The sequence below is a fragment of the Lynx rufus genome, unplaced genomic scaffold (assembly GCF_022079265.1).
Source record: "Lynx rufus isolate CCGP_SWC_20201006 ecotype Redwood Valley unplaced genomic scaffold, mLynRuf1.p SCAF_30, whole genome shotgun sequence".
NCBI classification, from domain to species: domain Eukaryota; kingdom Metazoa; phylum Chordata; class Mammalia; order Carnivora; family Felidae; genus Lynx; species Lynx rufus.
In genome coordinates, this window is record NW_025814846.1 from 6,148,277 (window position 1) to 6,292,455 (window position 144,179).

Below are 144,179 nucleotides of genomic sequence, written 5' to 3' on the forward strand. Positions count from 1 at the left end.
CAAAACTTTTGGGATGTAACAAAAGTGGTCCTAAGAGGGTAGTATATATAGGCATACCACAACATTCATGAAAAATCGCAAAAAAACAACATAACCTTACACCTAAAGGAGATAGATAAATAACAAGAAATGAAGCCTAAATCCAGAAGAAGGAAGGAAATAATAATGATTAAAACAGAAATAAATGATACAGAAAGTAAAAAAAAACAGTCAATGAAATAAAAAGCTGGCTGTTTGAAAAAATTAATAGTGATTAACCTCTAGCCGGACTTATCAAAAAGAAGGATAAAGGACTCAAATAAATAAAATCACAGATGAGAAAGGAGAAATAACAACCAATGCCACATATATACAATCATAAAAAATTAGATGCCAACAAATTGGACAATCTGGAAAAAAAGAATAAATTTCTAGAAACATGCAAACTACCAGAACTGAAACAGGAAAAAATAGAATGCTTGAACATACCAATAACCAGAAAAGAAATTGAATCAGAAATCAAAAAACTCCCAACGAACAAAAGTCGAGGGCCAAATGGTTTCATACGTGAGTTCTACCAAACATTTAAAGAAAAGATAATACCTATTCTTTTCAAACTATTCCAAAAAATAGAAGAGGAAATAGAATTTCTAAACTCATGCTATGAAGCCAGCACTACCCTGATAGCACAACCATGTAAGACTCCACTAAAAAACAGAACTACAGGACAATATCTCTGATGTACATGCACACAAAAATTCTCAATAAAATACTAGAAAACCAAATCCAACAATACATTAAAAAATAAAAAAAATTGAACTACCCTATGAACCAGCAATTTCACCACTAGGAATTTATCCAAATGATAAAAAACTGCTGATTTGAAGGGGCACATGCACCCCAATGTTTATAACAGGGCTATCAACAATAGCCAAATTATGGAAAGAGCCCAAATGTCCATCGGCTGATAAATAAAGAAGATGTGGTGTGTGTATACACACACACACACACACACACACACACACACACACACTGGAATACTACTCAGCGATGAAAAAGAATGAAACCTTGCCATTTTGCAACAACGTGGATGGAACTGGAGGGTATTAAACTAAGTGAAATAAGTCAGTCAGAGAAAGACAGAGATCATATGATTTCACTCATATGTGGCATTTGAGAGACTCAACAGATGAACATAGGGGAAGACAAGGAAAAATAAAATAAAAACATAAAGGGAGGCAAACCTATATTTGAGGAACTCAAATACAGAGAAAAAACAGGGTTGGGTGTCATATGTAAGAGATAAATCACTGGGTTCTATTCTTGAAGCCAAAACTATACATTCACCACAATCAAGCAGGATTTATTCCTGGGTTGCAAGTATAGTTCAATATTTGCAAATCAATAAATGTTATACACCATATTAATAAAAGAAAGGATAAGAACCATATGATCATTTTAATAGATCCACTTGTTTTTCAGGAGGATGTGCTTTTTAAAAAATGTTTTCATAGTCCTGAAATTTCTTTGTATAGACCTGAGAAAAGGTAGAAATATGTCAACAATAGCTTAAAAAGTCTTTGAGGAGTACCTCTGTGCAGTAATTCCATTTCTTTCTGAGAAGCCCAGGAGCATTGTTTGGAATAGTGATAGGGACTTGGAAATTCAAGTCTTTAGCTAATAACTCCCAAATCTAGCTAACAGGTAGCATAGTTTTATGCTATATTTATGGTTTTACAGTTTAATATTTAATCTACATTCACGTCAAAAAATTTACCAGACAACATTTTTTATTAAATTTTTAAAAATGTTTATTTGTATTTGAGAGACAGAGAGAGAGAGAGCACAAGCAGGGGAGGGGCAGAGAGAGGGAGACACAGAATCCAAAGCAGGCTCCAGACTCCGAGCTGTCAGCACAGAGCCCGAAGCTGGGTTTGAACTCATGAACCGCAAGATCAGGACCTGAGCTGAAGTCGGATGCTCAACCAACTGAGACATCCAGGCGCCCCTACCAGAATTTTTTTTTATGGAAAAACTAAACTGTGTTCCACATCTTATACTAGGACTTAGCTCTGATGTATGGTTTATGTTTCTGAGGTAGTCTGTATGTTGATTTTTCAGATATGTATTTTTCTGGGGTTAGAAAATCACCTTGTAGTTCAAAGAGTAATATTATAATGATGGGAGTGAGATGTGATTAAGGAAGCATTTTCCTTGTATCTCTACTCTGAAATATTATCATTGTTTCTCATATACCAGAGATACACTCTTTTTCTCCCTCTGTAGTCTTCTGAGAATGAGACCCAGACATCCATAAGTTCACCCTCCATCTTACATCTAAAAGTACACTTTTTAAGTAGGGTGAAACCTCCTGCTTGGCAAGGAACTGTAGGAGGGAAAAAAAAGATGTCTTCATTTCCCGAAACCAGGAGGTTGTGTTTGCTTCAGCATAAATACAACTAAATTAGAGCCATGAAGGCACTATCATCAGCAAATCTCTACCCATAAAATCCCTGAGTGGCATGTGGAGGAGGCGTGTCTGCCTAAGTTTCACCATCATCAGCAATGCTTACAATCATCTGTTTATATGTTTTATCATTTTATATTTTTACTATTACCTACTACTGATCTTTTATTGCCCAACCCCAAGGAGAAAAAGATCAGGTGTGGGCCTTGATATATCTTTTCACATAAATAACTTCCTGAGAAACACTCAAAAAGGAGCCCTATGAACTTTCTTAGTCTTATCCCAAACTTTACTGCAGATAATGTACCCTTGGACCTGTACCAAAGGGAACTAATCTAGATAATGGAATAATCTTTGTTTTTCTGGGCACTGAAGCTCCTTAGAACTTAGCTGATCATAGAAGCTCTGTCAATTGATGATTATTTTAGACAGCTTTAACACTAATGTCTGCGTTAGCCACGAAAGCTCAGTTGAAATTCTGCTTGATTGAGAATACTATAGAGAACACTCTTCCTGTGTTAGTGGGCCTTAAGAATCTAGTGGCACCTGGGCCTCTTGAAATCAGATTAAACATTAATAGTTGACAGTAATATCATAAATGGTTTTCAGAGAACATGATTTCTTAATGAATGGCACCATAAAATGAAGTCAATATCTGTGCCACAGGCTAAAGTCAAAATATGCAATGTTTTTTCCCTCACTGGCAACTGATGTGTCTCCCTCCCTTCAAGTCTGAGGCGCTTATGTATTGATGAAATTCAGGTTGAATGTTTTTCACTGGGAATAATATAGTCATTTCAAAGCCTAAATTATCTGTGTGTAGATTCTCATAGGCAGGCAGACCCTAGAGGTCATTTGGGTTAGCCACCTACATTGTTGTAGTACCTCACACCTCACTCTGTTCTGATTTATTGTCTACCTGACACCACATGAGCAAAACGGCATCCTTTGAAGTGAGAGCTTTCTTTCCTATTTAGGATTCCTAAAATCTTATCTAGACTAAAATAGTCTTATGTCTTCTTTCTTCGATTCTTTTCTGAGTTTCTTCAGGTTACAAACTCTGGCACATTACTTGGAAGAGGGCCACTGTGATTGAATTATAACCAATAAATTATGTACTAAGATCTCATCAATGGGGTACCTGTGTGGCTCAGTCGGTTGAGTCCAAATTTGACTCAGGTCATGATCTCACAGTGTGTTAGTTTGAACCTCGTATCAGACTCTGTACTGACAGTGCAGAGCCTGCTTGGAATTCTCTCCCTCTCCTCTCTCCCACCCCCAAGCATGCTTTCTTTCTCTCTAAAAAAAAACTTAAAAAGATATTTTGAAAACAATAGATTTTACTGTCTGGAACTGAAATATCTATGAGTGAAAAATGCCATATGGTTTGTAGTTTCTTTATTGAAAACCTGCCAATCTGTGAAATTTATTACCTTTGGGACGATTTCTGAAAGACTGATTCTGGTAGTAGTCTCAGGGTTGTGTGTCCTTTGAAAGTCAGATTGTCATTTTCCCATCCTGCTTGGAGATGAAATTTATTGATTCCCCAACCCTCCATTTGTCATTTAAGGGATGAGATGTGCAAGCAATGCACTGAAGCTAATTTGGTGGAGAAAAAGTCATTGCTGTCTGGGAAGAAAGTGTATGTGACTGATCATGTCAGTGAAGTAAGTCTGTCAATTCATTCTTTTTTTTTAATTTACTGGCCCCAAAACCGACACATAGATCAATAGAACAGAATAGAAAACCCAGATATGTACCCACAAATGTATGGTCAACTAATCTTCGACAAAGCAGGAAAGAATATCCAATGGGAAAAAGACAGTCTCTTCAACAAATGTTGGGAAAACTGGAGAGCAACATGCAGAAGAATGAAACTGGACCACTTTATTACACTATACACAAAAATAAATTCACAATGGAAGAAAAACCTAAATTTAAGACAGGAGTCCATCACAAACGCCAAAAACAGGTGTTGGTGAAGATGTGGACAAAGGGGAACACTCTTGCACTGTTGTTTGAAATGCAAGCTGGTGCAGCCACTCAGGAAAACAGTGTGGAAGTTTTTCAAAAAGTTAAAAATAAAACTACCCTATGAGCCAGCAATTACATTACTAGGTATTTAGTCAATGGATACATAAAATACTGTTTTGAAGGGGTATGTGCACCCTGATGTTTATAGCAACATTATCAACAATAGCCAAATTATGGAAAGAGCCAAAATGTCCATCGACTAACAATTGGATAAATAAGAGTTGGTATACTCCCCCCCACACACACAGTAGAATATTACTCAGCTATCGAAAAGAATGAAATTTTGCCTTTGGATGGAGCTAGAGTGTATAATGCTAAGTGTAATAAGTCACTCAGAGAAAGACAAATACCATATGATTTCACTCACATGGAATTTAAGAAAGAAAACAGATTAACATAGGGGAAGGGAAAAAAGAGAGGGAAGCAAACCATAGGAGACTCTTAAATATAAAGAAAAAAACTGAGGGTTGATGGGTATTAAGGAGGGCACTTGTGATGAGCGCTGAGTGTTATATGTAAGTGATGTTACCTTATATGTTAACTAATTGGAATCTAAATAAAAACTTGATTCAAAAAGAAGAGAGTTTATTGCAAATACTTGTGTTATGCAACAAAGAAAATGATATGTGAAAACAGATACTGAGGATAAAAGGCCTGGCATTGAAGAATATTTGAATTCCTACCTTAGTTTTTCCACCACTTTAATGTATATGATATTTATTATTGGTGTTCTGAACTGGAAAATGAAGAGGTTATTATAGCCTATATTCCCCATAGTAATACCACATTTATTTTTGCTATTATGTGTTTTGTTTTGTTTTGTTTTTTTACTTGCTCCAATAACATACAGCCAATATAAAAGTAGCCATAGAGGAGTGCCTGGGTGGCTCAGTCGGCTTAACTTTTCAGTTAAGTCTCTTGATTTTGGCTCAGGCCATGATCTCATGGTTCATGGGTTTGAGCCCCACATCAGGCTCCACACCGACAGTGCAGAGCCTGCTTGGGATTCTCTCTCCCTCTCTCTCTCTCTCTCTGTCTCTCTCTCACTCACGTTCTCTCTCTCTCTCTCAAAATAAATTAATTAAAAAAAGAAAATAGCCATTGAGTAGAATTGTGATGCTTTAATAATAGTTTTTCATGTATTCAAAGTTCCTTTTCTTGTCACATTATCCTTCATCACTGTGTAAAATCTTTTTATTTCCCTATGATAAATGAAGTCCTAGAATTTAAGTTATTGTATTTAAAGGACTTTATTCATAATTATTTCTTTTTTTTCTTTTGTAACTGAGGTTTTATTTGTTGTTCTGAAGATCACAGACACTTCAATTTGTTCACATTCTTATATACTGAAAATATAAAGAATCATGTAGTTGTGATTCTTTTCTAAAAGTTATCCCAGTGAGTTTCCAGCTTAAAATTTGGAGGCAAATTATTCCTTAACAGTATATCAAGTACCAGTATCTTCAAATGTTGATACACTGTTACATTGTTAAGTCCTATTAATTCACAATTTAATATCATATACACTACATACTCAAATTTTTAATCTTGCACGGCACATTAACAAAGTTACTAGAAAAACTGGACTACCACACAATCAATATTTTACAAAGTGCACAAAATTCTGACAGGGAGAGCCAACATCAAGGAGTGGTTTCTGTTAGGAAATAATTCTACCAAAAACAACATGAGAATAGAAGTAATTTAAAATGCTCATGACATATTAAATGAACGAGGGACTCCAAACTGCCAGTTATTATGCTTGGTATTATAGGATATAAAAACTATCCTTTCCATGGAATTTTAAACTAAGAGAATCAAACCCTCCCATATTCAATATCCCCCTATTTTCTGGTTGTACCAAAAAGTAAACAACCAGCAAATAATTTCACCTCTTTGAAAAAAACATTTACATTTTAAAAATGGGATAAGGTGGAATTCCCTCCTTGTAGTTTACTAACTATAAAATAGTTAATAAAAACATTCCTCTGGATCATACAAGTAGGGATACAGGGACCACTGATAAGACATGGTATATGATACTAATCAGACTTGGCTTCTTTCTCCCCTGCTTCATCAGAAGATGGACTTTCCTCATTTTATGCAAATCAGTACAGCCATTGGGAAAAGAGTATGGAGGTAATTTCATTATTGGTTATTTATTGAAAGAAAATGAAAACACTAATTCAAAAAGATGTATGCATCCCTGTGTTTATTGCAATCATTTTTTTTCTTTTTAACAAAACAGTTCTAAACTTCCTACTTTGATAACAAGTAAAACTGAAACTTTACTCAATATAGACATTATGGCAGAAATAAATGTGAGATTTATTTCTCTACTCTTCTATATTGTTGTTATATACTACCCAGCTGTAAGGAGCTGTATTGTACCTACACTAAGGAAGATCACATTGTAGTTATTTTAAGCAGGAAAACTTTTCAGTTAAGTGAATAAAGCAGGGGGCTTAAAGTATGTCGTCTATATCCTTCCACTGTCTTGCACATGCTTTTTCTCCTCTGCTTTAATATTGACTAATTATACAAAATTCCAGTCTAAATTAGTAATTTTTCGATAGGAACTGGAAGATGGCGGCTGAGGAGGATGCTGGGCTCACCGCGCATCCTGATGATCACTTATATTCCACCTACACCTGCCTAAATAACCCAGAAAACCACGAGAAACTAGCAGAACGGAGTCTCTGGAGCCAAGCACAGACGAGAGGCCCACGGAAGAGGGGAGAAAAGAGGAGAGGTGGTGCGCACTCCACGGACTGGCGGGAGGGAGCCAGGGCGAGGGGCGGCCCGCCGGCCAAACAGAGCCCCCGAGTCTGGCTCGCAAAAGCTGAGGGGCCAGACAAAGTGTATTCCCACAGCAAGCAGGACTTGCTTAGCATCTGGGAGGTTATAAGTTAACAGTTCTGCTCGGAAAGCGGGAAGCCTGGGGGACAAAGGGAGGGAGAGTTGCTGAGCCCCGGGAGGACAGAGCTCAGTTTGGCGGGGAACAAAGGCGCTCGCCAGCGCCATCTCCCTTGCCCATCCCCCTGCCAAAATCCCAAAGGGAACCAGTCCCTGCCAGGGAAATTGCTTGTTCCTCACAAACACCCAACGCTGTGCTTCTGCAGAGCCACCCCTCCAGCAGCGGGTATGACTCCCTCCCACTGCCACAGGGCCCCTCCTGAAGTGGATCACCTAAGAGCAGCCAGCTAAGCCTGCCCCTCTGCCACCATGCACCTTGCCTACCCACCCCAGCTAATACGACAGATCCCCAGCACCACAAGCCTGCCAGTGTATAAGTAGCCCAGACGGGCCACAGCACCCCACAGTGAATCCCGCACCTAGGAGAGAGGAAGAGAAGGCACACACCAGTCAGATTGTGGCCCCAGCCGTAGGCCTGAGGCAGATATCATGTCTGACTGCGATTCGCCCACCAGCGCCAGTTATACACCACAGCACAGGGGAAGTGCCCTGCAGGTCCGCACCACTCCAGGGACTATCCAAAATGACCAAAGGGAAGAATTCCCCTCAGAAGAATATCCAGGAAATAACAACAGCTAATGAGCTGATCAAAAAGATTTAAATAATATAACAGAAAGTGAATTTAGAATAATAGTCATAAAATTAATCGCTGGGCTTGAAAACAGTATAGAGGACAGCAGAGAATCTCTTGCTACAGACATCAAGGGACTAAGAAACAGTCAGGAGGAGCTGAAAAACGCTTTAAACGAAATGCAAAACAAAATGGAAACGACGACAGCTCGGATTGAAGAGGCAGAGGAGAGAATAGGTGAACTAGAAGATAAAGTTATGGAAAAAGAGGAAGCTGAGAAAAAGAGAGATAAAAAATCCAGGAGTATGAGGGGAAAATTAGAGAACTAAGTGATATACTAAAAAGAAATAATATACGCATAATTGGTATCCCAGGGGAGGAAGAGAGAGGGAAAGGTGCTGAAGGGGTACTTGAGGAAATAATAGCTGAGAACTTACCTGAACTGGGGAAGGAAAAAGGCATTGAAATCCAAGAGGCACAGAGAACTCCCTTCAGACGTAACTTGAATCGATCTTCTGCACGACATATCATAGTCAAACTGGCAAAATACAAGGATAAAGAGAAAATTCTGAAAGCAGCAAGGGATAAACGTGCCCTAACTTATAAAGGGAGACCTATAAGACTCGTGGCTGATCTCTCTTTTGAAACTTAGCAGCCAGAAAGGATTGCCACGAGATCTTCAATGTATTGAACAGAAAAAATATGCAGCTGAGAACCCTTTATCCAGCAAGTCTGTCATTTAGAATAGAAGGAGAGATAAAGGTCTTCCCAAACAAACAAAAACTGAAGGAATTCGTCACCACTAAACCAGCCCTACAAGAGATCCTAAGGGGGATCCTGTGAGACAAAGTACCAGAGACATCGCTACAAGCATAAAACATACAGACATCACAATAACTCTAAACCCGTATCTTTCTATAATAACACTGAATGTAAATGGATTAAATGCGCCAACCAAAAGACAAAGGGCATCAGAATGGATAAAAACACAAGACCCATCTATGTGCTGTCTACAAGAGACTCATTTTAGACCTGAGGACACCTTTAGATTGAGAGTGAGGGGATGGAGAACTATTTATCATGCCACTGGAAGCCAAAAGAAAGCTGGAGTAGCCATACTTATATCAGACAAACTAGACTTTAAATTAAAGGCTGTAACAAGAGATGAAGAAGGGCATTATATAATAATTACAGGGTCTATCCATCAGGAAGAGCTAACAATTATAAATGAATATGCGCAAAATACTGGAGCCCCCAAATATATAAAACAATTACTCATAAACATAAGCAACCTTATTGATAAGAATGTGGTAATTGCAGGGGACTTTAACACCCCACTTACAGAAATGGATAGATCATCTAGACACACGGTCAATAAAGAAACAAGGGCCCTGAATGAGACATTGGATCAGATGGACTTGACAGATATATTTAGAACTCTGCATCCCAAAGCAACAGAATATACTTTCTTCTCGAGTGCACATGGAACATTCTCCAAGATAGATCATATACTGGGTCACAAAACAGCCCTTCATAAGTTCACAAGAATTGAAATCATACCATGCATACTTTCAGACCACAATGCTAAGAAGCTTGAAATCAATCACAGGAAAAAGTCTGGAAAACCTCCAAAAGCATGGAGGTTAAAGAACACCCTACTAACGAATGAGTGGGTCAACCAGGCAATTAGAGAAGAAATTAAAAAAATATATGGAAACAAACGAAAATGAAAATACAACAATCCAGACACTTTGGGATGCAGCGAAGGCAGTCCTGAGAGGAAAACACATTGCAATCCAGGCCTATCTCCAGAAACAAGAAAAATCCCAAATACAAAATCTAACAGCACACCTAAAGGAACAAGAAGCAGAACAGCAAAGGCAGCCTAAACCCAATAGAAGAAGAGAAATCATAAAGATCAGAGCAGAAATAAACAATATAGAATCTAAACAATCTGTAGAGCAGATCAATGAAACCAAGAGTTGTTTTTTTGAAAAAATAAACAAAATTGACAAACCTCTAGCCAGGCTTCTCAAAAAGAAAAGGGAGAGGACCCAAATAGATAAAATCATGAATGAAAATGGAATGATTAGAACCAATCCCTCAGAGATACAAGCAATTACAGGGAATACTATGAAAAATTATATGCCAACAAATTGGACAACTTGGAAGAAATGGGCAAATTCCTAAACACCCATATGCTTCCAACTCAATCAGGAGGAAATAGAAAGCTTGAACAGACCCATAACCAGCGAAGAAATTGAATCGGTCCTCAAAAATCTCCCAACATAATAAGAGTCCAGGACCAGATGGCTTCCCAGGGGAGTTCTACCAGACGTTTAAAGCAGAGATAATACCTATCCTTCAAGCTATTCCAAGAAATAGAAAGGGAAGGAAAACTTCCAGACTCATTCTATGAAGCCAGTATTACTTTGATTCCTAAACCAGACAGAGACCCAGTAAAAAAAGAGAACTACAGGCCAATATCCCTGATGAATATGGATGCAAAACTTCTCAATAAGATACTAGTAAATTGAATTCAACAGCTAATATAAAAAGAATTATACACCATGATCAAGTGGGATTAATTCCTGGGATGCAGGGCTGGGTTCAACATTCACAAATAAATCAGTGTGCTACATCACATTAATAAAAGAAAAGATAAGAACCATATGATCCTGTCAATAGATGCAGAAAAGGCATTTGACAAAATTCAACATCCTTTCTTAATAAATACCCTGGAGAAAGTCGGGATAGAAGGAACATACTTAAACATCATAAAAGCCATTTATGAAAAGCCCACAGCTAACATCATCCTCAATGGGGAAGAACTGAGAGCTTTCTCCCTGAGATCAGGAACACGACAGAGATGCCCACTCTCACCGCTGTTGTTTAACATAGGGTTGGAAGTTCTAGCATCAGCAATAAGACAACAAAAGGAAATCAAAGGCATCAAAATTGGCAAAAATGAAGTCAAGATTTCGCTTTTTGCAGATGACATGATATTATACATGGAAAATCCGATAGACTCCACCAAAAGTCTGCTAGAACTGATACATGAATTCAGCAAAGTTGCAGGATACAAAATCAATGTACAGAAATCAGTTGCATTCTTATACACTAACAATGAAGCAACAGAAAGACAAATAAAGAAACTGATCCCGTTCACAACTGCACCAAGAAGCATAAAATACCTAGGAATAAATCTAACCAAAGATGTACAAGATCTGTATGCTGAAAACTATAGAAAGCTGATGAGGGAAATTGAAGAAGATATAAAGAAATGGAAAGACATTCCCTGCTCATGGATTGGAAGAATAAATATTGTCAAAATGTCAATACTACCCAAAGCTATCTACACATTCAATGCAATCCCAATCAAAATTGCACCAGCATTCTTCTCGAAACTAGAACAAGAAATTCTAAAATTCATATGGAACCACAAAAGGCCCCGAATAGCCAAATTAATTTTGAAGAAGAAGACCAAAGCAGGAGGCATCACAATCCCAGACTTTAGCCTCTACTACAAAGCTGTCATCATCAAGACAGCATGGTATTGGCACAAAGACGGACACACACACCAATGGAATAGAATAGAAACCCCAGAACTAGACCCACAAACGTATGGCCAACTCATCTTTGACAAAGCAGGAAAGAACATCCAATGGAGAAAAGACAGTCTCTTTAACAAATGGTGCTGGGAGAACTGGACAGCAACATGCAGAAGGTTGAAACTAGACCACTTTCTTACACCATTCACAAAAATAAACTCAAAATGGACAAAGGACCTGAATGTGAGACAGGGAACCATCAAAACCCTAGAGGAGAAAGCAGGAAAAGACCTCTCTGACCTCAGCCGTAGCAATTTCTTACTTGACACATCCCCAAAGGCAAGGGAATTAAAAGCAAAAATGAATTACTGGGACCTTATGAAGGTAAAAAGCTTCTGCACAGCAAAGGAAACAACCAACAAAACTGAAAGGCAACCAACGGAATGGGAAAAGATATTTGCAAATGACATATTGGACAAAGGGCTAGTATCCAAAATCTATAAAGAGCTCACCAAACTCCACACCCAAAAAACAAATAACCCAGTGAAGAAATGGGCAGAAAACATGAATAGACACTTCTCTAAAGAAGACATCCAGATGGCCAACAGGCACATGAAAAGATGCTCAACGTCGCTCCTCATCAGGGAAATACAAATCCAAACCACACTCAGATATCACCTCATGCCAGTCAGAGTGGCCAAAATGAACAAATCAGGAGACTATAGATGCTGGAGAGGATGTGGAGAAACGGGAACCCTCTTGCACTGTTGGTGGGAATGCAAACTGGTGCAGTCACTCTGGAAAACAGTATGGAGGTTCCTCAGAAAATTAAATATAGACCTACCCTATGACTCAGCAATAGCACTGCTAGGAATTTACCGAAGGGATACAGGAGTACTGATGCATAGGGGCACTTGTACCCCAATGTTTATAGCAGCACTCTCAACAATAGCCAAATTGTGGAAAGAACCTAAATGTCCATCAACTGATGAATGGATTAAGAAATTGTGGTTTATATACATAATGGAATACTACATGGCAATGAGAAAGAACGAAATATGGCCCTTTGTAGCAACGTGGATGGAACTGGAGAGTGTTATGCTAAGTGAAATAAGCCATACAGAGAAAGACAGATACCATATGTTTTCACTCTTATGTGGATCCTGAGAAACTTAACAGAAACCCATGGGGGAAGGGAAGGGGAAAAAAAAAAAAAGAGGTTAGAGTGGGAGAGAGTCAAAGCATAAGAGACTCTTAAAAACTGAGAACAAACTGAGGGTTGATGGGGGGTGGGAAGGCTGGGTGGGTGGGTGATGGGTATTGAGGAGGGCACCTTTTGGGATGAGCACTGGGTGTTGTATGGAAACCAATTTGACAATAAATTTCATATATTGAAAAAAAAAGTAATTTTTCAATAATGTATTACTTTGATGTACATATAAGATACTTCAGAGACCAGCTTAGTAAAATACAAATTATTTTTTCACACATTTGCAAATGGCTAGTGATGAAAATAATTGACAAGCACTTCTCTTAAGTAAACTGTCACTTTTCCTGGCAGTTTATTTATTTATAAATTATACAAATAAATTCTATTCTATACTCGTCTATATGACCACAAACTGAAAATATGTCTATTTTTAGTTGGCTTTTACTCTAGTTACCATGTTAAATAACAGAACTTTTTGGAGTACTTCTCATTTGTTGCCAATGAAACTGTGGAGTGTATTTAAGGGGGAATTTTTTTTTTAACGGAATAGTTATTTTTTTATTTTTGACAATGATTTCTTTTATATATATATATATATATATATATATATATATATATATATATGAAATTTATTGACAAATTGGTTTCCATACAACACCCAGTGCTCATCCCAAAAGGTGCCCTCCTCAATACCCATCACCCACCCTCCCCTCCCTCCCACCCCCCATCAACCCTCAGTTTGTTCTCAGTTTTTAACAGTCTCTTATGCTTTGGCTCTCTCCCACTCTAACCTCTTTTTTTTTTTTTTTCCTTCCCCTCCCCCATGGGTTCCTGTTGAGTTTCTCAGGATCCACATAAGAGTGAAACCATATGGTATCTGTCTTTCTCTGTATGGCTTATTTCACTTAGCATCACACTCTCCAGTTCCATCCACGTTGCTACAAAAGGCCATATTTCATTTTTTCTCATTGCTACGTAGTATTCCATTGTGTATATAAACCACAATTTCTTTATCCATTCATCAGTTGATGGACATTTAGGCTCTTTCCATAATTTGGCTATTGTTGAGAGTGCTGCTATGAACATTGGGGTACAAGTGCCCCTATGCATCAGTCCTCCTGTATCCCTTGGGTAGATTCCCAGCAGTGCTATTGCTGGGTCATAGGGTAGGTCTATTTTTAATTTTCTGAGGAACCTCCACACTGCTTTCCAGAGTGGCTGCACCAATTTGCATTCCCACCAACAGTGCAAGAGGGGTCCCGTTTCTCCACATCCTCTCCAGCATCTATAGTCTCCTGATTGGTTCATTTTGGCCACTCTGACTGGTGTGAGGTGATACCTGAGTGTGGTTTTGATTTGTATTTCCCTGATAAGGAGCGACGCTGAACATCTTTTCATGTGCCTGTTGGCCATCTGGATGTCTTCTTTCGAGAAGTGTCTATTCATGTTTTCTGCCCATTTCTTCACTGGGTTGTTTTTCGGGTGTGGATTTTGGTGAGCTCTTTATAGATTTTAGATACTAGCCCTTTGTCCGATATGTCATTTGCAAATATCTTTTCCCATTCCGTAAGGGGGAATTTTTTTTTTATATATGAAATTTATTGACAAATTGGTTTCCATACAACACCCAGTGCTCATCCCAAAAGGTGCCCTCCTCAATACCCATCACCCACCCTCCCCTCCCTCCCACCCCCCATCAACCCTCAGTTTGTTCTCAGTTTTTAACAGTCTCTTATGCTTTGCCTCTCTCCCACTCTAACCTCTCTTTTTTTTTTTTTCCTTCCCCTCCGTAAGGGGGAATTTTTAAAAAAAATACTTCATCAGTCAGAAAAAAATAAACATATGGGCAGTTTAAACACTAGCATTACCACATTACCTCTCTGATTTATTTTAACATTACTTTATGCCCTAGGATACGCACTTCACTTTTTACACCATAAGTTTGTGTTCATGGGTGACATTTTAATGAGAATATTTGATAAAGAGATAATCTATACATTTTGGACTGTGATGTGGTTAAATGTACTCCTGTGAAAATATGAGGTAGGTAACAAAATTATTTTATAAAAAGAAACCATACATTTTTACTGGACTGATTCAGGTGGTAAATGGCCACGATTATAACTGGAAATTGTATGAGGACCAAAAAGACCAGAGCATCTGCTTTCTTAAATTGCCTTCGTTAAGCTTTTCGTCAACTTTCTGTGAACAGCAAAGAAACGTAATTCCTGGCAGATAATTGTCTTTAATACTGTTCTTACAGGTGTCTTTCTCTTAGTTAATAAAGTCTTATTATTTTCATTGTTATTTTAAAACCAAAAAAATTAAAAATAATTTAGTTTTTCTTCTCTTCCATAATTGTTTTCTCCAGCAAGAGAAGATCTATAGGTGGAACTTTTTTTGTTAATTTGTTTTGTCATTGACCAATAAGTAATGAGGGTAAATCCTGACACAAATCAGTTCTTGCTATATTAGTAAGGATAAATTGAAAGAAGTGTTCTTTCCTGTATGCCAGACAGATTAGGTATGTTTTATTAGTGCCATCTTTCAGGTTAAAATCAAACATTTACTATCGTTGTTCTGTCTTGGCAGATAAATATTGGTCAATATTTGTTCAAGCTACATGAAAACTGGACCTACATTGTACAGTTGGTTCTCACAGCACCATCTATTGATTTTCTCTTTCCTGTATAAAGGACAGTTAGTAAAGAAAACTACAGTCTTTAGAAAATTAAGTAAATGAAAATATTTTTCTGTCTGTTTTGTTAATCTCTCAAGAGATAGGCTTGCTACCCAAAGTATTTAACGAATCTCTAAAAATGATAGGCTGATAAAATACTAGTGCTTTCTAGACTCTAAATTTAATTTAAAAACGAATAAGGAGAGATAAGTCCACTTGAAACTGATGGGAAAGAAAAAGTATGAAGGCATATTTGCAACAGGATCAGTAAACTTATGTCTTAGTCTTATCCCTGCCTCTTTCTTTCTACCTAGGTGACTGGGAAAGTCACTTAACCTCTTTGAATCTGAGTTTACTTTTATGTAGACTGAGGATAATAACAATTGTTTTTCTTGCTTTATAAGGTATTGTAAATATCAAATGAGACAAATATATATGAAAGAGTCCTGAAAAATATTATGTAAACGTCAGACAATATATTATGATGTCTCTGATTTTAAGAAAAAAATATGAAAAAAACCCAAAAGTGATATACTATAATAAGTTTGGGTTTGCATATGGTATTCAAATAAGTTCTTTCTTGGAAAGGGCTTCTTTGCTGCTTACTGGGCCTAGTCCTCCACAGTCTGCCTTAGATTTTATGGAACATCTCTGTATCGATGTTCTAGTGTTTAGCACTATTCCAAAATCAATGGATATTGATGTGACTACATGAATGATCTTTTTTTTTAATTTTGTTTTTCACATGAAAGACCTTTCTTCTGCTGTAGAAGCAATAAATTGAAATAGTGTATATACTAAAGAAGCTTTTAAGACTGGAGATTAAAGTATATTATTCATGGTTGAGATACCCTTCCAATAGCCAATTTGGAGAATGTGCTCAGAAGAGTGAGAGAATAACCCAAATCTTGTGCTGTGATGTATTTAGAAGTATAAGATGTGAATTATACTTTCTCTTGGACCCCCCCCCTTCTTCCACATTATGTATAAAAAGCATAGTCTCTTGGGTGTCTGGTTGGCTCAGTTGGTTAAGCATCCAACTATTGATTTTGGCTCAGGTTGTAATCTCACAGCTCATGAGTTCCAGACTCACACTGGGCTCTGTGCTGATAGGTTAAATTGTTACTTCCTGATACCTAAGCAAGATTTAATATCTAGGATGCAATTAAAGACCACACAGAACACATCAAAATTCTATTCTTTGATAGGGAATACATCAAAGCTGGAGGGAATTAAAAAGTTTTATTAAAAAAAACCTCTAAGCATTCTTCTAATACCTTATTGATATTTTAGAAAAGGAATTTGTGTTAAACAGCACAAAGTTTGGCATTTAGCTAAATAATTTGCAAATCCATGTAGCTTGATTCTACTTACAAAAAATGACTTCTATCATTCCAGGTTTTTCTGAGACATATCTGATTTTAAAAAGCAGGATTTTCTGTTAATATTGAAAATATGGGACTAAAGTTTTTCCTAGATTTTTCAGGCATATTTATTTTACAATTTTTAATAATTAATCTATAATTAAAGCTAGTTTTATTATTTATACAATTTGTAATTCTTGTGAAATTTAATTTTCAACATAAAATGTTCTTTTTATAGGGGAACCTGAGCATCTGACTTTGGCTCAGGTCACGATCTCACGGTTCATGAGTTCAAGCCCCATGTCAGGCTTTTTGCTGACATTGCGGATCCTGCTTTGGATTATCTATATCCCTCTCTCTCTGACGCTCCTCCATTCACACACACTCACTCTCTCTCAAAAATAAACATTAAAAATGTTATTTTTATATACCAGTGGCCATCTGTCGCTCCAGTCAAAGTTTTCTCTTTACTCAATGCCTTAAATCCAACCTAAAGCCTTGGGCAAAATCATCAAGAGTCATAATCTAGGTAAATTCTTCCCTAAAATATTAGGAAATCCCAGAACAAGTGGATTACTAGAAAGAGAAATGACACATACACAGTCAATCATTTCTCATATCTCCCTTCTCCAAGATCTTTCTGGTTGCTTCAAGTACACTCTGACATATATGCAATTCTTTTCAAATTAATTATGTTTCAGAAACATTATGATGTTTATCAACCTGAAAAAGTTTTTATATAAACTTTTCTTGCAACAACATTCATATTTGCCCATTAAATGGGCACTACCACTCTTAGAATTTAGATCATCTATTTGGTAAAGGGAGCATTTAAAACATTTTAGGTTTACAACATGAATATGAAAACTTCAAGCTAAAATTTTAAAAAGATATGTTAGTACCACTTTCTTACTCTTTTACTCCCATCATTTATATTCCCCTTCTATAGCTACTTATTTTGTGCTTCTTCAATTTTATAGTTCTATGTGTGCTTTCGTAGCCTCTCAAATGAAGTCAATTAAAAAAAAGCAATTTTGTCACATTTTTTCAGTCAGTATAACTTAGAGCATTTTCATTTAATTTAAATATAATGGTTTGCACAATCTTTAAATTTTTTTAACATTTATTTATTTTTGAGAAAGAGAGAGCAAGGGAGAGAGAGAGCAGGAGAGGACCAGAAAGTGGGGTGGAACAGAAGAGCCACAGCAGGATCCACATAGTGAGCACAGAGCCCTACATGGGGATTGAACTCATGAACCATTGAGATCATGACCTGAGCCGAAATCAAGAGTCAGACACCTAACCAACTGAGTTACTGACTGACCCCCTCAGGCGCCACTGCACAATCTTTAAAATTTGTAATGGAACTTAGGATGTATTTCCCACTATCCTCTTCTTTAGGGTAGATTGGGGCCTATAATAAGAAGCAATAAAACTTCTAGACATGTGTGCATGTAGATATAAAATATTGTGTAAAATATGTATATATATGAATTTGTGTTTGAAGCATTTTTTATGATACCAAAAAAATCCGGACTGAGTGCCTTCTCATTATGTGGCTCTATGCAAGGTAAAAACATCACAGAGTCATATGTATCACAAAGCAGCATGAACAAAAATAAGTTAGATTTATAGGTACTTCTATGTTTACCAGATAAGCAGACTTCAAGCTACTGTTAAAGATTGTTGAAAACAGTTAAAGACTGTTAAAAAAAATAAAAGAGGGAGTATTAGAGGTGAAGATGACATAGTTGGAGCAGGGACTACAAATAAGAACAAAAAAATGAGTAAGAAAGGCAAAGTAAGGCAGTATTTCCGAGTCCATAGTTCAGGAGTTATATATATATATATATATATATATATATATATATATACATATATATATATATTTATATAGAGAGAGAGGGAGAGAAGGAATCCCAAGCAGTCTCCAGGCTGCCAGCTCAGAGCCTAATGCAGGGCTTGAACTCATGAAACCACTAGATCATGACCTGAGCTGAAACCAAGAGTTAGACACTTAATAGACTGAGCCATCCAGGTGCCCCAAAAGTTTATATTTTAAAGTGATAAGCAATGAGAAGCAACTGAGAATATCTGAGATGTGTGATGAGATTAAATTGGTGTGCTGTATAAATAATCTGGCTGTAGTTCTGCTAGTTTTAAGAATCAAACATTTATAAGTCTAGCAAATATTTTCCCAAAGTCCACAGCTCACCCTAAATAGGTAATAAAATAGTCAACATACTTAGCTATTAGCCTCAAACAAAAGACCAAATGATCAAGAGGTCTTAATGTTTACCAAGTGAATATTGAACTTGGGCTTTTTGTTTTGGTAAGATTTTTTTTTCTAATCCTATCATTGCATTGCTTTGCACAGCCTACAGAAGAAAGGAAATGACTGTGCTGAGTGGTATGACCACCTCAAAGTAATCTGTAAAAAATTTCCTCATATCATATCACTAAGTAAATTCTAAGAATGTGGGATTTACTTTTCTTCTTCCTTTTCAGGGAAGTCATGGTCTCTTTACCAGGCCAGGCAAGTGTCGAACTGCTTTTATGGACACTCCTTCAAGGGAAAATGCCTGAAAAAGCTTAAAATCCTTTATTATAACAAATGTTTACTATGCAGAGGGTGGGAACTTTCCCTCAAAGTAGAAACATCGTGTATTATGAAATGTATAATGAAATATATTTTGGTATTAACTTGCTTGCTTCATGAAGACTTAGAAGCTACTAACAGTTGACCCAGCAATTTGAAAATATGAAAATCTTCAGGTCATACAATGAAAAGTTTTCAGTAAAATGCCTTAGCTCATTTTATTTTACCTGTGCTCAGGGCATTATCCTTCAGCAATCAGAACTAGTACATCTGAGTTTAGAACAATGGAGGGAGATCTCAGTTCCCATTTCTCAAGTGCCTTTTCAAGACACAAGGTCTTTAAGCAAAGATAAATCTTTGCTATTTAACTATTGTGCTTTGACAAAGATAGAGTAGAATAAACAAAGTAGTGAAACTCATGAATTAAAAAGGTGATAAACAACACCCTGATTTTCTATTGCTATGAGTCCTTTCATTTAACAAATATTTATTGACTGCTTACTTTTTGCCAAGAACTGGAAGTTAGAGGTCATCAAGAAAGGGTCCCTGCCCTCCCCTTAGTCTATTAGGGGAGTCATATTAATCACAAAACTATGTAATTGTGTTAAATGCAAAGAGTAAAAGTGGAAAAGAGACTTTGTTTATGTATTTTTGTTCATTCCTCGTAACTAGTCTATAAATTTCAAGAGCAGGGATTTTATCTTTTATTTCTCCCTATATTCCTAGAACCTGGAAAATAATAGCCTCTCAGTATGTGTTTGTTGAGTGACTAAATATATAAAGAATCGAACAAGCTCTCTGTTGATTAGAGGGAGTGGTTTCATGGTGCTTGAACAGAACCACAAGATCTTAGGACAATGAACTGTCTCTACACCCAGTGAAATTCCTAAAGGGGATACTCAATCTGGATCATTTCACTTACAGCAGAGAAATATGCCTGGGAGAGCACTTCAAATAAAGCTAAAGGATATTCCACCTTTTATGGAGAGCCTGCACCTATCCTGTTTCATTGTGGAACCCATCCATAGACTGGAAAAAAAGTCTACTTTTTTTTTTCTGATTGAAATGCTAGTAACTATTTCCTTTTGTCTGCCTCCCAGTATTCATTTATTTCTTTTTAAAAATCTATTTAAATTTTAGTTAGTTAACATATAATGCAATATTGGTTTCAGAGTAGAATTTAGTGATTCATCACTTACATACAACCCCCAATGCTCATCACAAGTGTTCTTCCATCATCCATGTAGCCCATCTCCCATCCACTTCCCTCCATCAATCCTCAGTTTGTTCTCTATCATTAAGAGTCTCTTGTGGTTTGTTTCCTTCTCTTCTTTTTTTTTCTCCCCCTTCCCATGTGTTCATCTGTCATAGACTCTGGATCTGGAGTTCTCTTTTGTCCATCAAGAGAGCGGACACAGGCTTGAAATGCAAGAGAGACTAATGTCCTGGAGGAGAAAAGAGTCCTGAGTAAGGGTTCTTGCTCCATTTTTATTAGGATCAGAGGGCTTACAAGTGTGATGGACATGCACAAAGAGACAATAGGACCACCATGAACATTAACTCATGTGTGTCAGGGAAAGGGGGCTTTGAAGAAATGCGGTGTTAGGGGTTTGGGTCAATACAAAAATAAAGTCCTGGTGCTGGGCAGATGGTTGTTTATGGCAGGCATGAAGGGACATGCCTGCTTATCTTAGCTAGCCTAGGGGACAAGACAGAGCATGCTACCTCAGGGTCAGCAAGGCACCTTTCTTTTGTTAATTAGCTCAACTTTGGGCAACTTTGCCCTGCTGCAGTCTATAGCCCTGTTTACTTATTTTAGTCCTTCCTTCCTGTGAAAGCAGCTTTCTGCTATTGTACTAAATTGGGAGGCATTTCTGCCCTGAATACCTAATCTTGTTTACCTAATTTTGGATGCTTCCATCCTGAGATTTCCTATTCCTATACTTTTGTCCTATACTGGGGACCTTTGCCCTGTTTACCTAATCTTGTTTAACTAATCATGGATGCATTCATCCTGTTACTTTATATTTCTTTACTGTTTGTTAACCCATTGGTGCAAGCACAGGGAATTCCTAAGCTTATTCCCCACAGTCATCCATTTTGTTTCTTAAATTCCACATACTCATTTATTTCTTTAAATATATATATATATATTTCTTTAAATATATATATATATATATATATTTATCCCACACCGTGGTGATGATCTGTAAAAGTGAGAGCTTAATCTGAGTACAATAGGAGCCCAAAAGATTCCTATTCTAATTTTATCTTAGCATAATGAGCACAGTTATTGCATATATTATGATATAGATATAGATAGAGATATAGATAGATATAGATACCAACAAAGTTGACTAGGAAATGAATTTCTTAAAATAAAATTTTAAGTAGCATTGGTTTCCATTAAAGAAATAAATCACAGAAGGAAATAATAGAGTAGGAAATTTACCAAAGAATTGATTAATGTGGTTGTGTACCTTTACATACAGGAAAGTGTTAAATAATAGCAATGCTAGAGCCTCATAGGATGGGAGGGTATTTGGCTTCTGTTATCTAATTCCAAGATCTCCCCTTCCCTTTAATCTATTTATGCACTTTCTCAAATCATAAGAATTCTTCCCATACCTGGGAGCCACTGACTATACACTTTAATCACATGCCCATTAAGAGTAGCAGTTAGTTTGATTTCCCAGGATAGTATTTCTTATGTATGTTCATACCAAAAAGGAGAAAGAAAGAAGTTGTAATTCCTGGAAATCTTGCTAATTATATCTGTCATCACAGTAATTTAAATGACACTTGGGTTTACACAATGATTACTCTAATGCAGTGGTTTTCAAACTTGGCTGCATATTGGAATCCACTGGGGAGTTTACAAAGCACTGATGTCTGGGAATACTTCTAAAGACTCCAATTTAATTTGTTTGAAGTACTATCTGGGCATTGAGACTTTAAACATTCCACTAGATGATTCTAAAATTTAAGCAATACTGAGAAATACTGCTTTACATATTTGATTGATTTTACACCATTCATCAGATGTGATAATAGTGACTTTCTGAATCCATAAAGTTGAGAACTTACCCTGAAGTAATTGGAACAAAACCAACTTTTGAAGCACCTTCCAACCAGCAATATGAATATATGTGGCCCAAAATAATATGAGGAGTATACATTTCTTCTGAGTACCAACTATCAGGCCTTTGGAAAAATAAAGCACTTTTGAAAGTGCTTTTTTTATTTCTTGTTTTTTTACATTTTCATTAATGTATAACTCTCACTTAGAGACCATAAGACTTAAAGGGAGACAGAAAAAAAGAAGTAGCTTTAACTACAAAACTCTGAGATACTTCCTTGCAATGGCTTCCAAAGTGGAGATGGGCAACAGCTGTGTTTGAGTTGTTATATGGTCTGTGTATGTTGGAAACAAAGCAGCATTCACTGTTTAACACTTTGTATCCCTTCATATGATACAGCACCAGTGCAGTTCCATTAAGCTACTTTTCCCATAGGTAGCTGGGTCTATAGATCTTTGTCTTCCTGACTTATCTTAAATAGTGCCAGCAAGGAGCAGTTTTACAAAGTAACACAGTAATAAATTTAATATCACCACTCTTCATCTAGGTGAAAGTGATCAAAACAATCAAAGAAGTACAAGTGGTAGTGACTTAAACTTTAAGAATTCTGGTGACTCCTTTTAATTCTGTTTTGGTTGTTTCTCTTACCTTCTCTCTCATTCCCAAATTTGCCCTATTGCTACATCATCCTAGTTGCTCCATAATCTGGGGAAGTGGAGAGATGATTATACTATTAGGTCACCAACAGCATTTTTCCATCTCTGTCAGCACACCCTCTGAGAATCCTTTAATTTCCCAACTTCCCAGTCATGGGGTTGATTATCATGGCTTACTAGAATAGCCACTAGGAAGAAAACTTAATAAAGGCTCTCAGAAACTGCTCAAGGTAATGAGATCATGACCTGTGAATCAAGGTTAATGGAACTGGAATTATATATTATAGAGAAGAAAAGGCCTGGAGAAGGACTATTAAGAGAAGGAGGCATCCTTGCTAAGTGAAGCTATGCTTCACTTTCCCCACCCTTTCCACGTCTGGATTATTGGGTATGTATAACATGACACTTATTGTATGCATCCTAGAAGTCTAATTAGTTTTGTATCTATGCCTCGCTCTGAATTTTGGGTTTTCTGAAAGCAAGAATATTTTGTACTCATTTTTGTACTCTGACACCAGTTCAGGTTAAGACACATAGTAGGCACTCAACAACTGAATGAATGAGTACATGAAGAAAAGAACAAACTCTAGCAGTAAGTAACTTTACAAACTGGATTTTTTAGAAACATTGTATTCTTATTTAGGATATATGACTTCTAAGCTTTAAGGGCATGTTTAATTTCCTATTTGATCACTAGAAAGGAAGATAATAAAATATCATATCTTAAAGTGTTCATCTATTAATTAATTCATTCCTTCAACAAATATTTACTGAGCCCTCAATAGTTTTCAAGCATTGAAACATATCAGCAAACATAATACATGAAATCCCTCCTCATGCAGCTCACATTCTAGCAGATAATAATTAGAAGGAAGTTATATTTGTTTCATCCACTTCTACTTGTCTTCCATAAGACTATCTGGGATATTTAAGTTCAGAGGAGGAGTTCGTGAAGTTTTGAGAACTAAGAAAAGATTGCCAACATGGAGTTTTCGGTGTAAATTTAAAGCTAAATTTAATATAGCTAGGTCCATGAGGAAAAGCTTGTAACAATCCAGCTATGAGCCACAAAGAAATTTACGGAGATATTTGACTATAAGGATAAAAAGGAGAGAGCAGCACAATGAAGCACCTAAAAGAAGGGAGAAAAGGGAAGGGAAGAGTACTTAGTACTTCTAAAATTAGGGATACGTTAGTAAAATATATAAGCATAAGGAGCAGAATTAAGTTTAGAACATTTATATTGATTATGTTCATAATAGCATGTTATTGTGTCAATTTCAACATTTCTGCTTCAGCTAGGCCTTGTCAGCTTTTGCCACTTCTGCTTTGCTCCCAGACCAACAAGATAGAAAAATTTAGTTTGCTCAAGGGTTCTCAACCTCTGTGGTCAGTGAAAGCCCATGACCTAGCAGGACACATAGCTACTCTTGAGTCAGTCCGGAAATATCCCAGAACAGAACATGAAGGGTTCCACTTCCGCTTTCTAGTCCCTAAAGCAAAGAAACAGTCTGGGTGTGAAAGGTAATGGCTGTGTAAGGGACAAAGGGGATGTACCAGGGAAAGTCTCACTCTTTACTTGAACTGGTCTTGACAGTGTTGCACAATATGAAAAAGCACAAACTTGGAATCACACAGAACAGGGTAAGATTTCTGGTTCCACTATGTGTGACCCTGAGCAAGTTACTTAACTTCAGAGCCTCTATTTCATCTATAGAGTGATGATAACTGATAGGGTTTGATTAATGTGTGTGTGTGTGTGTGTGTGTGTGTATAAAACTAGTTTTCAATAATCTTTAAGATCAGAGATTTGAGTCTTTTCCCATCCAGAGAGATCTTTTTCAGGTTACAATTTTCTGCTCCCCATAGGAAAGTTTTGGACAATTTCTGCTGACTTTGCTTGCCACTCTGACAGTTGTCAAACCATTATCTAAATGTAGGTTTTTAGGTATCTAAATGTAGGTCGTCAAACCATAAAGAATGCATGAAAATTATTAAAAATTAGAACTCTACAAAGCAGAATAACTGATATTTATTGAGCATTTACACTCACTTTCCATTTTATCTTCAAGTCAGTCTTATGAAATATATACAGTTTTTAGGTTTCTATTACATATGAGAAAACTGAGTTTAGAGAGATGATGTAACTTACATAAGTTTCTATGCCTTAGTAAGTAGCAGGTCTAAAATTAAAATTCAATCCTCCTCCTTTGTAGAAAGTGAAAGTCCCCTATAAATCCACCCCATAGATTACAGTTTGTCATTTTCTCTGCACATAATTGTCCTATATTATCCTATAATATTGTATATTTTAACCTATTATTTAAATAAATTCATTACATATTCTTTTAAATTTTCTTTCTTCAAGTAAGAATATGTTGTAGACATCTTTTGTATCTGAACATACAATATATATTTATCCCATTATTTTTATGGAATTCTTTATTATATTGATAAATTTTGCAAATCATCAAGTTAACCTATTTACAGTGTACAATTCAATGGTTTTTAGTGTATTCACAGAGTAGCACAGCCATTATCATAATTGATTTTAGATTCTGTTAATAATATCCAAAAGAAACTTTGTACCTATTAGCAGTCACTCCTCAGTACCCCCTGTCTCCCAGCCCTAGGAAACAGCTAATCATTATTCTATAAATTTGCTTTTTTTAAAAAGAAGTTTTAATGCTGGCTTGTTTCTACCTACCAATATGGACCCAGACACCTTCTTGAAATCTCTCAGATTATATGTGTCAGGTAATGTAACCTTATATTTAATACAGTATAAATTTTATTTCATGGTATGCAATTACACAGTTTTGGGTATGCCTTAGGTCAAATCTTTTCTTGAGGCAAAACAGCTGCTCAAGTTTGGGTGCTGAAGTCTAGCATATTAGTGAAAGGGTGGAGGTGCTGAAGAGAAAGTCATCCATCCACTCAAAAGTGGTCCTGCTTCACCCTGAACTTCACTTTATTTATTTTCCTTTAAGACCAAGCAAGTCTTCAAAATCCATTTCAAATACCACCTCGAACCCTTTCCCAACTCTTTGGGGGATTTAATTCTTCATTCCTCTATGGTTTTATAATACTTTAAGGTACTAGTTATACCATCTTTCACATTCAATTTGGTTAAACGTAACAGACACTAAGCACCTGGTATATACCAGGCCCTTGGCTGGGCCCAGAATTACAGAGATGAAACTCATACTCTAAGACACAATATTGGATAATGGTAGCCAAAACATGAATTCTGGCTACAAACTGTATAACTTGTAAGGGTTAAATAAGGGACACAATCCCTGTAAGAAACCTAACACAAGCCTGACAAAAAGTTAGTGGTGAAATAGATTGGAATTAAAATGAAAGTCCACTCAGAAGTGGTCTAAGGGAAAGACTGGCAGGCACAGCCTGTCAGTGATCTTCCTAGGCATTGGGATATCAGTGTCGTTTGCTTAACTCTCCAAGTCAGTGGGTAGAGTGGGTGAGAGTAGGAAACTCATGAAATGTGGGCAGTGTGTATATATCACATCCATGCACTCACATTCACCACAACTGTTTTGCTTACTTTTTTTCTGTCACCTTAAGAAGCAGAGCTCAAAAAATTTTGGGTTCTATTGTTCAATCATAAAGGAGCTGGTGGCATATGCTTGTTTCATTTTTTTTTTGTTTCCCATTATGTGTACATGCATGTAACCAATGGATCCAGTCTTAATTTTCAAGTGCATTCTTGGTTGTTCCAGGAGATTGATCAATCCTATTAGCTTTATACTTTAGAGAGAGAAACTGGAACACAATAAGGACAAAGTAACTCTACTCTGAACAGTATAGAAGAGGCATCTCCCAAATACATTACAGGGAGTTATTTAGCAAAACCTTCAGAATTAGGGGATGTAGCAGCCAGAGTGGCAGTGTGAGGTAGTTAAAAGCAGTCTGAGTTCTAATCCAACCTCTGACACTGATTTTTACCGTGTAGCGTTGAACAAATTCCATTTGCTTTCTAGGCTTCAATTTTTCCCATCTGTGCAGTTGAGGCAAAATAGGACCCATGGTGATCTCACAGGGTCTCTAGGCTCTGACTTTCTGTGATTCTAAGTATGGGTCTGGAATTGGTGGCAAACGAGGGAGTTGGATATACTTGAACTGGTTTACCATTCATAGGTCTCTGCTCCTTTTTCTACTCTCCTCTTCTCAAAGGTATGACAAACTCCTGTGGCTTCACTATCTCTAAAGGATTGTCAAAGATCTCCCTCTAGCCATGACTTCTCTTCTCAGCTCCAGTCCTGCCATATTTCTTTATGAAGACATCTCAGTGCAAGAGTTGCATCACTCTATTTTCACGTGACTAGTCTCAAACTATCTTCTGTTAAAAATAACAGAATTCGTTGTTGCCTAGGTCATCCAGATCTACCACATAAGCAGTGTCTGTGTTTTCCATTTAACCATGATTCACTCTGACACAGCCAAATCCTAGCCACTCTTCTTTCTCCAGTCTCTGGCATCTACTTCTATTCTGATTTCTCTGCCACCATCCTACATTTACTCATTTTCTGTATAATCATCCAGACCGGTGTCACTGTTTTTACCTTTGCCTCTCTAGAGTCTACCATGGAGAAGCCAGGGAACTCCTTTTAAAACACAAATCAGGCCATGTCATTTCCATGTTCAGATCCCTCCAATCATTCCTTATCCCAGAACAGAAACTAAGGTCCTTTAAAAGACCTACAAGACCCTGCATGATTTGTTCCTCCTCAATCATCCCTTTTCCCACACATTCTCTACAAGTTTTCCCCTTCACTCACTCTGCTCTAACCACACCTACTTGCACATACCAGGCTTGTTTTCTCCTTAGAACCTTTCCATTTACAGTCTTCCAAACTTGGAATTATTTTTCCCCAGATATCTGCCAAGCCTGTTCCCTCACTGTATCAAATCTTTGTTCAAATGTCACTTTCTCATACATGCCACCTTATTAATCTATTAGTTTTATATTACTGCCATAACAAATTACCAAAAACTCAGTCACAGAAAACAACACAAATTTACTATCTCACAGTTCTAGAGGACAGAATTCTGCCATGGATATTATTGAGCTAAAATCAAGATGTCAACAGGGCACCATTTTTTCCTGGAGACTCTAGGGGGTAACCTATTTCCTTCTCAGCTTTTAGAGGCCACCCACATTCTTTGGCAAATGCCTTCCTTCCTCTATCTTCAAAGCCAGCACTGTTATACCTTTTATGATTTTTTTTCCATAGTAACATTTTCCTCTAACTCTGACTCTTCTGCCTCCCTCTTCCACTTTCAAAGGCCCTAGTGATTGCATTGACACTACATGGATAATCCAAAATAATCTCAATGTTGAAGGAAGCTGATTAACAACCTTAACTCTATCTATAAATATAAGTCTCTCTTGCCAAGTATTCTAGCATATATGTACAGATTCTGGGAATTAATGGACATTGGGGGGGCCAGTATTCTGCCTACCACACTCTCTGCCCCATGACACTTAATTTTAACAGCATGGTACTCATCACCACTTCTCACATTATATCTAATACTCTTATTTTCTAGTTAAAAATGCATGTAATCAAAACAATCAGATAATTTTATGATGGTTGTTAAAGCATTTCCGTTCTTCAGAGACAATTATTTTCAAACATTTTAACTGATTTTGGGGGGGATTTTCACTTCATAACTCTAAATAACATCCTTATATTGCTACCCCTCCTTTCATCTTTTATAAAAGATGAGATTCTAGCTCCCATTTTGCTCCCTTTATTCCATTCACCCCAATCCTGCACATACACACTCATGCATATTTCCTGTTTTCCCATTCTTCTAATAAATTCATAAATAATTTTGGTGATGAAAGCAAGATTTGGCATTTATTTTGCTGAGACTTCATAGCTAAGCTATATTATGTATTTTACTTTTATTTTCCATATTTTGAGTTGTTTGTTTAATATCTATCTCTTCCCATTAGAGACTAAGCTCTATGTCTGTTTGGTTTTATATTCCCAGGACCTGGTACAGTATCAGAAATATTGAAGGTACATAATAAGCATTTGTTCAGTACCTACTCTGTGTCTAGTCTCATGTGTGGGCTTTTGTACCCAAACCTTGTAAAGCCAGATCTAGCAGGGCCTTTAATGACAAACTATGTCTGTGGTTTTCAAACTATTTAAGTTATAGACCCCTTTCAGACAAAAGACATGTTAGAACACTAATAGATCTAGCAGATAAAATCAGAGTTATAGTGGTTAATGTGGGTTTAGAGAATTGAAACTGGTAGTATATGGGTAAATGTTTAAAAACAAGCTCTCTGAAGAAAAAAAAAGAAGCCCTTGCTTATGGCATTTGCTGATCTTTTTGATGTAAATTTTCTACCATGGCTGATTTCAAACTATCAACATGATGTTACTGAGCATTGATTTGGGATGAAATATGCACAATTAGTTCTTCAGATTTGATTTGCCTCCAGTACCCATTGGTTGAAATAGTCACATAAACCCCCCAATTCTCCCTATAGTGACACTTTTACAGGACTTCTGGGGATCCCCAGAATGTAGATTCAAAATCCAGGTGAATATGACATTGTTAGGATACATATTGGAACACTGAGGCCCAGAGAAGGTGATAAATACAGGCCTCCCCATTCCCATTCCGATGTTTTTTACATTATTATGCTGTCAATAGCCTAATAGTCTCCCATCACCCCACCTCCCATTTTTCCATCTTATTCCATTGGTTTTCTGCCAACAGATTTGGCCCTGAAATACCTCCTTGAAAAGCAGCGGCAGCAAGTGCTGGCTACACTCTAAAACCTTCTATAGCTACCATAGAAGCTTATAAGGTCAAGTTGAGGCATCTTGGCTTAGTTTTCAAGACCCATCACAATCTTCTCAAGGTTTTCCTGTCCTTACCTTTCTATATATACAGCAAGCTAAAGTCTAATTTTCTCCCTCTTTACCAGCATTCTTCTTACCTTTGCTGACTCCAGACTTTTGTTCTCTCTCCTTACTTCTTACCTGGAATTCCTTTCCCCTTCTCTTTGCCTAGCAAATGCTAATTAAATCTCATGTCCCAGCCCATGATCCAGCTTCTCTGGGGAGCCTTCTTAGATCACTGAAGTCCATGGGATTTGTTAACACGTTACTATTTCCATTATGCAAATTAGATTCTGTTTTTCCCCTGTTCCTTAGTATGTGAGATATGTTATTGCTAGTTTGCTTTTAACCAAATCTGCCTACCTTTTTATGTATCTTTTGTTAATATTTATATATGCATATATGTGTGTTTACATGAATGTTCATATGTTTATATATATGTGTTGTCTGATGTTCTGATTGGTTGAAGGTGTCTGTGTTTCAATGTTTTTGTGTGTGTATGTGTGTGGCTGTGTATATTTATGTGTCTATGTGACTTGTGTGTCTGTATGCTATATATTTCTGCATGTATATTTTGTGTCTTTTGTGTAAATATGCTAATATTTTATGTTTATGGCCATTTCATATATGTGGGTACATCTGTGTGTTTCTGTGCATCTCTGTTTATATGTGGTATTTATGGGTTTATGTGTTTGAGTGTACTTGTGTTCTCAGGCAGGACTTGTGTCGACTTCCTCTTTGCACCACTGCTTCCCTCCAGTTCAGTCAAGCCCAAGGTGCACATGCATAGAGAAGGGTCTCAACTAATGTTTGTACACTAATGAATTATTCCATCTGTCTTTTCAACTGTTTTTTTCTACAATGGTAGGCTATGGAAATATAAGTAGGCACAGAGTCACAATAACTTCTGAATACTGGGCTTCAAAAGTTATGGGTTGTTTTCTTTGCTTTTCACCACAGTCTGTGAGCTCTTACCATATATATATTATCATCTCAGGAAGCATTGGGTTTAAAGATAAGGAAAAGGTGAACTTTCTAGATTAACATAACTGTGCATTTATCCCTCCTTTTCTTTTCAACCACCTCATCATTCTTGGCTCAGTTCAAGTGTAGCCCTAGGGAATGGAGAAGAAGAACACAGACTTTGGAAATAGACCAACATGAATTGAAAATCTCCTTTCTTACACTTAATATCTGTGTTATGAGGGAAGGTCCCTTGGTGTCTCTAGACTTTAGTTACCTCAACTAAAAAAAAGAAATTCATAATGTTTTCCTTGCAGGGTGCAGCCTAAAGATGTATCCAACCCAGAGCAGAATTCTATAAATGGTTTTCATATTATTTCCTCTGGGAAGTCTTTCCACATTGTTCACTAGATGCTGTCTAAACCATAAGGCTTAAAGCTAAATTAATAATCCACCTTGTATGTACATATGTATGTATGTATGTATGTGTGTCCACTGGTGTGGTCCATACATGTGTTCTGACACTATACTAAAATTTCAATAAGCCAAGGGTCATGCCTAAAATTTTCTCTATGTTACAACATTCAGAGAAGGTCTGGAAATACTTCATAAGTGGTCATCAAAGGAATGAAAAAAAAAAGAATAGCGTGATGCTTAACAGTATCATTTTTGGAGACATACAGAGATGGATTTGGATCTTGTCTAAGCAGCAATTGATTTCTTGTCTAACAAGGCAATTGATTTCGCTATTCTAGGCTTCAATGTCATTTGTGAAATGTTGATTTATTTAATTAATTCATTAAAAATACTGTCTATGACTCTTTATGGCACTGTTCTAGGCACCGGGGAATATAGCAGTGAACATGCAAAACAAAATTTCTTCCTTTTGTGAGACTTATATCCCAGAGTGGGAAACAGACAACAAACAAGTAAACCAGGAAATATATGATACGCCAAGTAGTGGTAAATTTTATAAAGAAAAAGAAAAGCAATATAAGAGAGTAAAGAGCGACAAAAGAAGACCATGACCAGCCACTGTGCAGCCCCCAGTCACATGGCCCCAGCTACTGTTGTGAGTAGACCCAAGATATGCCCCACCATCACTGCGCACCACATCCAGTCTTGCACTTTTGGCCACCCCAGCGAACAGACCTAGCCACTGCATCACTTTCGGGGAGGCAGCATAAGACTAGTGGCCCAGCACAAATAGTTGAAGCACTGCTGCCTCACTCCCATGTTCTTCGACAAGCACACCCCCTCAGAGTTGGCCAGCCTGGGTCCCACTAACACTACAGAGAACAACACAGCCCACAAAAGGCAGAGTCAGTGCAGACATCTGCAATGAAAGTAAAAGTGGCTCAGACACAACTGCAGGGGGTGAGCAACAAATAGAATACTGAAATGCCAAGTTCTGTGAACAGGATACCTGCAAGAAATATTAAAGGGGATTTTTTTAGTGCAAAGGAGACCAAAAGTAACAAAGACAACAAAAGATCAGAAAAAAAATTTCCAGAAACAATGACACAACAAATAAAACAATGACAACAAATACATATCTCTCAATAATTACTTTGAATGTAAATGAACTAACCACTTTAATCAAAACATAGGGTGTCATAAATAATAATAATAATAATAAAAATAAAACAAGACTTATCTATAAGCTGCCTACAAGAGACTTACTTTAGTCCTAAAGACACCTACAGAATGAAAATGAGGGGATGAAGAAACATTTATCATGCAAATGAATGTCAAAAGAAAGCTGAACTAAGAATACTTAAATAAGACAAACTAGACTTTAAAACAATGATTAGGTGTGCCTGGGTGGCTCAGTCATTTAAGTGTCTGACTCTTGATTTTTGCTCAGGTCATGATCTCTCAGTTCATGAAACTGAGTCTTGCATCAGGCTCAGCACTGAGATGCAGAGTCTGTTTGGGATACTCTTACCTTCTATCTCTGCCCTCCTCCCACTAATGAGCTCTCTGTCTCTCAAAATAAAGAACTGAACTTAAAAATATATATAATTTAAAAATAATAATAAATAAAAATAAAGCAAATACTAAAACAAGAGAAAAAGGACAGTATGTGATAAAGGGGACAATACAAAAAGAAATCTAACAATTATAGATATTTGTGCACCCAACGTGGAACTACTCAAATACATAAAACAATTAATACCAAACATAAAGGAACTCATTAATAATAATACAATAACAGCAGAGGATTTTAACACACCACTCATATCAATGGACAGATCATCTATAGAATAGATCAACAAGGAAACACTGGCTTTAAATAACACCCTAAACTAGATGGACTTAATAGTTATATTCAGATCATTCCATCTTAAAGCAGCAGAATGCACATTCTTTTCAAGTGCACATGGAAAATTCTCCAGAATACATCACATATTAAGTCACAAATCAGGCTTCAACAAATAAAAAAAAGATTAAAGTCATGCCATGCATCTTTTCTGACCACAAAGTTATGAAACTGGAAAACACATCACAAGAAACAATCACAAGAAAACATCTGAAAACAATATAAATACATCATGGTTAAACATCTTAGTAAACAATGAATGCATTAACCATGAAATTAAAAAATAAAATTTCCATGTATTTAAAAAAATACATGGAAAAATGTAAATGAAAACACAACAGTACAAACCCTTTGGAACGCAGCAAAAGTGGTCCTAAGGGGAAGTATATAACAATATAGGCTTACCTCAATAAGCACAAGAAATCTCAAATAAACAACTTAACTTTTCACCCAAAGGAACTAGAAAAAGAACAACAAATGAAGTCTAAAGTCAGCAGAAGGAAATACCAAATATTAGAGCAGAAATAAATGATACAGAAACTAAAAAATAATAATAAAACTTATAAATGAAATAAGGAGCTGATTTCTTTGAAAAAAATAAAATTGATAAAGCTCTAGCCAGACATATCAAAAGAGAGAAAGAGAGAGAGAACACAAATAAATGAAATCACAGAGGAGAGGGGAGAAAACTGACAAACATGGAAATACAAACAATCATAAAAGAATACTGAGAAAAACTGTGTGCCACGTTTAAAGCAGAGATAATACCTATCCTTCTCAAGCTATTCCAAAAAAATAGAAAGGGAAGGAAAACTTCCAGATTCATTCTATGAAGCCAGTATTACTTTGATTCCTAAACCAGACAGAGACCCAGTAAAAAAAGAGAACTACAGGCCAATATCCCTGATGAAAATGGATGCAAAAATTCTCAATAAGATACTAGCAAATCGAATTCAACAGCATATAAAAAGAATTATTCACCATGATCAAGTGGGATTCATTCCTGGGCTGCAGGGCTGGTTCACCATTCATAAATCCATCTACGTGATACATCACATTAATAAAGAAAAGAACCATATGATCCTGTCAATCGATGCAGAAAAAGCATTTGACAAAATTCAGCATCCTTTCTTAATAAAACCCTCGAGAAGTTGGGATAGAAGGAACATACTTAAACATCACAAAAGCCATTTATGAAAAGCCCACAGCTAACATCATCCTCAATGAGGAAAAGCTGAGAGCTTTTTCCCTGAGATCAGGAACACGACAGGGCTGCGCACTCTCACCGTTGTTGTTTAACATAGTGCTGGAAGTGCTAGCATCAGCAATCAGACAACAAAAGGAAATCAAAGGCATCAAAATTGGCAAAGATGAAGTCAAGCTTTCACTTTTTGCAGATGACATGATATTATACATGGAAAATCTGATAGACTCCACCAGAAGTCTGCTAGAACTGATACATGAATTCAGCAAAGTTGCAGGATACAAAATCAATGTACAAAAATCCGTTGCATTCTTATACACTAACAACGAAGCAACAGAAAGACAAATAAAGAAACTGATCCCATTCACAATTGCACCAAGAAGCATAAAATACCTAGGAATAAACCTAACCAAAGATGTAAAAGATCTGTATGCTGAAGACTATAGAAAGCTTATGAAGGTAATTGAAGAAGATATAAAGAAATGGAAAAACATTCCCTGCTCATGGATTGGAAGAATAAATATTGTCAAAATGTCAATACTACCCAAAGCTATCTACACATTCAATGCAATCCCAATCAAAATTGCACCAGCATTCTTTTCAAAGCTAGAACAAGCAATCCTAAAATTCATATGGAACCACAAAAGACCCTGAATAGCCAAATTAATTTTGAAGAAGAAGACCAAAGCAGGAGGCATCACAATCCCAGACTTTAGCCTCTACTACAAAGCTGTAATCATCAAGACAGCATGGTATTGGCACAAAAACAGACACACAGACCAATGGAATAGAACAGAAACCCCAGAAGTAGACCCACAAAAGTATGGCCAACTCATCTTTGACAAAGCAGGAAAGAACATCCAATGGAGAAAAGACAGTCTCTTTAACAAATGGTGCTGGGAGAACTGGACAGCAACATGCAGAAGGTTGAAACTAGACCACTTTCTCACACCATTCACAAAAATAAAATCAAAATGGATAAAGGACCTGAATGTGAGACAGGAAACCATCAAAACCCTAGAGGAAAAAGCAGGAAAAGACCTCTCTGACCTCAGCCGCAGCAATTTCTTACTTGACACATCCCCAAAAGCAAGGCAATTAAAAGCAAAAATGAACTATTGGGACCTCATGAAGATAAAAAGCTTCTGCACAGCAAAGGAAACAACCAACAAAACTAAAAGGCAACCAACGGAATGGGAAAAGATATTTGCAAATGATATATCGGACAAAGGGCTAGTATCCAAAATCTATAAAGAGCTAGTATCCAAAATCTATAAAGAGCTCACCAAACTCCACACCTGAAAAACAAATCATCCAGTGAAGAAATGGGCAGAAAATATGAATAGACACTTCTCTAAAGAAGACATCCAGATGGCCAACAGGCACATGAAAAGATGCTCAACGTCGCTCCTTATCAGAGAAATACAAATCCAAACCACACTCAGATATCATCTCATGCCAGTCAGAGTGGCTAAAATGAACAAATTAGGAGACTATAGATGCTGGAGAGGATGTGGAGAAACGGGAACCCTCTTGAACTGGTGGGAATGCAAACTGGTGCAGCCACTCTGGAAAACAGTGTGGAGGTTCTTCAAAAAATTAAAAATCGATCTACCCTATGACCCAGCAGTAGCACTGCTAGGAATTTACCCAAGGGATACAGGAGTACTGATGCATAGGGGCACTTGTACCCCAATGTTTATAGCAGCACTCTCAACAATAGCCAAACTATGGAAAGAGCCTAAATGTCCAGAAACTGATGAATGGATAAAGAAATTGTGGTTTATATACACAATGGAGTACTACGTGGCAATGAGAAAGAATGAAATATGGCCTTTTGTAGCAACATGGATGGAACTGGAGAGTGTGATGCTAAGTGAAATAAGCCATACAGAGAAAGACAGATACCATGTGTTTTCACTCTTATGTGGATCCTGAGAAACTTAACAGAAACCCATGGGGGAGAGGAAGGGAAAGAAAAAAGAGGTTAGAGTGGGAGTGAGCCAAAGCATAAGAGACTCTTAAAAACTGAGAACAAACTGAAGGTTGATGGGGGGGGTGGGAGGGAGGGAAGGGTGGTTGAGGGTATTGAAGAGTGTATCTTTTGGGAGGAACACAGGGTGTTGTATGGAAACCATTTTGACAATAAATCTCATATATTATAAAAAAAAGGAAAAAAAGAAATACTGTGTGCCAACAAATTAGACAACCTAAAAGAAATGAATAAAGTCCTAGAAACGTAAACTCCCAAAAACGAAACAGGAGGAAATAAACAACCTGAACAGACCAATAACCAGAAAAGACAATGAGTCAGTAATCCCAAAAAATCCAAAAACCAGAGGTCCACACCACATGCCTTCACAGGAGATTTCTAAGAAACATTTAAAGAGTTTATACCTTACCTTCTCAAACTATCCCAAAACTAGAAAGGAAGGAAAACTTACAACTTCATTATTTGAAGCCGGCATTACTCTGATACCAGAACCAGAGAAAGACTCCACTAAAAAGAGAACTACAGGCCAATATCCCTTATGAACACAGATGCAAAAATTCTCAATAAAATACTAGCAAACCAAATCCACCAATACGTTAAAAAAATAATTCACCACAATCAAGTGGGATTTATTCCTGAGTTGCAATTGTTGTTCAATATGTGCAAATCACAACAATAAGAGAAAGGATAAAATATATGATCATTTCAGTAGATGCAGAAAATATTTGCTAAAGTACAACATTAATTCATGGTAAAAACACTAAACAAGGTAGGTTCAGAGTGAACATACCACAACATAATAAAGGCCATATATGAAAAACATGCAGTAAAAATCATCCTCAATGAGGAAAAACTGAGAGTTTTTTTTTTCTCTGCAGCTATGGATAAAACAGGGATATCCACTCTTACCACTGTTATTTAACAAAGTAGCTCTCTCTCCCTGGTATCTCACCGCTGCGTCAGTGCAGGCATCAGCAAATTAATGAGAGGAGAGAGGAGGCCCCTGCTCTTGGGCACCCGCAGGAACTTACTCCAGCTCCAGACACACCGTAAACACTTTCATCTAACGGAAGATAAGCTGTGAAATCAGATTTCTGAACCACAAGACACTTGTGTAAAAACTGCATTCCATGCCAGGCCTGAAATGTTCCAAAGCTCAGTTCGCTATCAGCATCCCAGGTGGTGCAAATAATAAAGAGCTAGCGTGGGGCCACTGGCACAAACAAGGCAGCTCCTTAGAACCTGAACTTCCTATTTGTTCCATTCCTTGGGTAGATAATGCCTGTTAATTACTCTGGAGTATTTTCTTTTAGGAATTATTTTGGCGAGGAGAGAGGGAAGATGGCGGCGTAAGAGGATGCTGGGCTCACCGCGCATCCTGCTGATCACTTAGATTCCACCTACACCTGCCTAACTAACCCAGAAAACCGCCAGAGGATTAGCAGAACTGAGTCTACAGAGCCAAGCGCAGACGAGAGGCCCACGGAAGAGAGTAGGAAGGACGGCGAGGCGGTGCGTGCTCCACGGACTGGCGGGAGGGAGCCGGGGCGGAGGGGCGGCTCGCCGGCCATGCAGAGCCCCGGAGTCTGGCTGGCAAAAGCAGAGGGGCCTGATGGACTGTGTTCTGACAGCAAGCGCGACTTAGCGTCTGGGAGGTCATAAGTTAACAGCTCTGCTCGGAAAGCAGGAAGGCTGGAGGACAAAGAGAGGGAGAGCTGCTGAGCCCCCAGATGACAGAGCTCAGTTTGGTGGGGAACAAAGGTGCTCGCCAGTGCCATCTCCCCCGCCCATCCCCCAGCCAAAATCCCAAAGGGAACCAGTTCCTGCTAGGGAATTGCTCCCTCCTCGCAAACACCCAACTCTGTGCTTCTGTAGAGCCAAACCTCCGGCAGCAGATCTGACTCCCTCCCGCTGCCACAGGGCCCCTCCTGAAGTGGATCACCTAAGGAGAAGCTAGCTAAGCCTGCCCCCCCTGCCGCCGTGCACCTAAAGGAAAGAGAAGCAGAACAGCAAAGGCAGCCTAAACCCAGCAGAAGAGAAATAATAAAGATCAGAGCGGAAATAAACAGTATAGAATCTAAAAAAACTGTAGAGCAGATCAACAAAACAAAGAGTTGGTTTTTTGAAAAAATAAACAAAATTGACAAACCTCTAGCCAGGCTTCTTAAAAAGAAAAGGGAGATGACCCAAATAGGTAAAATCATGGATGAAAATGGGATTATTACAACCAATCCCTCAGAGATACAAACATTTATCAGGGAATACTATGAAAAATTATATGCCAACAAATTGGACAACCTGGAAGAGATGGACAAATTCCTAAACACCCACACGCTTCCAAAACTCAATCAGGAGGAAATAGAAAGCTTGAACAGACCCATAACCAGCGAAGAAATTGAATTGGTTATCAAAAATCTCCCAACAAATAAGAGTCCAGGACCAGATGGCTTCCCAAAGGAGTTCTACCAGACGTTTAAAGCAGAGATAATACCTATCCTTCTCAAGCTATTCCAAGAAATAGAAAGGGAAGGAAAACTTCCAGACTCATTCTATGAAGCCAGTATTCCTTTGATTCCTAAACCAGACAGAGAGCCAGTAAAAAAAAAAAAAAAGAGAACTACAGGCCAATATCCCTGATGAATATGGATGCAAAAATTCTCAATAAGATACTAGCAAATCGAATTCAACAGCATATAAAAAGAATGATTCACCATGATCAAGTGGGATTCATTCCTGGGATGCAGGGCTGGTTCAACATTCGCAAATCAATCAACGTGATACATCACATTAACAAAAAAAAAAAGAGAAGAACCATATGATCCTGTCAATCGATGCAGAAAAGGCCTTTGACAAAATCCAGCACCCTTTCTTAATAAAAACCCTTGAGAAAGTCGGGATAGAAGGAACATACTTAAAGATCATAAAAGCCATTTATGAAAAGCCCACAGCTAACATCATCCTCAACGGGGAAAAACTGAGAGCTTTTTCCCTGAGATCAGGAACACGACAGGGATGCCCACTCTCACCGTTGTTGTTTAACATAGTGCTGGAAGTGCTAGCATCAGCAATCAGACAACAAAAGGAAATCAAAGGCATCAAAATTGGCAAAGATGAAGTCAAGCTTTCGCTTTTTGCAGATGACATGATATTATACATGGAAAATCCGAAAGACTCCACCAAAAGTCTGCTAGAACTGATACATGAATTCAGCAAAGTTGCAGGATACAAAATCAATGTACAGAAATCAGTTGCATTCTTATACACTAACAATGAAGCCACAGAAAGACAAATAAAGAAACTGATCCCATTCACAATTGCACCAAGAAGCATAAAATACCTAGGAATAAATCTAACCAAAGATGTAAAGGATCTGTATGCTGAAAACTATAGAAAGCTTATGAAGGTAATTGAAGAAGATTTAAAGAAATGGAAAAACATTCCCTGCTCATGGATTGGAAGAATAAATATTGTCAAAATGTCAATACTACCCAAAGCTATCTACACATTCAATGCAATCCCAATCAGAAATTGAAATTAAAAAATAAATCCCATTTACAACCACACCAAAAATAACAAGATATCTGTGAATAAACCTGACCAAAAAAGTGAAAGATCTGTACTATGAAAAGTATAAAGTGCTAATGAAAGAACCTGAGGATCAAACAAAGAAATGGAAAGACATTCCACGCTCATGAAGGACAAATACTGTCAAAATATCTACACACTATCCAAAGCAATCTACACATTTAATGCAATCCCTATTAAATAACACCAGCATTTTTCACACTGATTGAAAACTCCTAAAATTTGTATGGAACCACCCACTCACATCAAATACCTTAAATAGACAAAGCAATCTTGAAAAGAGAAAAATCTGCAGGCATCAAAATTCCAGACTTCAAGTTATATTGCAAAGCTTTAGTGATCAGCACAGTATGGTACTGACACAAAAAATAGACACATACATCAATGGAACAGAATGAAAATCCCAGGAATGAACCCACAATTATATGGACAGTTAAACTTCAGAAAGCAGGAAATAATATTCAATGGGAAAAAGACAATCTATTCAACAAATGACGTTGGGGAACCTGGATAGCCACATGCAGAAAAATGAAACTGGACCACCTTTTTTACACTATACACAAAAATAAATTCAAAATGGATAAAAGACCATTTCATTGTATTTCAAAAGATGTGAAACAGGAAACCTTAAAAATGCTAGAGGATAACACAGGCAGTATCCTCTTTGACAGCAGCTGTAGCAACTTTTTTGGATATGTCTACTGAGGCTAGGAAAACAAAAGCAAAAATAAACTATTGAGATTTCATCAAAGTGAAAACCTTCTCCATAGTGAAGGAAGCATTTAACAAAACTAAAAGGCAACCTATGGAATGGGGGAAGATATTTGCAAATGGCATATCTGATAAAGGGTTGGTATCCCAAATATTTAAAGAACTTATAAAACTTAACACCCCCACAAAAATCTCAAGACTGAAAAAATCCAATTTAAAAATGTGCAGAAGACATGAACAGATATTTTTCCAAAGAAGACATCAAGATGGGCAACATACACATGAAAAGATGCTCAACATCACTGATCATTAAGAAAATGCATTTCAAAACTAAAATGGACTATCACCTTACATCTGTGAGAATGGTAAAATCAACAACACAGGAAACAATAGGTGTTGGTGAGGATGTAGAAGAAGTGGAACCCTCTTGCAATGTTGGTGGAATGCAAACTGGTGCAGCCCCTATGGGAAACAGTATGGAGGTTCCTCAAAAAGTAAAAATACAACTATCCTATGATCCAGCAATTGCACTGGTAGGTATTTACCCAAAGAATTACCAAAATATTAATTCAAAGGGACACATGCACCCTTATTTTTCTAGAGCATTATTTAAAATAACCAAGATATGGAAGCAGCCCATGTGTCCATCCCAGATGAATGACTAAAGAAGATGTGGTATTTATATACCATGGAATACTATTAAGCCATTAAAAATAATGAAATCTTGCCATTTGAAGCAACGTGGATGGAGCTAGAGAGTATTATGCTAAGTGAAATAAGTCAGGCAGAGAAACACAAATACCATATGATTTCACTCATATATGGAATTTAAGGAACAAAACAAATGAGCAAAGGAGAAAAAAAGAGAGAGAGAGATAGGCACACTATGAAACAGACTCTTAACTTTCGAGAAAAACTGATGGTTCCCAGAGGGGTGGTGGGTGAGAGGATGGGTTAAAAAAATAGGTGATGGGGATTAAGGAGTGCACTTGTCTTGATGAGCACAGGGTGATGTTTGGAGCTGTTGAATTACTACATTGTACAACTGAAACTAATATAGTGCTGTATGTTGACTAAATGGAATTAAAATTAAAACTTAAAAAGTAATATAATTGTAATATATATAATATATATAAATAGTATATATTTTTATTTATATATATCATATATATAAATAAAATTATATATTTTTATAATATAAAAATGTTAAAAATAGAACTACCCTAGGATCCAGCAATTGCCCTACTGGGTATTTACCCAAACAATATAAAAACATCAATTTGAAAGGACATATGCACCCCTATATTTATAACAGCATTATTTACAATAGTCAAGATATGGAAGCAACCTAAGTATTCATTGATTGAGGAATGGATAAAGAAGATGTGATATATATATATATATATATATATATATATATATCCACAATGGAATATTATTCATCCATAAGGAAGAATGAAATGTCCCTTGTCACATGCAAGGACATGGATAGAGCTAGAGAGTATAATGCTAAGTGAAATAAGTCAGATAAAGACAAATACAGTATGATTTTGCTCATATGTGGAATTAAAGAAACAAAAAGAAAAACAAGCAAAGGGAAAGAGAAAGAAATCTAGAAGCAGACTCAATTATAGAGGAGAAACTGATGGTTACTAAAGGGGAGTTTGGTGAGGCAGCGTTAAATAGGTGATGAGGATTAAGGAGTGCACTTGCTGTGATGAGCACCAGATGTCTTATGGAAGTGTTGAATCACACTATTATCCACCTGAAACTAATATAACACCATATATTAACTAAATGGAATTAAAATTAAAATTGGAAAAAAAGGAAAGAAAACAATATTTTTTATTAAATATGTCTCTGTGCTTAAGGGGGAAAAAAGAAAAGAGCAACAGAAGAGACATAAGAGTAAGTACAACACCCACAATGAAAGTACCAAATGATATAATCCAAAAAAAGTGCTTAGTACAGTGCATGGAAGAGTAAATGATCAAGAAATATTAGCTATCATTGTTATAGTCGTTATTGTATGTATGGTGTAGTTTGATTTTTAAAAATCAGAAACTACATAAACATCAAGTCTAATAGCGCTCATGTTACAATTGGGGAAGCTGAAGTTCAGATTTAACTTGCTCAAATGCTCAGAATGAAGTAGATGCAGAACTAGGCCCTTCGCTAGGCTTCTTGACTTCCCCTTCAGTGTTCTTCTCAGGGTTACTGATCTCAACTGTAGGACAGGAATTCTTCCCCAGAGAAAGGCTGTGCATGTTTCCCAGGAAATTTCTTTATCTTCACATCTATAAACTCCTGAGAAGAGGCAAGAGGCAGTTCAAAAATACACTTACCAGGGACCCTGGGTGGCTCAGTTGGTTAAGTATCCAAACCTTGATTTCAGTTCAGGTCATGATCCCATGGTCATGGGATTGAGCCTCATATCAGGCTCTGTGCTGACAGCCCGCTTGGGATTCTCTCTCTCCCTCTATCTCTCTGCCCCTCCCCAGTTCTCTCTCTCTGTCTCTGTCTCTAAAATAAATAAATAAACATAAAATAAAAACAGTCACCAGGCCAGACAAATTAACACCAGTTCAATGGGACATGGATTTTTGGTAGGCTCTTCATCAGGAAAGACTGTAAAGGAGAGGTGTGTGTGTGTGTGTGTGTGTGTGTGTGTGTGTGTGTGTGTTGGTAGTGGTGGTAGGGTATTAGTTCTAAAATACAAAAGGAGGGATCTCCAAAATTCAGGGTTCGTTGTGTGAGGACCCAATGGAAATCAATGACTGGAAGTTCAAATGAGGTGGACTGAACCAAAAATCAAAGGGCAACCATACAAGAGGGATTGAATCTGGGAGGCAGAGGTGCTTGACAGAATTCCATGAAATAATAATATTAGACTCAAGAAATGCTGGAGTCTCCTCTTAGCCTTTGTCAAGTCCCAAATCACCTGTATATAACTACCCCTTGGCAATCATGTGTAGGAGATAATGTCTGTCCTTGGGGTCTTACTCACCATTTCTACGAAGTTCACCCCTTCTCTGATCAAGGCCTCTCTTATCCTTCCAATCAAAAACAAAAACAAAAACCATAAAAGCAAAGGCCGAGGTTAGACTTTACTTATATTTTGGTATGAATTTATTGGATGTGTTTCTCCTTTTGAAGGTGTTTATATTTTCAAAGCTTGGTAGACTATGAGCAATGCCAAACCTAAGGGTAGACTGCTGGTGAACTTACAGTTGCTCTGGGGTCTATGAAGAGAAGCAGTTAAGCTTGGAAGCTTAATTCCTTTCTCTCTTGCTAGTCATAGACATGTAGCAATTGAAAATTATTGAAAAGTTCAACCTAATAGAGCATACCACTACAGGTCAATGGACAAGTACACCGGATGTTAAACTCAACTTTCCCTTAAATAAATAAATAACTAAACAAACAAGCAAACAAACCCTAATGAGCACTAATGGGAATATTTACCACCAAAGAAGTGGAGCTATTGGAGGAAGTGATTCAAAAAGCTTCCCAAAGGTGAGACATAGGGATATATATCCCCATAACGACTTTATCCATGGGCTTGCCAATTACTTACGTTTTGATTTACAGAAATCTCTTTCATACACTTAATCTCTTGTACTCTGAAGCCCACAGGCACCCACTGCCAACACTCTGTTCGTCTGCACAGGCATATCAGGCAGGAGTTAAAGGTATGACTGCTAAATATTGCATAGGCCAGTAATGTTGATCTCTCCTCCCTGGGCCTACCAGAAAGGAAAATATCTCTATAGTAGAGGGAGAAAACTCATACCCAAAGGTCATCCCCAGCCTCAGAGTCTTGTGGAAGAAACACAAAATAAATACATCCTGGGAGATCAAAGACCAGAAAGCCTTATTGGCTCCAGGGAAAGTCAAATCAATACCCTACCAAGGGGAGGAATTGCTTCACTCACCCTGAACCCCCAATCCCAGGCAGGGGAGGGAGGGCGTACTCACATGACTTGTGCTGAAATAGGGAAGGAAGGAGAATGTGAGATGAGACTGGGAGTCCAAGTGAGAGATATAGAGAAGGAAGGGAAGTAAGCAGGCACAGAAGCTGACAGCCATCATAAGTTCAAGCCTTTGACAGCAGGAGGCTGGAACAAAGGAAAAAACTGTCTAAAGCTGTGATGAGGCTCTTACTGGACCTCCTGCTCCTGGGCCACCTAACAATGGTCACCTATGGTAAGGAAGGAAATTGCTATCTGGCCGCTACTGCTGTCACAGGCAAAAGTCTGGGGTGTGGGGATTGAATGGTTACTGAGGAAAGCCTATTCCTGCTGAATAGGTGAGTATTCTCAAACAGTGCTACAGACTCTCTCAGTTTGGGGCAGCTGAAGACTACTGAAGAAGCTAGAAGGTAAGTTTGGGTAGAAATTAAAAAGGATCCTCTCGAAAATTTCCACATGATTTTCTAGTACTTGTCATATCTCAGGGACATTAAGAAGGTGCCCAATGCCACCCAAATCCTTCCTCCATCTTCTTTCACCTGAAATTCTGCCATTATACCTTAACTCCTCTATTTCTAGGTCTTTATCCCTGTTAAGATACAGAAGCTTCAAGGAAGGAATGTTGTCCAAGAGTTATATAGGACCTTAAAAGTAATCTAGACCCATTTTTCATAGTTATGAACAAGTGCTCAAAATATCTGTTTACATAATTCCAGACATTGAGAGTTCACCACTTCCCCAGACTATCTAGTCTGTGCAAGAGTAGTTCCAAATGTTAGAAGTTCTTCCTTGTGTTGAACTAAATCCACTTCCTTGTGACTTCCATCCTAAAGCCCCAGCTCTATTTCTTGGATACACAAAGAACATAGCTACTCCCTTGATGTTGTGACAGCCCTTTAGAGTTCTGAGGACAGACACCATGTCCCTTTGATTTATCTCTTCTCCAAAATAAACAAGCCCTAGCTTCTTCAATTGCTATTCATAGGACTTGGTGGTTTCTTACCACCTCTTGCGGTAGCTCCTTTCCCTGTGAATATGGCCCAGTTTGTCCAGGCTACTTGGGGGAAATTAATGCTGGATATATATCCTAAAAGAAGTCTGGCTGTCCCATAGAAGCATTATTTCCTTGGGTATTCCCCCATTCTCATTTATATCCCTGAGAATCGAGATAGACTTTTAGGTAACTAAGCATGAGTAATAGCTAAGTGAGATCCAAGATAGGGCAAATCGGTTCTTGCTGCACCTCTGCTTATTCCATATCTTTAGAGGGAGAGGATGGATGGATGTTAGGTTGGTGTCCCTTTGTTGTCAGAAAGAACTCAGTTTTTCATAACAGAGTCAAATTATGCTAATCTATCCTGGGCCTTTGTGACCCATCAAATTCTAGAGCCTCAAAGCTAAAAGAGATACTAAATCAAGTTACCTGAGAGGAAAATACTGTGCTCCAGGCCACAGAGCATTAGTGGCAGAATTAATTTTCCTAAATAATAGTGCTTTTTAAAAAAAGCAATATTTCATCATCTGCCAGGTTTTAGAGTACACCTTTCTACCTTCTCCAAATCTGTTGTTTTTAGCGGAGACTTACAGAAGCAGGACTGGGGCTCAGAGTAACATTCTGTACATGTTAAAGTTAAATTGTGTGTGTTCACGTGAGTACTCTCATGTATATTGTTCCTTCTTCTGCCTGTGAGGTCCTCTAGACATGGAAGCAGAACTTCCTTTTGTGTGGAGTGTTTAACACTATAGATCTAGAGCTCAGGACATACTGAATGACCAGTAACACCTTCCCTCTTCCTGGACCTGTGTTTCCAGCCTACTGTACAGTGATTAGATCAGCTTGGCTGGCCTCATAGGGCCTCTAGGGGCCAGAATCAGCTGCTGGGTCAAAGACACATGTTGAAATAATAATGATAATGATAATGATAATAATAATAATAATAATAAATATTTTCACTTTATAAACATTATAAACATTTTATTAACAGCTATTATCTAAGCCAGGAGGCAACCCAAGAGAGGGAGAGAGGCCACACATGGGGGTGTGGGGTTATGGGAAGATCCCACTCTCTGTGTGATGGTGAGAGGAGGAAGATTTAAAAAAGGACCTAAAATTGGCCCTATAAAGGAACTCTTGCCCAGAAAACTAAGTTTTTCCTTTATTTAGGACTATTACACGGGCCCTGCATTTTGCTTTTCTAAGTCCAGTTCCTAGAACAAGTACTGTCCCCTGTTTCTCAAATTAAACTCTTTTCAACAAAGCCCCTTGAGTCAATGCCTAGCCCAGGTCTTTCTCCTGTAGAGGGATAATATTTAGAGAAAATTCAGTTTTTCCCTGAGAAAAGAGAGTAAGACTCTGAAGGCCTGGGAAACGCTTTTCAGAAAATAGCCAGCAGATGGAATTTTTTTTCAGCAAGTCAAATCAAGCAACTTTAAACCATGTCAAGTAAGGGGTTACTAATTTCAGTTGTGGCTAGTGGTTTAATAAGGTAAGAAGGCAGTGTAGCATCCAAAAGCCTTTCTTCTAAGCCCGTGGGCCCAGTTCAGCCCCTGCTTTCTGTGTAACTTTTAGATAAGCATCTTTCTTTCTCTTGGCTTGCCTACATGTACCATGAGGAAATGCAACCAAAAGCCCTTGCAGCTATGCCATTCTAGAAGTCTCAAATTCTATACTGCCTGGTACCTCAATCCCTGTCAATGCAAGTGCTTTGCCATTTGGTGGTTTTCACGGATCCATAAAAGGCAGAGCATTTCCCCAAGAGGTGAGAGTTTCCTGAAATAGATTTTCCCTACCCAGTCTTCCAGGAAAGTCATCTATATTGCTTAATTTGATCAACATTTCACATTGGCTTCCAAACAAGTCCTGTTGCTATTTATACAGGCTACTTTATCCTTTCTGGCTCCTTACAATCCATGGATGGCCTATTTCCTGCTCATAACTTGGTAGGCTCCCCCAGGTTGGTGAGGGTAGCCGCTTACCTTCTCATGTGCTAACTCCTCCTTCAGGTCATCATTAAAACTGAAAATGATATAATCTAATTAATCTTTCCTCTGGAGAAGACATATAGAGGACTTCTGTAAGATAAGAAGAATCAAAACAAATATGAAAATTTTCTCTTGAGGCATGAGACAGGACTGGCAATTATCTACCACCTACTGAATGCCATCCATCATGCTAGGTGCTTTCACACCTAAAAGCTCATTTGATCTTCAAATAGCCTTGAATGGAAGGTTTATTGTTATCTCCATTTTATTGATAATGACCTGAATCTCAGACAGGTTTAGAAATTTACTCCAGGTCACACAGAGACATGGTGACACAGGTCACATGTTATGATAGACCTTGGATTTCGATTGGTGTTGTTCTTCTTACTACATCATGCTGTTATTTATTATTCTCCTGATCTCATTAGGTGCTTCTATTAACTGTTTCTCTAGGCTCTCTGAGAATCACAAGGAAAGCTGGCAGGTGAAAGTCAATTCTATTGAGGTTACCTTCACTTTGGAGATCAGAGTACATAATGTACAATGTCTTTTTTTTGTGTGTGATGCTCTATGCCTACCATACACTCTGTCGTTGTGCTACTAATGAAGCAGGAGGAAGAGGGGAAAACAAGAAAAAGAAGGAAGAAGAATAGAAACCAGATGGAAGGACAGGTTGAAGGTAGGAAAGAAGAAAGGAGAGGGGAAGAAAAAAGTAAAAGGGGAAAAATATGTAATTCTTAGAACTATTGTTTCTAACTCTGTCCCATGCCCTTATTCTGGAATGTGGAAGTAAAGCCCAACCAATTCTTTTTTTCTTCTTTTTCTTTTCTATTCTTTTCCTCCTTTGTCTTCTTTTATTTTCAAGTAGGCTTCATGCCCAGCATGGAGCCCAACACACGACTTGAACTCACAACCTTGAGATCAAACCCTGAGCTGAGATCAAGAGTCAGACGCTTAACTGACTGAGCCATCCAGATGCCCCAAGCCCAATCTACTTTTAGAAGTGACTTTTAAGATTGAGAAATTGAGATTGGCTATTCATATTCTTGACAGACCACAGTGGGCTCTGTGAGATAACCCAGGAAGTTCCCAGAAAGGGTAATGTAAGCCAGGCCTTGCAGTTCCCTAAAGTCCCCCGAGAAGGAAGACATACATACATATAGACAAAGGCATGTTCAGCTGTTCCAAATGTCCTCACAGCAGAATGCTGCTTTGTTGTCCAGGAGAAAAGTGTGAGAATGCTTTTCAGAGGAGGGGAGACAGATTTGGGAGAGCTGAAAGATTATTGGGAAAGAGCACATTAAACTGAGAGGCTCAGATGGTTTTCATGGGCCTTAAGGCCCCATATGTGTGTTTGCAAGTGACACGTGTGTGTTCATGATGATGATAAGCTGTATTTGCATGCATATGGAGGCCTACACTAGCAATAGCACAGTGAAACTCACCACCGTCTGGTGATAGTTCACCACCAGCTAGAAAATGTAATTATTTAACTTCCATTTCCATTACAATTAGTATTGAACCATCTAGGATTGGAAGGTACCTTAAAGAGTAATACTGTCCAAGACATAAACAAAGCTCAGAATTTCCCCCTGACAACTTAGTCCATCAATAAACAGATATGAATAATTATAAAGCTCATTTTTAGGGCAAACCAAAATCCACCCCTATTATGCTCCCATTCATGGGTCTGAATTCTGCTTCCTGAACAATCTGAAACCCTCCAGAGAATATGTGGTGGATTTAACAACATGGACTCATGTTTATTTATTCTTTTCTACTCAAGGCTTTTATCTTGTCCAAAATATGCTAGTTATGCTCTAAGAATCTCTGCTGAGGGCACAGACTAGAGACTTGACTTTAGTCTCCCCACTGATAGAAGCCCTGGTACTTGGCAATAAATTCTGGGAGGATGCCCCCATCCTGTCTTCCATCTCTTTGACTGAAGCCTGGGAATCTGAGCTACATAAAAGGCTTTTATTCAGTTACATCTCAACAGTTTCAAGCTCATTCTTCTAGTACAGACATAAAGAAATTGTCTAAATACAATCCCTCACTCTTGGTCAGATTTAAGTAAAACACAAAGTCCTCAAAATACAACTTTATGAATGGAAATTTCTAAAGGGAGGTGATGGCTCTCCAACACCCCCAACTTGCCTTCCCCATGTTTCCTTCCCCAGCATTCCAGGGATCAATCTCCTTTTGTTCCTACTACCATCCTTACCATAGCCAGCTCTAGGATTTTACTCATATCCTTTTCCTCTCCAGACGTTTTTCTCTCCATTACCCCTCGGGATGGGATTTTCCAATGTACCTTTGGTGAAACCTAAGAGAAAGCAAAAATAAAGAAAAAGAAATAAGGAAAAAAGTCAGGCTTTTAACTGCAAGTTTCAAAGTTAACAATAACTAATGATTTTATTAAACAGGAATACATTTCACACATGTTTCCACCTTCAGAGTTGCCCTTTTCAGCAACCTTCCTCCCTTCTAGAGAAGAGCTTAGGGACGGGGACCCAAAAACTGAGCCCTTCTGTGGAGCAATGGAGAGTAAGCAGGGAATATGGCCCTTTCTTTCTTAGTCCTAAAGCCCCCATATTTCTCCAGGTACATAATTACATAATAAAATATCCCAAACACAGCTATTTAGCATTTGCTCCTACACTTCTTTTGGAAAATGTTGAAAGAAGCTTTTTTTAATAGACTTACAGAATTTCACAGTTTGAAGAATCCTTAGAGATCATTCCATTCAAACTCTCTACATTATAGATAAGAAAATGGGTCCTCATGGTGAAAAGTGACTTACCCAGAGTCATCTCACAGCAAGGTAGTGACATGAAAAGGACTTGAAACTGAAAAAAGCTAACGTGTTAAGAGCTTTCCTTCTGAGAACAGGTTCTGATTGATGAGAAGGCTGGCAGAGAACAAAATGACACATCAATCTGACAGTATTATGGAAGGAAATTTGAGAGGTGTTTCTCAGAAGCCTCTTGAGATCTGCCACTTCTATCCTAGCTTCCAGATGGGTGGGCTATCTATGTTTGCTTTCTTCCTCTGTTTCTTCTCTTCAGGCCATCCCATCCTGGAAGCACCTGAGAGTGTGACAGGGCCTTGGAAAGGGGATGTAAATATTCCATGCACCTATGGTCCTCTGCAAGGTTACACTCAAGTCTTGGTAAAGTGGCTGGTACAACGTGACTTGGACCCAGTCACCATATTTCTACATGATTCCTCTGGAGACCATATCCAGCAAGCAAAGTATCGAGGCCGCCTACAAGTGAGCCACAAGGTTCCGGGAGATGTGTCCCTCCAACTGAATACCCTGGAGATGGATGACCGGAGCCACTACACATGTGAAGTCACTTGGCAGACCCCTAATGGTAACCAAGTGGTGAAAGATAAGATCATTGAGCTCCGCGTCCAGAAAGGTGAGTCACTGTGGGGGGTAGGAAAGCACTAATAGATGAAGGCCAAATAAAGGACTATAATCCTAGCAAACCTTGATAAACCCAGGGAATTTTGTCTACTTGTATACAGACTCTTTTCAGTTATATGTGCTAATCAAGTGAAGTGGACAGGCATAAGATCCTCAGGGTCACCACTCTTATAGTATAATTTAAGAAGTGTTGAAAATGGCTCCTCATCTTCAAATATTTACCCCTTGAAGTTTCCCAGAAGTTCCAGCATCCACACCCTGGTTTCCCTCCTTGGGTTATGGGTCTTAAAACTCATGAAAATGAGTATATCTATCTAATCATAATATTGGAGAGTAACTAGAGGTTGACAGAAAAGCTCTGGGGAAAGGGATGCTGGGGTCAGCCAAGATAAATATTGCTGACTTGACAATTTATGAAAGCCTGCCCTGGTAATCCAAAATTGCCGATAATCCAGAAACTCAATCTATTGATGCCTAAAAAAAAAATCTCTATACATTAAAAAAAAAAATCAGTTGATTTTTAATGCCAGATAATCCCCAACCCTAGATAACACAAAACAGTACCTAATCGTCCAAAGAAAGATTTTTTTCTTCTCTTCCAAGTCAAGAGCCCCTTTTAGTTCCCTTTGCAGATATATACTTGTTCCTATACACCGGAAGCATGACTCAGCCTTGTATTCACATATCCTTGTAACTTCTCAGAGCCTCCCCTCTTGTCTTCCCTTTTGCAGTCTCTGTTTCCAAGCCCACAGTGAGGACCGGCAGTGGCTATGGCTTCACAGTACCCCAGGGAATGAGGATTAGTCTTCAATGCCAGGCTTGGGGTTCTCCTCCCATCAGTTATGTTTGGTATAAGGAACAGACTGTCAATCAAGAACCCATCAAAGTAGCAGGGTCGAGTACCTTACTCTTCAAGCATGCTGTGGTGGCTGACTCCGGCTCCTATTTCTGTACTGCCAAGGGCCGGGTAGGATCTGAGCAGCGCAGTGACATTGTGAAGTTTGTGGTCAAAGGTGAGCAATCCTTTCTTTTGGAGATCCTTGCAATCACAGTCCTTGTAATGGAGATGTCTTTATTCCATAGAAGACAGTTTGTGTGTGTGGAGGGGGGTGGTGTCCTGGGTTGTGCAATCACAGAGAAAGAAAAATTCTGAACTGATAATCACAAGGCTGGAGACAATGTCTGTCATGTTGTGGGTTAAGAAGACAAAGAGGGTAATGGGGAAAGTGACATTCACTAGGTAATTCATATTTTGCAGACACAATTCACAAGAACTCAGCAGACATTTTATAATTGATTCCCACATCTATCTCATGAGATAGCTATCATCAGCCTAATTATACGAAAGAAATTGAAAATCAGAAAGGGAAATATATTTGCCCAGGAGCTCACAGCTAGAAAGTTCAAGCTGGAACTTGCATGAAGATGGCATACTCTTTCAATTACATCTAATTGTCTCTTATGTTTGAATCTTTATTAGCTCCCGGACACTCTTTGGAATCTATTTTTGTTGTTGTTATTTTCTTTCTTTCTTTTTTTTTTTTTTTGTATAGTTGACACACAGTGTTACATTAGTTTCAGGTGCACAACATAGTGAATTGACATGTTTATACATTATGCTATGTTCACTACAAGTGCAATTACTATTACATCACTATTACAATATCATTAACTATATTCCTTTTACTGTGATTTTATCCTCTTTTATTTCCTAACTAGAAGCCTCTATCTTCCATTCCTCTTCACACATTTTTCCCATCTTCCCACACTCCTACCCTCTGGCAACCATCAGTTTGTTCTCTGTGTCTATACATATAATTCTGTTTTTTTTAATTCATTTTTTAGATACCATATGAGTGAAATCATATGGTATTTGTCTTTCTCAGTCTAACTTATTTCACTTACCATAATATCCTCTATGTCCATCCATGTTGTCTCAAATGGCTTGATTGCATCCTCTTTTATGGCTATTTAATATTCCATTGTACATATATACACCACTTTTTCCATATCCATTTGTCTATCCAAGGACACTTATGTTGCTTCCATATCTTGGCTAGTGTAAATAATGCTGCAATAAGCATAGAGGTGCATATATCTTTTCAAATTAGTGTTGTCATATTCTTTGGGTAGATTCCCAATAGCAGATTTAATGGATCATATAGTATTTCTACATTTATTTATTTATTTATTTATTTATTTATTTATTTTTGAAAAGCCTCCATGCTGTTTTTAACAGTGGCTGTGCCAGTTAACATTCTCACCAGTAGTGTATGAGGGTACGTTTTTCTCCACATCTTCACCAACACTTGTTATTTCTTGTCTTTTTGATTTTAGCCATTTTTTTTATATGAAGTTTATTGACAAATTGGTTTCCATACAACACCCAGTGCTCATCCCAAAAGGTGCCCTCCTCAATACCCATCACCCACCCGCCCCTCCCTCCCACCCCCCATCAACCCTCAGTTTGTTCTCAGTTTTTAACAGTCTCTTATGCTTTGGCTCTCTCCCACTCTAACGTCCTTTTTTTTTTTTTTCCTTCCCCTCCCCCATGGGTTCCTGTTAAGTTTCTCAGGATCCACATAAGAGTGAAACCATAAGGTATCTGTCTTTCTCTGTATGGCTTATTTCACTTAGCATCACACTCTCCAGTTCCATCCACGTTGCTACAAAAGGCCATATTTCATTTTTTCTCATTGCCACGTAGTATTCCATTGTGTATATAAACCACAATTTCTTTATCCATTCATCAGTTGATGGACATTTAGGCTCTTTCCATAATTTGGCTATTGTTGAGAGTGCTGCTATGAACATTGGGGTACAAGTGCCCCTATGCATCAGTACTCCTGTATCCCTTGGGTAGATTCCTAGCAGTGCTATTGCTGGGTCATAGGGTAGGTCTATTTTTAATTTTCTGAGGAACCTCCACACTGCTTTCCAGAGCGGCTGCACCAATTTGCATTCCCACCAACAGTGCAAGAGGGTTCCCGTTTCTCCACATCCTCTCCAGCATCTATAGTCTCCTGATTTGTTCATTTTGGCCACTCTGACTGGCGTGAGGTGATACCTGAGTGTGGTTTTGATTTGTATTTCCCTGATAAGGAGCGACGCTGAACATCTTTTCATGTGCCTGTTGGCCATCTGGATGTCTTCTTTCGAGAAGTGTCTATTCATGTTTTCTGCCCATTTCTTCACTGGGTTATTTGTTTTTCGGGTGTGGAGTTTGGTGAGCTCTTTATAGATTTTAGATACTAGCCCTTTGTCCGATATGTCATTTGCAAATATCTTTTCCCATTCCGTTGGTTGCCTTTCAGTTTTGTTGGTTGTTTCCTTTGCTGTGCAGAAGCTTTTTATCTTCATAAGGTCCCAGTAATTCACTTTTGCTTTTAATTCCCTTGCCTTTGGGGATGTGTCGAGTAAGAGATTGCTACGGCTGAGGTCAGAGAGGTCTTTTCCTGCTTTCTCCTCTAAGGTTCTGATGGTTTCCTGTCTCACATTTAGGTCCTTTATCCATTTTGAGTTTATTTTTGTAAATGGTGTGAGAAAGTGGTCTAGTTTCAACCTTCTGCATGTTGCTGTCCAGTTCTCCCAGCACCATTTGTTAAAGAGGCTGTCTTTTTTCCATTGGATGTTCTTTCCTGCTTTGTCAAAGATGAGTTGGCCATATGTTTGTGGGTCTAGTTCTGGGGTTTCTATTCTATTCCATTGGTCTGTGTGTCTGTTTTTGTGCCAATACCATGCTGTCTTGATGATGACAGCTTTGTAGTAGAGGCTGAAGTCTGGGATTGTGATGCCTCCTGCTTTGGTCTTCTTCTTCAAAATTCCTTTGGCTATTCGGGGCCTTTTGTGGTTCCATATGAATTTTAGGATTGCTTGTTCTAGTTTCGAGAAGAATGCTGGTGCAATTTTGATTGGGATTGCATTGAATGTGTAGATAGCTTTGGGCAGTATTGACATTTTGACAATATTTATTTTTCCAATCCATGAGCAGGGAATGTCTTTCCATTTCTTTAAATCTTCTTCAATTACCTTCATAAGCTTTCTATAGTTTTCAGCATACAGATCCTTTACATCTTTGGTTAGATTTATTCCTAGGTATTTTATGCTTCTTGGTGCAATTGTGAATGGGATCAGTTTCTTTATTTGTCTTTCTGTTGCTTCATTGTTAGTGTATAAGAATGCAACTGATTTCTGTACATTGATTTTGTATCCTGCAACTTTGCTGAATTCATGTATCAGTTCTAGCAGACTTTTGGTGGAGTCTATCGGATTTTCCATGTATAATATCATGTCATCTGCAAAAAGCGAAAGCTTGACTTCATCTTTGCCAATTTTGATGCCTTTGATTTCCTTTTGTTGTCTGATTGCTGATGCTAGCACTTCCAGCACTATGTTAAACAACAACGGTGAGAGTGGGCATCCCTGTCGTGTTCCTGATCTCAGGGAAAAAGCTCTCAGTTTTTCCCAGTTGAGGATGATGTTAGCTGTGGGCTTTTCATAAATGGCTTTTATGATCTTTAAGTATGTTCCTTCTTTCCCGACTTTCTCAAGGGTTTTTATTAAGAAAGGGTGCTGGATTTTGTCAAAGGCCTTTTCTGCATCGATTGACAGGATCATATGGTTCTTCTCTTTTTTTTTGTTAATGTGATGTATCACGTTGATTGATTTGCGAATGTTGAACCAGCCCTGCATCCCAGGAATGAATCCCACTTGATCATGGTGAATAATGCTTTTTATATGCTGTTGAATTCGATTTGCTAGTATCTTATTGAGAATTTTGGCATCCATATTCATCAGGGATATTGGCCTGTAGTTCTCTTTTTTTACTGGCTCTCTGTCTGGTTTAGGAATCAAAGGAATACTGGCTTCATAGAATGAGTCTGGAAGTTTTCCTTCCCTTTCTATTTCTTGGAATAGCTTGAGAAGGATAGGTATTATCTCTGCTTTAAACGTCTGGTAGAACTCCCCTGGGAAGCCATCTGGTCCTGGACTCTTATTTGTTGGGAGATTTTTGATAACCGATTCAATTTCTTCGCTGGTTATGGGTCTGTTCAAGCTTTCTATTTCCTCCTGATTGAGTTTTGGAAGAGTGTGGGTGTTCAGGAATTTGTCCATTTCTTCCAGGTTGTCCAATTTGTTGGCATATAATTTTTCATAGTATTCCCTGATAAATGTTTGTATCTCTGAGGGATTGGTTGTAATCATTCCATTTTCATTCATGATTTTATCTATTTGGGTCATCTCCCTTTTCTTTTTGAGAAGCCTGGCTAGAGGTTTGTCAATTTTGTTTATTTTTTCAAAAAACCAACTCTTGGTTTCGTTGATCTGCTCTACAGTTTTTTTTTAGATTCTATACTGTTTATTTCTGCTCTGATCTTTATTATTTCTCTTCTGCTGCGTTTGGGGTGTCTTTGCTGTTCTGCTTCTAGTTCCTGTAGGTGTGCTGTTAGATTTTGTATTTGGGATTTTTCTTGTTTCTTGAGATAGGCCTGGATTGCAATGTATTTTCCTCTCAGGACTGCCTTCGCTGCGTCCCAAAGCGTTTGGATTGTTGTATTTTCATTTTCGTTTGTTTCCATATATTTTTTGATTTCTTCTCTAATTGCCTGGTTGACCCACTCATTCGTTAGTAGGGTGTTCTTTAACCTCCATGCTTTTGGAGGTTTTCCAGACTTTTTCCTGTGGTTGATTTCAAGCTTCATAGCATTGTGGTCTGAAAGTATGCATGGTATAATTTCAATTCTTGTAAACTTATGAAGGGCTGTTTTGTGACCCAGTATATGATCTATCTTGGAGAATGTTCCATGTGCACTCGAGAAGAAAGTATATTCTGTTGCTTTGGGATGCAGAGTTCTAAATATATCTGTCAAGTCCATCTGATCCAGTGTCTCATTCAGGGCCCTTGTTTCTTTATTGACCGTGTGTCTAGATGATCTATCCATTTCTGTAAGTGGGGTGTTAAAGTCCCCAGCAATTACCACATTCTTATCAATAAGGTTGCTTATGTTTATGAGTAATTGTTTTATATATTTGGGGGCTCCGGTATTCGGTGCATAGACATTTATAATTGTTAGCTCTTCCTGATGGATAGACCCTGTAACTATTATATAATGTCCTTCTTCATCTCTTGTTACAGCCTTTAATTTAAAGTCTAGTTTGTCTGATATAAGTATGGCTACTCCAGCTTTCTTCTGGCTTCCAGTAGCATGATAAATAGTTCTCCATCCCCTCACTCTGAATCTAAAGGTGTCCTCAGGTCTAAAATGAGTCTCTTGTAGACAGCAAATAGATGGGTCTTGTGTTTTTATCCATTCTGATACCCTATGTCTTTTGGTTGGCGCATTTAATCCATTTACATTCAGTGTTATTATAGAAAGATACGGGTTTAGAGTCATTGTGATGTCTGTATGTTTTATGCTTGTAGTGATGTCTCTGGTACTTTGTCTCACAGGGTCCCCCTTAGGATCTCTTGTAGGGCTGGTTTAGTGGTGACAAATTCCGTCAGTTTTTGTTTGTTTGGGAAGACCTTTATCTCTCCTTCTATTCTAAATGACAGACTTGCTGGATAAAGGATTCTCGGCTGCATATTTTTGCTGTCTAGCACCCTGAAAATCTCATGCCAATTCTTTCTGGCCTGCCAAGTTTCAAAAGAGAGATCAGTCACGAGTCTTATAGGTCTCCCTTTATATGTGAGGGCACGTTTACCCCTTGCTGCTTTCAGAATTTTCTCTTTATCCTTGTATTTTGCCAGTTTCACTATGATATGTCGTGCAGAAGATCGATTCAAGTTACGTCTGAAGGGAGTTCTCTGTGCCTCTTGGATTTCAATGCCTTTTTCCTTCCCCAGTTCAGGGAAGTTCTCAGCTATGATTTCTTCAAGTACCCCTTCAGCACCTTTCCCTCTCTCTTCCTCCTCTGGGATACCAATTATGCGTATATTATTTCTTTTTAGTGTATCACTTAGTTCTCTAATTTTCCCCTCATACTCCTGGATTTTTTTATCTCTCTTTTTCTCAGCTTCCTCTTTTTCCATAACTTTATCTTCTAGTTCACCTATTCTCTCCTCTGCCTCTTCCATCCGAGCCGTGGTGGTTTGCATTTTGTTTTCCATTTCCTTTAAAGCGTTTTTCAGCTCCTCGTGACTGTCCCTTAGTCCCCTGATGTCTGTAGCAAGAGATTCTCTGCTGTCCTGTATGCTGTTTTCCAGCCCAGCGATTAATTTTATGACTATTATTCTAAATTCACTTTCTGTTATATTATTTAAATCCTTTTTGATCAGCTCATTAGCTGTTGTTATTTCCTGGATATTCTTCTGAGGGGAATTCTTCTGCTTGGTCATTTTGGATAGTCCCTGGTGTGGTGAGGGCCTGCAGGGCACTTCCCCTGTGCTGTGGTGTATAACTGGAGTTGGTGGGCGGGGCCGCAGTCCGACCAGATGTCTGCCCCCAGCCCACCGCTGGGGCCACAGTCAGACTGGTGTGTGCCTTCTCTTCCCCTCTCCTAGGGGCGGGATTCACTGTGGGGTGGTGTGGCCCGTCTGGGCTACTTGCACACTGCCAGGCTTGTGATGTTGGGGATCTGGCGTATTAGCTGGGGTGGGAAGGCAAGGTGCACGGCGGCAGGGGGGGCAGGCTTAGCTCGCTTCTCCTTAGGTGATCCACTTCAGGAGGGGCCCTGTGGCAGCCGGAGGGAGTCAGATCGCTGCCGGAGGTTTGGCTCCGCAGAAGCACAGAGTTGGGTGTTTGCGAGGAGCGAGCAATTTCCCTGGCCGGAGCCGGTTCCCTTTGGGATTTTGGCTGGGGGATGGGCGGGGGAGATGGCGCTGGCGAGCGCCTTTGTTCCCCGCCAAACTGAGCTCTGTTGTCCGGGGGCTCCGCAGCTCACCCTCCCTTTGTCCTCCAGCCTTCCCGCTTTCCGAGCAGAGCTGTTAACTTCTGACCTCCCAGACGCTAAGTCGCGCTTGCTGTCGGAACACAGTCCGTCAGGCCCCTCCGCTTTTGCAAGCCGGGCTCGGGGGCTCTGCTTGGCCGGCGAGCCGCCCCTCCGCCCCGGCTCCCTCCCGCCAGTCCGTGGAGCACGCACCGCCTCGCCGCCCTTCCTACCCTCTTCCGTGGGCCTCTCGTCTGCACTTGGGTCCGGTGACTCTGTTCTGCTAATCCTCTGGCGGTTTTCTGGGTTATTTAGGCAGGTGTAGGTGGAATCTAAGTGATCAGCAGGACGCGCGGTGAGCCCAGCGTCCTCCTACGCCGCCATCTTCCCAGAATCTGATTTTAGCCATTATAACAGGTGTAAGGTGATATTTCATTTTGCTTTTTCTTTGTTTTGTTTAGTGAGGATTTTTGTTGTTATTCTGTTGTTTGTGTTTGGTTTTGCTTCATGAAATAAAGCCCAGATATCTACATACTGTTGTTTTTTTTTTTTTTTTTTTTTGATACCACCACCCCCTCCCCCCTTCCATCTTCTTCTAAAGTCAAATGAAAGTTCTGGTTGATGTCTCTGATTGACTCTGGTAAATCAAGGTCTGCCTGTTTCTTACAGAATTATCCTGGGAGCACAACAAATTATGTACATAAAGGTAGCAGGTTGGGGTTTAAACAGCCATCTCAGCAGTTGTATGTCTAAATGCATCTTGTTGCCTTCCAAGACATCTCCTTGGAAGGGAGGATGTTTATTCCAACAAGGCTGCCATTGCCCAAAACATGTTGGGAACTAACTTTTAGAGACTTATCCTCTGAGCCACCTAAAAATTATTATCCTCAGAAGATAGCTCTGTGTAAGGAAAATGAGCAAGCTGGCTCTCACTCACTATTTGGATTAGGAGATTAATGTTGGTTTGAGACTCCTTTGTTTTCTTGAAAGAATTTATTTCCCAAAGTTGAGTTGTAATGAGTATGTGTGTGTATGTTTTGGTCTGTTAGTTGTTGGGGGAACAAGGGCAGTCTGACTCTTAGAGAATTACATGGCCCAGTTCTCTGAGAGTTGACAAATGGTCAGGCAGAGAGGGCAGAACATGACCAGAAAGTCCAAGAAAGTATACTTCATAAAGTGATAGTTGAAAATTCTCACTTTTCTGTGAGTTAGTTCCTAGCCCATCTGGGAAGGACCTTGCTTACAAACAACCTGTCCATTCCTTATCAAAGTTTATGCTTACAGGCAACAAAGTTGTTAGGCACTATTTACCATTGTCCTTTAGTGATGAGAAAGGAAAATGAGACTCAGAGAAGTTACTCTCAGTCTTGCACCCTTCTCTGCTCTGTGAGCCTTCACCTTCTTTCTGCACCTCAACCTGGTTCCATGATTCTGGTTGCATTTTATCTCTGACCTACATAGCTCTAAATCCTCATTCCTCTGCCTTACACTCTATGCCATTCCTCACTTATGATATAGTTCTGGATGCCATGCCTTTCTTCACATTCAGACAGCTAAGCTTTGATTTTAAAAAATGCAGAGATGGGCGCCTGGGTGGCTCAGTCAGTTGAGCATGCGACTTTGGCTCAGGTCATGATCTCACAGTCTGTGAGCTTGAGCCCCGCGTCAGGCTCTGTGCTGACAGCTCAGAGCCTGGAGCCTGCTTCAGATTCTGTCTCCCCTTCTCTCTGCCCCTCCCCCACTCATGCTCTGTCTGTCTGTCTCTCTCTCTGTCAAAAATAAATAAATATTAATTACATTTTTACTGCAGAGATGCTTTGGCCTCAGTTATCAGTTTACTTTCATGTTCTGTGACACCCACTGCCTATCCCCATACTGTTTACCAACTTGTGAATTTTTGTCCCATTCCTGATAGCAGCTGTTGAGAACACTTTTACTCTATTTTAAGCCTCCAGTTCGGCTCTCATAACATGAGAGAATACCCAGATCCGTCTCAGATGTGAATTCTCTCAACTACTCTCTCTGTCTTGACATTTCCCTACCAATTCCTTCTTGGATCAGAGTAAAATATGCCTTTCTCTCCATAGCAAACCCTCCATCTGTGCTTTTAACCTCAGCTAATCTAACTCTCTGACCCACCTATTGAGTCATCACTAACCTCCAAATTATGAAAATTTTAGACCTTTTCATTCACACTCATCCTCTTCAACATCAGTGTAACAGTTGACATTCCTTCCTCCTCAAAGGTCTTTCAAATTCTATCAGCACCACCATTCTCTTCTGGTTCTCCTAAGACCTATCTGACTGATCCTTCTAAGACCCCTCTGCTGGCTTTTCCTTAATTTATCTCTTGGATCATAAATGTTGTCAAAGACCTAGTTTGAAGCTTCGGCAACCTCTTTAACTTCCTCCTCCCCTTCCATTTCAAATAATCATCAATATCACCAAGTGCTGTGAATTCAACTACTGAATCAGCTCTCTTATTAAGCTCCTCTTTTCTTTTCCAATACCTTCATTAGTTTCATCATATTTTTTCTTGAACAATTTCTGGGGAATGGAAATAAGGAGAGTGTCAGTTTTTTTTTTCCAATCGCCTTTTAAATGACTTCTCTATGTCCATCCATTCACACCAAAGCATCAACTAAATCATCATTTATTGAGTATCTATTCTATGTCATGAGATATAAAATCCATGAGGGTCCAGCAAAGTACTTGGCATATAGGAGGCACTTAATGGATATTTGTAAATGAATAGACAAAATATACCACTCCTTCACCTTCAAAAACCTCACCACACTGTTGTCAGAATTACTTTTGCAAAATTTAGATTGGGCAATGTTTATTCCTTCCTCAGAAACTTTCTGTTGCTCCACATGGACACTTCTACAAAAAACAAAGCCTAAACTCCCTTAGTCTGTTCCCAGACAACCTATCCAGACTTATCTTTCCACATCTGTAACATAAAGTGCTGTTCTTCCTACCTGCAATTTTCTTCCTTCTTCTTAGTCTAAAGAAATTCTATCCACCTCCATTGACATCTTTTTGTCAATGAGATATACTTTGCATACTATAAAATTCAACATTTGAATGAATATGATTCAGTGGTTCAGATTGTTGCACAGTCATCACCATTATCTAATTCAAGAGCATTTTAAACACTCCAAAAGGAACCACCATGTTCTTTAAGCACTCACTCTCATCCTCCATTCCTCCAACCCCTAGAAATCACTAATCTACTTTCTGTTTACTTACCTTAGAATACTTATCTATTCTGGGTATTTCATATTAATTGAACCATGCAATATGTGACATTTTGTGTCTGATTTCTTTTACTTAGCATGATATTTTCAAAGTTCATCCATGGTGTAGCATGTATTAGATTTTCATTCTTTTTATTGCCAAATATTATTCCATTGCATGGATATTACACATGTTATCATTCACTCGTCAATTGATGGGAACTGGGGTTGTTTCTACTTTTTTGTTATTATGAATAATGCTACTAGTAGCAATCATGTACATGTCTTCATTTGAATTTCATTTCAGTTCGCTTAAGTATATGAGTAAAAATGGAATTTCTGGGTCATATAGTGACTCTATACATATATTTTTGAGTAACTCCTGAACTCTTTTCCAAAGTGGCTGTACTATTTTACATTCTCATCAGCAGTGTATGAGGGTTGCAATTTCTCCTCATTTTTCATCAACTTATTTTGCATTTTATTTATTAAATTATAACAAACTAAGTGGATATGAAGTAGTATCACCTTGTTACACTTTGCATGTCCCTAGTGACTAATGATGTTGACTATCTTTTCATGTGCTTATTGGCCCTTTGTATGCCTTCTTTGGAGGATAGATTATTCAAATATTTTACACATTATTTTTTATTGAAGTGTAGTTTATTGAAGTATACAATAATATATTAGTTTCAGGTGTACAATGTGGTGATTCAACATTAATAAACATTATGAAGTGATCACCATGTATAGTCTAGCTACCATCATTTACCACACAAAGTTGTTATGTATTATTACATATTATTGACTGTATTTCCCATGTTGTGCATTGTATCCCCATGTCTAATTTTATAAATGTAATTGTGCACATTTCAAAATTTGGTTGTTTGCCTTTGTAATTGTTGAGTTGTAATATTGTTTCATATATTCTTAATGCTAGATTATTTTCAGATATATTGTTTGCAAATATTTTATCTCATTCTATAGGTTGAATTTCATTTTCTTGATAGAGTCCTTTGATACACAAAAGTTTTTAATTTTGATGAAGTCTAACTTATCACTTTTTTTTTCTTTTGATGCTTACGCTTTTGGTGTCATATCTAAGGATCCACTACCAACGCAAGGACACAGATATTTACTCCTATGCTTTCTTTTCAGAGTTTTAAAGTTATATCTCATATGTTTAGATCTCTGATCTATTTAGAATTAATTTTTATATATAGCAGGAGACAGAGGGACCAAGCTCATTATTGTATTCTCTGGTTATCCCAGCACTATTAGTTGAAGAAACTATGCTTGCCCACTGAATGGTCTTAGCAGTCCTGTCAAATATCAATGACCAAAGATATAAAAATTTATTTATGACTCTCAATTGTATTACATGATCAATATATTGATACAAGTACCACAGTTTTGACTTCTATAGCTTTGTGGTAAGTTTTTATTTTTTATATTAAATATAATTTATTGTCAAATTGGTTTCCATACAACACCCAGTGCTCATCCCAACAGGTGCCCTCCTCAATGCCCATCACCCACTTTCCCCTCTCCCCCACCCCCCATCAACCCTGTTCGTTTTCAGTATTTAAGGGTCTTTTATGGTTTGCCTCCCTCCCTGTCTGTAACTTTTTTCCCCCTTCCCCTCACCCATGGTTCTCTGTTAAGTTTCTCAGGATCCACATATGAGTGAAAACGTATGGTATCTGTCTCTCTCTGCCTGACTTATTTCACTTAGCATAATACCCTCCAGTTCCATCCACATTGCTACAACTATATACAATGCAATACTACTTGGAAATGAGAAAGAATGTAGTAAGTTTTTAAATTGGTGAGTTTTCCAATTTTGTTTCTCTCTTTCAAGATTGTTTTTGTTATTTAGGATCCATGGCAATTCCATCTGGAGTTATATTGATCCATATAGGATCAGCTTTTCCATTTCTGCAAATAGGTCATTGAGATTTTTATAGTGATTGAATTTATTCTACAGATTTTGACAGTATTGCCATCTTAATAATATTAAATTTTTCAATCCATGAACATGAGACATCTTTCCAGTTATTTGAAACTTCATTCAACAATGTCTTGTAGTTTTCAGTTTGATGCTTCTCTCCTGCATCTCCCACATCTCCCCCTTTTTCTTTCATTTGGCAAAGCTGGAGGGCAAAGACAGAGGCTTGTGAGGCATATTTTTGGCTTCATTGCTGTCCTATTCTCCACACTAGGTATATGCAAAGTAATTAGACAAAGATTAATATAAAACTAACAATCGCAGAAAAGATTAAGGGTTTTATATAATTCATTGGATTAAATTCTGAGATTCGATTAGTTATCTCAGATAGAGAAGGAACACCACAAATCATCTCAAGTTTATTTTTGAATGTTTCATAGATGTCCTTTTGTAATTGAACTATATCAGCAGAGGTGTACCTTGATTAAGAAGGTGCCGATGCGGGGCACCTGGGTGGCTCAGTCGATTAAACATCCGACTTCGGCTCAGGTCATGATCTCACAGTTTGTGGGTTCAAGCCCCGCTTTAGGCTCTGTGCTGACAGCTCAGAGCCTGTAGCCTGTTTCAGATTCTGTGTCTACCTCTCTCTCTGCCCCTCCCCTGTCCATGCTCTGTCTCTGTCTCAAAAATAAATAAACATTAAAAAAAATTAAAAAAGAAGGCGTTGATGCACCAGGTCCCATGATATTGTAGATTGGTTATATACGTGGGGGTGACACAAAAGGTTCCAATCACATTGAAGCTTTATCTGTTGTTGTAAACTAATCAATTGATCTAGAAAAAGTACAGCTTGTTGCAAGTCATATGATTGGCTCTCTATTCGGCTATCAATCAGCCGTTGGCTGTTACACAGCCTTTCTGAATCTTGATGCCAGTTTTGTACAAAGTGGGTGGTTTGTACAGTCTGATGCAGTGCAAAACTGGCTGTTGTTGCTGTAGCTGTAATAGCTATAATTCCAAGTAGAGTGGTTACGAGTAAAGCTACAAAAAACATGGGTGCAGTGTAAGATACTTTTTAAATATTTCGTCTATGAGATACATTTCAGGGGAATGTGGCCAAGACCGATCCATAATTACAGGCATCCAAATCCCATTACGTGCCTTAAGGATATATAAGATTTTTTTATACTGATTAAAAGAAATAGTGGAATTAAGACAAGTATAAAAACAATTATGGCAAGTCAGAAGATTGTTATCAAGGGCCTAATGAGGCATGCCTAACATAAACAGAAAAGGAAGTCTGATACATGCTTGAATTTTATGAGTCTCATTTAATCTAAGACAGATGGATAATTTATTTGAAGTATTCATTAAGTGGCCTTTCCACGTGGCCATGCCTAATAATCCAGTGCCAATCTTCCAAAGTTCTGAATGAACTGGCCCATCAGGTAAACGTGGGCTGGGGGAAGTCATCCCTCCTTCATGCCATACAATAGGTTCAGATGTTACATCTAATATGATGTCGTATTGATATTGAAGACATCTGAGCTCTCTTTTGGAGGGTTTGATCCGAGCAGAGCCTACAGAGGCCCAGATAATGCTTCCTTTGGAAGTGTTAAGAAGATCTCTACCAACCTCTCCTCTACAGAGCTCCCAATTAACCCATTCCTCAGGATTTATAATCTTTCATAATTGATATCAAGGCAATTTAGGAGGGTAATTGTATATAATTCTTTGACTTCTCATGGAGACACCTGTAGTAAGTACAATATAGAGACATTAGTCCCATTGGGTATTTTTGCTATCCATGCCTGTGAATGAAATGTAACACAGTGTTCACCTGTTCCAAAGCATATAGGTGGCCCATCTGCACCTACAGAATATTCAGGGATTATTTTTCCTTCTTCTTCTGGTTTAAATGGACCTCTATTATCATAAGGTCCAGGCAACGGGACTGAATCATTTACATAAACTGGGAAAGAGGGATCATCCCATGTAATTAATTTATTAAGAGGTGTATTTGGAATATAAGCCCAATATGTGTGATTCCCTTTAGTATTCATGGTTAAAGTAAGAACCGACATCATGGCAATAAACAGAGTAGAAGTCTTAGGTGTTCCTCTTTTTTGGAGGATCTGTTCTGCTTCTAGAGTCATCTTCTTCATCTGTCCCCATGTTGGAGGTTTGGCTTTCATTGTTTTTTTTGGTTCTTTTTACCTTTCATTCCAGGCTTAATTCTTCCATATCTTTCTCCAGTGGTCGAAAATCGTCAACTCTTTCTTTTCACCCATCTGTTCATATCGTGCTTTTAATTGTCAGGCTGGGAGCCAGATATACCCGTTATCTGTGGACACAAGAGCAAATCCTTGACCCCACAATTTAACATACCCAGGGCACCATTGGTTATTATCATTTTTCCAAAATATTGGTTGTGAAAGGGGTCTGGTATTAGAGACTGTGTGATGTTTTTCAGCTGCGGTGAGCTCGTGTTCACCTCTTAAATCCAAAAAAATAAGTGTAAATAATGTTTTCATTAATTGATCCTTTGGATTCAAAGCCATATCCCCTGTTTTTGTTTTTGTAACATGGTTTTTAATGTACGATTAGCACGTTCAATAATAGCTTGACTACAGGAATGCCTGTAGTATGATGAATGCCCCATTTTTGGCAAAATATAAGAAGAGTGTGAGAAGTAAAAGCGGGGCCATTGTCAGTTTAAAGATTCTGGGGGAGTCCCATCATGGCAAATGCTTCTAAAAGGTGCTGAATAACATGGGCCGTTTCTTCTCCTGACAAAGGTGTAGCCCATATAAAACCAAAATATGTATTTATTGATATATGTACATATGCAAGGCAACCAAATTGTGCAACATGAGTAACATCCATTTGCCATAAATCATTAGGTTATTGACCTCTGGGATTAACCCCCTAAGAGTACGGAGGAATAACAATGGGCCCACAGGTGGGGCAGTGTGATAATTTCTCTGGCTTGTTTAAGGGAAATAAAAAAACATTTACTTAAGCCTTTAGCATTAAGATGAGTCATATTGTGAAAATCTTGTGCTGTAATAACAGGAGCTGCCAATAAGGAATCCGCTGTAGCGTTTCCTTCTGCCAAGCGGCCAGGGAGGCCAGAATGAGATCCTATGTGAGTAATGTATATAGGATGGGATTGGTGTTGGAGACAATGTTGGACTTGAAAAAATAAGTCAGACAATTCTGAGCCATCTGAATAAATATTAATGGTTTCCAAAATTTCTTTTAGTATGAAATTAATTGTCAAGTTGGTTTCCATATAACATCCAGTGCTCATCCCAACAGGTGCCCTCCTCAATGTCCATCACCAACTTTCCCCTCCCTCCCACCAGATTTTCAATCATTTGTTTAGAATAGGTTGAATCCGTTAAGATATTGATGGAGGAGGAAACATCCTTAAGTAATAGAAATATGGCAGCGAGTTCAGCCTTTTGTACTGAGGCATATGGAGATTTTACACATTTAGAAGTAGGACCATAATATGCAGAATAACTGGATTTGTTGGCATCTGTAAAATAATTAGGTCCATTTACATGTACCGATTGTACAATTCGAGGCATGATAAAGGAGGTGGTTTTGATAAATTCAATTAACTTGGATTTAGGATAATGGATGTCTATGTGACCTATATTATCTGGAACTCCAAGTTGCCCATGAAATGCATTGCTGATAGGCCATGGATATTTGTGCATGAGACAGAAGTACTATAATTGTCTCAGGGTCTTGGGCTGTTATTTCCTTAAGTCTCTCCCGACCCTTAAAAATCAACATTCCTATTTTGTCTAAATATGTAGGCAATTTTTTAAAGGCTTTGTTGGAAAGAAATATCCATTCTATGATTCCATTAGCCTGCCAAAGTACTCCTGTAGGAGAATGAGGTGATGGTAAAATTAACAAGGAAACAGGTAGCGAGGGGTCAACTTGAGTAAGCTGACTGGAAGCAATTTTTTGTTCATTCCATTGTAATTCTTGGGATGCTTCCGGAGTTAATTTTCTAGAGCTATTTAAATTGGAATTCCCTAAAAGTACATCAAAAAGATGAGTCAGTTGATAAGTAGGTATACCTAGAGTAGGACTTAACCAGTTAACGTCTCCTAATAACTTCTGGAAATCATTCAAAGTATGCAAGGTATCTCTACGAATTTGAACATTTTGAGGCATTATTGAATTTTGTACTAATTTTTGACCTAAATAGAATAAGAGATCTTCAAATTGAACTTTGTCTTCTGTAATAATGAGGCCATCTTCTGAGAGGGTTGCCTGAGCTGCTAAAAAGAGTGCATGTAAATCATGTCGTTCCAGTAACGCTAATAGGCTGTCATCCATGTAATGAATGATCTGAGCATGAGGAAACAGATAATAAATATCAGAGAGGGTCTGCAACAAAAAGCTGACAAAGAATAGGACTATTTAACATTCCTTGAGGTAAAACTTTCCATTGAAATCTGTTTATGGGCTTCTCATGATTAATTACAGGAATGGAAAATGCAAATCTTTCCAAATCTTTAGGGTTTAAGGTAGTGGAGAAAAAACAATCCTTAAGATCAATAATTATAATTTTCCAGTCTCGAGGGATAGCAGCAGGTGTCAGAAGGCAAGGCTGTAGAGCCCCCATAGATTGTTTGATTTTATTTATGGGTCGGAGATCAGTCAGCATTCTCCATTTTCCAGATTTCTTTTTTATGACAAAAACCGGAGAATTCCAGGGACTAGTTGAAGGTTCAATATGTCCCGCTTCTAATTGTTCAGAAACTAAAAATTTTAAAGCTGCCAGTTTTGCTTGAGAAAGCGGCCACTGCTCTATCCATATCAATAAGATATGGCTCATAAATGGCTCATCAATAAGCCATTTTAAAGGCAGCACACATTTTTTGTTCTCTGGCAGTGGCCGCTAGGATAAATTTGGATATCCTAGACTTGTGGCTTTATGTTTGGGGAAAATATTGAGGGGTGTTTTAATGCCTTGTTGATTTATGTATAATCCCTTCAGTGGGTCATATCCCATGGCACACATTATATTTTTACTTTGAGTAAATACAGATGGGATATTAATATATGCACCCCATTGTTGAAGTATATCTCTACCCTACAGATTAATGGCAATGTTAGCCACATAGGGTTTAAGAGTTGCAATCTGATCCTCGGGTCCTTCACATCTCATAATCTGTTGACTTCTTTCTATTCCCCCTAAGGAGCCAAGTCCTGTAAAAATTACAGGTACATTTTCAACAGGCCAAGATGAAGGCCAAAACTTTTCAGATATGATGGTAACGTCAGCTCCAGTGTCTCCTAATCCTATAAAAGGTTTATTATTAATTTTAAGATGTATTTTGGAGTGAAAATCTTTCAAAAATGTTTGCCAATATAATTGTTTTCCGGTACTGCAAAAACCTCCAGTTCTGATAACAGGATTGCTTTGGCTCTCTATATAAGGAAGAATATGTACTTGAGCAATTTTATCTCCTGGTTGAATATTATAAGGATTATTGGCCGATATCATAACTTGAATTTCATTTTCCTAATCACAGTCAATAACACCAGGATGCACATGAATACCTTTAAGTGTAAGACTACTCTGCCCAAAAATAAGGCCTACTGTGCCTTTTCAAAAGGCCCATAAATTCCTGTTCTAACTTTAACGACACCTAAAGAAGGCTGGGTCTATAGCAGGGAGATCTAAGGCAGGACTCCCAGTTGTTGCATGACAGAGGTCTGTGACCTGTCGATGTTGTGGTGTTGAGACCCATTGCTGGCTGGATAAAAGCTCATTTTGTTTGTTGGACCCTGAGCTAGGCCCTGTGAGAAGTTTCCCTGATTTTGATCAATATTAAGAGATGGAAGAGGATGCCCATCTTTGTGATATTTGGAATGGCACTGATTGGCCCAATGATATCCTTTTTTACAACGAGGGCATAAAACAATTGGAGACATTAATTTAGATAGATTATCAGTACTGGTATTATTAACATTATGCTTGTTTTTTTTTTTAATTTGTCCTTTATTTTTCAACAGTCTTTTTTCATATGGCCAATTTTTCCACAACCAAACCATTTGGTGTTAGTTTTAAAAGGGCCTGTCTGTCTTATAGCGGCAGCAAAGGGGTTCATATTGTAAAGTGGGGTACCAGTATCAGCACATGCTTTCACATAGTCAGCCATGGACCCAGCAGCCACTCTTATAGGATGAAGAGCTGGCTGGCATTCTGAATTAGCATTACATAAGCCACAATAGGAACCAACAAATCTCTTAGGCCTGCCTGAGGAATTGTTTTAGCCAAAACATCTCTTGATCTTGCTACAAAGTCAACATAAGGTTCAGTATTTCCCTGTTTAACATTTACAAATGAGGGGGTAAACTCCCCTAGAGTAGCTGTACTTTGCCAAGCCATCTTACAGCAATTCTGTACTTGTTGTATTGCTTGATCACTCATACCACATTGATATCTTAGTTGAGAATATTCTCCTTGTCCAAAAAGTTGTTCCTTGTCAATAGGAATATTATCATGAACGTTTCTTTCCTCTTGAATCTTAGTCTGATCTTCCCACCAAGTCATAAGTCATAAATATTCAGCACGGGATAAAACAGTTCTAGCCCAAATTTCCCAATCTTTAGGAATCAAGCGTTTGGTATCAGAAAATGCTGAAAGTAAGCCCTGCATATAGAGTTAGTGCCGTATTGGACACAAGCCATTTTAAGATCTTTCAAATTTTTTACAAGGATCTGAGAGTATTATAGCATTATAGCCTCCATTAGGATATTGTGCATTTGGTGGGAAAGCATTCAGAGTAACCGGAAATATTTCTGGTACCGGTTGTATCAATTCTAAATCTCCTTCCTCCTTAGCCTTTATCAACCCTCACATCAGAGGTGTAATTATAGGGCCCCCATATCCCTTGGAAAGAACTATTATGTGAGGCTGATCATTAGAAAAAGGATTGGAAGTGACTGGATAGGCAGTCTTTCGTTTAACATGAGTAGGAATTTTTGTATTTTTAGGTAAAGGAGCGGGGGGGGTATACTTTATTATAAGGGGAGGCACTATCCTCCAAGTTATCATTTGTGGGTGGTGGCGGAGGCCATTCTGGTAAAGTATCTTCCTCAGGCGCTATAGCTTTGATTTCTTCAGAGGAAGACTCATCCTCAAAACTATCAGATGTAAAATCTGACTCATCTTCTTCTTGATGAGTTTTTAACTTAAGTGAACTTATATTTTGTTCTGAGTCGGACTATAAAGGCTGTAAAGCCATCTCAAAGAGCATAAAGACCAAACTTTTAAAGAAATGATATCTCCATTTTGATGAGCACGTCTAAGCGATTTCATAATTAATCTCCATTGTTTAAGGTGTAAAAGATTTTTTCCAGGATGGTTAAACCAATAGCAATGTTTTTTAACCAAGTACCAGAACTCATCAAAAGTTCCTCTTTTCACTTTTACTCCAGAACTTCGCAATAAAGTACGAAGTAATTTAGAGTAAGCTTCATGATCATGAGACAGTGAGTTTCCCATACTTCACTATCCCAGAGCCAGGACTTACCTGTCCTACCGCTCCGCTTTAATCCTCTGTGACTGTAAACCTAAGTAGTCTGGAAGACTGCCTTAACCTGCCGACTAGGCCAATTGTTGCAGGGAGTATAGCTGGAGTCACAAAAGATGAGTCCGCAAAGTTCAGTTAAGTGAAGGTCCTCATACTCGAGTCAGAATGAGGCCCAACTCCAGAATGAAGCTTCTTTTTATTATGATAATTGCTAAAGACTATGTGCATAAAGTCAACTAAGCAAGTGTGTTAATCAATCTAATTGTTTTGCTTTTCAAGGTTGAATTCCAAGTTCACTGGTTTCTATAGCTATAGTAAGGATCAGGTGTGAAGGAAGATCCAGCCCTGGGCAATGTTAATGGCTCTAGTGTTCCTTACAAGCTGCAGCCACATTCAGCTGTGTAAACATGTCCTAAGGCCTTGTACCTTCTCCAGCCCTTTCCTTTTGAAGTCTTTTCCTTTATTGCTTCCCTCCTGCAACTCCCACACAAAGATCCCACTAAAAAGAAGAACTATACACCAATTTCCCTGTTGAATATAGATGCAAAAATTCTCAACAAGATATTAGCCAACTGGATCCAACCATACATTAAAAAAATTATTAGCCCTAAGTAAGTACAAAAAGATCAAGATCATACCGTGCATATTTTCAGACCATAATGCTATGAAACTTGAAATCAACCACAAGAAAAAATTTGGAAAGGTAACAAATACTTGGAGACTGAAGAACATCCTACTAAAGAATGAATGGGCTAAACAAGCAGTTAAAGAGGAAATTAAAAAGTACATGGAAGTCAATGAAAATGATAACACCACAACCCAAAACCTTTGGGACGCAGCAAAGGCGTTCATAAGAAGAAACTATATAGCAGTCCAGGCCTTCCTAAAGAGGAAAGAAAGATCTCAGATACACCACCTAATGTTGCGCCTTAAGGAGCTAGGAAAAGAACAGCAAACAAAACCCAAAACAAACAGAAGACAGGAAATAATAAAGATTAGAGCAGAACTTAATTCCATGGAAACCAAAATAACTGTAGAACAGTTCAATGAAACCAGAAGCTGGTTCTTTCAAAGAATTAACAAAACTGATAAGCTACTAGCCAGTTTGATCAAAAAGAAAAAAAAAAAGGAAAAGACCCAAATAAATAAAATCAAGAATGTAAGAGGAGAGGTCACAACCAACACAACAGAAATAAAAACAATAAACAGGGAATATTATGAGCAAGAATATGCCAATAAAAACGGGTAATCTGGAAGAAATGGAAAAATTCCTAGAAATGTATACACTATCAAAACTGAAACAGGAAGAAATATAAAAATTGAACAGACCCATAACCGGTAAGGAAATCAAATTAGTAATCAAAAATCTGTCAAAAAACAAGGGTCCAGGGCAAGATGGCTTTCCAGGGGAATTTTACCAAACATTTCTGGAAGAGTTCACACCTATTCTCTTGAAGCTGTTCCAAAAAATAGAAATGGAAGGAAAACTTCCAAACTCTTTCTATGAAGCCAGCATTACCTTGATTCTAAAACCAGACAGAGACCACTGTAAAAAGGACAACTTTAGACCAATTTTCCTGATGAATATGGATGCAAAAATCTTCAACAAGATATTAGCCAACAGGATCCAACAATACATTAAAAAAATTATTCACCACGACCACGTGGGATTTGTACCTGGGATGCAGGGCTGGTTCAATACCCACAAAACAATTAACGTGATTCATCACATCAATAAAAGAAAGGACAAGAACCATATGATGCTCTCAAAAGATGCAGAGAAAGCATTTGACAAAATACAGCATCCTTTTTGATAAAAACCCTCAAGAAAGTATGGATAGAAGGAGCATACCTGCAGATCATAAAAGCCATATATGAACGACCCAACATTAATATTATCCTCAATGGGGAAAAACTGACAGCTTTCCCCCTAAGGTCAGGAACAAGACAGGGATGTCCATTCTCACCACTGTTATTCAACATAGTATTGGAAGACTTAGCCTCTGTAATCAGACAACACAAAGAAATAAAAGGAATCCAAATCAGCCTGGAGGAGGTCAAACTTTCACTCTTCACAGATGACATGATACTCTACATGGAAAACCCAAAAGATTCCACAAAAAAAACTGCTAGAACTGATTCATGAATTCAGTAAAATGGCAGGGTATAAAAATCAATGCACAGAAATCTGTTGAATTTCTATAACAATGAATCAATAGAAAGAGAAATCAAGGAATCGATCCCATTTACAATTGCACCAAAAACCATAAAATACCTAGGAATAAATCTTACCAAAGAGGTGAAAAACCATACACTGAAAATGATAGAAAGCTTATGAAAGAAATTGAAGAAGACACACACAAAAACGGGGAAAATATTCCATGCTCCTGGATAGGAAGAACAAATATCGTTAAAATGTCAATACTACCCAAAGCAATCTACATATTCAATGCAATCCCTATCAAAATAACACAAGCATTCTTCACAGACCTAGAACAAATAATCTTAAAATTTGTATGGAGCCAGAAAAGTCCCAGAATAGCCAAAGCAATCTTGAAAAAGAAAACCAAAACAGGAGGCATCACAATCGCAGACTTCAAGCTATACTACAAAGCTGTAATCATCAAGACAGTATGGTACTGGCACAAGAACAGATACTCAGATCAATGGAACAGAATAGAGAACCCAGAAATGGACACAAAAACGTATGGCCAACTAATATTTGACAAAGCAAGAAAGAATATCCAATGGAATAAAAACAGTCTCTTCAGCAAGTGGTGCTGGGAAAACTGGACAGGGACATGCAGAAGAATGAACCTGGACCACTTTCTTACACCATACACAAAAATGAACTCAAACTGGATGAAAGACCTAAATGTAAGACAGGAAGCCATCAAAATCCTCAAGGAGAAAGCAGGCAAATACCTCTTTGATCATGACTGCAGCAAGTTCTTACTCAACACGTCTCCAGAAGCAAGGGAAACAAAAACAAAAATGAACTACTGGGACCTCATCAAAATAAAAAACTTCTACACAGTGAAGGAAGCAATCAGCAAAACTAAAAGGCAATTGACAGAATGGGGAAGACATTTGCAAACGACATGTAGTCTTTCTTTCCAATATTGATGTGTTTTATTTTTTTATTGAACAATTTCCTTGGTTAATACCTCAGTACAATGGTAAATAAGCATGGTGAGAGTGGACATAATTGTCTTGTTTTTGATCTTATAAGAAAAGCTTTCAGTCTTTTACCATTAAGTACAATGTTTGCTGTATGTGTTTTTTTAATGTTTTCTTATTTTTCAGAAAGAGTGTGAGCAGGGGAAGGACAGGGAGAGGGGGAGAGAGGTTCTGAAGCAGGCTTTTCTCTGACAGCAGCAAAACCCATGTGCGGCTCAAACTTGAACTGTGAGATCATAACCTGAGTTTAAGTCAGATGCTCAACTGATTGAGACATCTAGGTGCCCCATGTGTGTTTTATATAAATACTTTTATCAGGCTGAGAAAATTGCCTCTATTCCTAGTTTGCTTAATGTTTTTTTTTTATAATTAAAGAGTGTTGGATTACGTTAAGTGCATTTTCTGTGTCTTTTCTATTAATGGAGTGTATTGCATTGATTCATTTCTCATATGTTGAATCAATCCTGCATTCCTGGGATAAACCCTAATGGTCATGGTACATAATCTTTTTAATATGCTTCTGGATTTTATATGCTTGTATTTTATTAAGTAGTTTCACATTTATATTCATAACACATAGTGTTTTTTTTGTTTTCTTTTCTTTTGATGTCTTTATCTGCTTTTGTATCAGGGTAATACTGGTCTCATATATGAAGTTGGGAAGAGTTACCTTCCTAGTTTTAGAAAGAATTGGTGAAGAATAGGCATTAATTTTTCTTTAAACCTTTTGTAGAATTCATCATTGAAGCCATCTGGGCCTAACCCTTACTTTGTGGGAAGGTATTGAATTAGAGATCCAATCTTTTTACTTGTTAAATTTCTACCTATCCGAGTTTTCTATCTCTTCTTTTGTCAGTTTTAATAGTTTGTAAATTTCTAGGAATTTCTCTTACATCTTAACTAATTCATTGTCTTACAGTTATTCATAGTATTCCCTTAGAATTATTTTTATTTCTACAAAGTTAGTATTAAGGTCCTCTTTTTATTAAATATATTAAATATTTTAACAATTTGAGTTTTCTTTCTTTTTCCCAGGTTGGTCTAGCCAAAAGCTTGTCAATTTTGTTGATTTTCTTTAATAACCAAATTTTGGGTTTGTTGATTTTCTCTATTAATTTCCACTTACTATTTCATTTATTTCTGCTAAGTATTTTCTTCCTTCTCTTTGTTCTCTGTTTAATTTGCTTTTCTCTTTCTAGTTTTCATTTTAAGGTGGAAGATTAGATTATTGGCTTGAGAGCTTCCTTATTTTCTGAAGTAGGTATTTGTAGTTATTAATTTTTCTTTGAGTACTACTTTCACTTCCTCCAATAAGTTTCAATATGTTGTGTTTTAATTTTTGATCATCTCAAAGTATTTTCTTATTTCCTGATAAGTTTCTTTTGACCCACTGGTTAATTGGGAATGTGTCATTTAATTTCCACATATTTGTGAATTTCTCTAATTTTCTTCTGTTAATTATTTCTAATTTAATTTCATTGTGGTTGGAGAAAATAGTTTGCATTGTTTTAGTTGTTTCAAATTTACTGAGCCTGAATTTGTGGCCTAACATATGGTCTGTTCTGGATAATGTTCCATATGCACTTCAGAAGCGCATATATTCTGCTGTTGTGTGGAGTGCTCTGTATATGTCAGTTAGAGCCATTTAGTTAACAGTCTTGTTCAAGAAGTGTTGTTCAAATCTTAAATTTTCTTCTTATCTTTCATCTAATTTTTCTATCCATAATTGAAACTACAGTATTGAAGCCTCAAACTATTATTGTTGAATTGTTTATTTCTCTCTAAAATTCTATCAGTTTTTGCTTTGTGTATTTTGGGGCTGTTTTATTAGAAGTAGTTATGTTTATAATTGTAATGTTTTCTTGATGGATTGACTCTTAAAATTATAAAATGTCTTTATCTCTAATAACAGTTTTTGTCTTTAAGTCTATTTTGTTGAATACTTGTATAGCTACTCCAGCTGTATTTTAGTTACTGTTTGCATGGTATATCTTTTTCCATACTTTCAAAACATTTATGTGTTTGAATCCTACATATACATACAATGCAGTTAGATTGTTTTCTTTTTTAATGGAAGTTGTCTTTTTAAATTTTGTTGTGGTTTGAGTACTGTTGACAAACAATGTTACATTAGTTTCAGATGTAAAACATAGTGATGTAACATCTCTATATGTTATGCTATGCTAACAAGTGTAGCTACTACTTGTCACCATACAATGCTATTACAATATCATTGACTATATTCCCTATGTCGTGCCTTTTATTCCCATGACTTATTCATTCCATAATTGGAAGCCTGTATCTCTTACTCCCCTTCATGCATTTTCCCCTTCCCTTAACCCCCATTCCCTCTGGCAAGCATCAGTTTGTTTTCTGTATGTATAGGTATGATTATGCTTTTTGTTTATTTGTTTATGTGTTTTGTTTTTTTAGATTCCACATAATTATGTTTTCCTATCCACACTACCAATCTTTGCCTTTAAATGTGATAATTTAATCTATTCATATTTAATGTAATTGTTTACAAAACAATGTGTCTGCCCTTTTGTTATTTGTTTTATATATATCCTGTTATTATTTCATTTTTCAATTCCCCCTCCTTTATGCTATTATTGTAAAAGATTACATCTTTATGCATTATAATCACATTAACATTATTGCTTTATGTAGTTGTCTTTTAAATCAGATAGAAAAAAATGAGTTACAAATAAAAAATACATTTATACTTTCTTTTTTTTTTTTTTTTAAATAGGTATTTTTATTTATTTATTTATTTATTTTTTTTTTTTCAACGTTTATTTATTTTTGGGACAGAGAGAGACAGAGCATGAACGGGGGAGGGGCAGAGAGAGAGGGAGACACAGAATCAGAAACAGGCTCCAGGCTCTGAGCCATCAGCCCAGAGCCTGACGCGGGGCTCGAACTCACGGACCGCGAGATCGTGACCTGGCTGAAGTCGGACGCTTAACCGACTGCGCCACCCAGGCGCCCCTATACTTTCTTTATATTTACTTATGTAGTTATATTTTTTGATGTTTTATTTCTTCATGTTGATCCAAGTTACTATCTAGTGTCCTTTTATTTCCAATTGAAGACTACCCATAGGATTCTTCATACGACAAATCTGCTGGTGACAAACTCTCCCAGTTATTGCTAATCTTGGAATACTTCAATTTCTTCTTTGTTGTTAAACTGCAGTTTTGCTAAATATATAATTCTTGATTGAAATTCATTTTTTTAGTACTTTGAATATTATCTCACTGTCTTATGGCTTCCATTGTTTCCATTCTTTAAATTCAAATTAGTTGACATACAGTGTAGTACTGGTTTCAGGAGTAAAACCCTGTGATTCATCACTTACACATAACAGCCAGTGATCATCACAACTAGTGCCCTCCTTAATACCCATCACACATTTAGCCCATCTTCCCACCCACCGCCCCCCATCAATCCTTAGTTTGTTCTCTGTATTTAAGAGTTTCCCATGGTTTGCCTCCCTCGCTGGTTTTATTTTATGTTTCCCTCCCTTCCTCTATGTTCATTTCTTTCGTTTCTTAAACTTTACATATGAGTGAAATTTTAGAATTTCATATATGATGACTTCCTTGTTGTTTCATTGGCTTTGGCTTTTGATTATGTGTCTAATTGTAGATTTTTTTTTCAAAAATTTTTTTCCTACTGGGGTTCATTGAGCTTCTTATATTTGAAGAATAATGCTTTTCATCAAATTGAGATTTTTAAAGTTATTTTAAAAATAATACTCCATCTGTAATTTTCCATCCTCTCTTTTTAGGACTTTCATTATGTGTACATCGGTACACTTGTTGGTGTCCCACATGTCTCTGAGGGACTGCTCACTTTTCCTCATTCATTCTATTTTCTGTTTTTGTGGCTAATTTCAATTGTCATCTTTTCAAGTTTAATGATTTTTTTGCCACGTTAATTAGCTCTAGTAAAATTTTCTCCCAATGATTTTTTCTTTTGGTTATTGTAAATTTCAACTGAAGCATTTGTAGATGGCTCCTGTTTTATAATTTATGTCTCTTTTGATATTCTCTATTTGGTTTGAATCAGTTTCATTCTTTTAGGTCTTCAGACATGAATTTTTTAATTTTTGAACAGATTTAAAATAATTTATTTAAAATCTTGGTTTAGTAAGTCTAATACCTATACTATGTCAGAAACAGTTTCTATTCATTGAGTTTTTACCTGTTTATGAGCTGTACTTTCTAATTTTTTTGATTATCTCATATTTTTGTTGAAAACTGTTTTTTAAACAGTTTTTTATATTTTTATATTTTAAACAATATAATGTAGCAATTCTGGAAGCCTGATTTTCTCTCTCTTTCTCCAGGGCTTAATGTTGGCATTGCTTGTTGTCTTAGATACTGTTTATTTGTTTAGTGACTTTACTGAACTAATTCAGTATAGTCTTTTGTATTCTTTATCATGGATGGCCAACAAAGTCTCTACTAGTTTAGCTTGATGGTTAGCAAATGATTGGATAGAGAATTCCTTAAATACCTAAGACAAACAAATGTCCCACTCTTTTCTAAAGAGCTCTGTTGCCTGTAGACATATGTCCTTAACACTCACCCAGGAAGCTTATAACTGCCATAACCTTCACTCCCTGCTTATGCAGAGCCCCAAGGCTAGCCAGAGGTAAGGACTTATGACCTTCTCATGTCTTTCCTGAACATGAACACAGCACTATGCTTGGCAAGTGCATTCCTTCTAGATTCTTAGGAATGTGTCAGAGATTTTCATAGCCCCTATTGACATTTAATTCTTCAGTTTTTCCTTTTAAACTTTTTGGTCAGTCTCTTGTTTCCCTCAACTGTTATCCATTGCTTCAAGCAGATGTATGACACATATACCCTTTTCCCAAGGGAGAATTTTAGCATGGAGTAATCAATAAAGACAAGCGTTTTGAGTCAGAGAACCGACACACATGTCAAATAATGACAGTTGCTTGGAAACTAAACTGTTCTGCTAACTCAAGGCTACTAATGGCCTGGGAAGGAGTAATGTATTTAGAAAAAGTTAAAATGCCACACAATTGCTGTTATTAACAACATTTAGCTGTTTTTATCCTAAGAATGCTCCCTGGATTGATGCAAACCTCTAGCTATTTATTTTTTACTTTGGAAAACAGTTGATTTTTGTTTGTTTGTTTGTTTGTTTGTTTGTAAAAAAAGTTGATTTTTTAAAAACTTTGCCAGTTATTTTATTGCTTTTGTAGAGAAGTAAATACCCAGAATTCATAACTCTACCATTTCCACTGACATCACCCATAGCCACCTTCTTTGTAATACTTCCTAAATCTCTCTCAAGAAAATTAATAGCCAAATTTCATAAGTTATTAAAAGCAAAGTATGTCTTTTTAATCCATGTTGAAAGATGCTCAGGACTATAGCTACACATTTATTAGAGGCCTATGAATCCTGGCTTAAGCTTGCCTTAGAAAGATGTGAAGGATGACCAGGTAACACCCAACTTTTCAGCATCATAAGAAAAGTGTTGAGACAGGTCCAGGTATGGACCTGACTGACCTTTACTTACTTTCTCCTACTTAGCTTTCTTTATTACTTACTAATTTCTCCAGAGCATTCAACTGTTCACTCAAGGGTACCAGGGCCCTTGACTGGTCTCCCTTTTCCTTGCAGACTCTTCCAAGTCACTCAAGACTAAGACTGAGACACCTACAACAATGCAATCTCCCTTGAAAGGTGAGTTTTACTATGGTTCTGTGGGTGCAATAGAGGTCTGAAATGATGTCATGGAAACCAAAGAAGAAGGTTCAATGCCATTATATTTGTAATAAGAGGTTACTGGGTTCCTCAGAGAAAACATAGCAATAACAGAATGGAAATAAAAGAAAGGGAGAAATGATTAAAATGTTGTGAAGAAGTGGAATAATGAATATGTATATTCTTCTTTGTGAGAACATCTGAGGCAAAAGTAAGAAAAGAGTTAGAGTACTCATGTTGGAAAAGAGAAAACTCTGACTTATGTTTTGCTCCTAATCTGACTTTCTGTGGGACTTTGGATATGTTGCCCACCCTCCATGGGCCTCTTCCCACCACCAACAGTAAGAAACTAAGATACATCATCTCATAGTACCAGTGGTCAATTCCTTTCCAGGAATTCTGGAAAGCTCAGAATAAATTCCCAGTGAAGGTACCCAAACTTTTCAGCCACCCTTTGCCTCATAGTTCTTGGATGGAAGAGAGGCCTCTGATCCTAATACCTTGTTCTTATAGCAACATCTACAGTGACCTCATTTTGGAAGTGGACCACTGAAGTGGATGGCTACTCTGGGGACACCAGTGCTGAACCAGGTAAGCAAATGGACAGGACTTCTATCCTTTCTTCTTGGCTCTGAACTTTGCAACTGAAACTTTTCATAATACACACTATTCTGTGGCATTCAACTCTTCAAACGAATGCTGCACAATGGTCAAAGGCCCTGGAGATGAGCTTAATGGGTGGGATGGGGAGGGACAGATGCAGATTCAGTAATGAGTCAGAGTGTGGTTAAGCGGTATTTGTGTTTTTAGCTGGTTTACTGTTGTCATAGTAATACACCTCCCAAACACTCTAAGCAAGAATAGTAATTGGACTATGACCTCAGCCAGCTCTCTTAGGGATATAGGTATTGGATCATATAAGGATAATGTGAGGGCCTTGTTACTTGAGCTCTTAACCAGGGCTCACCAAGAAGCTTGTAGCTGATTTCTGAGTTCTCGAGAGTTTCAAGGATCCCTAAGTCATGGTATCAAAGATCCAAACCCCGAAGAGAAGCTTGTTTCCCTGGAACTTAGTCAGCTTGTTTGCACTGGTATGACTGCATTGATTGTTAAAATAATGAAATATAGGGGCGCGTGGGTGGCTCAGTCAGTTAAGCGTCTGACTTCACCTCAGATCATGATCTCATGGTCCATGGTTTCATGCCCCGCATCCGGCTTTGTGCTGACAGCTCAGAGCCTGGAGCTTGCTTCAGATTCTGTGTCTCTTTATCTCTCTGTCCTTCCCCTGCTTTCTCTTTCTCTCTTTCTCTCTCAAAAATAAATCAGTGATAATTTTTTTCAAAAAAATAATGAAATGCGTTCATACTACTTGATAATTAGCTACTTCCCTTAATAATCGAGATCCCCATTATCAGAAGAGCTGCCCTCACTTATCCCTTAGAACTCTCCAGACCACACATTGTCCTGCAACAAAAGTGTGTAGTAGAGACCCCAAGTTTATAGTAAACATCTATTTCGATTAGCTGATGCTAAATAGTGATGACTGTCACTATTGGTCTCATTCTCTGATTGTATACCGTTAATGGTGGACTTCTTAATGCCCATGTACTTCTCCCCTTTTGGCTGCACAACATTGTATCTTTAGGCATAGCCCAAAGCTGTTTTGTGGGCTACTTTTGAATTGCCACCTTTGGTTTGAAGGTTTCCATATTGCATGGTTTTTGCAGGGCAACATCCAATAAGACAAGGGAGATGAGAAGATAATTTTTGGAGAGTTATTTTGATAAAATGAGAAGATAACCCCAAGGGAATGGAAATTTTCAGATATTGGGTGTGTGCATTGCATCCTCTATCAAGTTTTGTTCTTGTTGTTTTGTTTGTTTTTGTTTTTGTTTTTACTACTTGATTCCCTCCAAGGGAGATTCTTCCTTCAATCTCTAACGGTTTATAGCTTGGGTTCTCTTATTCCATCCTAAAGCATCAGAATACACATTCTTCTCAAGTGCACATGGAACATTCTCCAAAGTAGATCACATACTAGGTCACAAACCAGGCCTCAACAAGGACAAAAAGACTGAGATCATACCATGCATATTTTCTGACCACAGCACTATGAAACTTGAAGTTAACCACAAGAAAAAATTGGAAAGACTGCAAATACATGGAGATTAAACAACATGCTACTATAGAATGAATAGGTTAAGAAAGAAATCAAGGAAGAAATTTTTTAAATACATGGAAACAAATGAAAATGAAAACACAATGGTCTAAAACTTTTGGGATTCAGCAAAGGTGATGATAAGAAGGAAGTATATAGAAATACAGGCCTGCCTCAAGAAGCAAGAAAAATCTAAAACAACCTAACCTTACACCTAAAGGAGCTAGAAAAATAACAACAATGAAGCCTAAAACCAGAAGGAGTAGGGAAATAATAAAAATTAGAGCAGAAATACATGATATAGAAACTAAAACAACCAAACAAAAACAGTAGAACAGATCAATGAAACCAGGAGATGGTTCCTTGAAAGAATCAATAAAATTGATAAACCTCTAACCATACTTATTAAAAAGAAGACAGAAAGGACCCAAATAAATAAAATCACAAATGAAAGAGGAGAGATAACAACCAACACCAGAAAAATAAAATTATAGGAGAATATTATGAAAAATTGCATGTTAACAAATTGAACAATCTGGAAGAAATGGAGAATCAAAAAATCAAAGAAATACAGCTTGGATTCTCTCAGCTTCAATCACAGTTCTGGGGACCACAAATACTAGTTGTTTTTATTTTATTTTTTAATTCAAGTATAATTAACACACAGTGTTATATTAGTTTCAAGTATACAATGTAATGATTCAACAATTCTATACACTGCTGAGCACTCATCACGATAAGTGTACTCCTAATCCCCTTCACTTATTTTACCCATCCCTCCACCCACCTCCCCTATGACAATCACCAGTTTGTTCTCTATATTTGAGTGTTTTTTGTTGTTTCTTATTCTATTTGTTTCATTTCTTACTTAAATTCCACGTATGAGTAAAGTTATGTGTTATTTGTCTGTCTCTGACTTACTTATTTCACTTAGCATTATATCTTCTAGATCTATTTTATTCAAATGACAAGATAGTACTTTTTATAGGTGCGTAATATTACAGAGAGAGAGCACAAGTGGGGGAAGGACAGAGAGAGAGGGTGAGAGAGGATCCCAAGCAGACTCCATGCTGTCAGCACAGAGCGTAATACGTGCTTGATCATATGAACCATGAGATGATGACCTGAGCTGAAATCAAGAGTCAGATGCTTAACCAACTCAGCCATCCAATGCCCAATATTCCAGATTTATAAGACAAAATATTTTAGGGTCTGGTAAAAATAAAGCCAGTTGTAGCAACAAATCCTAAGGATAATTGAGTTTCTTTCTCTACCCCTCTCTATCCACTGATCTCACCCCTTAGATTCAGAATATTGTAGCTATAAGTGCATTAGACATTATATAATCTTTTCACTAAACTTAAGGGGAAACTAATACATACTCAATAATTTGACTAAAGTCACTATAATTTATTTTTCTAATATGGCTATAAAAATAAGTGCCTCAAACTTAGTGCCTTAAAATAACACAAATCTATTATCATACACTTCTGATGATCAGATGTTTGACACATTGAGCTAAGATCAAGGTATCAGCAGGGCTGTGTTTTTTTCTGGAGGTTTTGGGGAAAAATTAGTTTCTTTTTTTTTTTCTAGCTTCTAGAAGCTGCTCACATTCCTTGGATCTTGATCTCCTTCCACCATTTTCAAAACTAGCAATGCAGCATCCTCAAGTCTCTCTCTAATTCTGACTTCTTTTGCTTTCCTCAACTTTTTAAAAATTTATTTATTTATTTTGAGGGAGAGAGAGAACATGAGCAGAGTAGGGGCAGAGAGAGGGGAAAGGAAGAGAATCCCAGGTTGTCTCTGCAGTATCAGCGCAGAGCCTGATGTGGGGCTTGAACTCACTAACTGTAAGATCATGACTTGAGCTAAAATCAAGAGCTTGTTGCTTAGCTGACTGAACCACCCAGGTGCCCCACCCCTCTTTAACTTTTAAAAGACTGATTACATTGAACCCACCAAGGTAATTCAAAATAATATCCCCATCTCATGGTCAGCTAATTAGCAACTTTAAATATATCTGCAACCTTAATTCTTCCTTACAATTTAAACTAAAATTCTCACAGGTTCTGGGGATTTGGATGTGGACATTTTTGGAGAACTATTATTCTGCCTACCACAGTCATACAGCAAGGAAATAACAGATCCAGGACTAAAAGCCCAGTCCAGTGGTTTCCTTCAGCTTATAGGCATAATTGGGATAGTTAACTCAGGAGACTCTAGAAATATGTTTTGAGGAAAAAGAAATCTGAGTACTTGCCCAGAAAGAGTGAAGAAAATAATTCTTTTGGCTAGACATAATTGACCAGAGTATCAATTAGGTAGCATTTTGTGAAGTGGGGAAGTCAAGGTACTATTTTCCTTTAAGAGAAGGTGAAAATATCTTGTCTTGGCCCCCTGGAAAGCCTGGATGACTAGTTCAAATGCCCAAGCCAATCAGCCATCAGTTAGTGGGCTTGGAAGATTGTATTTATACATGGAGTCTCTCGCCTCTCTCAACTCTTTCTCGTAGGTCTCGGGTCTTTTCTCTCTGAATAGAAAATAAAGCCAGGAGAAAATTAAAAATGGAAAAGAAAATGTTATGGCGGGGTGCCTGGTTGGCTAGTTGGTTAAGTGGCCGAGTCTTGATTTCAGCTCAGGTCATGATCTCACAGTTTGTGCTTTTCAGCCCCACATCAGGCTCTGTGCTCACAGTGCAGAGCCTCCTTCAGATCCACTGTTTCCCTCTCTCTTTCCCTCACCCACTACTGCTCTCTCTCTCTCAAAAATAAATGAATGTTTAAAAAAATAAAAAAATTTAAAAAGTTATGGGCTGGTTGGGCTGTTCCTTGGAGTTTCTGTTTTTAAACTCATTTTCAACCATATACTTCTTGGTCTTGTTTTGCCTCCTAGGAAAGGGCCTACCTACCTTTTCCATCATTCTCATCATTTCCCTATGCTGTATGATGGTCTCCATCCTGGCTTATGTCATGCTCTGCCGGAAGACATCCCAACAAGGTCAGTTATGAATATAACTGAGTGGCTTTTGCTCATTAATTCATTCTGATAGTATAGTTAAGCATAAATTCTGTACCAGCCACTGTGATAGGCACTTCAAAGAGCTCCCAGCCTAGAGTGGGAGTGAGAAAAGGAGTGTATGGAGATAGATATGCAAGCCAACAATGACAAGATCATGTGTGGAAGTTAATTCAGAAATCTTTAACTAGCTTAATGAAAGCCATCACTGTAATGGTTTGTCTCATGAGGATGCAAGAGAAATGGAAGTCACAATCCTTGGCTTCAAGTTTCTTACAATTTATTTAGAATATTCAAAGTAGAAATATGAAGTTTATCAATAATCATACATAACAATAAAGGTTATAGACTCAAAGCCTGGAGAATATAATCAATGATAAGGTTTCCAGAGGAAAGGAGAGTCAGTTAAGGCTGAAGAGATTAGCAAGAACTTTTAGGAGGAGGTGGGACTTAGACCAGGCCTTGGAGGATGAAAAAAAAATTAGAAGGCAGTATTCCAGGAAGAAGGAATTACATGAGCAAAGGTGCAAAAGCTTACAAGATGACGGTGAGTGGGGCCATCAATGTCGAAAATTCAGAGGAGAAATTCAGGAGAAAAGGAAATTTTATTATTGATAACAGAGTATCTTAAATAACAGGCTAGGGAATTTGGAAATTTTTTCTCTAGGCCTTCCAAAGGAACTAAAATCAGCAATTTAAAAAAAATAATAAATGGATGACATCATGGAGGTGCAGTTGTCAGGGCCATTTAATAACTGTGAGCCAACAGAGGAGTAAAAAGGGAATTTGGATGTTGATTTCTAAGTAAAAAATCTGGTTACACCTCAATGCCTGCTGCACTGGCCATTTTGCCTAACATTAGTGTGTCTTTTTCTCCATAGAAGCTTCTATTCCCAAGTAGCCTAGTTTCCACTATGAGTTTCTGCAGCCAAAGAGGAGAAGGTAACCTATTTCCTTCTCCTGGGTCTTAAGTATAAGCTCAGGTCTTGGCCAGTCAGGGTGGCTATGACCCATGAGGCTGAACTTGGAAGTAGAGATAACTCAAGTAGCCACAAATCCCAGTGAAAACAACATTCATCATAGTCTCAATGAGATTAGGTGTAAACTGTAACCATATTATATTGTTTCCCACACAAAAACCCTATAGGGCTGTTCATGGCCCAGGGAATGGAAGTCAAAATTTGAATTCCATTCAAGACCCTCTCTGATGTGGCTTTAGCCTATTTTCTTGACCCCCATCACTCCTTAATTTCATTTCCAATCACTGGGCTCAAATAGGCAAATATGCCACATACACCTAATACCTCTATGCTTTTTCCCTTCTGGATTGCCTTCTCATGATTGCCTTCCCAGAATTTCTATTTTTATCTCTCTATAATGGAGATAGCCTTAGGCTATTAATTCAACATGTGAATAGTATGTGCCAAAGTGTGGACATATAAAAAATGAAATAGATAACACCTGTGGTATGGGAGCTATCAGGCCAGTGGGGCAGGTAAGACATGGAAACACAGGGCTGTATCACAAAGCAGAGGACCTGTGGCATGCTCTGTTTTCTTTCTTGTGTTTGAATGCATGCATTCCCAGTTGCATTCTTGAAAGTTTATAAACTCCTAGAGGGAAGTACCAAGAAACATCCATGTTTGTATCAGGTTATAGAGCCTTTTTTTTTTATTTTTTTTTTCAACGTTTATTTATTTTTGGGACAGAGAGAGACAGAGCATGAACGGGGGAGGGGCAGAGAGAGAGGGAGACACAGAATCGGAAACAGGCTCCAGGCTCTGAGCCATCAGCCCAGAGCCCGATGCGGGGCTTGAACTCCCGGACCGCGAGATCGTGACCTGGCTGAAGTCGGACGCTTAACCGACTGCGCCACCCAGGCGCCCCAAAGGTTATAGAGCCTTTAAGCCTGCACGGACTGCAGATAGTTCTCCTCCACAGACACTAGGGGGAAATGTTGACCTACTTCAGGATTTTTTCTGAGTGCAGAGTGGAGATGAGTGCATTTGGAAATGGCTTAGGCCATGGTCCCTGAGAGGCTAATTAGCCCCTTCTGCCTGGGCCCTGGCCTGGCCAAGTTTTCACAAAAACTCCCTGGGGATCTTTGGCAAGATTTCTGGGTTGAGAGTGGGTCCAGCTCCAGTGTTCCTTCCTCTACCACACCAAGCAACTGTTCCAGCCCAATGTCCTGAACCAGAGTATACCAAAGAGGACAGTAACAAAGTGTACTTACTCCTCCTTTCTCTGAGAAATCTGTATCCCTGTGTTTCAATTTATCTTCCCAATACCTCCTAATGGAGATATCTCTTTTTGTCTCTCCTTCCATCATTCTTTGGTAACCAGTGTCCATGTTTGGCCCTTGTCCACTCCCCATGGAGACTTCTGACTTGATTTCTTCTTTTTCTAGAGCACGTCTATGAAGTGGCCAGGTAAGATTACCTCTGCTTTTCCATCTTCTGACCCCTTCCCTGCCCTCATTCTGTTTGTCACTGGCATGGAGGAATTCTAAGCCCAGAGGCCTTCAGGGTCAGGGAATAGCTTTCTTCCCCCTCTGAAGCACCTCCGGAGGTTCTTTCTTGGCCCACTGATGACATGGAATAATCCAGGCCCACCAGCCTCCTGTTCCCAGAATCTCTTAGTAACAAGAGCCTAAGGGTCAGTTGGCAAGAATTGGGGCAGAAGTGTGGGAAACTCGAGTCCCAGTTTCAAGCCCCTCTTTATGTGTGGTGGGATCTTGGGCCACAGGGCACATTCCAGGGAGGACAGCAATTCTGGTGAAACCTGGAGAGTGGCTATTTTCACAAGTGACTGCTCCAGTGAAGAGCCATCTTCCCAGACTCCGGGCAATGACTACTCTGACGATCCCTGCTTGGGCCAGGAGCACCAGATCATCGCCCAGATCAATGGTGACTATTCTCGCCTGCTGCACACAGTTCCTCCAGATTATGAGCTTTCGACCACCAAAGACAAGAGCACCTGGTAGGCCATGGTCTGCTGACATAATTGCCTAGTCAGCCCCTGAATTCTGCACAGCCATCCTCCCTGCTACTTCCATTCCTGGATAGCCCAACGGGTCTTTCATCACTGAAGTTCTAAGAGTGACTGGCTTTGCCCAAGAAGTTATATGCACTTCAAGCAAGCCTGCTGCTGGGTCATGTCTTAGACCCTTCTATTATCCCTTCTGCTTCTTCTCTTCAAACACCAGAGGGAAGTTCCGATAGCACTAAGACGTGGTCATCATGCTTCCAGACACCACACAGCTTTGGTCTCTTGCCACCAGAAGACCAGAGGGAAATGCAGCTTTGCCTGCTCGGGGGATCGGTTGTGTCCAGGATCACTTCCCTTTCTTCAGGGCCAGATACCTTTTTGTGTAACAAGCTAGGGTTAAGTTTTGCTCCTGAGCTGTGAGTCTAGTGCTCTGGTATTCTTTTGGTGCTCAATAAATATCAAATCATGATAGCAACCTTGGTTATATTGGTCTTCTCTCAAGTACCTATCAAGTGATTAAAATGAGACTGGTTGAGATGTTTGGGGACTTGGAATTATGAATAGTACCTTTTCTTTTTTTTGTCTTTCTCTTTCCCACACATACCATCTTTACTTTACTTCAGATGTGGGCCCATCTGGGACACAATGAATATTTGGCAAATTCGTATTCAACTATCTTCCATTCCCTTCCCTGTTATCCTGCCAACTCCATTTGGATGACTCTCCTAAGTCAATTGGAAACCTGAAAATGAGGGACCCTCTCTTCTGTTTCAGGGGACTGTGGAAGCAGAGATGAAAGGCTCCACTTATTTCCAAAGTATGAATACACCACCCTCAAAGATTTCTACCTCCTGGAATCCTGAAATCTTTGCAGTAGTTGTCTTCACCATAAGTCATCTTTATACTCTGGTCTTCTTACAATGTGGGAGTCCAAGCAAATAAATATTTTTCCTCAAGCACAAATGAGAACTAGGAGTGTGTGTGTGTGTGTATGTGCGCACTCATGCATACATGCATGCATGTGTTTGACAATTTGTATGTGTGAACGCATGCATACACCTTTATTTCAATCTCCTCTATGAAGACCTGTTCTAGGTTGACTCAACACTTCTTCCTTTTCTTCATGTAATTCATGTCAAATGTCAAATAAACTTCTTTGCTCTTCATGGAAGCTGTTTTTGACACTTTGGGTTCTAATGCAGCCCAAGGTCACCTCAGGTTTCATCAGGAGATTCTCTCTTTTGGGATGATTACAGAAGTCAAAATAGTACACAGAAGTGAACAAGAATTATTCCTTTGCTTCACCACCATCAACCTGCCAAGTCCATGGTCCTCAGCATTTTCTTCATCCTCATATGCCAGCTTCACATAGCTGGTGAAAGGAGCAACTTATTCTTACCCATCATGCTTACAAGCCTCTGCAACAGGGACCCACCCAGGGGAAACCTCAGCTTCCTTCATGAAACAGCTGTTTCCAGACCCTTAGGCTCAGAAAAAAAGCCATTATTCTCTTCCTACTACCCTTAGAGAAATAAATGATTGGAGTTAGGAAGACAATCCTAATTGCATGTCAGTTAATAAAAAGATCCTCAGTGGTGCCTGGGTGGCTCAGTCAGTTGAGCCCCCAACTCTTGATTTCAGCTCAGGTCATGGTCCCAGAATTGTGGGATTGAGCCCCAAGTCGGTGTCCTTGCTGAGCATGGAACCTGTTTGAGTTCCTCTCTCTCTCTCTCTCTCTCTCTCTCTCTTTACCTCTTCCCCTCTCCCCCACTTGTGAATGTTATTTCTCTCTCTAAAATAAAAATAAATGTAATGGGGTGCCTGGGTGGCTCAGTCAGTTGAGTGTCCAACTTTGGCTCAGCACAATCTTACAGTTTTGTGGGCTTGAGCCCCATGTCAGACTTTGTGCTGACAGCACGGAGTCTGCTTCAGATTTTGTCTCCCTCTCTCTCTGCTCCTCCCCAGCTTGCTCTCACTCTCTATCAAAAATAAACATTGAAAAAAGTTTTAAAAAATTAAAAACACAAGCAAAAGTAAATTAATAAAAGGATTCCCAAACCCAGGAACACTCCCCTGCTACTCCCATAGAAGCTATGAATTCCAAAGGATATCTCAAAGTCTCTTATCTTAGAAATCTTGGAGATTATTAATTTTAATTCTCCCATATTACATATGAGGAAATACATCCTAGAGAGGGACATGACAGTATAAAATCACATACATCAAGTCAGTGATAGAGCAGAGACCAGAAAACAGGCCTGTGAACTGTTAGGATCATATATTCATTGCAGTAGGAATCATCTTTGCCCCCAAACTAATATTTTTTTTCCATACAAGACAAGTCAGTAAGAGAGTCATAGGTACAGGGTTATCTCAAGACTGTAGGATAGGTTAAAGAAACATGGGATGATAACAGAATTTGTCTTAGGCAGATAGCCATTCAGGGAAAGCTGGAAGAGAAAAAAAAAAAAGCAGATCTCCAAAAGAGAGACAGAAGATATGGAGTCCCTCTAGGGCATTTTCCCAGATTCTGACCAAGAGATGGCCCTGGGGGAGGGGGTGAATCCACAATTAGATAGGAATAAAAAATGCTTCATTCTGTAAATCTTTCTACTTGAGATTTCCAATGCAACATTAGAAAATTAAAGACACTGAAAATTCTGCAATAAAACACCTGTATAACTTTGAGTTACCAAATAATTTCAAAACATATTTGTCCTCTGAGCATATGTTTTTGCTTTTCCATTTCAGTCCTTTACCCTATTTCTCAGGAGGAAAATCCCTCAATGTTGATTATTACCTCACATATCCTATAGCATTATGGTGACCACAGTTTAATTTTTTTCACAAATTTCTGAATAGCATCTTGACCCAAATCCAAGGATAATAGTTTAGTAGAAAGTCAATCAGTAAAGATGTATTATTTTCTGCAACCAGAGCTACTGGGTGTAGGGATAGAAAGGGGAGACAGCAATTCAAGAAAACAGTATTTTCCTCACAATTTCGTGGGGGGAATTAAAAATATCCACTGCAAAAGTTTATTAATAATTCAAGAGGTGCCATTGGACAATAGAAGAAATGGGTACATACAAGGGCTAAGGCAAGGTGTGTTCTTCAAATGAAGAAGAAAAAAAGTGTAGGTTGACTTTCAAAAGTCCTTGGAGAGACTGGAATTTTTCTGAGCCAGAAGTATGAGAAATAATTGAGTAGGCAGAAAAAAATAGATAAAGTATTACCAGAAGGAGAAAAGACATGAAGAAGAAGAGAAAGATAAGGTCAAAGTGTGTCTAGAAGCCAAGGCTGAGTATCAGGAAAGTGGGTTTCTAAGCCCTATCATGAAGCTTGTGTGAGAATTCTGGTGTCCTTTCTAGGAGACTCTGTAAGAGGAATGTGAAGAAAAAAAATACAAATCAAAGAGCACTTCCATCCCTGGATTCCATATACCTTTTCAAGACCATTATGTCCTGCTTGGGCTCTAACAATGTGTGTAGAAACATTCCAGATCTGTGGCTTCAAGAGTTGCCTTTTCCCCTGGCACCCTCAGATACAATGCTTCAGTTCCCTCAAGTCACTGAAAATAACTTGTGAAAGTTTAGTTTGTGTTTGGAGAGTGATCTTGTATTCAGCTGCCAATTTATTTGTTGTATCCCAACTGCCCTGGCTTGGAGCTGTTAGGCATATGCCGCACTTGGGGTATTTGACAAACTGACACTCTACCACATGGAGTGTCCAACTCAGCTTGTCAAATACACGGAGTGTGGCACTGCAGGAGGCCAGGCCAGGAGCTTCAGTGAGGAGGCAAGATCTTCCTGGGAGATATGGCCCTGGAGGGAATGAAAGAAAAAGGAGTCACACCCTGAGCCCCAGAGAAACTTCAAAGGCTAAGGACTAGCAGAAACATCAGAATAAGGAAGTGAGCAAAAACAGGCATAAGTCTCCCAACCAGAAGATGGATCCTTAAGGGAAGCCCAGCTGGGACTGCAGATGAGGCCCCAGTGCTCACCCAGAGGTCCTCGGGCTATAGCTTTAGCATTCCTTGGAGTTCCAAGCTTCAGTTGGCTCCTATATGCATAAGGGAGAGAATTTGGTCATTGTCCTGCTTCTCTGACCTCAGGAAAAGACTAGGCCCCAGATTAGTATCCATGAGCCCCCCCACCCACTTTCCAAAGTCCCACAGTCTTGTGGGTATGAACATAGACTTTGAGGTTAAACATGGGCTTAAATTTTGACTGTCATTAAGTAGCTGGGAAACCTCAAATAAATTATCTCATCTCTCTGAGCTACAGTTTTCCACATCCACAAAATGGGTTTGAGTACCTACATAATAAGTTATTGTGAGAATGGCATGAGTTAATGTATGCAAAGCCTTTAGTTCAGTATTTGATATTCAAAAAATGGTGGTTGTGCTATTGGGAAGGAAAGCAAGGGCCAGTGACAATTGATTTAACAGGATCAGGACAGATGAAACAGGACTGTTGTATGGCTTCAGCCTTGCCTAACATGGGCCCCCTTGTCCCATCAGGACTCAAGAATGGAAGCTATAAAAGAAACATCATCTAGTCTTACCCACTCATATTATAAATGAGGAAATGAAGGTTAATATTGAAGAAGAAAGTAGCTGCAGGTTATACAAGTTGTTCATAGTTTAAGGTTATGCCTTATATCACCTCAATGTGCCTTTCAGCTTTCCTCATTGTTTCTTTTAGCTCTCTGCTCTGTATATCTCTCTCTCTCCAGGAAAAGGGAGACACGTCCACAATGATGGCAAAAGACAAGCAGTGGATGTGGCAGTGAGGCATTGGTATCTTTCAATTAGGGAAATTGGGAACCATTAGGGAAATAAGGAAGCTGTTAGGAACATGGTCATGTCTGGAATTTACAGAGTAATTCCCTTGGCAACACCCAGATCTTGTTGATTAAAAAAAAAAAAAATCCAGGTTGTCTGTGTCAAATACTTCAAATTTCCAGCTGTGGCAGTTGATCTGTGAGAAATTAGCTGGCTCATATTAAATACTGGTATGACAAGTGGCAAACATTACAAGATTGTCAGGAATAGAAAAGTACCCCATGAGGCCAGAAGGCCCTATTTGAGCTAAGACAAGGCAGAGGGACTTGTCTTTTAGGAACAACAATGTTTTTTTAATATTATCTCCTTTAGTTTAATAGATGTTGATGAGGGGATGACATGCTTCTCCAATTTGAAATATAGGAGTGACTTTAAATACAAGTCTATAAACAATTTTCTCCATCCCCTTATTTCCCATACCAGTCAATTCATCCCAAGCCACCCAGAGCAGCAAAAGCAACAATCTTGGTCACCATATACAGTATAGTGGGAAAAATCAGACAAATTTGGATTCTAATGCTGCCTTGAGTACCAACTAGCCAATCATGGCATTGGGAAAATCTTTATTTGAGCTTCAGTTGTCTTCTTTGGAAATGGGAATAAGAAGACTTACCTGGCAGAATTGTTAGGAAAGTTTTCTCAGCTTTTCAGAGCTTCCCATATAGGAGCTAATAGGCACTGTGGCTCAGTCCCTGGAGTTGTGGGTGGAGGCCAGCCAAGAAAGTTGATTAATAGAGCTTGCATTCACGGTGGCAAGACAGAACTGGACTCATGTCCAGAAAGCTCTATCATTACCCTCATTGGCTACGGCTCCCGTGAGAAGACCTGGATAAATTGGAGGTACCTGTAGCCTCGTGAAACCTCTTTCTGACTTCATCAGAGAGAGAGAGAGAGAGAGAGAGAGAGAAAGAGAAATATGAAGTGGCTAAATATTCCTTCTTAGTATACTTGAAATTGAAGAGCCTTATAGACCATGTCACCTCAATATTAATGGAAGGAGTCAGTGGCTGAGCTGAAACCAGATAGGTTTTATTCCCACTCTTGATGTTCTAGTGCATGCCTCTCCAAATGAGTGTATATAAGAAAAACAGGTTCAAATTGAGAAAGGCTTGCCAAACCCATGGGAAAAAAATGTGAATATCGACATAGAGGTATTAAGGAACTCTGAAAGCTCTTCTCTTAGTGTGTCATACTACACAAAATAAAATCATTTGCCCCTAATCTACCCTAGCAGGGCTAACACAACAAGCAGCAGGATGTATCCTGCTTCTGAACCAGTTGGACCTCCTCATACTGGAAGCAGTCTGGATTTTTTTAGGCATGGTTTAATCCCCTCATTCAGCCCCACCCAGATATATTTATTCAGCATCTCTCTTATGTCTTTCTCAACAGAGGGTCGACAATCATAAAAATAAGGGATATAAAAACTAAATGAGCCTCTAGACACTATTCGTCTAATATTTCCCTTCCTTTTCTTTGCATAAGAGGCCAAAAATGTGTTCTAGAAAGGTGAGAGGACTTATCAAAGATACATAGTGCATAAATGGCAAATTCAAGACTGCTATTCAAATTTCCTGACCCATGATTCCAAAGAACACTCCATTTCCAAGCGGCTAGCTCCTAAACAATGTTTTTGAGGAAGAAATGTTATCTTTCCTTCTCACCATTAGAATTTTCAAGAGAGAAAACCAATGGGAACCTTCTTCTCACCCACCCTTCACTCAGAATCCCTGAGGAGAGTCCAAAGAGAATAGGGTAGGTAGGTCCAAACCACCTTTGGATCTCCCCCAGCTTGGGAATCCAAGCAGGGAGGGAAAATGGATATTATACCTGTTACTGGAGTGGTGCCTTGGTCTTGGAGGAGGCAAAGGTTCCCTGGTGATGAGCCAAACTGCAGTGGCCAGAGGTAACTGGGCGTTTTGCCTGGGGCAGGAACGTCGTGTGTTTTGAAGGGTCCTTGATGTCTTCAAGAGGAAACATAAATGAGGAAGTTAAGGCTGAGGTTAACCAACGGAAATCTGGGTGAAAAATGACAAAACAGTGCTATTGTGAAAGGGTCCATTACTGCAGCAACAGTTCCCACTGCCATGCACCCCCCAGCCCATTTGTAGCTGACATCCTACAGACAATGGTTCTCCAAGCTGCAGAGAGTTGAAGCAGAAAGCCTCTGGCTGCCCTAGGCTCTACCTATGGGTCAGAGTTTTCCCTAGAGTTAATGAGGAATGGGTTAATGAGTTAATGAGGAATGTCAGAGCTGAGACATTATCAAATGAAAATCTACATTGTCAAAATTGAGAAACAGATCTGAGGGATGAAAGAAAATGTCTTATATCAAAAAGCAAATTAGTGGTATATGTGGAATTTAAATCCACTTCTATCAACTTCAAAGCATGTGTTCTCTCACTCTGTCAGAATGTCTTCAGGTCCTGAAACACCTTTTTTACTTCCCCTGGCACAGCTTCTCACCTGGTACAGCTACATAATTTGCAGGGTTTAGTATAAAATGAAAATGGGGGGGGGGCTCCTGTAAAAAAAAAAAAAAGAAGATTTCAGAATGGTGACAACAGAATAGTATGCCAGAGCACCTGAGTGGCTCAGTCAATTAAGCATCTGGCTTAGGCTTAGGTCATGATCTCGTGGTTAATGAGTTCGAGCCCATCATCGGGCTCCTCACTGACAGGGCAGCTTGGAATTCTCTCTCTTTCTGCCCCTTCCCCACTCTCTCTCTCCCAAAACAAATAAACTTTTCCAAAAATAAAGAAGAAGAAGAAGAAGAAGAAGAAGAAGAAGAAGATGATTAAGCCAAGTGTGAGGTATTTCTAAGTATGGGGACCTGGAAAATTTTACAGGTCACATGCCTATAAAGCTGGCCCTGCTGGCACAGCTCTGACCACAGATCACATTTTGGCACGAAGGGCCTTAAAGAAGGAAGGGAAGAAAGAAATTCACTTCTATTAATAATAAAATTATGTGCTTTACCTGCGTTATCTTATTTAATCATCAACCCTTTGGTATGGTATGTATTATCATTATCCTTATTTATATGTGAAGAAAGTGAGGCACATAAAAGTAAAGTGACTTACCTATGAACACAAAACTAAGAAATAATGGAGAAGATATAATTTCCACTCAGGTCTTTCTGGCTCCAAAAGTTAGGCTTTTTCTACTCTCACACACTGGCTACAAGGAGAGAAAAAAGTAGTTGACCTTGAGAAGAAAAATATGGTGCCAGATCCTTAAGTTCAATTGTGACTTTCAGGCTTCATGAAGGACGTGAAAAGTGTGAGAAGAAATTGAGTGACCTCTTGGTGCCACATGTTTGCAATCTTTGGGCAGTCCCCATTCATAGTTTGGAAGACACTGGATTCCCATTATGCAGTATTCTACATCATGAATCCTGATGGTACTGAAGAAGAGAGAGGCAATTTTTTTTCAATTCTTTTAGGGTATACTTGTGATTGCCTTCAATGATTGCAGTGCTCAAGTCCCAGTCCTTAGTCTACATAGCAGAAGTAGTACCCTGGACCATGCTCAAGCCCTGTTGAATAATCTATCCAAGCTACATCCAGTTTTATAAATTCAAGTTCAAGAGAAAAGACCATATGCTTGGAGCCAGGGCCCTTGTGCCCCAGTCCTAGATTTGTCAGCTGTGTTTCCCCCCCTAGCTTGGGTTTTCCATTTAAACAACAAAAGCTGGATTAGATGATCTTAGTGGCTCAATATTCAAATACTCCCTGGTTTCTTTATAAACTTCTCTATCCCTGCCCCACCCCTCACTGTGTACTTGTGGTTGCAGGGCTTAGAGGCTGTAGGCACAGCTTGGGATAGAGATTCACTTGCAGTTACACTATTCTGCAGAAACTCCTTTCTACCAGAATAATTTATTGGCTAGTCCTTGAGACCAATTTCCCCAGATATGGCTTCTAGAAAGATTCAGTTCCTTTTTATTTTTGATTTCTGACTAAAGCTTGGGGTGGAGTCAAGGTTGTCCTGTGGGCACTTTCCCAGGGAGGGGCTCCCTCTGTTCTACTCACTCCACAGAGATTAAGTTCAGCTGCCCACTCTTTTTTTCCTCACCTATCAGTTAAAGTACTCTACTGTGTTTTTTTTTTGTTGTTGTTGTTGTTTGTTTTTTAACACGGGCCTTCTGGAAACAATGTCTTTACATAAAGTAGTAATTAAGAGTGGCCCCTTGGAGCCACGCAGTACGTCCATGGAAGAGAGCATTAGAAGCCAGGAAGACCTGAAAATCATGCCATCTATGCAGAAGACCTGAATTAGAGCAAAGGCATTGGGATTCTTGGAGTTCCTCTTTACCACACAAGCACAAAGCATGCTGGGAAGGGCCAACTTTGCAGCAACAGCACAAAGGGAGCTTTCCTTTAAGTCTGTTGTGCAACCAAAAGATACACAGTTCTCTCATTTTGGATGCTTTTTGACTTGGCTAAGTCTATGAAGGAGGATGAGAGAGAAGGGCATTGGGTAGGGAAAGCTGTTAGTCTGTGCTGGAGTCCCACACTGGACTCAGTACTGGAATGGAAAGAAAAACTGAATTTTAGGTCAGAGTCTTTTGCTTTGGACTGTAGGTTTTAGCCCTTGAGTTATAGACCCACCTCTATAACTCATTGACTATATGCCCTTAAAAAATCAGGCACAGCCTGTCTGAGCCTCAGCCATCACATCATATTGAGGGATTTTTGGACAGGCATGCATCCAAGGAACCATGTATTTCTTCAGTGTAAGTAATTTGACAAAGGTACAAGTGCTATCAGAAGAGTGGGTAAGAAAGGTGTAATTGTTCCAGGGCAGGGGCAAGAAGGTGGCTCTTAGAAAAGTAGTATGTTAGCTAGATGTCAAAAGATGGAGAGAGAAAATAATGATGCTCATTGTCTCTGAAAAGACTTCTCTGACTAGTCTTCTCCCAGTGAAAATAATTAATCCCTGCTTTGCTTGCCTCTAGTGTCCAAAACCTTTTCATACTACCTTATGTGTCTGTCTCTTCCAGGAGACCAAGAACAGCCCAAAGTAGGAACCATGTTTGGTCCGTTATTTTCTTCACAGGGTCAGACATGAAATAGTTTCCCAGGAACTGCAAACTGAATAAATGAATTTATCAGTGAATTAGCAAAAGAAGGAATCCCCATAGCCCAAGTTGCCCATACTCTTTAGCTTGCCTCACCTCCATGAAGAAACTGAGAAGGCCTCCCTTTAACTTCCAGTTTCTCTCTCTGTTCACTTACCCCCAACTTCCTGTTGGAAACCTGTCAAGAAAAGTCCCCAAGAACAATTGCAAAGCTGAGGCCACTTCCTGTGCAAGAGGCCAGTGTCTACACAATCCACCTTAACCCTGGTGATTGCTGTGCACATGATTGCAATGAGGCTTCCTCTGAAAGGGAACTAAAGGCTGAAGATATTTATAAGGCACCTCCAAGCCAGGACTGAAAAACTTCATGTACACCTGGGCCTGGGGACAAAAGATTTACTGTGATGTTCCACACAAGCCCAGTGACATTGGCAAGAGAGGTGGCAGCAATTAACCTACCAACTACAGTTCAACTTTATTCAACAAGGGTGTGTTGAGCACTTACTGACTACAAAGCTCTATGCTTGGTACCAAGGAGAAAAAATAAATATATAACAGACCAATAATATATATCTAATATAATGTAATGTGAGCTATAATTTTTTCTAATAGCTACATTAAAATTTGAAAGATGAATAGGTGAAAATAATTTTGATAATATATTTTATTTAACCCAATGCATCTAAAATGTTATCTTAACCTGTAAGCAATGTAAAAATGTATTAATGAGATATTTTACATTCTTTGAAATGTAGTGTGCATTTTACACAATTAGACAATTTGGACTAGCCATGTTTCCCAGTGTTCAACTGGCACATATAGCAAGTAGCTAATTGGACAGCACATGTAGAAGATGTGGTCCCTGCCCTCAAGGAATTCACAGCCTAGTCTATGAGCCAGACTGATACATAAGCATGTATAAGTAACAAGTACTATAGTAGAGTGCATGGATGTCAAAGAGCACTTCACCAGAGTTTAGGAGTTCTGGCCTATGGTTTCTTCTCTGTAACTGATTTCCTGTGTGACCTTGAGTAAATCCCTCTCCCTCTATGGGCCTCCATATTTCCATCTCTACAATAAGGTTTAAATAGATTATTTTTATTCAACAAATATATGTTGAATGATTTCTAAGTATCAGGCATGGTGCAAGGCACTCAGGATACGTAGATGAACAAGACACATACAATTATTGCCTTCTTGACACTTGCAGTGTAGTGGAAAGTAGCTATTAAACAAACAGTAATGGGTAAATATGACAAGAAAGAGGAAAGCACAGAAGGCTGGGAGAACATATAACATAATCTACCAGGCTTGGATAGATGAAGGAAGGCTCTCACAAGAAGTAACCTTTGAAGGCTGTCTGAAAAATGAGAAGTGAACTAAGTAAATAATTGGTGAAATGTCATTCCAAGCAAATGAAACAGCAGGTGTAAAGGTTCTGATATGCAAAAAAATGTGTTCTATTCCAGGAAAATAAGGAGGCTCATGTGGCCTCGAATTGAGTGAGCAAAGGAAAGAATAGCTCAAAGAATGGTAGTAGGAGAGGTAAGCAGGGTGCCAAAGTGGGAAAGGTCTTGTATATTATGTGGAGGGTTTGAAATTTACCCAATGAGTCATGAATAGCCAGGGAAAGTACAGATGCAGTGCCCTTTAATCACCAAGACAAGGAATTTTTAAGTTAAGATCATGGAAAGAAAAGTTAATTCCAACTAGTTGGACAAGAAACTTCACAGAAGAGGCAGTTTTAAAAGGTCATTAAAGAATAATAAGATCACTAGTCAGAAAAGTCTTTCAATCAGAGGAGAAGACATGAATAAAAGTGTAGAGATAAGGAAGAACATGGTGACCTTGTGTAAATTGAGGAACCACTTATGCAACAAGGTAAATATTAATCTAAGAAAATCTATGAGTATCTACGGATATACTAGAATAATTAAAGCCCAAAGTCCTATCCAACACACTAAATGTGTTCTGGGAGAAACCAGGCAAAGACATTGGAGCTAAAAAGAGGTTAAATTTGAATAATAATAACAATAATAATAATAATAGTAAATAGGGGTGCCTGGGTGGCTCAGTTGGTTGAATGTCTGACTCTTGATTTCAGCTGAGGTCATGATCCCAGGGTCATGGGATCAAGCCCCACATTGGGCACTATGCTGAGCATACAGCCTACTTGGGATTCTCTCTTTCTCAAATTAAAAATAAATACAAATCATAAAAAATAGTAATGAATACATATTGTGAACTTACTAAGTAACAGGCACTGTTTCAAGCCCTTTACGTGTATTATTTTATGTAATTTCCTCACAATGACCTTATGAGGGAGATATTATGATTATCTCCCTTTGATAGATGAAGAGCTGTCACTTGCCTAAAGTTGAAGAGCTAGTAAATAGCAGAGACAGGATTGAAATGTAATGAAACAATTTATGAAGGGTAGGGATTTTGAAGCAATCAACAAAAATATATAATATGGTTCTGACTAACAAATATGAAATTCAGGCCAGTTATCTTCACAGTCTACAAGGGCAATTTTAGGCAGAAAAGAACTAAATTTCCAATTTATGATCATTAGAAATGCTGAGCTGAAGATGACCTTTGTTTAGCTTCTTAGATATAAAGAATGAATGAAGTAAATAAGATAGGAGTCCAAGAGAGTTAGATAAAGACTTAGAAAATCAAACTGGCTCCACTCTTAACTCCCAGTACTTTACTTTCAAATTCACTCAGAAGTTTCTATCTATGAGATAAATAACTTAAGTGCCCTTGACAACCATCCCCATCTATTTTCTACAATGGTCCACCTAAGGGAAAAATCCCTAGGCGACAGTTTTGAATGGGAAGGGAAGAAGGATAAACTAACTTGTGATAAGCTGTCACATATATTTGGAAAGAACAAAACTGCATTTTTTAAAAATATATATTTTCTAATTCAGAATGGGGTGCGTATCCCTACTGTCTTTGATTTGACATACACAGACTCTTTTCATCTTCCTAGTGTTTCCTCTGATGAAGGGAATAGCAAACACAGTGCATTGTTGGGGGGCGGGGAGAGAATTTAGGCCAAACCCTTGAACTTACACCACAGCTAAACATCTTCTAGAACTAGGATGCTAGAACTTGGTTTAACATTGATTTAGAAGGCAGTCAATTCTTACATACTTCTCTCTAAGGTTAGTTACCATGACACTCTTCCTTAATGTTCTGGTCCTATATTTGCATATGTCAGTTTCTATAGGCTTATCTAAAGAGTTTCAACCATCACAATTTGTATGGCAATAGGTAGCTCAGAATCTCCAACATATAACCTGAACTTTTCTATGTCAAAAGTAGATGCTATGATGTAGATGACCAAATGTCTCTTACTGTTAAAGAATGTCACAACTGTATTGGGTGGGAAACAAAAATATCAGAGATGCTCAAAGCTGGTTTTTGACTGGTGGCACGTATCCCAGGTTGTCACGTGAGGTCTTGTGCTATAGTGAGTGGCAAAAGCATTGAGCTTGGAGTTCAAAGACCTGGATTTGAATTTCAACTTACTACTTTCCAGTTTTAGGGACTTGTGGAAATTACTAATATTTCTAACTATCCATTTCCCCATTTCAAATTTGAGTTAAGAAATAGGTACCTCATGGGATTTCAGGAAAGTGATATACCTCAGAACTTTTGTCAAAACCAGATAATACAAGGTAAAAAAAAAAAAAACAGATAATACAAGCAAAGAAAAAACAAAAAGCTACATGTTGCCACAGTAAAGGGCACTGCTCTTCTATTCTCAGTCCTAGGAAGAATAACAAGTGAGAAACGGAAGGGCAAAAAAAAAATTCTGTGTTTTTTTTTTTGTTGTTGTTCTTAAGAATGCTCGTATCTATTACATAACTCATTCTTTGCAAAATCCTGTAGAAATAAGCATCATTCCCATCTCAAAAATGAGGTCACTGAAACCCAAAGACATTAAACAATTTCCCTCAAAGTCACATATTTAGTAAATGGCAGAGTTGGGGTTCAGACTTTTATTAGCCATGCCCCTAAAAAGGCATTTAAGGGACTACTCAAGAGTTCAACATTTGCTTTGGTTCCTTTAAACCCTGCAGGCAAGCCACTCCTTCAGTCTTAGAGAAAAAGGGGTTATTCCACTAGATTACAAGCTCTATGAGAGAAAGAACCATGTCTATTATGCCTAATTTTTTTTTATTAAGTTGCTGAATCTTTTTTCTAAATTGATTTTAGGAGTTCTTTATATATTAGAGAAATTTTCCTTTTGTATAAGAATTCAAATATTTCCATTACTTTATCATTTGCCTTTTGACTTTGCTTCTAGCATTTTATATTTTTATTTATTGTTGGTGCTCTACCAAGCTGTAGAAAGGCAATTTTATCTTATTCCCAACAATATAGCTAATGACTAGAAATGTGCCTTATTTATAGTATGTGTTCAATAAGTATTTATTGATGAAAAATAATTCTTCCTGTCGGACAGGCCTGAAAATAAGGTGACATCTAACTACTGAATTCCATGGCCTTCCCTTCCCCTGGTTCCTGATAACCTGGGACCTGAAATTAACCAGAATTGAAGATTCATTTAAAAAAGATGTAGACAGAGAATATCAGAAAACCCGAGTTTCAGGCCCAGCTATGCCATGCCTTGTTGTATGACCTTGGGCAAGCCCCTTCTTTACTCTTCTTTATAAGAGTGGTAGACTAGTTGGTCTTTAAGAGCCCTTTTCCCCCATTCATAAATTTCCCAAATGGTATGAGCAATAAAGATACCAAAGATAATATGACTAGGACCTTGCCCTCCTGGAACTTATGTTCTAACGAGGGAAAGAGGCACTCAACAAACAATCTCACAATAAAAATGTGTTATGGAATATAAATATAGGGTGTTATGAGAGAAAGCAATAGTAAATATAATCTGATATGAGAGTTTAAGTCTTTCTTCAAAACTGTCTAAAATTAAGATACAAAGAATAATCCAGACTAAGTAAAATTCTCTGGGCCTTGGATTCTTTAACATACATATTAAGCATTGATGTTATTTATATCATATTTATTTATATTATATATTTATTATATAATTATATATACTTTTATTGTAAACATATTAAACATAAATACATATGTATATTTACATACACACACACATTTATATAAATCTTTACCTAACATGTGAAGAAAGCTTTTTAGACTGTAAAATAATACAAATGTGAGTGATGACTTTTTTCATGTGGCTGGGAATTTCTTTGGACCTGTTTTAGGATACTATGGGTAGCTGTCACTCCATGGCCTTTTGAGGCTGGACCTGAGCATGAACCCAAGACTCTATGGGACTTGTAGGGTGATCTGCTGCTGTTTTCTGTAATGTGAAGCTGATGCCATCTGTCTCTGAAAATAAAAAAATATATATATGTTTTAGATCTAACTACATATTATGTCCACTTCTCTGGCCCACTGATGCTATCAGACATCATGGAAGCTGCCTGGCTTGTCTCAATGCTTGACAATGGAGGCAAGAGGAGGTGTGTTGTGCAGGCCTCTCTCATCAGCTTGACTTTATACAGGACATGGTCAGCTCTTTGGAGATTGTGGCATGTATTACCAGCATCCACAGGTTTTTTTTTTTCATATTCTCATTATCTATTAAAAATTAAAAGTGGGAGGAAAAGGGCAAGGCATCTTGGGACTCTAGCACACTGTATTGATAGGACTGAGGAGACAGAGAAAGTAAGGGAAGAGAGCTAACAGTTGACTAATGACTACTCTGTCCCAAGCACTGTGCTATATGCTTTATGCATACCGCTCATATAATCTTCACAACCATTCTAGGAACTGGGAATTGTTCTTCCCTTTCCACAGATGAGAAACATGAAGTTCAGAGTGCTCAAATGACTTACTTCAAGTCACCCAGTAAGCAAGTGAGCTGGAGTTCAAACCAACTTTACTACTTTCTTCTATACCACATGACACTTGGGAGAGTCATTTCAGTCCCACTACCCCCAGGCTGGGTCATACCAATTTTTATTCCAAAGAAGAGAGATAATTGTAAGTTTGGGGGAATTTCAAATATAGAGTTTCTCTTACTTCTCTTGTCATGAGTTATAGTCCTCTGGTAGGAAGTTGGTCCTCTCATCTCACCTGAACCATGACTGTTGTGGTTTAAGTCAACTTCCTGTCCCCTTATCCTCCAAACATTTCCCCCTGAGTTGTACGCTGCAGCTTCCATGCTCTGGTGCCTCTTTTGAAACTTTGAACCTTTAATTTTGACCCATAAGCCAAGCAATGGGGTTTCAGAATTGAGATTAGGACCACTTCCACCACCTGCTTCCACTGCTCCCCTGGCTCTGCTTTCACAAAGTTCGTCAACCCAGTGACCTCTTCTCAAATGTCATTCTATTTGGTCCTTCCTCTATCGATCTTTCAGTCTATAAACATAGTAAAGTTACAATCAACCCCCCCCAATATCTTTCCAATGGCCACCCCATCATTCTTCAGTTCCCTCAATACAACATTCTTAGAAAGTAGTTTCTAAACTTTTAACTTTCTAATCCACCATAACTTAGCTTTTTATTTGTTCTCTATTCCAATTTCTGCACTGACTCTGGTATCTGGTGTCACCAAATTACCATGAACCCCTAATCAACAAAGTCAAAAGCCTCTCTACTATGCCTCATCCCACTCAATGTCTCTGTAGCAGATAACTCTGTCAGCTATTCCTTCTTTCTTTAAAGCCCCGTCATCAACTTGTTTAGAGGATATCCTCCCTCTTCTGACTGAATTTTATCATCAGAAGACACACAATCATGGTTCAGATGAGATGTAAAGATCAACTTCCTGCCAAAGGATCATAGCTCATGGTAGCGATGCCTCCTCCATTTTTTAATTTTTGTTTTTTAATTTTTGAAAGAGAGAGAGAGACAGAGCATGAGTAGGGGAGGGGCAGAGAGGGAGACATAGACTATGAAGCAGGCTTCAGGCTCAGAGCTGTCAGCACGGAGCCCAACACGGGGCTCGAACCCACAAACTGAGATCATGACCTGAGCTGAAGCCGGTTGCTTAACCAACTGAGCCACCCAGGTACCCGACTGCCTTCTTCATTTGTTTCCCTCGTGCTTAACTCAGCACCTGATCCAGAGTATTGTTTAGTAAGAATTGTTAAATGTGTTTACCTATACTGTTTTGATTCACATATTTTCCTGACCACTGTCCTTGGTTTTCTTCATGGACTTCTCTTGCTTCTCATTATATGTCAGTGTTTCCCAGAGCTCTGTATCTTTTTGTGTGTATACATATGTGTCTGCATACTTGCTCACTGTCTATCTTCCCAACATCCAGAACTGTAGATTAAAGTCAATATTGAACATATCTTTCTAAATGTCTAAGTCTTCATGTCCTCAAACCTGCACCTCAAACAAAATTACTCATCATCCTGAAGGGAATCCGTATCTCCATGGAGGGAAACCAAGATAGAAAAATAAGTCATTTTTGGCCACCATTATATATATATATATATATATATATATATATATATATGTTTTATTAATACTTTATAACTCTTACTACCTTGTAACATGATATTTTATGCCTTGATTTTCCATCATTATATCCAGAGGTTCCCTCAAAGACAAGGATCTCTATATGAATTAATTTCTGCATCCCCAGTTTTTGGCACAGAGTGAGCTACTGTTTAAGAAATGTTGGGCTAAATGAAAAGCAATGAGGTCAGCTCCCAGAATGCCTATATTAAGAGCAATAATCTTGTTTCTAATGATTTAGAAAAATGAAAAAATATATAAACATAATATTACTCATTTTTAGTCAATAACATCTTTCTCCTTAAAGTTTGGTATTTATTGCCAGAATAATCTTTTAACAACACAGCTTTGATGGTGTTATTCCACTGCTTAAAAAATGAACAGTGGCTTCCCATTGCATGAAGGTAAAAGTTCAAAATTCCTCAGTAAGGTGGTCAGGACCCTTCACAACCTGTCTACCAACTCCATCCATCCTATATTCCAACTACAACACATCTTATACTCTAATACACCTCCAACCTTTACACATATTTCTCTGTGGTCTTGAAAAGTTTTCTTGACCTCTAATGTTTCCAGGAGACTGTGTGTTTGTTCCTTAGGCCCAGCTCAATTCTTACCGCCTTTGAGAAACCTCTCTGGCTCCCCCAAAGTCTCCTGTACTTTGTGTTTTTTATGTGTTTTTATTTATTTTGAGAGAGAGAGAGAGAGAGAGAGCATAATCAGGGGAAGGAGAGAGAGAGAGAGAGAGAGAGAATCCCAAGCAGGTTCCACAATGTCAGTGCACAGCCCTACACCAGGCTCCATCTCACAAACCATTGGAAAACCCTTGCACTGTTGGTGGGAATGCAATCTGGTGCAGTCCCTCTGGAAAACAGTATGGAGGTTCCTCAAAGAGTTAAAAATAGAACTACCTTGTGATCCAGCAATCACACTACTGGCTATTTACCCAAAGAATACAAGAACACTAATTCAAAGGATACTTGCACCCCTATGTTTAGAGCAGCATTATTTATAATAGCCAAGATATGGAAGCAGCCCAAGTGTTCATCGATTGATGAATAAAGAAAATGTGGGGGGCACCTGGGTGGCTCAGTTGGTTAAACATTCTACTTTGGCCCAGGTTATGATCTCATGGTTCATGGGTTTGGGCCCCATGTTAGGCTCAGGCTGGGTGCTGACAGCTCAGAGCCTGGAGCCTGCTTCAGAGTATGTCTCCCTCTTTATCTGCCCCTCCCCCACTCACGCTCTGTCTCTCAAAAAAATGAATAAATGTTAAAAAATTAAAGAATATGTGATATATACATAAATAAAACCTTGCCATTTGTAACAACATGCATGGAGCTAGAGAGTATAATGTTAAGTGAAATAAGTCAGTCAGAGAAAGACAATTACCATATAATTTCACTCATTTGTGGAATTTAAGAAATACAACAAATAGAGAGAGAGAGAGAGAGAGAGAGACAGAGACAGAGACAGAGAGACAGAGAGAGAAGACAAAAGCCAATAAATAGACATTTAACTACAGAGAACAAACTCATGGTTACCAGAGGGGAGGTGGGTGGGGTGAGGGGTGAAATAGGTGATGGGAATTAAGGAAGGAGGATATTTGTTGTGATGAGCACTGAGTTATGTATGGAATTGTTGAATAACTATATTGTATACCTGAAACTAATATAACACTGTATGCTAACCATAATGGAATTAAAAAAAGAAAAGAAAAAGAAACAATGGACTCTTAGCAGATTTCTAAGATTGTAGCCAGTGCTCTTCCTGCTCCTTACACTGCCTCCAGATGGCTATCAACCTCCAGATGACTAGACTATGCATACCTCTCACACTTTTTTCTTACCTCCAAATCTTTTTTAAAAATTTATTTTAAATTTAGTGAGTAAATGACTGATGCTCCTGATAAAACATAGTCAAGATAAGAGGAGTTGGTGTTACTGGCATCAATTGTATGATTAGGCTGAAACAAAGAAGCTGAAGGCATGGAAAGGCCAAATAACTGTTTAGTTGGATGGACATCAAGCTCCAGTAACAGCAGAGTTCAGGGTGTGGTCATGGAAGAGCAATTAGTTAAAGGCAGTGGAGTAGGGAAAGAAGCTGCCTCATGGCCCATATCTCTAGACCTTGACATCTTCAAGTGTAAAACAGAGGTCATAATCTTTGTCCTGCCTAAATTACAGAGCTATTGTCAGATATGATGTAATAATAGATGTGAAAGAACAAAGTAGAATGGGTAGGGAACTCATGAGTGGGTGGCTTATCTACTACCACTCGTAACCCAGGTTTGGCCTAAGGTAACCTATGTAACCACCTCCCAAGCCTCTAAATTGCAGATTCATTGTCAAAGGGAAGTCCTAGCAGCAGCAGTCTGGCCTTCTAGCCCATACCTCCACAGTTGCTCAAGAATGACAGTTGGATTTGCATCAGTCTCTCTATACCATTCTGCCCCCAACCCTACCTCTCAGACTGCCTCCCAAAACTTGTGTGGCAATTTCCAGCCTGGCATTTCCCCACCACTGTGGCAATTTTCTGGTCTCCCAGAGTCTCAGAGACCCTGGAGCAGTGAAGGGGTGGGAGGAACAAGTTCTCTAGATTCCTCAACATAACACCTGATCTATCTGGGAAAATGTCTGTCAGGCCATCCTATCCTCCCTTCAACTACTTATACTTTTTGGGATCTAGATTAATTTGGCAACTTGCATTAGTCTTTTTAAGGCCCAGCATTGGAAATGCAGTTTAGATCAGATCAGATCCCATAACTGGTAAACAGGCTAGAAGCCTACACTGGGTTATACCTAACTACCTCACTCCCTTATTACCATCTTAATCACAGAAATCATTTTGATCATGTTAGAGGGTGGAAAGGGGAAGGCAGTCATCCTTGGCAGTGTCTTTTTCCAATGTTTTCATTTGTTCATTTAACAAACACATGCACACATACTCTTAACTAGGTCCCTATATACTAGGGAAGATAGCCAAATAAACAGACTTCCAATTAGCACAAAGTGCTCCTCACTATGATATGTTCAAGGATAATATGTAATATATTATGTATAAGCTACAGTGGCAAAACAGGAGTGATTGACTTTCGGGGGAGAGCAGGAACAATTTTACAAAGAAGATTTGGACTGAAACTTGAAGGATAAGTAACAAGATATCAAGCAGTTTATAGGTAGGGTTGGGGAAAAAAGGCATCATATGCATTCTAAAAGAGTATCCTATGTCAGCATATGCAAACATGTGGATATATAAAACTGGTACATTTGGGTGACTACAATCCTAAGTGGTTTGAGTGCCAAATATATGCTGAGGAGTGACAGGAGACAAAACTGCATAGATGTGCAGGTCCACATTGCTGATGACCTTGAATATATATTGACTTTAAAATTTGTCTCCAAAACAATGGAGACAAAATGGGAATGCTAAAATCCATTTAGCACTTGCCCAAAGTGTATTTTCTGAACCCAGATATGAACAACCACTCTTAAAAATGTGCACATAGGGGCGCCTGGGTGGCGCAGTCGGTTAAGCGTCCGACTTCAGCCAGGTCACGATCTCACGGTCTGTGAGTTCGAGCCCCGCGTCGGGCTCTGGGCTGAGGGCTCGGAGCCTGGAGCCTGTTTCCGATTCTGTGTCTCCCTCTCTCTCTGCCCCTCCCCCGTTCATGCTCTGTCTCTGTCTGTCCCAAAAAAATAAATAATAAAAAAAAATGTGCACATAGCTATGGGAGCAACAGGACAAAATTTTTGGACCTGAAGTTATGGTGGGAAATCTGAAATCTATGTCCACCATATTTAAGATTAACACTGCCTAAAGAAAGAACTGTATATTTCCATTTCTGAATTAAAGATCTATAGAGCAAATTCTTATTGTGCTTGTTTCTAGAAAAGAAGTCAGGAGCCCAAAGTTTTCTAAAGTGATTATATATTGGCCAAAAAGGAGAAAAGAAACAGTTCCTTAAGAAAATAAAAAATAAAAAATAAAAAAACAAGATTATGCTAGCAAGGGAACAATCAGTGGTTGCCAAGCAACCCCAAAATTCTAGGAGAAAGAGGTGTAGATATAAAATGGCAATTAATATCTTTGATCCTTCCCACCTCATATCTTTTATCTCACAACATCTTATGTGTTTTTTATGCAGCTCTTCTCTATTTAAACCTAAAAGGTGTATTAGTTTCAGCCCAACCTCTGAGTACAGTATCTCCCCACCAAAATTCCTATATTGAAGTCCCCTAGAACCTCAGAATGTGATTTTGTTAGGCGATAGGGCCTTTAAATAATGGATTAACTTAATGTATGGCCATTAGTATGGACCATAATCCCATCTGACTAGTGTCCCTGTCAAGAGGACATTTGGACAGAAAAGAGACACCTTGGATGTGTGTATGCAAAGGAAAGACCATGTGAGGATAAAGTGAGAAGGTGGCCATCTGCAATCCAGGAAAGAAACCTCAGGAGACCAAACCTTACAACACCTTAATCTTGGATTTCTAGCCTCCAGAACTGTGAGAAAATAAATAAATAATTAATAATAATAAATAATAAATGATTATGTTTTTTTAAGCAATTCAGTATATTTTGTTATGATGGCCCTTGGAAAACTAATGCAGGCAAGGACCAATTTTTTTTTTAGTCCACTGTCCACTGATGCCTGTCCCAAGGCATCAGGAGTCCCTGGCAAAGGAAGGGCTTCTTAATAGTCTGGTAAGGTCTCTCTCCTCCTCTTTACCACTATGACCAAGGCACTTCATGGTCAGCAGAGCCTAAGCACTGAGACCAGTTTCTTGTGTCTTTTACTTTAGGTTTGGACAAGGTGCCAAGTGATTTTGTCACTGGAATATTTTGTTCCCTCTTTGAGGTCCCCAGATACAGGATAGCCCTGGCAGTGGGTCACATAGGTGGGAAATCCCACCAACTTTCAGGCAAAGCCAAATGAAAAGGCAGAAAAGCCCTGGATATGGATCAAGGAACTTCCTGTGTTCAGGAATAATTAGTTATTTCCTGTGTTCAGGAATAATTAGTTATTTTACTCAGTTATTTTACTCAAAGGCCTTAGTGTCTCTAAACCTTGACCTTCTGATCAATAAATAGGTGACAATGTGTATTTCACTGGTCTCTTATAGTGGCTAAAGAGCTATTATAAATTCTGGAGGAGTTGGAACTTGGATGGTTATTACAAAGGTGTGCCAAATCCCATTAGGGGGAAATTCTCCATCCAATCCCAGCTCCTCTACTTGCTCATGAAGAGACCAAGTTAGACCAAATTTTATTTTGATTTTTGTTTGGAAACTGGCCCAAACAGAATTACCAAGAAGCATATCAGCTGAACCCTTTGCAGAAAAAGTTCAGCCTGAAAGAAAAATTTGGATATTAGTATGATGGAAATACAATGTGATCCAAGTCTCTGTCAAGGACCTAAGTCAGATTTTTAGGAAGACATAGATAACATGAATGGAATTTGGTATACAGAAAACAGTAACCTACTCAATTATGTTGTAACTTGGCTGAAGTTACTGTAGTGTTGTGTTGTCATAACAGAGAGGAGGTTGTTGTTGGTGGAGATGGGGTATCCATGGAGGTTAGAGAAAAAGAAGAATAAAAAAAAAAAGAAGAACAAAACAGCATGTGAAGATGTGGCACTGGCACTATCCAGAGAGAGAGGCCATTGAGTCTATGGTTCAACCTGTGCCACAGAAACAGAAATATCCCAAAAGCTGGAGAAACCAATTCATACACCTACTCTGGCTCTAGGTAAATGTCCCAGAAGGGCATCTAAGCCCTTTTGTCTTAATCTTCTGTTTTTCAAATTCTCTTCTGCACTCAAGTCTTCTCCCCTGAGTGAACTCACCCTCAGTCAGAAGTTGGATGAATAGCAGATATGGGTAATTCAGCTTTGCTTATGGAGCCAGATATTTTGGAGAAGTTCTTACCCAGTTTTGAATTCTTTCTGGTCTTTTCTGTCTCTTCTCCCTAAACTTGCTACACACACACATACACACACATGTGTGTGTGCACACACACATACACACGTGTATTCAAAATGGAGGAGATATGGCCTAGAAGCAGCATGTGTAATCCAGCTTAAGGATATTGGTAGGTAGTGAACTCAGTATGTGTCAGTTGTGAGACGTGGTGGCCAAAAGTTAACACTATCTTTGACTGCATTGACAAAAATGTGGTGTCTAGAACCAGGAAGGTGACATTCTTGCTCTACCTAGAACTGGTGAGATGACAGAATATTTTCCTTATGTGCACCACACTCTGAAAGGAACATTGACAAATGGGGAAAGCCTCAGCTGTCACATTTCCCTTGATATGGTTGTGGGTTCACACTTCCCCCAGAGCAACCTTATCCTGCAAACTCACCACAACCCAACCCTGCTTGCAGCCTAGCCTTAAGCCATATCAGGAAGCTCTCATCAGCCACAGAGCCATGAGTCCTGGAGAATTTGGGGTCTTATACTTTTCTACCTCTCAAGTATTAGGGGCTTAAAATCATGAGTCAATTCACATAAAGGCCATTCTACTTTGTTATAAAGCATAACAAATAGTAGCCTTTCAGGCTACTGCCACCCACCATAGGCCAAACTATTTTCTGCTTTAGGAAGACTTTCTTAGGTCCCAAGCAAGCCTATGTAGGTATCTCACATTCAAGCATGAAAAAAGTGAAAATGTGAGAGTACAGAACAGAGGAAATGGACCGCTTCCCCCAAATTCTTTGGACTTGTATACATATAAGAGTTTGAAGCAGTTCTTGCCTAGTATTGTGGTTTTCCTCATGGTGGATGGTATCTATACAGTGGATCATTGGAGTTTAATGGATCACCCTAGGGCCACACTTTACCCGCATTTCATGTCTCTTGAAGCTGGAGGTGGTTGCTCACTGCAGAGCATAGCAGAAGTTGCAAGCATCCTTGAACATCCTTGTCTTTTGAAAGAGTAGGCACAGAAATGTCTGAGGGGCCCTTATCATCCTCTGTCCTCACACTGCCTGTTGATGTAGTTAATGTTCTTGCTCTAGCTGATATTATTTCACTTGTTCTTATAGATCTTGATATTCTTGCAATTGCTCTGAGTTTTCATGTTGCTAACATTGTTGCTTCTGCTGGTATTGATAGTGCTATAAAGGCAGTAGTGCACAGTCCTATTGGATTTCCCCAAGTCACAATTTCTCCAGTTTCTTCAGAAGATACTTGGTCTATTTATCACATGTTTTTGTTGGCTTTCCTAGAAGGATTCTAGCAGTGCACTTGTCTTGGGGATACAGATGATAGTCTCTGATTCATTTTGGGCCAAAGATTAATACTGAAGCCCTAGATCACACATTCAACCAGTGTTTTTATAGCTAACTTTATTTCATAAAGCAATACCTTCCAAGCAGATTGTGACACTAAAGCTACTGAGAAACAGTCTTAGAGGTGAATGTATTCAGGAAATGAGATATATTTTCCTATTTGTTCTCACTCTTTGAATAGGAGCAACTGCTACTCACCATTTCTCTATTTCAGCCTACCCAGTGATCCACCAGCTTGACCATATCAAGCCTTCTAGTCATTGTACTTTTATTTGATATAATTACTTGTAATTATAATTATTTGTAATTATATAAAACTCTGTAATTATATAAAAGTATATATAAATTATATAAAAAACTCTATATTTATATTTGTGGCCATTTAATTAATATCAATCTCTCCCACTTAGCTGATCATAACTTTTATAAGGTTAGGAATTCTCTGAAGTGTGGAAGATAACAGGTGTTCAACAACTACACAAATAAAAGAATAAGTACATGCTAAGAAAAATCTACTTGCCTTTCAACATTCAAAACGCTAAAAACAAGCTAACGTTGTATACATTTATCTAGTGGCACTTCATTCATAAATATCTAATTTGTTTCATAAAAAAATCAAAATGGAAAATTCAGCAAAGGATTTGAACAGGAGTCTCACAGGAGAGGAAAAACAAATAGTTGTTAAACATATTTAAAAAGATGAACAATTTCACTACCAATCAGGTAATTGCAAATTAAAACAATAATAAAATACTATTTCTGGTTAGCAAAATTTTAAAGTTTGATAATTTGAAGTTTGGAAAATGTATTGAAAATAAGTAATATCAAACTCTGATGATGAAAATATAAATTGGTATAGTCATTTTGGAGGCAAATTTTTAGCAAAACTAAATTGAAAAATAAATATCCAGATGGTATAATTTGCTTTAAAATGCACAATGTGTATGGGGGATGGAGTATAGATGAAACAAGGTTGGCCTTGTGTTGATAATTGTTAAAATTATGCATCCCATGAGCTACTAATTTCTCCTGTTATCTATCCCAAAGGAACATTACTACACATATGCACAAGAAGTCATGTCAAAGATATTTATATCAGGGCTGTTGGTAATAGCGAAAAATTAGAAATTATTAAAACCCACATCAGTAGTGACATAGTCAAATTAATGACGGTGCATCTGTACTACACAATACCAAGGATCAGTTAAATAGAAAGAAATACATCTAGATATCCAAGTCATGTTTTTGAATGAGAAAAGTAACTTGCAGATTAATGTGTTCAACATGATACCATTTATATAGAAAGGAAACACCATGCAGACCACTCAAAATAATTATATATATATACATATATATATATATATATATATATATATATATACATGCCAAGGGGATGAGGAAGGGGATGAGGACTAGTGTAGAGGTGAGACTGATGGTTAAAGACAGTATTGATCTTATCTGCACATTTTATATCTTTCAATTGTTACAAGAGAAATACATTCAAATGTTATTTGAGTACCTTAAAGTAACTTTTTAAAGATCCGAAAATAAAAACATTTAATATCTTGGAAAGATGTTTATGTTAAATTGCAAAATGAAAAGAAATAGGTTATAAAACAACATAATAACATTGCAATAATATAATAAAAATGTCTGAATGGATGTACAGCAAAATGCTTAGAAGAGGGAGGCAGTGGTGATGAAATTGTAGGTAGTTTAATTAATTAATTAATTAATTAATTAATGTTGTGTTTGCTTACCTGTATGTTTGCATTTTACTATAATAAATATGTATTGTTTGTATAAAAAAACAAAAAAACAAGCTAAAAAATAAAGTATGATAGTCATGGAGTTTGCTTATATAAGAAAGCCTCCATTAAGAAAGAAAAAGAAAGAAAGAAAGAAAGAAAGAGAAAGAAAAGAAAGAAAGGCAAAAAGAAAAAGAAAAAGAAAAAGAGAAAGAGAAAGAAAAAGAAAAAGAAAAAGAAAAAGAAAAAGAAAAATCCAGGGAGGCAGAGGAAAAGCCTAGATGGAAACTTCTAGGTAGAAGGGTCTCTATCTCTTTGCCATTCAGTGTTCTAGTCAACAAACACTGAAACACTGAACAGTTTATTCTGTCAGGCCCTGTTTAAGGTATGAAGAGTGGGGAACAGGTGGTGGGTGGGGGGAGTGGTAGGATGAAAACGAAATTTCTTCCCTTAGGCTGAACTTGTGCTTGAGGCTCTGTCACTGTACTTCCCACTCTACTACTTTGCCTAGACACCCACCTGCTCTTTTCCAACCCCTACCATTACTGAACATGCAAGCATAGAAAATTTGTTTTCAATATACCCATTTCAAGTTCCAAATTCTTTCTGAAAAGCAACCAAAGTGCCCCAATTCTTTTAATAGCTACTTTCAGCTTTCCATGGGCTGCTCTAACATTGGCTGTGTTCCTTTTATTCCAGTCCCCTAGTTCCAAGAACCATCATATTTTCTCTATCCCGTTGGTGTTCTTCCACCCTTTACTCCCAATCGCGCATGTACACACACACACACACGCACTTTCCTTTGTGTAAATTTTTTTTCTTGCTATTATAGAAGTAAAAGACGCTGAAAATAGACAATTTCAAGAGTACAGAGAACAGGTTGTTTGGTTTTTTTGGTGTTGACTTTTTTTTTTGGTGTTGACTATATAAAGATTTTATATATTTTGCTTATTAACCCCTTATTGGATATATCATTTGCAATATCTTCTCCCATTCAATATGTTTCCTTTTAGTTTTGTTGATTGTTTCCTTTCCTATGCAAAAGATTTTTATTTTGAAATAGTCCCAATAGTTCATTTTTGCTTTTGTTTCCCTTACTTAAGGAGACGTATCTAGAAAAATGTTGCTATAGCCAGTGTCAGAGAAATCACCGCCTGTGTTCTCTTCCAGGATTTTTATAGTTTCAGGTCTCACATTTAGGTCTTAATTTTTTATTTGTTTTTGTGTATGGTGTTAGAAAGTGGTCCAATTTCATTCTTTTATTGTAATTACCCTGTTTTTCCAACACCATTTATTGAAAAGACAGTCTTTTCCCCATTGTATATTTTCGCCTCCTTTGTCATAGATTAATTGACCATATAAGTGTAGATTTGTTTTTGGGCTCTCAGTTCTGTTTCATTGATTTATGTATCTATTTTTGTGCCAGAACCATATGGTTTTGATTATTACAGCTTTGTAGTACACCTTGAAATCTGGGATCATGATACCTCTTGCTTTTGTTTTGTTTTTAATTTTTTAATGTTTATTTATTTTTGAGAGAGATAGAGAGACACAGTGCAAGCAGGGGAGGGGCACAGAATCTGAAGCAGACTCCAGGCTCTGAGCTGTCAGCACAGAGCCCACAGTGGGGCTGGAACTCACAAACTGTAAGATCGTGACCTGAGCCAAAGTCAGAAGCTTAACCAACTGAGCCACCCAGATGCCTCTGTTCTGTTTTCTCAAGATTTCTTTGGCTATTCAGGCAAGGTCTTTTGTGGTTCCACACAAATTTTAGTATTATTTGCTCTTATTTTGTGAAAAATACTGCTGGCATTTTGATAGGAATTGCATTGAATCTGTTGCTTGCTTTCTGTAATGTGGACATTTTAACAATATTAATTCTTCCAGTCCATGAACATGGAATATCTTTCCATTTGTTTGTGTCATCTTCAATTTATTTCATCAATGTTTTACAGTTTTCAGACTACAGGTATTTCATCCCCTTGGTTAAGGTTATTCCTAGGTATTTTATTATTTTTGGTGAAATTATGAATGAAATTGTTTTCTTAGTTTATTTTTCTGCTACTTTGTTAATAGTGTATAGAAATGCCACTGATTTCTGTGTATTAATTTTGTATCCTACAGCTTTACTGAATTCATTTGTTACTTGTAGTAGATTTTTGGTGAAGTTTTCAGGGTTTTCTATGTATAATATCATGTCAAATGGTCACCTGCAAATGGTGACAATTGAACTTCTTTACCAGTAAGGAATGTATTCAATGAATGATATTATAATAATACAGTATGGTGACAGATGATAGCTAAACTTGTGGTGAGTATAGTATAATGTATAAACTTATTGAATCAGTGTGTTATACATCTGAAACTAATGTAACATTGTGTGCCAACTACACTCAAAAAAATAAATTAATACAAAATAATAATCAATGAGGAAAATGCCCCTTCAAAAAAGTACAGAGAACAAGATATATGTAATGGAAAAAAATTCATTAATCCTACAACCAAGAGGCAACCAACCGCAGTTAACTTTGTTGGTTCATTTTTTCCAGTCCTTTTTCTTTTCTTTTTTTTAAAATATGAAATGTATTGTGAAATTGGTTTCCATACAACACCCAGTGCTCATCCAGACAGGTGCCCTTCTCAATGCCCATCACCCACCCTCCCCTCCCTCCCACCCCCCATCAACCCTCAGTTTATTCTCAGTTTTCAAGAATCTCTTATGGTTTTAGAGAGGGAGAGAGCCAGTCCTTTTTCAGAATGTGTATGTGCGTGTGTGCATGTATGTGTGTGTATTATTTGTTTTACTTAATTGAGATCATGCTCTTTATACTGTGTTGTGTCCTTCCTTATTCACTTAATGCCATAAAATTGGCATTTACCCCTGTTGTTAAGTATTCTTTGAAATGGCTATATATTATCTTTTTTTTTGTTTTTTTTTTTGTTTTTTTTTATATGAAGTTTATTGACAAATTGGTTTCCATTCATTATCTTTTTAAAAAATTTTTAATGTTTTTATTTAGTTTTGAGACAGAGACAGAGCATGAGCAGGGGAGGGGCAGAGAGAGAGGGAGACACAGAATCTGAAGCAGGTTCCAAGCTCTGAGCTGTCAGCACAGAGCCCGACATGGGGCTCGAACTCACAGACCATGAGATCATGACCTGAACTGAAGTCAGACACTTAACTGACTGAGCCACCCAGGCACCCCTGAAATGGTTATATATTATCTTTAACAATTATGTTATATTTATGTAACCCTTTCCTGGAACATTTAATGTGGTTCACTATAAATCTATATGTATATGCATATATGCATATGTATATCTATATCATCTATATTTATATCTATATCTATATCAAGTGTGAATCTCAGTAAGTCTATAAACATGAATGTACTGGAAAAATAATTTTATTCTTTGTAACTCAATTTAATTTCTATTTCCACTGTACAGCCTGCTGTATTGGCAAAAATATAACCTCTGAAGCACTGAATACCTTTGTGCAGATGTCTTTGTCAGAATCTTTATTTCCTTAGGATAGATTCCTAGAAGTAAGCAGAAATTTTGAGTCAAAGGGTGTGAACTCACTTAAGAATTCTTATTCATATAGATAAATACATAGATAGTATATATCCTCATATATACCATTATAGCTACTTAGCTTACTACAAAACACTTAAAAACTCAAATTCTTTTGCTGGTTTCACATTAAAGTGATTTTCCTAAGGAAAACTTCCTACCTGTATTCTAATTTATAATAAGATACTGACTTAGTCTGTAGCCCTTTAAGAAGAGATGGACACAAAACTGTTGCACTTCTACTCTGAAAGAACTCTGCCCTGCTTTGGAGAGCCATCATCAAAGATTGATCCTGGTGAGACCCTCCTCCATGAAAAGTGCCCTGACATGTAACACTATTTTTCATGCAAGTCATAAGGATTAGTTCACTCAGTAAGTGGGAAGTCATTCTCAGGACTACCATGAGAGTTGTGTGAAAAGGGTATATGATTATTACTCAGTGCAGTGCTTGGCACTCAATACTTTAGTTCCATCTGATAGCATTCTGATAAGCATGAAGTGATTAACTGACAAGGTAATTGATTATTCAATTGACCACTGTTTCAATAATTTATTGTGCAAGCTATTGTCTATCCTGTGGACTGGAATCATTCATTCCAGATTCAAGTAATTTGACCTATTGTCAAACCTGTATTTATTTAGATTTGGAAAATGGGTTCAGTAGAAGCATGTACTTAGGTATTGTGCAAAAGCCACATGAGTGCAAAGAAGTGTCTCTACCCTTCAAAAAGTTAAAATAAAGTTGAAAAGATATTTATCCTCGAATATCGATGGAAAGATTCAGAGATACCATGCTAACTGCAATCAAAATGTTAGGCTATCCTAACAATGGAGTGTTTAAGAAAAGTTTTGTAGAGAAAGCAGAACTTGAATTAAGATTCCAAATATCTGTAATAGGTACAAAGAAATAGAAAAAGAATGGGGAGCAGGGAAGCAGCTTAACTCAAGATACAAAGGTCAAGAAGTGAGAGGCCCTGAATGCTAAAACTAAAATTAAGACAAAATGGATGACACTTTGATATCCAGGCTCTATAACTTATTTGGGTTCAAATTTTGCACTTGTAAACTGTTTGACTTTGGAAAAATATCTTAATCTTTGTTATTATATTATGTATGACTTGGTACCCCACAAAGACATGTGGGAATCTCGTCACAGAAAAGATGAAATCACTTAGAAACACACACACAGTGATAGAGATACAAGACACACAGAGAGAAAATGTTTAGAGAAAGTAGTGGCAGATCCTTGAGTCCCTCCCCCAGAGGTCAAGAGGTGCAAAGGAAGAGAAAGTCAGTAAGAAACACAGCTAAAGGCAGAACAATGTTTTAATGCTATTGAACAATTCAGGATTACAAGGGAAGTTTTATCTAGTGGAGGAAAATATGTTAATTCTTTGGTACATTTCCAATTCCTGGAGTTATAGGCATAAATGCTGCTTAAGTGGTCATGCATGCACTCCCTAGGGGACTTTCTACCCTTGAAGAGCCCCATTTTGAAAGGTAAGAATGACCTTTGTCACATTTTGGCTCTTAATGCACCACACTAGTCAGAGCAATGGCTCAGTGTGGCTCTTCTGGGTCTTGGAACCCTGAATCTGGAGAAAATGTGCAGAAAATAAAAACTGTGAGGTATTTTTAATGAAGGTTTTATTAATGAGTCTCTAAATAGCTTGAGGTTTTAATGTTGCTTTTATTACATTTCCTGACAGGAACTGGATGGGTAGTAACAGTACTGAACTTGGGGTTTTACTCTGCCTCCTTCCCTTAGCTGGGGGCAACCCCATCTATGAAATTTTATTTATTCTTTTGAAAAACAAGGAGGTGAATTCACCTCTTAACTTACCTCTTGGGATTGTTGAACATCCCAATGGTTGTAAGAGGACTTTGTTCATACAAAGCCCCATACATGTGAAGAAGTGGAATTGGGGGCACCTGGGTGGCGCAGTCGGTTAAGCGTCCGACTTCAGCCAGGTCACGATCTCGCGGTCTGAGTTCGAGCCCCGCGTCAGGCTCTGGACTGATGGCTCGGAGCCTGGAGCCTGTTTCCGATTCTGTGTCTCCCTCTCTCTCTGCCCCTCACCCGTTCATGCTCTGTCTCTCTCTGTCCCAAAAATAAATAAAAAAAAAAAAAAAAAAAAAGAAGTGGAATTGGTAGGCTAGTAATTAATTAATACATGTACTCAGATAAGACATAAGAAAAGAGTATTATTTGTAATAAATATGAGGATTCTTGTAGAGTTTAAGGCTAATGTATTGTGGCTTGCATATCTTCAATGGAACTGCATCCATCCCTGAAAATATTCTGGAGATCAGTGGATACACTTTGGTGAACTAACATTTGCTTCTCACTCAATCCCTAGGTATTTAAGTAATGTAAAAGTCAGAGTTAACAAGACATAGTCTGCATATTGATTTACCTGAGGCTGGTCCAGATATCTGTAACCTTACCCACTATTTTTGAGTTACTTTCTCCATATATGCCTCCTACCCTCCATTTTGATCAATATCAGAAGACCTAGAAGACAGGAGACCAGAGTTTGGGCCCTATTCAGCCCTGGGTTTACATTGTGTCTCTGGGAAAGCTTAAAAATATTTTTTTTGCCTGCTTGACAAATAAATAGCTTAGTGTGTGTATGTGTGTGTGTGCGTGTGAGAGAGAGAGAGAGAGACAGAGACAGAGACAGAGAGACAGTGAGACAGAGAGAGAGCGAGAGCGAGAGAGTGAGTGAGCCTATAAAGTATATTTACTTATAAGTTTCAGGAATTTCATATCTTCTACCCCTTACCATTTCTCTGAAAATGCCATGTCCTTTCCACGAATCTGTGCCTTAATGCTTGCTGGTCCCTTGTCCTAAAATCATCTCCCCTTTTCCTCCTTCTCTGACAGATAAATTATTCCACATCCTTGGTGATCTAGTATATTCAACATGAATCTTTCAATACACCAATCACGTTGGGTTCTAACCATCATATGCATTCTTTACTGAGAGACATGAAGCTTTCTCTAAAACAGAATCTATTCATCTTTAGGTATTAGCACTGTCCCTAGCACACAGTAGTCACTTGGCATTTGTGGAAGGAAAGAATAGGGAAAGGTGGGGAGAGCAGGAGAAAATCCGCCAGGAGAGAACCCAGAATTCCAAATCAAGTCATAGGATTTTAATTCCAATCCATCCAGTTTTGTAAATTACTTAACCTTTCTTAGTTTCATTCTCTTTATCTGTTATATTGAGTTAATATCCTCTAGTCCTTTCTGCTTCACTCACTTTACTCCACCATGGAATAAGTGAAGGAAAGAAAAGAGGAGGTAGAGATGAAAAATAAAACAGAAAGAGATATAAAAGAAAACTGCAATTTGTGAGGAAGACAAACAGTTTAAGCTCAAAGTTGTGTACACCTGGCTGTAGGAAGAACAAAGATCACTAGAGGGCAATATTATGGCAGGGAAATTTCCCCTGGTAGCATAGGGAACAGGTACAGCTGAATGGGCCAAGTTACATAGGAGCTAGGATTGCTAGAGGCTCAGTCAGAGCTTAGAGTTCTCTATTAAGTTTGGTATGTCACGTCCCAGGTGATTGATACTACATAAATGGGCCACATCTGCCTAATGTTCACAGCTGTAAAGAATGACTCACTATTCATTTGTTAAGATTATTGGTATCTATCACCAAATTTTGATGTGTTTGAGTTTTCACAAACTTCTGCCATCTCACAGCAGAATCCGGGGTCTGTCTTCCTGTCTCTGAGGTTGTCTCACTTCGCTGACCACTCAGTCCCTCATTGGCCCCATTCCCACAATCCTTTCCATTAAGTACACCTTGGATTACAGAATTACCTGTGGAAAATCAAATAGCTATGTCCTGGGGTAGGACATTATGGGGAACTCATTGCACAACAGAACACTGCTTTCTAGCCTTGCTGAAAACAGCAGGCCATGCTTCACTTATCTAGTTAATATATATGGAGGGGGCACTCACTTCATTTATCTAGTTAATGTATATCTAGTAGTTAGATTCTGCCTATACTCATAAATTCCTTAAACAATGTTATTGCATGGAATATTTTATCATGTCTTAACTTGTTTTTCTGCACATTTTCAACGCGTTCTTCCTGACACGTAGCCCTCTGATGTATTGCATGTTGTTTTCCTAAATGTATGCTTAATAAATACAGGAGTTTGAAAGCAGCTGGATGACACTTCCCTTAGCCTCCCTCTCACCTCTCTTGACTTGCATAGAATCTTGAGTAATTGAGTAACTCTTTCTGCCACCCTCAACTTTGCTGGACAGTCAAAAGCCAAACCCGCAATTGGTGACCCGGACGTGATGGTGATAGCCTTGAGAGGAAGATTTTCAGGCAGCAGATTCGGCATTAAGGAGAAGAAAGTGAAACTGTCCAGACTTAAGGCAGACCTCATTCCGGTAAGGGACAGCAATACCTACTTGGGACAACTACCAACGTGTCCGGTATTCAGTGAGAGTATTTCTTTTCTCTTTATTCATCATTGGCCAAAAAATATCAAAGAAACAGCTATTATATTTAAAAACTTTACAGCAGCTTTTAAAAGCAGCTCATTGTACTGTTACAAAAGATCAATTAAGTAAATTGTTATGAAAATATGAGATGCCTGTCCCTAGTTCCCTGACCATGGTACAGTTGATTTAGATCTACGGGAACAAGTGGGAGGAAATTTAAAAAGAAACATGAAAAATGAGAGAAGGTTCCTACTTCCATTTTAGTGACCTAGAGTTTAGTCCAGGCATTATGGCATTATGTCCATTACATGTATTTACAGAGAATTAAAAAACAAAGAAAGCCTAACACACGCCTCTCCTATGGCACCTGCTACAATACAGGACAACTTCCTTCCATGGCCTCCTCCTGTCCCTACTACTCCTGATCGCTTAAAGCCAATACCAAATCAGAAGGATACAAGCCATCAATTTTTCAGCAGTGTTTAGAAAAGGGATATGCTGCTGGGGAGTTTCATACATTCCCCACCATTACCACTGCTGGACATCAACCTAGGCATGAGTCCCTCCCTTTTACTGTCTTTAAGGAATTGAAATGAAGTGTTGCTGGCAAAGGTATCCAAAGCTGCTTTACTAAGGGGATAATTGAAACAATAGGGCATGGATATGAAATGACCCCCTGGGATTGGAAGGCATTGACAAAAACATATTTTCTCCTTCTCAGCATACTATGTGGACTTCAGAATGTCAAGAGGGTTGTGCCACACAGGCAATTCATAATAGAGATTTGGGTACTCCAATAGGAGTAAAAATGCTACAGGGCATCACCATTATACAACAGCTCAAGCCCAAGCCCAAGCCCGGGTAGATCATAGGTAATTCCAATAATGTTCTACTATTGCAATTGTTGTCTGGTCCTGTGTTCCTGACACAAAGACAAAAACAGTTCCTTTGTCACTATATGGCAGGGATCCACTGAACCTTATGTCAATTTTGTGAATGGGTTACAATAGAGTATTTCCAGGCAAATAGATAATGAAGAAGCTGCTCAAGTTCTGCAGAAATTGGCCTATGAAAATGCTAATGAGGACACTCAGGCCATTCTCTCTGGCAAATGTACTCAAGCCAAAGGTATTGCTGAATTCATTAGGGCATGTCAAAATGTGGTAACTGAAACACATAAAGCACAAATTCTTGTAGCTATTAAATGTGGAAAACCAGGGCACATGCAAAAGGACTATCACCAACAAAGGGACAAACAAATAAGTTACCCAATAAGGATTGTCCCAGATGTGGAAAAGAAAAACATTGGGCAAATCAATGCCAATCTAAACTTGCTAAGGAAGGATGACCCCTCTCGGGAAATGAGAGAAGGGGCATCAGCTCCCACACCCACAATCCCAAGTGGAGCAAAACCATACAAAATCCTGTTCCTCAGGTTTTCTTAAACCAGATCAAAGATGGTTACAGCCTTTTGAGCAGCCACCACAGGAACTGCAGGATTAGATTTATGCACTACTTCAGAAATAATTTTAAAGGTACAAGATCATGTCTATACAATACTCACTGAGGTATATGGTCCCTTACCCCCCAACACAGTGGGGGTTATTCTAGGAAGATCTAGCACTACAAAAAAAAAAAGGAATTTTTGTACTACCTGGAGTCACTGACTCAGATTATACAGGGGAAATATGATAATAGTTAATAGGTTACACATTCCCCCCCCACCCCCGGGACATGGTTAGCACAACTACTCCTAATACCTTTGAAGTTCCAGGGACTTTAACACAACAAAGAGGAAATGAATGATTTGCAGCATAGGATTCAAGGAATTATACTGGACTCAGATCATTCAGTCAACCTGACAAAGCTTTTCTTTTTTTTTCATACAAAAGTTATTGTCAAATTGGTTTCCATACAACACCCAGTACTCATCCCAACAGGTGCCCTCCTCAATACCACTCACCCACCCTCCTCTCCCTCCCACCCCCCATCAACACTCAGATTGTTCTCAGTTTTTTAAGAGTCTCTTATGTTTTGGCTCCCTCCCTTTCTAACCCTTTTTTTTCCCCTTCCCCTCCCCCATGGTCTTCTGTTAAGTTTCTCAGGATCCACATAAGAGTGAAAACATATGGTATCTGTCTTTCTCTGTATGACTTATTCCACTTAGCATAACACTTTCCAGTTCCATCCAGGTTGCTACAAAAGTCTATATTTCATTCTCATTGCCACGTAGTACTCCATTGTGTATATAAACCACAATTTCTTTATCCATTCATCAGTTTCTGGACATTTAGGCTCTTTCCATAATTTGGTATTGTTGAAAGTGATGCTATAAACATTGGGGTACAAGCGCCCCTATGCATCAACATTCCTGTATTCCTAGGGGAAATTCCTAGCAGTACTATTGCTGTGTCATAGGGTAGATCGATTTTTAACTTTTTGAGTAATCTCCACACTCTTTTCCAGAGCACCTGCACCAGTTTGCATTCCCACCAACAGTGCAAGAGGGTTCCCGTTTCTCCATATCCTCACCAGCATCTGTAGTCCCCTGATTTGTTCATTTTGGCCACTCTGAATGACGTGAAGTGGTATCTCAGTGTGGTTTTGATTTGTATTTCCCTGATGAGGGGCGACGTTGAGCATCTTTTCATGTGTCTGTTGGCCATCTGGATGTCTTCTGTAGAGAAGTGTCTATTCATGTTTTCTGCCCATTTCTTCACTGGATTGTTTGTTTTTTCAGGTGTGGAATTTGGTGAGCTCTTTATAGATTTGGGATACTAGCCCTTTGTCCGATATGTCATTTGCAAATATCTTTTCCCATTCCGTTGGTTGCCTTTTAGTTTTGTTGATTGTTTCCTTTGCCGTGCAGAAGCTTTCTATCTTCATGAGGTCCCAATAGTTCATTTTTGCTTTTAATTCCCTTGCCTTTGGAGATGTGTCAAGTAAGAAATTGCTGCGGCTGAGGTCAGAGAGGTTTTTTCCTGCTTTCTCCTCTAGGGTTTTGATGGTTTCCTGTCTCACATTCAGGTCCTTTATCCATTTTGAGTTTATTTTTGTGAATGGTGTAAGAAAATGGTCTAGTTTTATCCTTCTGCGTGTTGCTGTCCAGCTCTCCCAGCAACATTTGTTAAAGAGACTGTCTTTTTTCCATTGGATATTCCTTCCTGCTTTGTCGAAGATTAGTTGGCCATACTTTTGTGGGACTAGTTCTGGGGTTTCTATTCTATTCCATTGGTCTATGTGTCTGTTTTTGTGCCAATACCATGCTGTCTTGATGATTACAGGTTTGTAGTAGAGGCTAAAGTCTGGGATTGTGATGCCTCCTGCTTTGGTCTTCTTCTTCAAAATTACTTTGACTGTTCAGGGTCTTTTGTGATTCCATACAAATTTTAGGATTGCTTATTCTAGCTTCGAGAAGAATGCTGGTGCAATTTTGATTGGGATTACATTGAATGTGTAGATAGCTTTGGGTAGTATTGACATTTTAACAGTATTTATTCTTCCAATCCATGAGCATGGAATATTTTTTTTCATTTCTTTATATCTTCCTCAATTTCCTTCATAAGTTTTCTATAGTTTTCAGCATACAGATCTTTTACATCTTTGGTTAGGTTTATTCATAGGTATTTTATGATTCTTGGTGCAATTGTGAAAGGGATCAGTTTATTTGTCTTTCTGTTGCTTCATTATTAGTGTATAAGAATGAAATTGATTTCTGTACATTGATTTTGTATCCTGCGACTTTGCTGAATTCCTGTATCAGTTCTAGCAGCCTTTTGGTGGAGTCTATCAGGTTTTTCATGTATAATATCATGTCATCTGCAAAAAGTGAAAGCTTGACTTCATCTTTGCCAATTTCGATGCCTTTGATTTTCTTTTGTTGTCTGATTGCTGATGCTAGCACTTTCCCACTATGTTAAACAACAACGGTGAGAATGGACATCCCTGTCGTGTGACAAACTTTATTTTTAATTAATACTGTGAATGGAAAGTAATTTACAGGGTTAATTGATACTGGAGCCGATATCTCCATCCTAGCTTCCCATGAATGTCCTAAATAATGGGAAAAAAGACCTAGCCTCCTGGCTTTTACTAGAGTGGGAGGCACAAACCTCCCTTTCCATTACAAAACAAAAAGCCTCTCACATGTGTGATGCATGTCAGAAGGACAAATGGTTATTTTGACCCTTTATTCCACTTGTTCCTATGTCATTATGGGGAAGGGACTACTTAAAGAATGGAAAGTAGTCATTCAGTCTTTTTTTTTAAATAGGGGCCACTATTAAAATTCCTCCCTTCCCAGTGGAAAATCTGGAAATTTTCCAGATGCCTATTTGGATTGAACAGTGGCCCCTTTTAGGGAATGAAGGGTGCCCCTTTTAGGGAATGATCAAAACAAGCTAAGAATCTAGTTTTACAACAATTGGAGGCTGGTAATATTGAACCTTGGAGTCCTTGGAAAACACCCATTTTTAAAATTCCTAAAAAATCAGGTAAATGGAGATTGTTACATGGCCTCAGAGCTATTAATGTCATAATCCAACCTATGGGGGCATTACAGCCAGGCTTGCCCAGCCCTGCCCAGCCCTGCTTTTATTCCTTCAACATGGCCTATTACAGTAATAGATCTTAAGCTTTGCTTTTTTTACCGTACCTCTAGCGGAACAAGACAAAGAATGTTTTGCCTTTTCTCCACCTGTTACTAACAATCAAGAACCTTTGTCTAGATATAAATGGAAAGTATTCCCTCACAGGATAATTAATAGACCAACTATATGTCAATATTTCATCCAACAAGCCTTACTGCCCATTCATAAAAAATTTTCCATCCTTTCTAATTTATCATTATATGGATGATATTCTTGCTGCTCTTGCTGCTCCTACACAGACCTTACTTTTCACAATATGTCAATACTCAGAACTTTCCACAAAAGAACATGGGCTTCAAGCTCTTGAAGAAGTTAAAATACAGGAGCCTCGGCAATATCTAGGACATATAGTCTTTGCTCAGACAATATGGCTTCAGTGTATCTCCTTAGATACCACTCATTTACATACTTTAAATGATTTCCAAAAAAGTTTTTTTTTAAATTTCCTTAATGTTTATTCATTTTCGAGATACAGAGTGCAAATAGGGGTGGGGCAGAGGGAGAGGGAAACACAGAATCTGAAGCAGGCTCCAGGCTCTGAGCTGTCAGCAAAGAGCTCAATGCAGGGCTCGAACTCACAAACTGTGAGATCATGACCTGAGCCAAAGTCAGGTGCTTAACTGACTGAGCCACCCAGGTGCCCCAATTAAAAAAAATCAGGAGCTATTAATTGGATTCATCCAACTTTGGGAATTACTACAGGACAATTTTCTAATTTATTTAATATTTTAAAAGAGGACACTGCTTTAGACTCTCCTCGTGGTTTAACCCCAGAGGCAGAAAAAGAATTAATTATTATTGAACAGGCATTTGAAAACAGGCAACTGCATCACCAAAAGCTAGTTTACCCTATTTATTTATATTCCCTACCCTCCATATGCCCACTGGACTTCTAGGCCAACTTATAAAAGAAATTCAATGTTTAGAATGGCTTTTTTCTTTCCCACTCATTTAAGAAAACCCTCACTCCATATATACAACAAATTACAGAGTTGCTATTTAAGAGAAAATATTGTTACCAACAACTAACAGGATATGATCCTGATTTCATATATCCTGGGATGTCTTATGAATGCTTTCTACAGATTCTTTATCTATAAAACTGCAAAGTGTTATGGCAGACTTCATTGACCAACTTGTTTACTCTCTGCCATCAAATTGTTACAACTACCTCTTTTAAACATTACCCCCCAAAATTATCTCCACAGCCAATTTCACAAGCAATCACTGTTTTTATAGATGACTCTGGAAAAACTACTAAATCTGCTATTGCTTGGTTTGAACAATGCTGGCATAAAATATTCTCTAAAGGATAAACATCTACTCAAAGAGCAGAATTAAAGGCTGCTATTATGGCTTTCCAACAATTTACTCACCAACCTACTAATATGGTAACAGATTCTCAATATGTAGTTTATGTGATACAAAATATAGAACAGGACTCTAATAGGGAATTAAAGAATTCCTTCCTTACTTTTGTTATTTTTGATTTCACAAGCCTTACTAGATAAACAGACATGCCTTCTTTTTATCACTCACATAAGATCACATTCAGGCTTATCTGGAAATGAGGTAAGGAAACAAGGTTGTGGACCAATTTGTTGGCTACAATATGTCTTTTAAAACTGTTCAATTATCTCATGACTTTTGTCATCAAAATTATAGTCCCTTATTAAACATTTCCATATTATAGTTACTCAGGCAAGACAAATTGCTGCTGCCTGCCCTGATTGTCAACAGCCATCAGGAGGACAAAAACAATGGGGAATTAACCCCAGAGGTCTAAATGCAAATCAGCTTTGGCAAACTGATATTACACACTATGCCCCATTTGGATGTCACAAATGTATCCATGTGTCTATAGACACCTTTTCAGGATTTATAATGGCCTCTATTCACACCAGAGAAAATGCAAGAAATATCATTCACCATTTTTTACATGGGTTTTCACAAGCCAGTAAACCTCAAGAAATTAAAACTGACAATGGGCCTGAATACCTTTCCTCCATGGTAAAGGAATTCTTCCAAAATTGGAATATACAACACATTACTGGCATACCATATATAATCCTACTGGACAGGCTATTATAGAACATACACATGCCACTTTAAACCAAATGCTTCACAAACAAAAAGGGAGGAACCTACATAATGCCTCCACTTGGAATTCATTATATAAAGCCTTATACACTCTAATTTTAAAAAAATTTTTAAGTGTATTTATTATTCCTGAGAGGAAGAAAGAGACGGGGCATGAGCAGGGGAGGGGCAGAGAGAGAGAGAGGAGGAGACACATAATCTGAAGCAGGCTCCAGGCTCTGAGCTGTCAGCACAGAGCCCGACACGGGACTCAGACTCACGAGCTGCAAGATCATGACTTGAGCCAAAGCCGGACGCTTAACCAACTGAGCCACCCAGGTGCCCCTATTTTTTTTTAAATTATGATTCCCATGGCCTCACAGCTGCTAAATGGTATTTTGCACCATCTCCCAGCTCAAATATCAGAGCTGAGGCACTACTTAAAAACATACGAGGCAATAATTCATGGAAAAGACCTTATGAACTAATAACATGGAGAAGGGGATAGGCATGTGTTTGTCTCCCATCAGCATCGCACTGGGTGTCTGCCCATCTGATTAAACCAGATGATGAGTTGGAAGGATCACCCCTTCAACCCTCTTTCTCAGATGGCCAATTTGTCCTTACAAGGAAAAGAGAGGAGACCATGCCCACGAACAATCAAGGCAAATAATGTCACCTGGGGACAACTTAAGACACTCTATCAACACGCCACTGAAATGATGTGCTGTGTAGGAGCACCACCGACCCCAGAAAATAATTTTTTTAGCATATTTATCTGTGGTTTCTCAAAACTCAGCTAAGGTAATGATTTGCTTAATCTCTTTCTTTATCCAGACTGCTGCTGCTTTTTCATCATTGTATTTGGTCTCATATCATAGACCCCCCCTTTCTTTGAGCCAGTTACATTATGGGATGAAAACCCACTGCTAGCTAGTAATGATTCTCTTTGGACTGGAGGCACCTGGCTTCTGCCAAAAGGCCCTCTTGCTGAACAGAGAGATTGGTTAAAGCTGAGTACTTCTGTTCCTTTTGTGTCACTTTTCCCTCCTATTTGTGTAACCACTATGAACACTTCTGGATGTTTAAAAACCACAGCACAGATATATCTCCACTACATGCCTAAAACAAAGGACCATAGAGCAAATTTGACATTCATTCAGTAGCCACCTTCACTACACCAATGATTCTTAGCTAACCCCCATTTATCATTGCCAAATAAAGAAGATATGGTCCCCTAGTAACTGCAGTAATCTGACAGCCCTGGAAGACCTCTATTGCCCATAAAGAGGAATTTTTTCAAAATCTTACCTTCATTCATTGGGGTCCTAAAAGACACTTGGCCTCAGCAGGCAAACCTATTGAGTTTTCAGAACCTAGCAACTCCTCCATCCTTCGGACTGATGGCAGACTTTCAGGGCCAATATTAAGAATTAAAAACAAAGATTCATATAGCCCATAGCATTACAATTTATGGTGTTTTAGCCTTCCCTTTTTGTTACACAATCTCTCTCATGGATATTATGTTGATAATAGTGGTACCTTTTATATGAATCGCATACAGAATGTCTCAGTGTCATCCCTCATCCCTATGCTTTGATAATTTTCACTAAGCCAGTTAATATAACATTTTGACAACCCATATTATGTTTTTGAAGTACTTCCTCCAGCTTGATACACAGCCTGTATCAGCCATTATAATAGTACCAAATTTTCTATCTCACATGTGTTCATCTTAAAACGACAACCTTAAATTTGGCTGGCATTAAATCTAACAAGGCCCTGGGAAGGGTCCAACGGTCTTGCTGAGTTATCCCAAGCTATTTCTAAGTGGAGATGTAAAAGATTTGTCCGATAGTTCATTGCTTTCCTTATCTCATCCGTTGTCATCTTATCCACAGCCTCTGTTGCAGTGGTCTCCCTGACAGTCTATCCATACAGTTAAAGTAGTCAATCACATAATGACTATATCACCAAGGAAATTATTACTCAAATGGAGGTTGATAACAGTATCATGCAGAGACTGCAAGCTGCAGAAGCAGCACTCGAATGGAGGGGAACTACCAACAGGCACTTGTTGATCATCAAAATATACAATGTGACTGGCAACATGACAAAATTTGTCTCACTCTCTTAAAATATAATATGTCTCAACCCTCCCAGGATTCAGTGAAAAAACACCTACAAGGAGCCTTTTATACCAATTTACAATCTGAGATTAATGCTCTGTCTTCCCAGCTGCATCAACAACTGTTAGATATTCAATAGGAAACGCAGATATGAGTTGAACAGGAGTTATCTGACAATATGAAGTGGTTAAATCCAACCAACTGGTTCCAGGGCCTCAATTTACATATTTGGATTATTGGATCTCTCTGCTTGTTAATCTTTTTTTGTATTTCTCATAGCCCTCTGAATTATCTACACCATAGCGGCCTCCTCAAGGTATCATAAACAACTGATTGCCTTCCTTAACTCCCATAAATAAAAAGATTCTTCAAAAAAAAGGGGGGATATGTAGGAAATCAAATAGCTATGTCCTAGGTTAGGAAATTATAGGGAATACATTGAAAAGCAGAACACTGCTTTCTGGCCTTGGTGAAAACAGCAGGCCAAGCTTCACTTAACTAGTTAATGTATATCTTGGGGGCACCCACTTTGCTTATCTAGTTAATGTATATCTAAGGGATAGGTCCTGCTTATACTCATAAATTCCTTATACCATGTTATCATATGGAATATTTTATCCTGTCTTAACTTGTTTTTCTGCACATTTTCAATACATTTTTTCCTGGCATGTAGCCCTCTGGTGTATTGCACATTATTTCCCTAAATGTATGCTTAATAAATATGGGAGCTTGAGAGAAGCTAGGTGAGACTTCCCTTAGCCTCTCTCTCACCTCTCTTGACTTACATGGACTCTTGAATAATCCTTTCTGCTGTCTTCGGCTTTGCTGGACAAAACTGAAAGCCAAACCCACACTTACCTTCTGAGAAGCCACCAGTTATTCTTCCTTGCCTACAGAAGAAAGTTAAAAACCCTTAACCTGGTACTCAAGGTTTATTATAACGTGCTTCTGAAGAACCTTTGCCTATCTCCCTTCTCATCCTTTTATCAACTTTGATAGAATGACAAAGCTGGGCTGCTCCCCTGTTTCTGAATATACCCCCTCTTTACATAGTGCTATTGGCTTAACTTGGCTTCTACTGGAGTCTTACACAAGATGAAACTCTAATAATCTTAGTGACATTGAAACTTTCCCCCAAAAAACTCCCCTTATTAATGACATAGAATCTTTTAATGACATAGAACTTCTTCCAAAAGAACCTCCCCTTATTCCACTAGTCACAAAAACTGCAAGAGGTTAAAAACTCTTCTGTGATTTATATATGTTTTTCAATTAAATTAGATTTGTTTCGTTTCATTCATTCACTTACTCATTTATTCTTTTGCTTAGCGTATATTGACTGAGCATTTGTATGTGCCAGGTACATGTTAAGAGCTCAGAAATGACCAAGGCTTAGTTGTGGCCCTCCAAGAGCTGTGTCCACCTGGAAAATGACAGATATATCACACCATATTGGTTGTGTATATATTGTGTGAAAATAGAGGTACACAGGTACACAAAAGCACTGAAAAGGACTGAGAAAATGAGGTTAGATCCAGATTAGAATGTCAGATAAAAGAATTAGGATACGAAGGCAAAGAGTATATCTTTGGATAAATGCTATTCTTATACTTACCATGTCAACATGTGTTTGATTAATCACTCAAGTCAGTATAAAATGGGTCATTTAAAGGAATTTTTCAATTGGAGAGGGAGGTGAACGTTTGTGAATAGGGCCAAGGATTGCAGATAAGGTAAGAAGGATAATTACAAAAACATCCATTTTTTTTTAATCCTAGATATGAAGCTGTTTGGGAGCAAGAATTTGTCTTATCTAATTATTCCCACATAGCACCTGAAGTAGGGTCTTTGTGATTGAAAGTTTATGCATTTGTAGTTTCTAAGTTGGAAGTTACCTTAGGGATCATCTAGCCCTTGTTCCACAAATGAGGAAAAGGAAACTCTAAGAAATGATTTGCTCAGAGTCATACAGTTTTTTTATTCTAAAACTTAAGACTGAGAATTCAAAGTTAAGTGCTCTTGTAGCTCCTCTACATCTCATCTCAAGCCTTCAACATCTCAAAACCTTCAACAGTCCCCATTGTGGTAGACACCCCCAGCAGCAAAGTTCTGACATATATCTCCACCATGTTTGTTTTAGAGGGAAAGGTAAAGAAGATCTGGATCTCATTGTATACATGGGGAGAGTGAGACTTAAAGAGGAGAAGTGATTGGCTCAAGATCACAGATCTGGAACCAGAACTCATATTTGTCAAATGGAATTGAATACATTCCCTGTAATCAAGGTATTATGCCTTGCATCAGCTAACAAGTAATTAACCTTCAATTTAGAGAATAAACAGACCCTCAATTGACATCATTCATCATTTATTATTAATCTCAAACATGTTATGTCTTTAAAAAAGTCTTCTCATAGCCTGGAACATTTTCTTTAGCAACAAGAATAATAACCAATGAGTTTCTGAGACCTCAAAGCAATTTGTAACTACCCAGAGAAAATTTTCCTCACTCCCTCTGCTTGGCTCTTCTCCTCCTTCCCTACTACTTCCAAAAGAAAGAGAAAGGGTAAAATTAGACAGATAGATGATATAGATGTAGATAGATATAGATATAGATGATATAGATATAGATATAGATATATAAATAGACAGATAGATAGATGGATAGATAGAGATAGAGATATATTTCTTTCCTGTTTCCCTCCCTCCTTTTCCAGATTTCCATGTCTGTCTGGTGCAGATGATCATCTTGGTGAGTTTCTTGAATTCTCTCACCATGCACATACATACACATGCACAGAAATATATACGTGTGGTGATCTGAAGGATACTTTTTAGGGTTATTTTCAAAGATAAAATCAGATCAAATGGTCTGCAGGTAAAATTCAAGTACTACATCTATGATAGTTTCCTCGCAGCATGAATAAGCCTTGCTAAGTTATAGGTCTCTTAGTGCTTGGGCCTAGGGAGTCAGGATGAATGAAATGAGTATGATGGAAAGTTGATGAAGTTTGGGGGTCACTTACGAAGCTATTAGAGCCAGTCAGGTCATTCTCTTTCTACCAACAGGCCAAAAGTTTAAACCATTAGGTAGATAAGTTCAGGGTACTGAATTCCTACTATTTACTCTTATAGTGCTAGACAAATCATGTAGGCTCTCTGAACTTTAGTATTTTCTCCTTCAAAATTGGGCAAAGCCTTGCCTCATGGTACTGTTACAAGGAACAAAAGACAAAATCCCAGGTACTTAGCCAATTCTCAAGAAATGTTCATTTCCCTCCTTTTATTCATTAATTTTCCTGGCTACGTCTTCATTTGTTGGTATATCTTTTATTTTATTTTATTTTATTTTATTTTATTTTATTTTATTATTATTTTATTTGAGAGAGTATCAGGGGAAGGAGAAGGGGAAAAAGTAGAGGAAGAGAGAGACTCTTAAGCAGGTTACACGCCCAGAGTGGATTCTGACACGGGGCCTGATCTCAACTGTAAGATCATGACCTGAGACAAAATCAAGAATCAGACACTTAACCAACTGAGCCATCCCAGTGCCCCTGATTTTTTTTTAAACGTAGGCATACCTTATAGCTTTCTCCTTGGTCCCTTTTGCTTCTCCAAACTCTTCCTGGTCCCTCATTATTTCTTTAGTAGTAATTTTTGCCTTTAACAAAGGAGCCCTACATCTCTTCATCTGCTCTTACATTACTCCAGTCTCCCCTCTCTTTCCAAGTATGTATGTGTGTGTATGTGTGTATGTGTGTGTGTGTGTGTGTGTATACTTGGATATATATATATATATATATATATATATATATATATCCATATTTGTCTAAGCACTGCTGCTTACCTCTATTTATCCATTCAATAACCATTTCAACTCAAAGCACATGAACAAATATTTACTGACCATGAATACATATCAGGCCCTGTGCTAGGCACTCAAGTTACAGATGACAGTCACTGAATACAAAGAGCATTCAGTTTAATGGGGAAAGGTAGATGTTTTAATATCTACTGATGTTTAACAAACCATCCCAAAACTTAGATAACTATTTTAAAACTTAGATAAAAAGCAATTATTCTATTATGTTCATGGTATCTGTGGGTAAATTCGAGATAGGGCACAGTGAAGATAACTTGTCTCTGTTTCACAACGTCTTCAGAATTGGGGGGACTCTAAAACTGGAGGTAATTTGACAGGTGGAAGCTATCATTGTTGAAGCATCTTCAACTTAAATGTTGATTGGGATCTCAGCTATGGCTATACATGGACTAGCAATGGCAGAGCAGAAAGTAGGCATCATTAGAAGGTATTCTTCAAAAAGAAGATGGCCAAAGACACTATTACACAGTTCTTTTACACAGAACTATTACACAGTTCAGTTTGGCAAAAAGCATTACTTAAGCAATTAAAATTCACAAGGAATTGCTACCCATGCTTCTTTTCACATGGTATCACAATTCTCCAGGTTTTTACTCATTTATTATATCACTGGGTCTTCCCAATCATACTTAAAGGTCAGTCTGATGGAACTAAGGTTTAAAGTCCTTCATTGATCTTTATGCAGAGTTGAACACCAAGCAAGCCTAAATGTAACGGTTTGCTAATTGGTTGATTTATACAGCTACAAAAGAATACAATATTGACTGGGTGAGTGTGTGTATATGTGTGACACGAGTGTGACATGTTTCTGTCTCTATGTGGCTAAGTGTGGGACCAGCTGCAGTGGATGGTTTGAAAAAGTTGATGGATTTGGCTCCAGTGGCCTGTGGTTTTCCAACTGTAGATCTACCTTGCCAGGTCAAAAACATCCTTCAGTCATTCATCTAGAGTGAGTATGCAGGTAGTCTTCAAAACCAGAAAGGAAGGGGTAGGATGTTTGGAACACCCCTAGTGTCCTGAAATTCCAAACCCAAATAGTGGGACCTCTCTAGCCTATAGTTCCACAAGCTACCCCATGCAGAAGTAGAAAACCATTTGAAGTTGTGGAATGGGCCCCGGATAAGGAGGGATCAGGGCATGTGCCAAAAGCGCATATTTTGTTAACCATTTAAAACGTATGCCTCCATTTTTATTTGAATTCTAACCCAGGGCACTTGGGCGTCTCAGTCGGTTGAGCATCCAAATTCAGCTCAGGGCATGATCTTGAGGTTCGTGGGTTTGAGCCCTGCATCAGGCTCTGTGCTGACAGCTTGCTCAGAGCTTGGAGTCTGCTTTGGATTCTGTGTCTCCTTCTCTCTCTGCCCATCCCCCCATTCATGCTGTATCTCTCTGTCTCTCAAAAATAAATAAATGTAAAAAAAAAACAACTTTGAATTCTAACCCCCAAAAGGGACATTTGTTGTATTTTATTTTGTACTTGAGTAAAATACATACGTAATAAAGTGCACTAATTTCAAGTGTAAGTAGACATTTGATGAGTTTTGAAAAAAATATACACTTGGGTAACTGATACTCAGATCAAGCTATATAGAACATTTCCAACATCCCCAGAGGCTCCTTTGGTGATTCTTCCATTCACTACCTTCCTGGGTGTAACCCTTATTCTGAGAAGTAGCACCATAGATTAGTCTTGCCTGTTGTTTATAAAACATATAAGCATATAATGCCCGGAGTTTTTATAAATGTAATCACAAAGTATGTATACTTTTGCGTCTTGCTTTTTTCACTAGGCATGTTTTTCAAATTATTTTATGTTGTACCATTGTATTAGTCATATATTTCTCTGTAACAATATTACTGTAAAGTTAGCAGATTAAAACGACATATTTATTATCTCATAGTTTCTATGGGTCAGGATTCAGTGCATGACTTAATTGGGTCCTCTGCTTCAAGGTCTCATAAAGATGAAATCAAGATGTTGATGGGAGAGATCCAACATATGGGGAGAAGTAAGGGGACCCAAAGTTCCCTCGTCTCTCAAACACAGCAGTGTTGATGCCAAAGGACTTTGAATTCCAAGAGTCCAGGCTGTAGAGTGACAGAGACATCTCCAGAGACCCACGGAGACAAGCTGGAGGGTCATAGGTGTGCGATTGCAAACTGGGAGAGATAATACAGGCTGCATGGGCATGGATGGGAGGGATCACTTTCTGTGGAGAGACAAAGGGAAGAGAAAGAGAGGCTGTGGAAGCATAGAAATGTATCTGGACAAGAGAAAAACTATGGGCCATGACAGAGAATGATCCAATCTCCAACTGCAGGGCTTTCTCCAAACTGGGGCCGGCTGCCCTGTTCAAGGACCTGGGGAGGAGGGAAGCCAGCTCTGGGTTTGGTAACTAGTTCAGAGGCACTGTCCACAGTGGGAGAAAGCAATATCCTGCTTGGAGTGCTGTGGGAAGAAGGTATATAACCATTCAAAAGACAAAGACTGCCTGTACCCGCCAGCCAGAGACCATATAACAGCTGCACAGAGTGGCACTTCCCCAGAACCGGGGAGCACAGAGTGGAACCCTTTAAGACAATGGGGTTTAAATCACAGCTGACCACCAAGTGGCACAGGATTTGACAGAGCAAGACAAACTGCCTCCTTCACACCCATGGCACTGTGAGGACTGCCTGAAAAGAGTGGTTTGAGACACCCAGTCCAGGTAGGAGAGACTGGCATGTTGCCATTTTTCTCCCCATCACCAACAAGGTGGGGTCTCAGGGAACGGACAGTGGGCCCACAGTGAGGTGGAACCCACCTACACCAAACCGCACTGTTCCAGCCTGGTAACTGAGTATCTACTGGGGTGGGACAGATGCTGATGAACCAGACAGCCCCTCCTCCAGACAAGTGCTGCCACTGGTTCCAAGGCACCCAAAGTTTTGCATTTCCTGATTTAATTCTTGGACAATTCTTGTTATATATATATATTTTTTTTCTTCCTTTTCTCATTCTTGTTTCTTCCCTCCTCTATTCTGGTTATTCTAGCTGTTGGTTTGTTTAAGCAGGCATATTTAATCTATTCTCTTTATACCTGTTTCACATCTCCTTCTTTATTTCTCTCTCTCACTCACTCACTTTCTGGATTAAGCTGTATAATTTCTCTGTCTGGTCAATTTTACTTTATTTTATTTTTCCCCACCCCTGCCATTTTTCTCTTTGTATGGATAAGGCCTCTTCCATCAATATGGTCCCCACCCAGCTGCTTAGTTGTAGTTGGTGTTTCTGGATTTTTGTTTTTGGGTTTTTTTCTTGTTTTTTTTTTCTATTTTTTGTTTGTTTGTTTTCCTTTCCAGGGCTACATCAATGAAAAAAAATCAAATCACACCTGGCGGAGGGTCCAAAACATCACTAAGAGTAGGGAGATGAAGTCACAACAACAGACAGCAAGTAACACACTCCAAAAAACACCTCCTGAAGGGCCAAGCCCTGGAAAGTGTATGATCTCTCTTTAATATGTAGTGTTCGCAGGTGCAGGGCAAGCATTTAAAACACATAAGGGACAGAAAACTAGGCAAAATGATGAAAAAGAATATTGTTACTCAAAAGAAATTCCAGGAAGATATAACAGCTAAAAAATTATCAAAACAGATATAAACAATATAACTGAACAACAATTTAGAATAATAATCATTAGATTAACCACTGGGCTTGAAAAAAGTATATGAGATAGCAGAGAATCTATTGCTATGGAGACAAAGGAACTAAAAAGTAGTCATGATGAATTTAAAAATGTTGTAAATTATGTGAAAAATAAACTAGAGGTGGTGACAGCAAGAACTGAAGAGGTAGAGGGGAGAATAAGATGAAGCTGAGAAAAAGAGAGATAAAAAAAAAATTCTAGACCACGAGAGGAGAAATAGAGAACTGAGTGATTCAAAGAAACACTATCATAGGAGTTCCAGAACAAGAAGAGAGAGAGAAAGGGATGGAAGGTGTACTTTAAAAACTCTTAGCTGAGAACTTCCCAAACTGGGAAAGGAAACAGACATTGAAATCAAGGAGGCACAGAGAACTACCTTCATACATAACAGGAATCGATCTTCTGCATGGCATATCATAGTGAAACTGGCAAAATACAAAGGTAAAGACAGAATTCTGAAAGCACCTAGGGATAAATGGGCCTTAACCTACAAGTGTACACACATAAGGGTGCTTGCAGACCGATCTACTGAAAAGTGACAGGCTGGAAGCGAGTGGCAAGAAACATTCAATGTGATGAGTAGGAAAAATATGCTGCCAAGGATCCTTTATCCAGCAAGCCTGTCATTCAGTATAGGAGAGATAAAGGTTTTCCCAAACAAACAAAAACTGAAGGAGTTCCTCACCACTAAACCAGCCTTACAAGACATCCAAAGGGGGACTCTATGAGTGGAATGTTGCAAAGACCACAAAGGACCAGAGATATCACTACAAGCATGAAACCTATAGATAGCACAATGACTCTAAATCTTTACCTTTCAATAATAACACTGAATTTAAATGAACTAAATGCTCCTATCAAAAGATGTATGGTATCATAATGGATGAAAAAAACAAGGCCCATTTATTTGCTGCCTACAACAGATCCATTTTAGACCTGAGTACACCTTCATATTGAAGGTGAGGAGATGGAGAACCATCTATCATGTTACTGGAAGTCAAAAGAAAGCTGGAGTAGCCATACTTATATCAGACAAATTATATTTTAAACTAAAGGCTGTACCAAGAGATAAGAAGGGCATTATGTCATAATTATGGGGTCTATCCATCAAGAAGAGCTAACAATTATAAATGTTTATATACCCAATTCGGAAGACATTCAAATATATAAAACAATTAATCACAAACATAAGCAATCTTATTGGTAAGAATGTTGTAATTACAGAGAACTTTAATATTCCACTTGCAGCAAGGGACAGGCCATCTACAGAAAATCAATAAAGACACAGTGACCCTGAGTGATACACTGGACCAGAAGGACTTGACAGATATATTCAAATCATTTCATCCTAAAGCAGCAGAATACACTTCTCAAGTGCACAGGGAACATTCTCCAAGATAGATCACATACTGGGTCACAAAACAGCCCTCAATAAATATAAAAAAATTGAGATCACATGCACACTTTCACATCACAATGCTATGAAACTTGAAAACAACCACAGGAAAAAGTTTGGAAAACCTCAAAATGCATGGAGGTTAAAGAACATCTACTAATGAACGAATTGGTCAACCAGGAAATTAAAGAAGAAATTTAAAAAATATATATGGAAACAAATAAAAATGAAAACACAAGAATCCAAACCCTTTGGGATGCAGCAAATGCAGTCCTAAGAGGAAAATACATTGAAATCCAGGCTTATCTCAAAAAACAAGAAAAATCCCAAATACAAAATATAAGAGATCACCTAAAGGAAGTGGAAGCAGAACACCAAAGAAACCCCAAGTCCAGCAGAGGAAAAAAAAATAAGATCAGAGGAAAAATAAACAATATAGAATCCAAGGAAAACGCAGGAGAATAAATCAATGAAATTAAGAACTGTTTTTCTTTTTTTGAAAAAAATAAGTAAAATTGACAAACCTCTAGCCAGACTTCTCAAAAAGAAAATAGAGAGGACCCAAATAGATAAAATCACGAACGAAAATGGATTTATCACAACCAATCCATCAGATATGCAAACAATTATCATAGAATACCATGAAAAAACTATATGCCAACAAACTGGACAACCTGGAAGAGATGGACAAATTCCTAGATTCCCACACACTACCAAAAGTCAAATGTGAAGAAATAGAAAATTTGAACAGACCCATTACTAGTGAAGAAATTGAATTAGTTATCAAAAATCTCTCAACAAATGGGGGTCCTGGGCCAGATGGCTTCCTAGGGGAACTCTACCAGGCATTTAAAGCAGAGTTAATACCTATACTTCTCAAGGTGTTCCAGAAAATAGAAACAAAAGGAAATATTCCGACTCATTCTATGAAATCAGCATTACCTTGATTCCCAAACCAGACAGAGACCCCACAAAAAAGGAGAATTATATGCCAATATCTCTGATGAAGGTGGATGCAAAAATTCTCAAGAATCAAATCAAATCAAATTCAACAGCATATAAAAAGAATTATTCACCATGATCAAGTGGGATTCATTCATTCATTCATTATTCATGATCAAGTGTGGCTGCAGGGATGGTTCAATATTCACAAATCAATCAGTGGGACACATCACATTAATAAAAGAAAGGATAAGGGGCGCCTGGGTGGTTCAGTATGTTGAGGGTTCGACTTTGGCTCAGGTCATGATCTCACAGCTCGTGAGTTTGAGCCCCACATCGGGTTCTGTGCTGACAGCTGGGAGCCTGGACCCTGGTTCGGATTCTGTGTCTCCCTCTCTCTCTGCCCCTCACCCACTCGCATTCTGTCTCTGCCTCCCTCAAAAATAAATAAACATTAAAAAAATTTAAAAAAAGAAAAGAAAGGATAAGAACCATATGATACTGTCAATAGATACAGAAAAACATTTGACAAAATATAGCATACTTTCTTAATAAAAGCCCTCAAGAAAGTTTGGATAGAAGAAACATACCTAAACATCATAAAAGCCATATTTGAAAAGCCCACAGCTAATATCATCCTCAATGGGGAAAAACAGCTTTCCCCCTGGGATCAGGAACACGACAGGGATGTCCACTCTCACTACTGTTGTGTAACATAGTGTTGGAAATCCTAGCCTCAGCAATCAGGCAACAAAATGAAATAAAAGGCATCCAAATTGGCAAAGCAAAAGTCAAACTTTCACTTTTCACAGGCTACATAATCCTCTACATGAAAAACCTGAAAGATTCCACCAAAAGGCTGCTAGAACTGATACATGAATTCAGCAAAGTCGCAGGGTACAAAATCAACATACAGAAATCGGTTGCATTTTTATACACTAATAATGAAGCAACAGAAAGAGAAATCAAGAAATTACACAATTTGCACTATTCACAATTGCGCCAAGAACCATAAAATACCTAGTAATAAACCTAATCAAAGATGTAAAAGATCTGTATGCTGAAAACTATAGAAAACGTATAAAAGAAATGGAGGAAGACACACAAAAAATGGAAAAACATCCCATGCTCATGGATTGGAAGAATAAATACTTTTAAAATGTCAATACTACCGAAAGCAAGCTACACATTCAATGTAATCCCAATGAAAATTGCACCAGCATTCTTCTCGAAGCTAGAACAAACAATCCCAAAATTTGTATGGAACCACAAAACACCCCAAATAGCCAAATAATATTGAAGAAGAAACCAAACTGGGAGGCATCATAATCCCAGCCTTTAACCTTACTGCAAAGGTATAATCATCAAGACGGTATGGTATTGGCACAACAACAGACACATAGACAAATGGAATAGAATAGAGAGCCCAGAATTGGACCCACAAATGTATGGCCAACTAATCTTTGACAAAGCAGGAAAAAGTATCCAATGGAAGAAAGACAGTCTCTTTAACAAATGGTGCTGGGAGAACTGGATAGCAACATGCAGAAGGATGAAACTAGACCATTCTTACACCATACACAAAAATAAACTCAAGATGGATGAAAGACCTAAGTGAGAGACAGGAAACCATCAAAACTCTAGAGAAGAAAGCAGGCAAGAACCTCTTTGACCACAACAATTTCTTGCTAGACACATCTCCAAAGGCAAGGGAATTAAAAGCAAAAATGAACTTTTGGGACCTCAACAAGATAGAAAACTTCTGCACTGCAAAAGAAACAATCAACAAAACCAAAAGGTAACCGATGGAATGGGAAAAGATATTTGCAAATGACATATCAGATAAAGGGTTAGTATCCAAATTCTATAATGGACTTACCAAACTCAACACCTGAAAAAGAAATAATCCAGTG

General features: G+C 38.2%; 1 protein-coding gene and 2 long non-coding RNA genes across 4 annotated transcripts; 1 reads left to right on the plus strand and 2 right to left on the minus strand.

Moving 5' to 3' along the window:
• The first annotated feature begins 44,907 nt into the window (after nucleotides 1–44,907).
• VSIG4 (V-set and immunoglobulin domain containing 4) lies at nucleotides 44,908–88,955 on the plus strand. Its single transcript, XM_047092487.1, is given in 9 exon segments — nucleotides 44,908–45,039; nucleotides 50,855–51,211; nucleotides 51,951–52,232; nucleotides 80,693–80,755; nucleotides 81,290–81,367; nucleotides 85,830–85,934; nucleotides 88,360–88,381; nucleotides 88,698–88,917; nucleotides 88,920–88,955. Coding segments are annotated over 9 exon segments (1,218 nt in total). The 5' UTR covers nucleotides 44,908–44,984.
• Nucleotides 88,956–91,065: 2,110 nt separating this feature from the next.
• On the minus strand, nucleotides 91,066–95,730 carry LOC124521564 (uncharacterized). 2 transcript variants are annotated; one of them, XR_006964566.1, is made up of 4 exons: nucleotides 95,617–95,730; nucleotides 94,400–94,653; nucleotides 92,944–93,002; nucleotides 91,066–92,764 (listed from the first exon to the last, which is right to left on the minus strand). It is a non-coding gene; the product is annotated as an uncharacterized LOC124521564 (long non-coding RNA). The 2 variants fall into 2 exon arrangements; XR_006964565.1 differs by having other exon boundaries at nucleotides 94,400–94,657; nucleotides 95,617–95,729.
• A 542-nt stretch (nucleotides 95,731–96,272) lies between these two features.
• LOC124521565 (uncharacterized) lies at nucleotides 96,273–98,860 on the minus strand. Its single transcript, XR_006964567.1, has 3 exons — nucleotides 98,770–98,860; nucleotides 96,870–96,966; nucleotides 96,273–96,310 (listed from the first exon to the last, which is right to left on the minus strand). It is a non-coding gene; the product is annotated as an uncharacterized LOC124521565 (long non-coding RNA).
• Nucleotides 98,861–144,179: the final 45,319 nt, after the last annotated feature.